This window comes from Nerophis lumbriciformis, linkage group LG28, assembly GCF_033978685.3.
Source record: "Nerophis lumbriciformis linkage group LG28, RoL_Nlum_v2.1, whole genome shotgun sequence".
NCBI classification, from domain to species: domain Eukaryota; kingdom Metazoa; phylum Chordata; class Actinopteri; order Syngnathiformes; family Syngnathidae; genus Nerophis; species Nerophis lumbriciformis.
In genome coordinates, this window is record NC_084575.2 from 5379910 (window position 1) to 5524088 (window position 144179).

General features: G+C 39.9%; 4 protein-coding genes, 2 non-coding genes and 3 pseudogenes across 11 annotated transcripts in view; 3 read left to right on the top strand and 6 right to left on the bottom strand.

Annotated features, from left to right (window-relative positions):
* Window positions 1-10576: 10576 nt before the first annotated feature.
* LOC133571205 (5S ribosomal RNA) lies at window positions 10577-10695 on the bottom strand. Its single transcript, XR_009810352.1, has one exon. It is a non-coding gene; the product is annotated as a 5S ribosomal RNA (ribosomal RNA).
* Window positions 10696-17762: 7067 nt separating this feature from the next.
* On the bottom strand, window positions 17763-29001 carry LOC133570633 (uncharacterized). Of its 2 annotated transcripts, none has more exons than XM_072916499.1 (2): window positions 28614-29001; window positions 17763-19286 (listed from the first exon to the last, which is right to left on the bottom strand). In XM_072916499.1, the coding sequence occupies exons 1-2, from the start codon at window positions 28798-28800 to the stop codon at window positions 18505-18507; spliced, it is 969 nt and encodes a 322-aa protein (XP_072772600.1). In that variant the 5' UTR covers window positions 28801-29001; the 3' UTR covers window positions 17763-18504. The 2 variants fall into 2 exon arrangements, with proteins under 2 accessions (XP_072772600.1, XP_061779311.1); XM_061923327.2 differs by lacking the exon at window positions 17763-19286 and adding an exon at window positions 22285-22727.
* Window positions 29002-52138: 23137 nt separating this feature from the next.
* On the bottom strand, window positions 52139-52247 carry LOC133571200 (5S ribosomal RNA; annotated as a pseudogene).
* A 1726-nt stretch (window positions 52248-53973) lies between these two features.
* LOC133571236 (5S ribosomal RNA) lies at window positions 53974-54082 on the top strand (annotated as a pseudogene).
* A 32817-nt stretch (window positions 54083-86899) lies between these two features.
* LOC140680162 (uncharacterized) lies at window positions 86900-98201 on the bottom strand. Its single transcript, XM_072916537.1, has 2 exons — window positions 95601-98201; window positions 86900-87038 (listed from the first exon to the last, which is right to left on the bottom strand). Exons 1-2 carry the CDS (start codon window positions 98054-98056, stop codon window positions 86900-86902), a joined length of 2595 nt encoding a protein of 864 aa, XP_072772638.1. The 5' UTR covers window positions 98057-98201.
* Window positions 98202-98352: 151 nt separating this feature from the next.
* LOC133571193 (5S ribosomal RNA) lies at window positions 98353-98471 on the bottom strand. The gene has a single exon (XR_009810349.1). It is a non-coding gene; the product is annotated as a 5S ribosomal RNA (ribosomal RNA).
* A 1350-nt stretch (window positions 98472-99821) lies between these two features.
* LOC133571222 (5S ribosomal RNA) lies at window positions 99822-99930 on the top strand (annotated as a pseudogene).
* A 553-nt stretch (window positions 99931-100483) lies between these two features.
* LOC133570625 (uncharacterized) lies at window positions 100484-110324 on the top strand. The gene is made up of 3 exons (XM_061923315.2): window positions 100484-100831; window positions 102089-102319; window positions 109545-110324. Exons 1-3 carry the CDS (start codon window positions 100729-100731, stop codon window positions 109874-109876), a joined length of 666 nt encoding a protein of 221 aa, XP_061779299.1. The 5' UTR covers window positions 100484-100728; the 3' UTR covers window positions 109877-110324.
* Window positions 110325-137125: 26801 nt separating this feature from the next.
* Window positions 137126-144179, bottom strand: part of LOC133570713 (uncharacterized) — a 21137-nt gene continuing 14083 nt past the window's right edge. The window contains exons 2-7 of one of the 5 annotated variants that reach the window (XR_009810236.2): window positions 142513-142669; window positions 138663-138977; window positions 137678-138518; window positions 137557-137613; window positions 137334-137417; window positions 137126-137244 (exon numbers count right to left, since the gene is read on the bottom strand). Coding sequence is in view for 1 of the 5 variants with exons in the window: in XM_061923408.1 (XP_061779392.1) it covers window positions 138069-138518; window positions 138663-138977; window positions 142513-142596 (849 nt within the window). In the remaining 4 variants the exon portion in view is untranslated. Of the gene's footprint in view, window positions 137245-137270; window positions 138519-138662; window positions 138978-142512; window positions 142670-144179 lie in introns of those variants that run through there. The other 4 variants (XR_009810234.2, XR_009810235.2, XR_009810233.2 and 1 more) reach the window with 4 other exon arrangements.

Genomic DNA, 144179 nt, shown 5'->3' on the forward strand with positions numbered 1-144179 from the left:
TCGGCCTTCTGTATTCAGCCTGTTCAGTAGTTGTTCAGAACAGAAGGTCCCTGTGCTTCCTGGATCTAGGAAAGCGTATGTCTGGACTATCTTGCTGCCCTTTGAGCACTTCACTTGAACGGGCAGGATAGGTAAAATTCCATAGTTGCCAGCCCCTGTATGGCCACAAGTTGATGATGTAGTGCAAATCTTTGCTTCTATTTTTGGCAGATGGCTATTTCCTCCACTTTCCAGATGCCTCCTTTCAATATGTAGCACTTCGGGATGTGTCTTGTTGCAGTAAGAGCAAGTGATGCGCCTGTCGCAACTCTTGCTCAGGTGCCCTGTGCACAGGCAACCAAAACACAAGCCTTTTTCTTTTAAAAAGTTCAGCTTTTCCCTGTGCGCCTTCTTTCGCAGTATTGGACAGTGCTCCAATGCATGTTCACTTTTACAATAAAGACAGGGAATAGAGTTTGTCTTGGAGAAGTATATGCCTCTGTTAACAAACTTATCCAGGTGTGTATCCGATTTAGGTTCAGTGGCAACTGCCACCTGAGTTGCGAAACTGCTTCTTCTGAACTGTGATTTTCTTTGATGCATAGGCTTGGGTTTGGTTATTGTTTTATTTTGAGGAATGTCCTCAATGTCACCAAAGACAGGATCTGAAGCAATTCTGACCTGCTGTTCAATAAATTTCACAATGTCTATGAAACAAGCACGTCGCTTTTGTGTGTCAACAATGTCAGCTGCTTTTCCTCTCCACTGGTCCCTTAATTTGTAAGGAAGCTTTTGTATGAGCATCTTCATGCTAGCTGGAATATTGAGCTCGTCCAAGTATTGCAGCTCTTCCATCGCATTGGAGCATTCTCGCAAGTAGAGTGCAAAAGCTTGGAGATTTTTTACATCCTCAGATTTGATGTTTGGCCAAACCATGATTTTGTCCAGGTAGGCTGCTGTTATTTTTGAAGGATTTCCGAAGTGTTCCCTTAGTAGGCGTTTTGCTGTAGCATAGCCTCTCTCTGTAGGCATATAGAGGCAACTGCGCACCAAATCTCTCGGCTGTCCTTTGGTAAACTGCTCCAGATAATATAAGCAGTCACCACAATCATTGGTTTTTGCCTCTACACAATGCTCAAATGCTTTTATGAAAGCCTGAAACTGCAATGGGTCACCTTCAAAAACCGGAATGTGTCTGTGTGGAAGTAATTGGGAGGTTTGTGCTTGAACCAGGAGTGCCATCATTTCATTTTGCCTTTGTAATATAGTGTGGAATTCACCTGGTATTGTGTTATTGCCTTGAAATGATTGAGCTGCTTGAGGTAAATGTTGCTTTGATTGGTTTTCCACAGGATCCAAAGTTGATGAGCGAAGTGGTTTGTTTGGTTGAGGGTGTGAATGAACCTTGTTTGGGGCATTCTTGGCTGTGTGAAGCTCTGAAGGAGCAGCTTTAACAGACTGATGAAGTTGTTGTACAGGCTGTGCAGGCACTTTTCTCAGTTTTGTCTCTTGTCTATAATAGGACTCCATTCCATCAGACTTTTTGCTCCTGCCAGAAACACTGGCTTCCTGGAGGACAGACAATTTAGCATTGTGGGATGCTATTTGAGCATCCAACTCCATTTGCTCCTTTTTCCTCCTTATGGCCTCTGCTTGTTCCTCCTGTTCCCTCTTTAGAGCTGCTGCCTGCTCATCTTGTCTCCTCTTTAGAGCTGCTGCCTGCGCCTCCAATGCATGAATGTCTTTTAGAGCAATAGCACGGGCAATAAGTGCTGCCTTATCTGCCTCTGCTATTATGCGAGCAGAAGAAGTGGAAGACCTTTTGCTTTTGTTTGAGGATACGGAATTATTGAGCTTTGATAAGACATTGGATTGCACATTTGAAATGCTGTCGTGGGGTTGTACACTTTCATTTTCAACACCATCAACAGCAGAACCATCATTTATAACTTCATCATCATCATCATTGTCATCATCATCATTTTGAGAATACATCAACCTGTCAACCTTGTCAATAAAACCATCAAAATTCAACATTTTTGCTTTGTACCATATCTCATGTTTAGTACACTCATCATCTGGTAACAGAGACAACAAAGTTTTGTGCACTTTTCTGGTTTCATGATAAAAACCCATAAACCTGCTAAATTCCTCCCTTAGCTCATGTGAACGTGTTTCGTCATTTAACAGGGCAATGACCCCATCTTTCAGCGTTGATAGTCTTTGCAACTTTGATTTTATTTCCCCCTGCAAACTTTCAATTTTGTGACCTAGAGCTTTGGGTGTCTTTTTTACCACACGTTTTTTCCCTTCAACCCCTTGCCCAAAATTGTCACGTTCAGCCACATTGTCCTCCTGTGGCTGTTTATGTTCGTCAGCGCACATTTGTGCTCCCTCCTCCTCCATTTGGAAAAGTCAGAGTTTTTCAACCCGCGCGCAAGTCAAGTCAAATAGTCACCAATGCATTGGATTTTTTCAATATTTGTGTGCACACATTTTAATAATGGCCGTTTTGCTTTTGTTTATGTCGGCGCGCCGCTAAAACATACCACACAGGTGTAGGACGGGCTCAACGCTGCTCCGCGTCCTCCTCCACGCACTGCACGCACGCGCGCTGCTTGGCTCGGTGGGATGATCTGCTGCTGCTGCTGCTGCTGGCTGCTGTCCCCAATGAGCGACCCTGTAGCTCTCCAGTGGGACTCGTAGCTGCCGATGCAGAGCTTGATTGCAGAAGGTCTCCGCCGCTTCGCCGATCAGTTTCCTCCGCCGCCGATCACCAAACAAACGCTGACAGCGGCCCGTGCGTTCCTCTTCCAAAACGAGCCTCGTAGCTTGTTGCTTCCTAATAAACAACTCGCGTTCCGATGAGGCAGTTTTTGACTAAGTGTAGCGGTAAAGTCCTATACTATTACTGCTACTGGTTGCCGAATATAACTGAAGCTAGTTTAGACGTGTGCAGCTGGCTAATAATTGATGTCCAGAATTGTGTCCATGTTTAACACACATATTTATTAATATACAGTCACGTAAATCAAACTTGGTAACAAAAACGGAAAATAAACGGGAACAAACAAATCATAGCCTGGCACAGTCAAAAACTGTTGCGCCTCCACTCAGCAACACCTGAGCAAGATCCCAGCCCCTCCCTAAGTAGACTGGAACTTGGCCTTGAGCCAACCCCTTTAATGACGTCATACATTTGACGGACAGAAACAGTAAATGGCTCTAACATTCCCCTTTAAATGCAGAGAAAACAAAGTGTATGTTCTTTACCACATCAAAAACTGTAAGATCAGCACTGTGTGAGAACATTTGAACAAGAAATGGGCAACAAATTGTGTTAGCATCTGCTTTTAAATATTTAGGATTTTTAATTGATGACCTTGAGTTTTAAGGAGCACATTCAGTATGTTGTAAAAAAAAAACCCTGAAACTTTTACTGGGATTTTATTATAGAAACAAGTCTTGCTTTTCTTTTACTGTGAAACAGAAATTGGTGGAAACAACCTTTTTACCTGTTATTGACTATGGAGATGTGTTGTACATGAATGCTACTGCTGGTTGTCTCCACAAGCTGGATAGTGTGTACCACGAGGCACTGAGATTCATCACCAACTTACTCACCATTGTGTGTTATACTCAATGGTTAACTTACTCACCATTGTGTGTTATACTCAATGGTTAACTGGACATCTTTATGTGCTCGACACCTCAATCATTGGTACGTGTTCATCTACAAAACCATTCTGGGTATCACCCCATTTTATCTGTCTTGTATTTTAACAAAGAAACAAGGAAGTCACAATCTTCTTTCAATGAATGTTCTGCAATTTGTCGTCCCCAAAGTAAGAACAGAACTGGGCAAGAAAGCATTTAGGTTTTCAGCAGCGAAGGCTTGGAATAACCTACAATCCAATATTCAACTTCAAACCCTTGTTACATTGAATGAGTTTAAAGCTTCTGTGAAAGGATTGCAGTCTACCTTGTCTGTATGCACATGTGTTATGTCAGCAAGTTTTAATGTTGTACATTTAATGTTGTATGTGTTGTTTACTGTTTTAATGTAACCTTGCTGCTGCCCTCTTGGCCAGGTCTCCCTTAGAAAAGAGATCTTTGATCTCAATGGGATTTTTACCTGGTTAAATAAAGTAAAAAAAACAAGAAAAAACAAAAACAGCTGTTTATTTGAAGTGTTAAAGAAGTCAACTCTGTGTGCAGTGCAAGGTGAAATGCAGTTATGTCATCTTCTTGTCAATAACACACACATCAAACTTTTGCGTGTTGTTGCTTCCTTATTTGTCATTATTCAAAGCTGATTTTAATGTGTAGCAGCGGCAGCTGAACTCAATGTGACAACGTGTCATAGTTACGTCAGTCAGCTGGAATTAAAAATACCAATAGTTGCGTCATTAGTCCAGAATCTTCACGGTCCTCATGGACGACATAATTAGGAACCAGTACTAAAAAAAATGGTACTTGGTATACATCCCTAATCTTCACCACTAAACCTTTGAAATATGCTGACATATGTGCTGCTAAAGGTAAATAAACAGTAGCCATATTGAATGTTTGCCTTCATTTGACCACGTGAGGTAAGGAGGACGGCCTCTAGGTCACATGGTTACACCCCAGCAATTACACTGTTGATGATTGATGAGCATTCATTTTTAAATGGACGTGTTAAAATGCAAGTATATCTCCATCTTTAGTCATAAATGTGGCCCCCGGATGAACATGTGTCACAAACATTGTATTAGATGATATGTGGATGTTGTGCTTACTTGGACTGTGATGAAGCTGTGAGGACTCAGGTGCTTTGTCTTCATGCTCTTCAGTCTTCACAGAGACAACAGTCAGTGGAAACTTGCTGACATCATCCTCCTCCTGCCCTACAACACACTCTCCCTCCTCTTCCTCTTTCATGTGTGAGGGCTGTGGATCCTCTGAAGTGAAACTGTCCCCCTGCAGATGAGGGAGACATTCTTCTTGGTGTCCAATCAGCTGATGGATGTCTACAGGACACAAACAAAACACATTTTAACTCCTACATGCTAAATATGAAATCGTACATAAAATAATGGGCTGTAGCTTTTGAACATTTTATTAATCAAGTGTTCTACTGGAAATGTTTTCGATTAATCGAGTAACTGGATAAAACTTAGTGTTGCTTGGTTAAAGACAAATTTAAGCGACTTTAAGACATTTCACTTAATAATGAACGGCCAATTGGTTTGAGATGGTATGAGATCAAGATGTCATCTTTAGATCAGGCTTTGTTTTTTCCACAATCACTGCCACATTAAAAAGTTAAAGTGCCAATGATTGTCACACACACACTAGGTGTGGCCAGATTATTCTCTGCATTTGACCCATTGACCTTGATCACCCCCTGGGAGGTGAGGCGAGCAGTGAGCAGCAGCGGTGGCTGCGCCCGGGAATCATTTTTATGGTGATTTAACCCCCAATTCCAACCCTTGATGGGGGAAGTAATGGCTCCCATTTTAATAGTCTTTGGTATGACTCAGTCGGGGTTTGAACTCAAAACCTACAGATCTCAGGGCGGACACTCTAACCACTAGGCCACTGAGTAGGTGGATGTAGCAGGTGTTGTAGTAGGTTAATGGCTGCACCAATATGAAGGAAATAACAGGTCAGTATAGCTTTTACACACATAAATAACTTGTCAAACCTGCCAGCTAGCAGGCTAGGTTTACAGCGTCAGTAACCATGGTAACTGACTCTGACTTTGTCTTACTTCTCTATATTTGGAGGTAAAACTTTCGAGGAGTTTGCATTTAACCTGCTCTCTGGAATATTCCCCCGGTGACTGTGTGAGTTTTGTGTAAACATGTTGATACACTTTGTTACAAACTGAGAGGAACATCAACCTCTCATAAATATTGTGTGTCTGAACATCCTCACATGACAATTCATCTTCCTATAGACAATCTATTGAAGAAAAGTGTTCATAATAAATATAAAGTTAGTAAAGATGTGAGAGTAAGAAGTAAACAAACCTGTTGTGTGTAACACAACTTGATGTTTTTCATGTTGTTGCTCCTTCTCCTCTTTTGTTGGACAAAGTTCCTCCTCGTACTCTGCTATGGTTCTTTCGCACATTTTCACACAATCACAACACTTTACACTCACTCTTGATCTCTGCTTAGCGATGTGTTTTCATCTCTCTTTGTTAGCAGCTAACAAGCTAAGCTAACTAGCAAGCTACGCTAGCTCTAGAAGCATCAAAGTGCGCTCAGACTAATATACAAACAGTTATTATGACTCTATTTAATAGAGTGTAATAAAGGACATATATGTGTACATGGACGCACAGATTAAGAACACTGAACTGTGACGACTGCAATAACGTCTTCACCGTCAGACGCCATCTTGCTTTATCCTCGCCGTGTTTGCTTCGCGCGCAGTCTTGTCAGATCTCGCGAGAGAAACAATTATTCAGCTCTTTTCCAGATCTCGCGAGAGAAACAATTATTCAGCTCTTTTCCAGATCTCGCGAGAGAAACAAGTAACCAGCTCTTTCCCCCCCACCCCCGGTACAACTATTTCAACATTCTGAAAATAAAAATAAAGTTTTACATTTTCAAAAACAAAAACATACAACTTATTTTGGTAAATAAACAGTAATCAAATCAAATCAAATCAACTTTATTTATAAAGCACATTTAAAATTTACCACAGGGGTAGCCAAAGTGCTGTACAATGAGCAGGTTAAAAGATAAAACGAGTACCGAGCAAACACAACACAACACAAACAGAACATGATAAAAAATAAATAATTAAAATAGAATTAATAAAAACATAAAAACATAAAAACAGGATCACAGCAGGTGTATTATGGGGCGCCATTGCAGGATGGATATCACTCAGTGTTAAAAGCCATGGAATAAAAGTATGTTTTTAAGAGAGATTTAAAAACAGGAAGAGAGGAGGCTTGTCTAACACTCAGGGGTAGGTCGTTCCAGAGCTTGGGAGCAGCAACGGCGAAAGCTCTGTCACCTCTAAGCTTCAGCCTTGTGTCAGGGACCGTCAACAGCAGCTGATCGGCTGATCTTAAGGATCGGGTGGGGCAGTAAGGCTGAAGGAGGTCGGAGAGATAGGTTGGCGCGAGGTTGTTTAGACATTTAAAAACAAATAAAAGGAGTTTAAAATGTATTCGGTAACGCACAGGGAGCCAGTGAAGGGACGCTAAAATAGGGGTGATGTGCTCACGTCTGCGGGTCTGTGTTAGCAGACGAGCAGCAGAGTTCTGTACGAGCTGCAGGCGGGCGAGGGAGGCCTGGCTAATGCCAACATACAGGGCATTACAGTAATCAAGACGAGTCGAGATAAAAGCGTGGATTAATTTCTCAAGATCATGTCTTGATAAAAGCGGTTTCACTTTCGCTATTTGGCGTAATTGATAAAAGCTTTTTTGAACGACGCTGCTGATTTGTTTTTCGAATTTAAAATCTGAGTCAAACTTTACCCCCAGGTTTGTGACAGAGTCGCTGAGATACGGGGTCAGAGTGCCGAGGTCAACGTTGGGGGAGGGAGAGCGACTTGGACCGAACAACATAACTTCTGTTTTGTCTTCATTTAGGCTCAGGAAGTTAGCTGAAAGCCAGACTTTGATGTCGTGCAGGCAGTCAATAAGACTTTGAACCGTGTTATTTTGTGCCATGGGAAAATAAATCTGGCAATCATCGGCATAAAAATGAAATGCAATACTGTACTTCCTAAAAATAGAACCAAGGGGGAGAAGGTAAAGCGCAAATAAAATTGGGGCAAGGATTGAACCCTGGGGGACCCCATGTGGTAAAGGAGCTGTGGACGACATAAAACTGTCTACTTTTACACAAAAACTCCTGTCGGTTAGGTACGACCGGAACCAGTTGAGGGCGGCGCCCTTAATGCCCACACAGTTCTCAAGACGAGTGATTAAGGTGGCGTGGTCGACGGTGTCGAACGCAGCAGACAGATCTAAAAGCACCAGGACAACATATTTACCAGAATCAGTGGACAGGAGGATATCGTTAAAAACTTTTAGAAGCGCTGACTCTGTGCTGTGGAGGGCTTTAAAACCGGACTGGAACAGCTCAGTGATACCATTATCCTCTAAGAAGGGCAGCAACTGACTGTAGACAACCTTCTCTAATATTTTGGAAATGTATGGAAGATTAGAGATAGGTCTGAAGTTAGAGAGGAGAGAGGGGTCGAGGCTGGGTTTTTTAAGTAGAGGTCGTACCACTGCATGTTTAAACTCTACTGGAACTATTCCAGAAGAGAGGCTACTATTGATAATGTTAAGGACACTTGATCCAATAGTAGCAAGTACCTCCTTAAACAGGCGAGGTGGGAGGGCATCTGCAGGAGAACCAGAGGGCTTCATATGACTAACTGTGTCACTTAAAAAAGAAAAGGACACCGGCTCAAACTGATGGAAAACAGAAGAGAAATGCAGGGGAACAGAAGGGTCATATGAAGGCTGAGATAGACTGGCTCTAGTTGACACAATTTTGTCAGTGAAAAAATGGAGACAATTTTCACAGAATTCAAAAGAAGCATCAAAACCAGCAGATTTGGGAGCATCAATGACAGTGTTAATAGTTTTAAACAGAACTCTGGGGTTGTTACAGTTAGAAGATATAATCTGAGATAGATATATATTCATTTCTGCTTTTACAGTCATCTGAAAGGAAAACAGGCTTTCTTTAAAAATGGCAAAGGACACATGCAGCCTGTCTTTTTTCCATTTTCTCTCTGCTCTTCTACATACGCGCCTGGCAGCCCGAGTGACGTCATTCAACCAGGGTTGAGGCGTGGTTTTAGCGCGGCGGCATTTGAAAGGCGCGATCGTGTCCAGTGTTTGTGAACAGATAGAGTTGAACCCAGAAACCAACTCTTCAGTATTCAGACACACAGATGCTGCAGAATTATCATCACAAAGAGTCAAAAAAATAGAGGAGAACCGAGCAGGAGACGAAGAATTAAACATGCGAGAGCGTTGGGGCGGTGCGCACAATTTAACTGGACACTGCGTGGCAATATCAAACAGGATCGGCATGTGATCAGAGAACACAGCGTCGCAAATGTCCAAATTAAAAACACACAAACCATACGAGAGCACTAAATCGAGTGTATGCCCGCGTTCATGTGTAGAACCACACACAGACTGTACAAAGTTAAATGAGTCGATTATATTCAGGAAGCTCCTGGAAAGCGGCTCATCTGGGCAGCAGGTGTGAATATTAAAATCACCCACAATAAGGACACGATCATATTTGGGCAGGATTTCAGCCAGAAATTCAGAAAAGTCAGTTATAAAGTCTTTGTGGTACTTGGGTGGTCGATAGATGACGGCACACAGGACGACATCAGAAAGACCCAGTTCAAACATGCACAGTTCGAAGCTTGAAAAGGAGGATTGTAGGCGGATCTGACGGCATTTAAAGTCATTTTTAAAAACGACTGCTAATCCTCCTCCTTTTCGACCGGACGGCCGTGGGGAATTAAAGTAGGAACACTCCGAAGGCAGAAGTTCATTAAGAGGGGCGGACTCACCGGCTCTCAGCCATGTCTCCGTCACACAGAGGAAGTCCAGTCCGCGGGAAGTGAAGAAATCCTTCAGGATAAACGTTTTGTTTGTCAAAGATCTTGCGTTCACAAGACCGAACCTGGCGGGGGCCAGCACGTCCAAGGCCGCAATTAATCCGGGTGGGGCCCGACACACAGCCCGCAGGTGGCGGTGATCCACCCCGCGCCTCCGGGGGCGGGGACAGCAGGAGCGACGACGGCAAGCTTCTTCCTCCAAACCAACGATAGGAACCAGCCAGGAGCCGATCGGATCGAGCGAGCGTGGGTGCAGGAGGAGACCGGATACCGCACCATTCATCCTTCGGGGAGCCACGGGAAGCCGGGCCAGGAGTGCCCTAACTTTCACCAGCTGGCCGCCACGTTTACCGCGGCGCCGGAGACGCTTCCGCCGGGGGAGAGGAGCCAGGGGGCGGGAAAGGAAGGCAGGAATCCGGCCAGGTGAAAAAGCTGACTGGGACGTCGAAAAACCAACGTCGAAGTTGATCATATCAGTGGGAGAGGGGCAAAGATCCAACAGTGTTTGGCGGTCATACACAAGCAGTGAGCTGACAGAGACGAAAATAGACGCAAAAAACACAAAAACGAACAGAGCTGACAGCGAGAGACGGCAGGCCAAAGCACATACTGGCGCCATCGTGCATCTTGCAAACAGTAGCTTATATGACCCCTTTAAATCATAAGTTGCCTGATCAGAGCGAGACGAGTCGTGGCTCCTCAGCTTCATGCAGGACGGAGTGGTAGGAGGCGTGGGCGAGGTTGACTGACTGCAAAAGACCACACCATTATTTTTAAATCAATCTAAATATTGCTCTAGTTGGTATTTGTGTTTGAAATCCTGTTGTAAAGGTTTGTACTTGCAACTGTAGTTGTAAATATTAAGTGGAATTGTATTATAATAACCGAATATATTCCCTTATTTTGGAATAGTTGCAATTAAAGCAATACATGAATCACAACAGCTGTAGTCTCAGCACTTTGTAGCGCCCTCTGGCGTGAGTGTAAAAGCTTACAGCACCTGGTATTCCCAGGCGGTCTCCCATCCAAGTACTAACCAGGCCCGACCCTGCTTAGCTTCCGAGATCGGACGAGATCGGGCGTGTTCAGGGTAGTATGGCCGTAAGCCGAAAGACGAGGTAAAACCAACCTTTTTAAATGGAACTCTTACAGACGGGATGGGAGACAATTGTTATTTATATAAGAGCCTGTCGCGCATGCGTACACTAATGTGCTTTTTCTGGCTGTGTGATTGTCTTCCTTTGCTACGGCGGTCAAGTTGCTTTCACGGTGGATATTTGCCTCCGGAGCTCCAGCGGAAGCTCCCCCTCACTGTGCCCACACTGCTCTCTCATGCTGCGGGGAGATTGCAGGAGAGGTGCCGCTCTCAACACTACTTTATGCTTAGGGACCGTCAATAAATTACTATTGTCTTCGAAGATGTATATCTGCTACATCAAAACACTGATTCATCTAAAAGGAGGTCAAATAAATAGTCCTACATTTTTAATATCGTTCCTGATTTTATAATTTAAATATTTTTTTTAATGTAAACAATAATTATTTGTTTTAAAAGTCTCCATGTCATCATGCAACTTAGTAACCAAATTCCACTTTATATCAATCGTGCTAACATTTTATTTTAAAATAGGATCAAAAACATTTTGATATTAAAAATAAATGTTTCTTTTCAATAGATTCCTGGTCATATGACCTAAAATCCCAAATTCACTTGATATTTGAAGTGTTTTCTCTAATGTGTTTCACACCTTTTTGTTTTAAAATGTAAGTTTAATTGGATTTTATATAAATTTGTAATATTGAAAACCATGGTTTCATTTTTAGCTCCCGCAACAACTACGACTATCCAACATAAAACCAACTTAACTCTCATTTGGAACTAATAAATATGCTGCTAATTATCTGTATAAGAAAAATCATCACACACATGATCTTTATTAAAACACTTCTTTTTTTAATAAAACCCTATTTTAAAATAAAAGGGTGTGCGTTACACTAAAAGGTTAGCACGACTAATAAGTGGAATTAGGTTACTAAATTGCATGACATTGAGACTATTGGGAAAATATCCTTATTTTTTTATATTAAACATGGATATATATGTTAGAATTATGAAATAATGGGCATGCACAATAAGGAGGTATGACTAATATATTTACCTTCTTTTAGATGAATCAGTGTTTTGATGTAGCAGATATACATTTTTCAAGACAATAGTGATTTATTGACGGTCCCTAAGCATAAAGCAGTGTTGAGAGCTGTGATCCAGCACCCCCCTCGACCCCAAAAGAGACAAGCGGTAGAAAATGGATGGAGAGCTGCACCTCACACATTCACAAAAAGCACATTAGTGTACGCATGCGCGCCAGCCTCTAAGATAAATAATAATTGTCTGTCACCCTCTGTGATGAGGTGGCGACTTGTCCAGGGTGTACCCCGCCTTCCGCCCGAATGCAGTTAAGATAGGCTCCAGCACCCCCTGCGACCCCAAAAGGGAATAAGCGGTGGAAAGTGGATGGATGGAAGGTGTCATATGTAGAATTTGCATGTCAAGTGATCATTAAATGTCCCTGATATGTCAAAAGGCGTTAATAAATCATGTTCTTTTCCAATACCTCTATAACTGATAACAATAGTTCAGCTGGGATATGCTCACTTCATAATTAGATTTACAGCCCCGGAATCTTGTTATTGTTTTCATTTCCATGTCCCGCCCTCTACCGTTTGACCAACTAGAAAGTCTGTGAGTGTGTCACATCCAGGTTGCCAGTTACACACCGTCATCTTCGTCTGGCTACTGCCACTGGTAAAGTTACTAAACATGTCAGACCTTAGTCAATCTAAAAGGCCTCGTTACCATTTTCAACTTATTCATGACAAAGCCAGGAACAAAATGAGGATTTGTATCAGGGATGCCTTTGAAAGATGGAGACAATTGAAGGCGGAGAAGATTTTTTCATCTGACGCCAAACTTCCTAATTTCCTTCTTGAAAGGTAAGTCAGGCATTTACCTTTTCTTATTACTTGTAATAAATAGAAATGGACATTTGGTATGTAAACTATATTGTCCAATACAGTCTATGATCTTGTCTAACAAAGCTAGTATGTTCATGCAACCAATGCTTAGTGGGATGGTGCTCAGCTCCTAGTGTAATGCTTAGCATGCTAGCCCGGTCAATGACACATCCACATATAAGCTAACGGGGGATATATATGCCTGTTATCCTGTATGTCCATGTGTATTTGAACTGACAAGGTAAAATATATTTTCCATAGATAAAACCAATGTGGATATGTGTAGTGTCTGTGCCTATTTCCTTCTCAACATGCTGATAGGCTGAGGAAATGTGTTCCAACATTAGCACGGCTGTCGTCATGGCAATGTGGAAGGTATGGAGACAGACACATCACATGATCAAATAATTCCTCATTGGTGTAGCCTATAGACACACCTTAGTAAAATGTCTCTTTAGTTTTGGGCGTACATTAGGCTGCTAAGCATGCTCTGCTTATTTTCACCAGTAGAACCTTTGCTAGTGTTGGTTGTAGTTTGTTCTAGTCTTTGTTTTCTGATAGTACTGACAACAACCATATGGTTGCTATTTGTTGTGATATTGTATGCAGGCAGGATTGCACCTCTTCCTGAAAATAGCCTAATTCTGTGTAAAATGTGTTGGCTAGAGATTTGTTATTGACAAAATGCTTGTCTATTCAGCATTTATGGTCCCAGCACCTCAACCCTTAGTAAGAGGCAGTGGAAGTTGGAAGTTCCTTGGAGTGGCCCAGTCCATGGAGCTGGATTCGGCTGCGTATCTGGCAACCTCAGTCAGGGAGAGAGGAGGGGGACTACAGCATTTTGACTGTGATTGCAGTACCTTTTCTGGCCACATTATTACATATGGCACCTTTAAAAAAAGCATGCACGTCAGCTTTATGTTAGTAGTAGGGGTGCATGATAAATATTGTACAGATAATTATCAATGTATATATATTTCTTATTAGCTCCAATTGAGAGTTAATTTTATGTTGGACATTCGTAGTTGTAGCGGGAGGTTGAAAAGTAACCATGGTTATCAATATCAAAAATGTATTATAAAATCCATCCTTTCATCCATTTTCTACTGCTTGTCCCTCCAATTAAACTTAAATTTTAAAACAAAAAGGCATGAATGACACTAGAGAAAAGCACTTAAAATATTAAGTGAATTTGGTATTTTAAGTGATTTAGGAATCTTTTAAAAAGAAACCAAGATTTTTAATATGCAAATGTTTTTTTTTTTTAATAAAACCCTATAAAAAAAAAGGGTGTATATGATATAAAACTGGATATCCATCCATCCATTTTCTACCACTTATTCCCTTCAGGGTCGCGGGGGGCGCTGTAGCCTATCTCAGCTACAATAGGGTGGAAGGCGGTGTACACCCTGGACAAGTCGCCACCTCATCACAGGGCCAACACAGATAGACAGACAACATTCACACTCACTGGATATGAATGATAAAAGTAGGAAATAATAGGCGTGCACGTTAGCACGTTATTAAGGAGGTAGGACTATTTATTTGACCTCCTTTTAGATGAATCAGTGTTTTGATGTAGCAGATATACATCTTCGAAGACAATAGTAATTTATTGACGGTCCCTAAGCATAAAGTAGTGTTGAGAGCGGCACCTCTCCTGCAATCTCCCCGCAGCATGAGAGAGCAGTGTGGGCACAGTGAGGGGGAGCTTCCGCTGGAGCTCCGGAGGCAAATATCCACCGTGAAAGCAACTTGACCGCCGTAGCAAAGGAAGACAATCATACAAAGGAAAACACAAATAAGCCACGTGAGCTCTGGAAAATTCTCAACAACCAGCTTCCTGGTTGCAGCCAGAAACTTAAAACCAGACTCACCAACATCAGCATCAAGGAGGGTGACTCCCTCATTACAGACAGAATGGAGGTAGTAAGCAGACTTAACACCTTTTTCACCAGCATAGCCACAACTCTTGTCAACAAGCTGTCCCACCACTCTGGTCGCTTTGGTGTAGAACACATTAATGCCTTCTACAGAAAGCTAGGAGTATCCAACAATGATTTCAAATTAGAAATGGTCACAGCTGATGAGGTGTTTAAAAAATTGAGCGCGCTCCACCCAAACAAGGCCACCAGCCTTGACAATATCCCCTCCAGATTCCTCAGGGACTCTGCCTTCATCATTGCCCCAATCATCACGCACAAAATAAACCTCTCAATTACACAAGGCCAAGTACCAAAAGACTTTAAGATAGCAAGACTAACTCCCCTCTTTGAAAAAGGAAGCAAATTGGAACCTGGCAACTACCGACCTGTTTCTATTCTCAGTTCCATTTCGAAAGTAATGGAAAAAATAGTTTATGAACAGGTCGATAGTTACTTTGCCACTAATAAACTCATGTACAAATTCCAATCCGCCTTAAGAACTAACCACTCCACTGACACATGCCTTCTCTATCTGACTTCAGAACTAACCACTCCACTGACACATGCCTTCTCTATCTGACTTCAGAACTAACTACTCCACTGACACATGCCTTCTCTATATGACTTCAGAACTAACCACTCCACTGACACATGCCTTCTCTATCTGACTTCAGAACTAACCACTCCACTGACACATGCCTTCTATATCTGACTTCAGAACTAACCACTCCACTGACACATGCCTTCTCTATCTGACTGACCACATCAAACATGAGGTGGACGTGGGCAAATACTGCGGCATGGTCACACTGGACCTTCAGAAGGCCTTTGACACCTTTGACCATGCTATACTGTTGGATAAGCTCAGAGCAATCGGATTTGATAAAACCTCATCGAGCTGGATGCAATCTTACTTGGAGGGGAGGGAACAGGTGGTTGAGTAGAACGGCACCGTGCCCCCCCCCCCTCCCAGTGAGCTGTGGAGTCCCCCAAGGCAGTATATTAAGTGAAGTGTGAAGTGAATTATATTTATATAGCGCTTTTTCTCAAGTGACTCAAAGCGCTTTACATAGTGAAACCCAATATCTAAGTTACATTTAAACCAGTGTGGGTGGCACTGGGAGCAGGTGGGTAAAGTGTCTTGCCCAAGGACACAACGGCAGTGACTAGAATGGCGGAAGCGGGGATCGAACCTGCAACCCTCAAGTTGCTGGCACGGCCGCTGTACCAACCGAGCTATACCGCCTTTACTATAGGGCCTTTACTGTTCCTAATATACATAAACGACTTGTCATCTGCATGCGACTGTGAATTGTTCTTGTTTGCGGATGACTCGGCCCTGCTGGTATCCGACAAGGACAAGTCACAGGTGGAGAAAATCCTCAGTGCTGAACTCTGTAGAACTTGCACCTGGCTCGCTGACAACAAGCTATCCATACACTTGGGTAAAACAGAATCCATCCTCTTTGGGTCCCACATCAACCTTAGGAAAGTCAGTGACTTCACTATCAAATTGGGTGACATTGTTATCACCAGGAAAGATGAGGTCACCTACCTAGGTTCCATTCTAGAGGCTAATCTTTCCTGAGATAAAATGGCAACCAAGGTCATCAAAAAGGTCAACCAACGAACAAGATTTCTCTGTAGAATCTCCTCTCTGGTCAACAAAAGCACCATGAAGATTCTGGAGGGAACTCTCGTTCAACCCTTTTTCCATTACGCATGCACCTCCTGGTACCCTAGCACCTCCAAAACCCTCAAATCTAGACTCCAAACATCCCAGAACAAGCTAGTCAGATTACTTCTAGACCTCCACCCCAGATCACACCTCACTCCTACCCACTTCTCCAAAGTGGGCTGGCTCAGGGTGGAGGACAGAGTAAAACAACTTGCACTGAGCCTAGTCTATAAAATCCGCTACACCTCCCTGATACCGAAGTACATGTCAAACTACTTCCTTAACGTAAATGACCGCCATAACCACAACACCAGGGGGAGCTCCACTAACCACGTTAAACCCAGATTCCCATCTAACAAAGGTCTTAACTCATACTCTTTCTATGCCACATCAATGTGGAATGCGCTCCCAACAGGTGTAAAAGAAAGGGCATCTCTATCCTCCAAAACCGCAATAAAAGAACACCTCCAGGCAACTTCAACCCTTGACTAACACCCTCCCTTCCTCATCATACCTCTTCGGATTGTAAATAATCAAATGTAAACAATCAAATGTAGTCACTTTTTCTTATAATTTCTGATCTCTCTCTTTATGTCCACTACTTGCTGTACATATGTACCAAGTCAGACCTACACTGTTCCAATGTCAATTTCTCTGACTGAAGTGTTGATACCAACCAAACGTACCCCCCCCCCCCCCCCCCAACCCCCCACCCCCTTCATATCCCACACCCCGGATTGTAAATAATGTAAATAATTACATTTATATACTGTGATGATTAACTTGTGTGATGACTGTATTATGAAAATAGTATATATCTGTATCATAAATCGATTTAAGTGGACCTAGACTTAAACAAGTTGAAAAACGTATTCGGGTGTTACCATTTAGTGGTCAATTGTACGGAATATGTACTTCACTGTGCAATCTACTAATAAAAGTCTCAATCAAGCAACATGCATCTGCTAGCTCATGATCGCCCCCACTTCTCAGTGTGGCGAGTTGGAATACTACAAAAAGCACTCAGTGCTTAAATCTGTATTTTTAGTCTTATTATCAAGGAATAATGAGGTCACACTTATATTAAAACATTAATGCTAAGGTTTCGTCCAGTAGTGGGCCGATGATGATGATGATGATGATGATGATGATGAAGATGTATATGTGCAAGTGAACAATTGGATCCACAAGGGACAACAACCCTTTCCACAGACGACACACACACATCAGAAACATAAATGTTAGAAGCCTACAACAATATATGTGAAGAAGACTTTAGGATTAAAAGTGAAGATGTGAGGTGAAATAAGTACAAATGCAGCAATAAAAACAAGCAACTCCACTCACGATGGCTCTAAAGTTCAGTGATGTGTTGCTAACTTCAGCATTTTTCTTCTTTGTTGATGTTTTGCAGTAGCTAACATCCATGATGTAACAATGCTGCTAATCTACCAGAGTCCACATTTTGTTAAACATTTTATTCATTCATACTTTTAATTGGATAATAACAATAAAATGCAATGGAAACAAATTGATTTTATAAGACACAAAAAAAAACCACATGAAAATAAGATGTCCTCTCTTCAACAATGATAAAATAAAATACAATAGTAGCTACATATATAATATTCAATACATGCACACAACTTATAAAGTAAGTACAGGACAACATATAAGACTAGAAGATGAGAAGCACTACATACAACATCAAATATACATTCATATTAAACATGCTGTGTTTTTAAACTACATTTAGCACAATCACTGTTTAAGTGTTTTTACATCCCTGCAGCTTCCATGACTGTTACACACTTGTGTTTACTGACCTGATACTTATACCTGAACATCTTATCACACACAGTGCAACTAAACGGTTTCTCTCCAGTGTGTGTTCTCATGTGTGTGGTCATGATTTCCTTGCTGGAGAAACTCTTCTTACAAACAGAGCAAGTAAAAGGTTTCTCACCTGTGTGTGTTCTCATGTGTAATATAATTTTCTTCTTAGTGTTGAATCTTTTAGCACAAGCTGAGCAAGCAAAAGGTTTCTCTCCAGTGTGTGTTCTCACGTGTGTGGTCATAATTTGCTTACTGGAGAAATTCTTCTTACAAACAGAGCAAGTAAAAGGTTTCTCACCTGTGTGTGTTCTAATGTGTAATATCATGTAATTCCTAGTGTTGAATCTTTTAGCACAAGCTGAGCAAGCAAAAGGTTTCTCTCCAGTGTGTGTTCTCATGTGTGTGGTCATTTCACCCTTTCTGGAGAAACTCTTCTTACAAAAAGAGCAAGTAAAAGGTTTCTCACCTGTGTGTTCTCATGTGTGATATCATTTCATACTTGGTGTTGAAACTTTTAGCACAAGCTGAGCAAGCAAAATGTTTCTCTCCAGTGTGTGTTCTCATGTGGGTGGTCATGTTACGCTTTCTGGAGAAACTCTTCTTACAAACAGAGCAAGTAAAAGGTTTCTCACCTGTGTGTGTTCTCATGTGTGATATCATTTCATACTTGGTGTTGAATCTTTTAGCACAAGCTGAGCAAGCAAACTGTTTCTCTCCAGTGTGTGTTCTCATGTGTGTGGTCATGTGACGCTTTGTGTAGAAACTCTTCTTACAAACAGAGCAAGTAAAAGGTTTCTCTCCAGTATGTATTCTCATGTGTACTGTAAAATTATACTTCCTTCTAAATGATTTCCCACATTCAGAGCAGTCAAAGTGTTTGTTGTTAGTGTGATGTCTCCTATCACCTTTAGAGTCATTTTTACTCTCCAAAGGTTTTTGGATGTGGTCACTGTGATCAGAAGAGTGTGACATCATGTGGTCCATGTCTGACAGTGGAGTAAAGATGCTGTCTGGTTCTGACTTGATATCTTCACAATGCTCTCCATCAGCTTCTGTGATGTGTTGACTTACAAGCTCCGCCCCTCTGTTCTCCTCACTTTGACTGTGATGAAGCTGTGAGGACTGAGCTTCATCTTCATCATGAAGCTGCTCCTCTTTAATGTGGGAGGGGGCCTGTAGCTCCTTCTGTCCCACACTGGTGTGCCACTCCTCTTCATGACTCCCCGCTGACACCCGCTGGACGTCTGCAGAACATAGAACGCAAAAGAGGTGTTACTGTATTTTACTTTGCAGCTCTTATGCCAACCATCCACATGATGTGAGGTTGGCCTAATCAAATATATGCATAAAAACTATCATATCTAAATCATTTATAGCTCTTATTACACATCCTACTGGAAGTCTTTTATGGTTGTGGACTTTTATTAACCAACAACAGGACAAACATGAAATATGGTGATGATTGAATAATAGTTAGTTAGTTAAATGGATATGCAGTCACGGGTGGCAGATGTGGGGTCCTAGTCCTTGTTTGTTTACATGGACGTCCTCGCAAGACGCAAAGGTGTATGATGAAATCCAACCTTACCTGCATGATTTATCCGTGAGAAATGGGTAGTCATTATAATAATCATTTTATTTCCTCTGGTTTTCTCTATAATTCTGACAACTTTACTGAAGTTCCGCTAACTCCGGAAAGAACCGTTGAAAATACCCAGGTTTTTAACTTTACGCCCTTTACCACAACAGAGGTCATGAGTGAGGGCTCTAAAAAAAACTTAAGCCTAGAAAGTCAGCTGGCTCAGATAAGTTGGAGCCGCTCTTCCTAAAGTTGGCAGCTGAAATTATAGCTGGACCACTGACTCACATTTTTAACCGTACTCTAATTTCAAATGAAATCCCCTTGGATTGGAAATCTGCCCTTGTAATCCCCCTATTAAAAGGAGGTGACCCTAGTAATCTAAATAATTACAGACCGATCTCTAAACTCTCTGTTCTGGCAAAAGTGCTTGAATCCCTTATCAGTGAACAGATAAAAGACTTGTTGGACACCAACTTTATTCCGTCACCATTTCAGTCAGATTTTGGCAGAAATCACAGTACTGTTACTGCTGCTATGAAGTTTATAAATGATGTAACTGAAGCTCTTGACAAGAAGCAGTGCTGTCTGTCCCTCTTTATTGACTTTTCAAAGGCATTTGATACTGTTGATCATGTCATTTTAATCAAATGTCTTTCAGCTATTGGTTTTTCTCAGCAAGCAGTTGGATGGTTTGCAAATGACCTCACAAGTAGAACTTAGGCTGTTCAGATAGAAGGTTCCTTCTCGGACGGACTGCAAGTGGAAAAGGGTGTCCCTCAAGGTTCTGTGTTGGGCCCATTATTAATTAATAATTAATCATCTTGGACAGAATATTCCGAACTCAACTTTCCATTCCTACGCTGATGATACTGTCATATACTGCACAGCACTCACTCCTGCTGAGGCTTTTAAATATCTACAACAAGCATTTGACAGAGTACAAGAACAACTTTGCTATCTTCAACTGTTTTTAAATGCAGAGAAAACAAAGTGTATGTTCTTTACCACATCAAAAACTGTAAGATCAGCACTGTGTGAGAACATTTGAACAAGAAATGGGCAACAAATTATGTTGGTATCTTCTTTTAAATATTTAAGATTTTTAATTGATGACCACTTGAGTTTTAAAGAGCACATTCAGTATGTTGTAAAAAAAAAAAAAAAAAAAAAACTGAAACTTTTACTGGGATTTTATTATAGAAACAAGTCTTGCTTTTCTTTTACTGTGAAACAGAAATTGGTGGAAACAACCTTTTTACCTGTTATTGACTATGGAGATGTGTTGTACATGAATGCTACTGTTGGTTGTCCCCACAAGCTGGATAGTGTGCACCACGGGGCACTGAGATTCATCACCAACTTACTCACCATTGTGTGTTACACTTAATGGTTAACTTACTCACCATTATGTGTTATACTCAATAGTTAACTTACTCACCATTGTGTGTTGTACTCAATGGTTAACTTACTCACCATTGTGTGTTACACTCAATGGTTAACTTACTCACCATTGTGTGTTATACTCAATAGTGAACTTACTCACCATTGTGTGTTATACTCAATGGTTAACTTACTCACCATTGTGTGTTATACTCAATGGTTAACTGGACATCTTTATGTGCTCGACGCCTCAATCATTGGTATGTGTTCATCTACAAAACCATTCTGGGTATCACCCCATCTTATCTGTCTTGTATTTTTACAAAGAAACAAGGAAGTCACAATCTTCTTTTAATGATTGTTCTGCAGTTTGTCGTCCCCAAAGTAAGAACTGAACTGGGCAAGAAAGCATTTAGGTTTTCAGCAGCGAAGACTTGGAATAACCTACAATCCAATATTCAACTTCAAACCCTTGTTACATTGAATGAGTTTAAAGCTTCTGTGAAATGATTGCAGTCCACCTTGTCTGTATGCACATGTGTTATGTCAGCAAGTTTTAATGTTGTACATTTGATGTTTTAAGTGTTGTTTTCAGTTTTTAATGTAACCTTGCTGCTGCTCTCTTGGCCAGGTCTCCCTTGGAAAAGAAATATTTGATCTCAATGGGATTTTACCTGTTAAATAAAGACTAAATACAAAATAAAAAAATAAAATTCACTGAATATTACACACTGCAAACTTCCTAAGAGCCAACAAACGAAATAAAACATCACTTACTGTACAAGGTCTGCAGTCACTATGACGCAGACTGATAGAATGTTGTTATATTTCCGTTTAGATGAAGAATGATTCATAATCGTCGCACGGAAAAGGGGGGTGACGTCAAGTGTCTTTTTGTGTCGTTCGCCATTGCTGGGTCTAAATTGGCTGTCAAATGATACCAACTTGTCAGAGTATGTCCTCATCCTTCTACTATCCAGGTGAGAGGCACGATTCATGATCTGGAATAATCTTTCACCAGCACCGAGGTGAGAAAGGAGCTCACCCACAAAATGCAAATGGAGTATTGTTGGCACTTTTGGATGGTTATAGAGGACCTCCCATTGGCTTATTTATATTTATGAGTTAGAATGTGATTTTAAAACAATATATATCAACCATGATGTCTTTTATAATGATTGTGAACGATAGAAACATCCCCCAAAAAAGTGCAGTTTCCCTCTAAATTCCAATGATTAGATTTAAGACTTGAAGTGTATGAGCATGAAGTGATGAAGCCTACTTGGATGAGTCTTCTAAGACAAAGTGAACAGTCCAGTTGTGATGGATTGAATGCCCTGAGAATAAAATGATATGTGCTTACTTGGACTGTGATGAAGCTGTGAGGACTCAGGTGCTTTGTCTTCATGCTCTTCAGTCTTCACAGAGACAACAGTCAGTGGAAACTTGCTGACATCATCCTCCTCCTGCCCTACAACACACTCTCCCTCCTCTTCCTCTTTCATGTGTGGATCCTCCTCTTTCTCTTTCATGTGTGGATCCTCCTCTTCCTCTTTCATGTAGGTGGGCTGTGGATCATCCTCTTCCTCTTTAATGTGGGTGGGCTGTGGATCCTCCTCTTCCTCTTTAATGTGGGTGGGCTGTGGATCATCCTCTTCCTCTTTAATGTGGGTGGGCTGTGGATCCTCCTTTTCCTCTTTAATATGAAGGGGCTGCTGGACATCTTTTGGGTAAATAAGTAAAAAAGATAAAGAGAGAATAGAAATAGTTTTGGACTGACACTGTTAACACAATGACATTATTTGTGTTCTTTCGTGTGTTGTGTTAAAAGTGTGTAGCAAAACAACCAATAAAAACACGGGAAATACTTCCTTTTGTCCCAGCCACTAAAATTAATTCAAAAGTGAGTACAAAAACAGACTTGGAAATTTGATGAGGAGCAAGTTTTTTTTATAAGTACAAGGCAGCATTGATTGAGGCATTCTTAACTTTACACTAACTGATAGAATGTGTGTAAATATTTTATTCTGTATACGGTCTATGACACCTAAACTTTATCTCTAAACTTAACAATATTTTTTTAATGACATAGTCATCACCATAACTTCAATATCATGGTAATAAAAAAAATCTAATTCCAGAATCATTTAAAAAAAACATTCATGGTATGTTTTTGTCATCATGCAGAATACTTTTTTGTGGTCATTTTGTTGGCTAGGCCAAAACAAACTTTTGCCAAAACATGTTTTACTATGTGCTGTTTTATGGAGTATATCCATCAACAATTCCTCTTTAGGAATTGGAGACCATCTACGACACGCTGACAGAAAGCCAGTCACCTTTATGTTCTTTTAATAATTCATGTGTTGACTACTTTGGTTACTGAAAATAAATGTTTACTTTCACTTATTGTTGCATGTAAGTCAGAATCAGGAAGTGAAATTATAACTTTAAATGGATTTGATTACAGTATAACATGTATTTGGTGAGTGTGTGAGTTTTAAATAATACAACTCAATCAATTAACATACTACTCAACGATACATACCGATGATACATTGTTTGGCATGAGATTCGAGCAGATGAAAACTTTTGCAAGCGTCACCAAACTAGCTTAAAGTAGACCTGAAAAGAACTCCTTACTGTAAACTAGGCAATGCTGCCTCTCGCTGTCTAAAGGAGGAAGTGCACCTCACTGTTGAATTCCAAAGTGAACTTAAACACTGGTTTTACATACATCATCAATACATTCAACAAACAAGACTGAACAAACTGCTTATTTTCTGTTTTAACATGTTCTATCTACACTTCTGTTAAAATGTAATAATCACTTATTCTTCTGCTGTTTGGATACTATACATTATTTTTGGATGATACCACAAATTTTGATACCAAGTAGTTACAGGATCATACATTGGTCATATTCAAAGTCTTCATGTGTCCAGGGACGTATTTCCTGAGTTTATAAACATAAGATACATGTTTAAAAAATGAAAGAAGATGTTGTGATGCCAAAAAAAATTGATGTAATCATAGTAGTAGTACTTTTTAGAGGCGGCATAGTACCGAATAGGATTAATTAGTATTGCGATACTATACGAATGCTGGTACACCGTACAACCCTAGTTCTTACATAGTAGGATCACCCGGCTGGTGGGTAGAAATACACTTACGACTCTAACACAAGCACTCATTTAACCCCACTTTGACTACTGAGTTCATGTTTGGAAGCCCTGAAAAACAAACTCCAGACAACCCAAAACAAAATGATTGGGCTTCTACTCAACCGTCCATCTCGGGCTCACCTTTCAGCCAACCATTTCCTTAAAGTGGGTAGGCTCTTGGTAGGTGACAGAGTACATCTTCTTGCAGTTGGTCTGGTGTACAAGATACACCATACCACTAAAATACCCATGTACCTGTCTAGATACTTCAAAATATATTGACCATTATAACACCAGAGGTAGTTGTACAAGTCACATTCAACCAGATCTCACTCCAAAAAAGGTTCTAATTAGTTTGCCTGCTGTACCACCAACATGTGGAAGTCCCTATCAGTAGCCACAAAGGACTGGAAATCCCTTACTTCCTTCAAAGCAGCTTTGACAAGACATTACAGGTTGTTGTTACTCGTAACTGGGAATATACAAAGCCTTTTGCTGCAATTTTCTTGCAGTATTGTTTTCTTTTTGCTACTTTCTACATACTTTGTGTTCTATCTGTGTGAGTGAACAAATATTTCAACTGAAACCATCTCAGGCTTTCTTGTAGCAGTGAATGTGTACCGTGATGAAAGTGTAGCCTTTAATATGCAAACTTCTCATAACTCCTTCAATCAATCAATCACACATTGTTACAAACTGAGAGGAACATCAACCTCAAACGGTCTCGTTTTCATGAAGAATCTAAATGAAAGCATTGCATCATCCCCACAAGACAAAGCATCTATTGAAGAAAAGTGTTAATAATGAAATATAAAGTTAGTAAAGATGTGAGAGTAAGAAGTAAACAAAGCTGTTGTGTGTAACACAACTTGATGTTTCTTGAAAACAGCGTCCAGTAGTTGATTGTTCTCTTTCGTTCTAGAGAGTTCCGCCTGGTAATCTGCTATCGTTCGTTCGCACATTTCCACACTATCACAACACTTTACACTCACATGTTCACACTATCACAACACTTTACACTCACATGTTCACACAATCACAACACCTTACACTCACATGTTCACACAATCACAACACTTTACACTCACATGTTCACACAATCACAACACCTTACACTCACATTTTCACACAATCACAACACTTTACACTCACATTTGATCTCTACTTAGCGATGTGTTGATAACATCCGCGTCTCTTTGTTAGCAGCTAACAAGCTAAGCTAGCTAAACTTGCTAGCACGATAAGGTTCTCGCTCACCGAGACGGGTTTTTTCCTGAATTAAAGACTCAAAGATGTATTTTATACGACGTAAATATGTCAAACTGGAGAACAAATAATAAGACTGACTTATTAGCGTCCTTCTGGCTTCTTTCTGCGTCAATGTGCTTTCACAACAGTTGGCACGCTTGACGTTACAAGACGGTTCTGCTCTCGTCTATGACTGCTCTGCTCTCGCGAGATGTGTCATGCGCAGAAGACTCAAAGCTTTGTTGTTTGTAATAAAATGATTAATTTTATTATTTTGTTGTAATTGTTACATTAACTAAAATGATGTGTATATTGTTGTATTATTCACCAATAAAACGATACAATTTAGTCCTGTGTTTTATTCTGATGATAATGAAAAATGAGGTAAAAGGCAAAGTGAAAGTGAAACTAAGCTACTGCCTCTCGCCTACACGTCAATTTATCATGTGGTAGCCAAAAGTCACCAGTAGATGGCAGTGCAATATTGTAAAGTCCTACATATAGTACTTTCTAAATGTTGCTGCTCATATTAATAAAGCGCTAAATCCTTTATTTTTGACAAAATACCTCTAGTAGTGATACAAATGTGCTCTGGCAAAATACTATTATTTCCTTTGTTTGGCTTGAAAGAAGCTATGAAAATAAACATGACAAAAAATGAGTAGTTCTCAGGGAGAAAAAAAGGTTGGAAATGATGTCAAAGGACCAAATCCTCTGTTTAAGAATAATACGAATAATAATAATCAATGTTATTTATAAGGTGCCTTTCTAGAAACGATACAAACATTACAACATTGAACAATATAAAACAGAAAATGTCAGTTTAGACAAGAAACTAGAAATAGCTGAAATGAAAGTGATTAAGCATTCTGGAATAAGTGTGCTCTTGATTTGAAAAGGCTAAATGAGTCCATATTGTGGAAGTCTTGCTGTTCCTAAAATATGGAGGGTCAAATTGGACAAAATTCAACAATTGATTGATTGAAATAAATACATCTTTAAATAATTACTTAAAAATGTGATAATTCATTACAAATGGAATTAAATACATAAATGTATTTTATCTTTCAAACTCAGCCATCAAAGTCAGTGGGCGGGTCCTAACATCTGATTGGTTCCAATGACCAGAGAGAATAGCGGTTGATATCTTTGTCCGAAAGTGAGGAAATTGTTACATCTTTGTAACTGTTTTGGACTTAAGTTTGCTTGTTATCTGTATGTGGTATATAAGTTCCTGTCCTGTGCCCATATTGGGTATTTTTCACTTCCTTGTGCTGTTCACAGGCTTCCACACCAACTGCCTGATATGCAACCGGGACACACCTGTACCATGTTGCCAATCAGTCTCTTATTTCAGTCCAGATTGTCAACCAGACAGCTTCGGATCATTGCTTCGCGTACGTGTGATGTTTCCGGTACAAAATGAGTTCCGTCTCTTGCGCATTTACTTCTGCACTCGCCTTCTTTTGATTCCCCCACTCCTTTTGTGGTTGAGTTTTCTGTTCTTTTCTTCCCTTCATGTGAGTGCACCTTTTGTTTGTATTAAATAATATTATTTTACTCAGCGTCTGCCTCCCGTCTCTGCATCCTTGGGGTCTCGTTCGTCACTAAGCTGCGTTCCAGCTCCTGACAGAAATAACTGTATTAAATTCTTCTACTTTATTTGCTACATGCTGTGGGTCAGCATAGGTCTTACTTGCACATGTTCCACATCTACCAGCAACTCCCCAAAAAGTATTAAAAAGTATGTCCTTCTAAGACGTCATGTTTTCAAATACTTTTAAAGTTCCAAAGATATGAAGATATGACGGGGTGAGGTTGTGGATATTCAAGAAATACACGACGCACTTAACCGTGTAACAAATGATCCAAGGAGGGGAACCTTAAACGATGGGTTAGTGTGGCTGACACTGGGCTTAAGCTGAATAATTGTTTGTTTAAGGAGTTATCTGGCTTAATGTAGACAGGGCCTGACTTTGCCTGTGACCTTTGCTGAATTAATTTTGTCAAATCTTTTAAGGAAGTCCTGGTCTCTGACTGTTCAATGGCAGAACATATAGTGTATATATATATATATATATATATATATATGTATATACATATATATATATATATATATATATATATATATATATATATATATATATATATATATAAATACATCCATTTTCTACCGCTTGTCCCTTTATATATGTGTGTATATATATATATATATATATACATATATATATATATATATATATATATATATATACATATATATATATATATATATATATATATATATATATATATATATATGCAGGGCTCAAATTTAACCACGGCAACCGCGGCATTTTCCGTGGCCACCCTTGTGACTTGCCGTAATGCCCGAAAAAACTGACCGGCATTTAAGGCAAGAACATGCCGTGACCTCCCTTGACTTTTTACTTGTTAATGGACTATGGATGTAACAATAAACGGTATAATGATACATCCATCCATCCATCCATTTTCTACCGCTTATTCCCTTCGGGGTCGCGGGGGGCGCTGGAGCCTATCTCAGCTACAATCGGGCGGAAGTCGGGGTACACCCTGGACAAGTCGCCACCTCATCGCAGGGCTAAAATGATACACAGCGGTGAAATTCCAGATGTTTAGTAACACGTTTACATTTTTAATGACCGAAAAACCGCCATTTATCAATGCATTTTACGCAACTGCTTACTTCCTGAATACTGAAGCGCCGCAGCGTCTGCTCATGCTCACTAGAGTCGTACGGCTCGGGAGACATGGCGGTGACTTCATGGACTTTATTTTGAAAATGTTCCCTCCGAGCTAACGGAGCCGATCTCTTCGTTTCACTTCATTTCAATGGCTTCTACTTCCATGGAGTGTCGGTGTGCGATTAAGAGCACAATGCTGTTGGAGGAGAACAATATTTGATGTTGCACTTTCATTTTGAACCTGAAGCTAGCTAGCCTCCTTTAAGGTAACACTTTTCTTAACCTTAAAAAGTTACAATTGGAGGCCTGTATATGTGTGTATACAAATAGTAACAAGCTAGTTATTGATTTTTAGTTTTAGTTTAAGCAAGTTGCAAACAAGACACTTAAATGTTTGCGGTCATTGTGATTATATTATACATTAAAATGTCATTTTCTTGTTTTTAGTCAATATAAAGTTAGTAAAGATGTGAGAGTAAGAAGTCAACAAACCTGTTCTGTGTAACACAACTTGATGTTTCTTGAAAACAGCGTCCAATAGTAGATTGTTCTGCTCCTTTGTTCTAGAAAGTTCCGCCTCGTATTCTGCTATCGTTCTTTCTAACACTACAAATATTTCTTCAACGGCAGCAGTTAGTCGCTGATCCACCAACGCTCTCAACATGTGTAATGTAGACATTTTCACACAATCACAACACTTTACTCTCACACTTGATCTCTACTTAGCGATGTGTTGATAACTTCTGCTAGCAGCTAACAAGCTAAGCTAACTAGCGAGCTAAGCTAACTAACAATAAACGAGCACGAGAAGCGGCACAGTGCTTCTAGCACATCGAGACCATTTTATCCTTGAATAAAGAATCAAAGATGTATTTTATACGACGTAAATATTTCAAACTGGAGAACAAATATTAAGACTGACTTATTAGCGTCCTTCTCACGTCTTTCTCCGTCGATGTGCTTTCACGACAGTTCGCACACTTGACGTTACAAGACGGTACCACTCTGCTCTCGCGAGATGTGTCATGCGCAGGAGAGCCAAAGAAACGATGCGTCATCACGGCCACCTTTTGAATCATTGACTGCGTATTTAGTGCACTACAGCAGTGGTCCCCAACCACCGGACCGCGGCCCGGTATCGGTCCGTGGATCGATTGGTACCGGGCCGCACAAGAACTAAAAAAAAAAAAAAAAACTAATTCTTGTGCAGCCCGGTACCGGTACCAAAAATAAAATAAAATAAAATAAAAAATAAAAACACTTACAATTAGTACACTTACCCAAAAAACCTCCCTCCCCCATTCACACTCATTCACACAAGTTAATTTAAAGTAGCAATGATAGTCACACACACACTAGGTGTGGTGAAATGTGTCCTCTGCATTTGACCCATCCTTTTGTTCACCACCTGGGAGGTGAGGGGAGCAGTGGGCAGCAGCGGTGCCGCGCCCGGAAATCATTTTTGGTGATTTAACCCCCAATTCCAACCCTTGATGCTGAGTGCCAAGCAGGGAGGTAATGGCTCCCATTTTTATAGTCTTTGGTATGACTCGGCTGGGGTTTGAACTCACAACCTACCCATCTCAGGGCGGACACTCTAACCACTTGGCCACTGAGTAAAAGGGTTGTTTCTTTCTGTTATTAATATTCTGGTTCCTACATTATATATCAATATATATCAATACAGTCTGCAGGGATACAGTCCGTTATCACACATGATTGTATTTTTTTATGACAAAAAATATATATATATATAAAAAATAATAATAATAACACCCCGGTCCGTGGGACAAATTTTCAAGCGTTGACCGGTCCGCAGTTGCATAAAGGTTGGGGACCACTGCATTACAGGGACAAGCGGTATAAAATGGATGGATGGATACAGAGGTCTATCAGTGATTAAAATCACCATAACTCACTGAATGTTCAACTGATTTTCAGGCCGTTTGCTTGAATTTAAATGTCAGACACGTAATTATCATGCAACATATTTTGAGTCAACATTAAAATGCTGCTTTTCATAGCAAAATAAATTCAGGTGACATCAGGTGACTACAGGGCACCTTGTTAGACACCGACTCTGAACCCGGGTTGGCCAAACTCTCTCTCTACACGACTCTGGAAAAGAGCACACATCAGTGACCTCTAGAGGACAATGCCAGTAAATACTCAACATTGTTACTATGTTTTTTTGTTTGATTGATTGAGACTTTTATTAGTAGGTTGCACAGTGAAGTACATATGCCGTACAATTGACCCCAATAAATTTTTCAACTTGTTTAAGTCGGGGTCCACTTAAATTGAGCAAAGCATTTTTGGTTGAAAAAAAGAGATAAAGAAGTAAAATACAGCACTATGTCATCAGTTTCTGATTCATTAAATTGTATAACAGTGCAAAATATTGCTCATTTGTAGTGGTCTTTCTTGAACTATTTGGGAAAAAAAACAAAAAAAACCCTAAAAACTTGTTGTAAAAAAAACAAGCGATTCAATTATAAATACGGTAAAGATTTCTACACATAGAAGTAATCATCAACTTAAAGTGCCCTCTTTGGGGATTGTAATAGAGATCCATCTGGATTCATGAACTTAATTCTAAACATTTATTTTGTTGAAGTATTATTCAATAAATATATTTATAAAGGATTTTTGAATTGTTGCTATTTTTAGAATATTTAAAAAAAATCTCACGTACCCCTTGGCATACCTTCAAGTACCCCCAGGGGTACGCGTACCCCCATTTGAGAACCACTGGACTACTCCATGAACAATGAAATAAATTAACAATAAAATAGTCTACATATAATTATTGCTTCAAGTTCTAGTCAAGTTATTCTGCAGTATAAAGTATCGTACATTTACTGACATTACTGTCAATAGTGTCAATACTGGCAAAAGACTACAATAGGCATTAATGTAAAGTATTGTACATTTGTACAAACTGTCGATATGCTGTGTGTCGTCTCCGCCTGCAAGTACAGAATAGTTGATAGCAAATGATGGCACCTGTTATTATCCGGACATGGATACACAGTGACTCACTGTTCTCTGAGATGCAAAAGACATTGTCATGCATTCTATTCATTTGTCATTTACTGTTGCAGTAAATTGTAAATATTGTTGACATCTACGGTCCATGTATGTAATACTTCTATGATATATAATGTCATGTACATTGTAGCACAGTACATTTCACAGAATAAGAATAAGAAAGTGCTCATTCTGACTTATCTTCCAAAGGTTGATAGAATAAAGAATGATTTAAACTTATTAGTGCCTCACTCATTTTGCTGTTGCTGCAGCACGCCATATTGCTGTTTGTAGGCGTAATACGCTGTCTGCAGCACCCATTCATCCAGACACAGATTGAAAGCCAGGGTGGTCTATGATGCACGTCTCCACCCCTTCCTGCTCCATTGTTCTGGCCACTGCCTCCAGCTCATGACAGCAGGCACACTCAGCCACTGTCTCCATGTTCACACAGTTGTGACATGTACACCTGGAAATAGAAATATTCATAATATTTGTAAATCAATTCATATTATTGACACCTGCAATCTGCAAACATGTGCAATAATTAATATTATCATTGTCTTGTTGTGGATCTTATTAATCTACATGCATATTTTTAGTATTGCCGGTATATGGAGCTGTGGCCCATAGAGATAATGGGTAATTAATTAGGTTTGACATTGTGTCAAAGATAGATACTTAGTCTATAGATAGGCCTGGGGTGTAAGTTGCAACACTAACAGTAACAGTGCAAGACTAGGCCACAAGCTAAAACTAGTCTATAAATAAATAACATTTTACTATTCTGTATTCTGAAGAAGATCTATGTCGTGTGCTACTCCAGCATCAATACCAGCAGCGTCCTCCTGACCGTCACCGTCAGCGTCGGGTTCAAAGCGGTATGGCTTTATCCCTCTCACAGCTTCTTCCCTATCTGAATCGCTTCCACTCCCCACTCGTCCTTCACTCGCACTTTCCTCATCCACAAATCTTTCATCCTCGCTCAAATTAATGGGGAAATCGTCGCTTTCTCGGTCCGAATCGCTCTCGCTGCTGGCGGCCATCATTGTAAACAATGGGGAAATGTGAGGAGACTTTCAACTTGTGACGTCACGCTACTTCCGGTACAGGCAAGGCTTTTTTATCAGCGACCAAAAGTTGCGAACTTTATCGTCGATGTTCTCTACTAAATCCTTTCAGCAAAAATATGGCAATATCGCGAAATGATCAAGTATGACACATAGAATGGATCTGCTATCCCCGTTTAAATTAAAAAAAAAATCATTTCAGTAGGCCTTTAAGGAACTCCGGGCGGTTCTCATCCATCCTCACCATACATGGTGTTGACAGTGCACTGCTTCCCCTTCCTGAGGCGGCGGATGGTGTTCCAGAATCGCTTCGAAGCCGTCCGGAAGTCGCTTCCCCAAACTCCTCCTATGTCCGAGTTTTTGCCTCCGCGACCGCTGAAGCCGCACACCGCTTGGCCTGTCGGTACCTGTCCACTGCCTCCGGAGTCCTATGAGCCAAAAGAACCCGATAGGACTCTTTCTTCAGCTTGACGGTATCCCTTACCGCCAGTGTCCACCAACAGGTTCTAGGATTACAGCCACGACAGGCACCAACTACCTTACGGCCACAGCTCCAATCAGCCGCCTCGACAATAGAGGTGCGGAACATGGTCCACTCGGACTCAATGCCCAGCACCTCCCTCGTGACATTTTCCAAGTTCTTCCGTAGGTGGGAATTGAAACTCTCTCTGACAGGAGACTCTGCTCGATGTTCCCAGCAAACCCTCACAATGCGTTTGGGCCTGCCAGGTCTGTGCGGCATCCTCCCCCACCATCGCAGCCAGCTCCCCACCAGGTGGTGATATGTAGAAATCTCCGCCCCTCTCTTCAGCCGAGTGTCCAAAACATGAGGCCGCAAATCCGATGACACAACTACAAAGTCGATCATGGAACTGCGGCCTAGGGTGCCCTGGTGCCAAGTACACATATGGACACCCTTATGTTTGAACATGGTGTTTGTTATGGACAATCTGTGACGAGCACAAAAGTCCAATAACAAAATACCACTCAAGTTCAGATCCGGGCGGCCATTCTTCCCAATCACGCCTTTCCAGGTTTCACTGTCGTTGCCAACATGAGCATTGAAGTCCCCCAGTAGGACAAGGGAATCACCCGGGGGAGCACTTTCCAGTACTCCCTCGAGTGTATCCAAAAAGGGTGGATACTCTGAACTGCCGTTTGGTGCGTAAGCACAAACAGTCAGGACCCGTCCCCCCACCCGAAAGCGGCGGTAAGCTACCCTCTCGTCCACTGGGTTGAACTCCAACGTGCAGGCTTTGAGCCGGGGGGCAACAAGAATTGCTTCCCCAGCCCGTTGCCTCTCACTGCGTGCAACGCCAGTGTGGAAGAGAGTCCAGCCCCTCTCGAGAGAACTGGTTCCAGAGCCCTTGCTGTGCGTCGAAGTGAGTCCGACTATATCCAGCCGGAACTTCTCCACCTAGGGTACTAGTTCAGGCTCTTTTCCCCACAGTGAAGTGACATTCCACTTCCCAAGAGCCAGCTTATGTAGTCGAGGATCGGACCGCCAAGTGCCCTGCCTTTGGCTGCCGCCCAGCTCACAACACACCTGACCTTTATGGCCCCTGCTATGGGTGGTGAGCCCATTGGAGGGGGGACCCATGTTGCCTCTTCGGGCTGTGCCCGGCCGGGCCCCATGGGGACAGGCCCGACCACCAGGTGCTTGCATCGTGCCCCAACTCCGGGCCTGGCTCCAGAGGGGGGCCCCAGTGACCCGCGTCCGGGCGAGGGATATCGGAGTCTCGGTTTTTGCATTTCCATAGAAGTCTTCGAGTCTTCAAATTTTTTATTAATATCATAATTGTTTTTTATTTATTTATTTGATAATATTATTATTACTTTAGTTTGTGTTGTTTTTTGGCTGTTTTTCTCTATTTATGGGGGCGAGGGGTGTCATCGCTGGGAAATAAACAAAAATAATATTTTGACCTTTAGGGCAGACAATAGATGTATGATGTATGCAAACATGATGTAATGGATAAGAAGGTCTGATGCTGGATGTCAATAAAAAAATAAAAAATATATATTTTGTAAGTAAAAAATGTATCTAAATGAAGTAAGAGTAGTTGTATTGATAGAAGTAGTTCTCACTTCTCTCATGCGGACTGTAGCCTCCACATAAAAGACAACAATCCTGCCTTCCAGTCACAGTGTGCTGACATGACACTAGATTGCTTATCCCTCATTATCCAGGGTGTCAATCTTGGCTCAGCTCATTTCTGAGAGTCCATTTGTCACATCTGGTTACACCAGGCCGTGCCTTATGTTTGCCTTTTGCTAGTATTTTACTTCCTGTCCTGTGCTTTTATTTTGGTGGCTCTTCTAGTTTTGTTGGTGTTTTCCTGTGGCTGCTTCACTTCTGTCCCCGAGCATTTCCCCTCACCTGTTTTCTGTTTGCAATCAAGACTATTTAAATTGATCCTTTTGCTACCTTCGTTGTCTGGACATTATTCTTTGTTCACGGGTGACCATCGACTATACTTTTTGATGCCAAGCTCTAGTACGCACGTACTTTGTGGACGCCATCTGCTCCACATTTCCTGTGAGTGTTTTGCTGGGTTTCAGCAGTTTGCTTTGTTTTCTTCATAGTTCCCTGTTGCTCTCGGTTTGTGTTCTTTAATAAATAAATATCCCATTTTTTACTGCACGGTGCCAGATGTGAGGTGAAATAAGTACAAATGCAGCAATAAAAACAAGCAACTCCACTCACGATGGCTCTAAAGTTCAGTGATGTGTTGCTAACTTCAGCATTTTTCTTCTTTGTTGATGTTTTGCAGTAGTTGACATCCATGATGTAACAATGCTGCTAATCTACCAGAGTCCACATTTTGTTAACCATTTTATTCATTCATACTCTTAATTGGATAATAACATCAATAAAATAAAATAGAAAATATGCATGAAAAAATAACTAATAAAAATAAGAAGATGTTCTCTGTTTAACAATGAGAAAATAGAATAAAATAGTAGCTACATATATAATATTCAATACATGCACACAACTTAAAAAGTAATTACCGGTACAGGCCAACATATAAGACTAGAAGATGAGAAGCACTACATACAACATCAAATATACATTCTTATTAAACATGCTGTGTTTTTAAACTACATTTAGCACAATCACTGTTTAAGTGTTTTTACATCCCTGCAGCTTCCATGACTGTTACACACTTGTGTTTACTGACCTGATACTTAAACCTGAACATCTTATCACACACAGTGCAACTGAACGGTTTCTCTCCAGTGTGTGTTCTCATGTGTGTGGTCATGTTTTCCTTTCTGGAGAAACTCCTCTTACAAACAGAGCAAGTAAAATGTTTCTCACCTGTGTGTGTTCTCATGTGTGTGGTCATTTCATTCTTAGTTCTGAATCTTTTAGCACAAGCTGTGCAAGCAAAAGGTTTCTCTCCAATGTGTGTTCTCATGTGTCTGGTCAAGTTTTCCTTTCTGGGGAAACTCTTCTTACAAACAGAGCAAGTAAAAGGTTTCTCACCTGTGTGTGTTCTCATGTGTAATATCATTTCCTTCTTAGTGTTGAATCTTTTAGCACAAACTGAGCAAGCAAAAGGTTTCTCTCCGGTGTGTGTTCTCATGTGTGTGGTCATGTTAAGCTTTGTGGAGAAACTCTTCTTACAAACAGCACAAATAAAAGGTTTCTCTCCAGTATGTATTCTCATGTGTCTTGTAAAATCACTCTTCTTTCTAAATGATTTCCCACATTCAGAGCAGTCAAAGTGTTTGTTGTTAGTGTGATGTCTCGTATCACCTTTAGAGTCATTTTTACTCTCCAAAGGTTTTTGGATGTGGTCACTGTGATCAGAAGAGTGTGACATCATGTGGTCCATGTCTGACAGTGGAGCAAAGATGCTGTCTGGTTCTGACTTGATATCTTCACAATGCTCTCCATCAGCTTCTGTGATGTGTTGACTTACAAGCTCCGCCCCTCTGTTCTCCTCACTTTGACTGTGATGAAGCTGTAAGGACTGAGCTTCATCTTCATCATGAAGCTGCTCCTCTTTAATGTGGGAGGGGGCCTGTAGCTCCTTCTGTCCCACACTGGTGTGCCACTCCTCTTCATGACTCCCCGCTGACACCCGCTGGACGTCTGCAGAACAAATGAGGTGTTACTGTATTGAAGTTTGCAGTATTCAAACTATTGACATGTGAGCTAGGCCAAATAGACAGTGATGGGCAAGCTACCTGGACAATGTAGTAAGCTAAGCTACAAGTTACTCTCAATTAAATGTAGCTAAGCTATCCTCAGACAATTGTAGCACGCTACACTACAAGCTACACTGCAAAAGTAGCTTGCCACATCAAAGCTACATTTAACAGCATTTATATATATATATATATATATATATATATATATATATATATATATATATATATATATATATATTGGCCCACATGTATAATATCAATGTTTATGTTGTCCATGGAAAGAAGTTAGTAAGAAGCAAAAGAAAAACAACCAACCATGGATGACAAAAGGACTGAAAAATGCTTGTCACAAAAAAAATACATTACATGGAATATCAATAACACAGACATCTATAAATAAGTATAAGAAATATAAAAACAAGCTAATTGGTATACTAGGAACATGTAAGAAGGAATACTAGAGACAATTATTAAAGAAGAACAGAAACAACATGAGAGCAACATGGGGCATCCTAAATAGCATCATTAAAAATGCTGCTAAGAAAGATTACCCCCAGTACTTTCTACATGGAAATACAAAAAATGACAATATAAACCAAATAGTTGAACGTTTTAATGATTACTTTGTAAATATCGGAAACAATGTGGAACAAAGATTTCCAAATGCAGATGATGGATCAGTTGAGGACTTGAGTGAGCTCATAGACAGAAATCCCAATTCCATGTTTCTTAAGAACGTGACAAAAGAAGAAATAATCAAAATTTGTAAAATATTGTAAATCCAAGACCTCAACCGACTGTCATGGAATAGATATGGTAACCCTAAAAAAGGTTATAGAAGACATTTCAGAACCTCTGACATATATCAGCAACGTATCATTTCTAACCAGCAAATTCCCTGACAAAATGAAAATTACAAAAGTCGTACCAAATTATTAGAATGGAGACATACACAAGTTTACTAACTACACACCAGAATTCACAGCTAATATCTCAACATGGATAGCATTAATCCAAATAACAGAGGAAATGAGCATTGTAATAGATGGTAAAGAATGTGCGGCCGCAGTATTCATGGACTTAACTAAAGCATTTGACACAATTAATCATGATATTTTAATAACAAAACTGGAACGATATGGCATCAGAGGGTTGGTCTTGAACTGGGTAAGAAGCTTTTTAACCAACAGGAAGCAATACGTGAAGCTAGGCCAACACACTTCTACAACACTAAATATATCCTGTGGTGTACCTCACGGATCAATACTGGGACCAAGATTGTTTCATCTTTATATAAATGACATTTGTAAAGTTACAAAGGACTTAAAGTTAGTTTTATTTGCGGACGACACAACTGCTTTCTGTTCAGGAGAGAACACACAGAAAATAATACAAATAATAACAGAAGAAATGAACACATTAAAAAGATGCTTTGACAAAAACAGACTATCATTGAATCTCAGTAAAAGTAAAATAAGACTATTTGGTAACAGTAGAAGAGAAAGTCAGACACAAATAGACGGAATAGAAATTGAAAGAGTACCGCATTTTTCAGACTATAAGTCGCAGTTTTTTTCATAGTTTGGCCGGGGGTGCGACTTATACTCAGGAGCATCTTATGTGTGAAATTATTAACACATTACCGTAAAATATCAAATAATATTATTTATCTCATTCACGTAAGAGACTAGACGTATAAGATTTCATGGAATTTAGCGATTAGGAGTGACAGATTGTTTGGTAAACGTATAGCATGTTCTATATGTTATAGTTATCTGAATGACTCTTACCATTATATGTTACGTTAACATACCAGTTGGTTATTTATGCCTCATATAACGTACACTTATTCAGCCTGTTGTTCACTATTCTTGATTTATTTTAAATTGCCTTTCAAATGTCTATTCTTGGTGTTGGCTTTCATCAAATACATTTCCCCAAAAAATGCGACTTATAGTCCAGTGCGACTTATATATGTTTTTTTCCTTCTTTATTATGCATTTTCAGCCAGTGCGACTAAAACTCCGGAGCGACTTATACTCCGAAAAATACGGTAAATGAAACCAAATTTCTAGGTTTTATAATTGATGATAAATTGAACTGGAAATCTCATGTAAAAAATATACAACATAAAGTAGCAAGAAACACGTCAACAATGAATACAGCAAAACATGTTCTAGACCAAAAATGACTTCATATTCTCTACTGCTCACTAGTGTTACATATCTGACTTATTGTGTAGAAATATGGGAAATAACTACAAAAGTACACTTCATTCATTAACTGTGTTACAAAAAAGATCAGTTATAATAATACATCATGTTGGATATAGACAGCATACAAACACTTTATTTATAGAATCACAAATACTGAAATTCCACCACATAGTGAATTAGCAAACAGCTAAAATGATACACAAAGCAAACTATAACCTGCTAGCCAAGAATGTACAACAATTCTCAACAAAAGAGGAGAAATATAATCTTAGAGAAAAATGTAATTTAAAACATTTGTATGCACGTACAACACTTAAGACCTTCAGTATATCAGTATGTGGAATTAAATGATGGAATGGATTAAGCAAAGCAATCAAACAATGTACTAATATGATCCACTTCAAGAAACTCTTCACACTTAAAGTGTTTACAAAGTACAAAGAAGAAGATAAACATTCTCAATTTATTTCATCCATCATTCATTTTCTACATCATCTTACTCATCTCACCATATGAAATATAACTTACTTCACTCATTATTATTTATTTATTTTTATTGTGATTACTTATGGAGTATATTGTGAATACATTGAGAACAGGAAGTTAACAAAAGTTTTATCAACTGTTATGTAAAAGAAAAGTGGTAGAATTAAATAAGCTCTGCTTCTTCCTACTCCTTTTCCAACATGTTGAAAAGACAAACTGGAAATTGTGATGTATCATGTTGTATGCATGCATGTGTGATGTATCATGTTGTATGCATGCATGTGTGGTGTATCATGATGTATGCATGCATGTGTGATGTATCATGTTGTATGCATGCATGTGTGATGTATCATGTTGTATGCATGCATGTGTGATGTATCATGTTGTATGCATGCATGTGTGATGTATCATGTTGTATGCATGCATGTGTGATGTATCATGTTGTATGCATGCATGTGTGATGCATCATGTTGTATGCATGCATGTGTGATGTTTCATGTTGTATGCATGCATGTGTGATGTATCATGTTGTATGCATGCATGTGTGATGTATCATGTTGTATGCATGCATGTGTGATGCATAATGTTGTATGCATGCATGTGTGATGTTTCATGTTGTATGCATGAATGTGTAATGTATCATGTCCTATGCATGCATGTATGTGTGATGTATCATGTTGTATGCATGCATGTGTGATGCATCATGTTGTATGCATGCACGTGTGATGTTTCATGTTGTATGCAAGCATGTGTGATGTATCGTGTTGTATGCATGCATGTGTGATGTATCATGTTGTATGCATGCATGTGTGATGTATCATGTTGTATGCATGCATGTGTGATGTATCATGTTGTATGCATGCATGTGTGATGTATCATGTTGTATGCATGCGTGTGTGATGTATCATGTTGTATGCATGCATGTGTGATGTATCATGTTGTATGCATGCATGTGTGATGTATCATGTTGTATGCATGCATGTGTGATGTATCATGTTGTATGCTTGCATGTTCCAAATAAACTCAACTCAACTAACACTTGGTGGACATTCAAGCCACAAAATGCAAATGGAGTATTGTTGGTGTATTTTGGATGGTTATAGAGGACCTCCCATTGGCTCCATTGCAAGTGGACTTTTATTTACATTTATGAGTTAGAATTAGGGCTGGGTGATGTATGGAATATACTGGATATATCGTGGGTTTGTCTCTGTGCGATATAGAAAATGACTATATGGTGATATTGGAGTATATGTTCTCACACAGTTGCTTTTAGCTGCAGGCATTACACTACAGGCTCTTCTCACTCTTTCTTGTCTCTACTTCTCACAGAGACATAAAACAAGCGCACCTTCTTACATACGTCACATACTGTCACGTGTGCAACGTCATACGCTCTCACGGAGCAGACAGGTAGCGGCATGGTAACGTTAGCTGTGGTGCTAGTGGTAATACGAGAGAAAGAAGGTGCCAATCTGGTAACAAATTAAGGAATAATTAATTCCCAAGACAAACAGCAGGGGGTCCATCGTCTGGCGGTGGTTTGGCTTCAAGCGGGTAGATGGTGAACAAGTATGCGGCAAAAGCGTTGGTAAAAAAAGTAGCAGCACTGCTAATGTAGCATAATTTGAAAAGTCACCCACTAGAGAATGAAGAGTGCTTGAAACTCCGCATGTCAACATCTCCGTTCTGTGCCACACCCACAAAATGCCCAAGCAACCATTTCCACATCAACACCGTATGAAACAAATAGTCAACAACAGAAGGAGATAACGTCCGCAGGAACCTACGACATAGCGAAGGACATACACTATTTGATTTCCTATTATGCAGCTCATTTTTATTTGACACTTATTGAAATATCTTGTGTGACATCATGCACAAAAGTGCACTTTATTTGTTTTAAACTATTGTAGTGGCGTTCTGTACAAAAAGTGCACTTTAATTTAGTGTTGTTATGATATGTCATCTTAGTGACAGCATGCACAAAAGTGCACTAATAGCTTGTTTTAAAATGTCTCTGACAATCTTGAACTTTCTGTTTGGAAATTACATGAATGTTTGTACCACTGCTTAATAACTGTTTAATAAATAAACTTTTGCTAAATTGACTTAGTTGTGATTTCCCTCTCTGCATGAAAGTTTAAAAGTAGCATATATTAATGCAGTATGAAGAAGAATGTTTTAATGTAGACACATAGAATCATCATACTGCTGTGATTATATACATTAAGTGTTCATTCAAGGCTAAGGCAAAATATCCACATATATATGGTGTATCGTGACATGGACTAAACATATCCACATTTATATGGTGTATCGTGACATGGCCTAAACATATCCACATTTATATGGTGTATCGTGACATGGCCTAAACATATCCACATATATATGGTGTATGGTGACATGGACTAAACATATCCACATATTTATGGTGTATCGTGACATGGCCTAAACATATCGACATATATATGGTGTATCGTGACATGGCCTAAACATATCAACATATATATGGTGTATCGTGACATGGCCTAAACATATCCACATATATATGGTATATCATGACATGGCCTAAACATATCCACGTTTATATGGTGTATCGTGACATGGACTAAACATATCCACATATATATGGTGTATCATGACATGGCCTAAACATATCGACATATATATGGTGTATCGTGACATGGCCTAAACATATCCACATATATATGGTGTATGGTGACATGGACTAAACATATCCACATATTTATGGTGTATCGTGACATGGCCTAAACATATCCACATTTATATGGTGTATCGTGACATGGCCTAAACATATCCACATATATATGGTGTATGGTGACATGGACTAAACATATCCACATATATATGGTGTATGGTGACATGGACTAAACATATCCACATATTTATGGTGTATCGTGACATGGCCTAAACATATCGACATATATATGGTGTATCGTGACATGGCCTAAACATATCAACATATATATGGTGTATCGTAACATGGCCTAAACATATCCACATATATATGGTATATAATGACATGGCCTAAACATATCCACGTTTATATGGTGTATCGTGACATGGACTAAACATATCAACATATATATGGTGTATCGTGACATGGCCTAAACATATCGACATATATATGGTGTATCATGACATGGCCTAAACATATCCACATATATATGGTATACCATGACATGGCCTAAACATATTCACATATACATGGTGTATCGTGACGTGGCCTAAACATATCCACATATATATGGTGTATCGCGACATGGCCTAAACATATCCACATATTAATAAAAGGACATATCGCCCAGCCCTAGTTAGAATGTGATTGTATTTATTCTTTAAATATATCCATCGTCATGTCTTTTATAATGATTGTGAACGATAGAAAAATTCCCCCCAAAAAGTGCAGTTCCCCTCTAAATTCCAATGATTAGATTTAAGACTTGAAGTGTATGAGCATGAAGTGATGAAGCCTACTTGGATGAGTCTTCTAAGACAAAGTGAACAGTCCAGTTGTGATGGATTGAATGCCCTGAGAATAAAATGATATGTGCTTACTTGGACTGTGATGAAGCTGTGAGGACTCAGGTGCTTTGTCTTCATGCTCTTCAGTCTTCACAGAGACAACAGTCAGTGGAAACTTGCTGACATCATCCTCCTCCTGCCCTACAACACACTCTCCCTCCTCTTCCTCTTTCATGTGGGTGGGCTGTGGATCCTCCTCTTCCTCTTTAATGTAGGTGGGCTGTGGATCCTCCTCTTCCTCTTTAATGTAGGTGGGCTGTGGATCATCCACTTCGTCTTTAATGTGAAGGGGCTGTTGAACGTCTGTTGGGTAAATAAGTAAATAAGATAAAGAGAGAATATAAATAGTTTTGGACTGATACTGTTAACACAATGACATTATTTGTGTTCTTTCGTGTGTTGTGTTAAAAGAGTGTAGCAAAACAACCAATAAAAACACGGGAAATACTTCCTTTTGTCCCAGCCACTAAAATTAATTCAAAAGTAAGTACAAAAACAGACTTGGAAATTTGATGAGGAGCAAGTTTTTTTTATAAGTACAAGGCAGCATTGATTGAGGCATTCTTAACATTATACTCACTGATATAAAGTGTGTAAATATTTTTTTCTGTATACGGTCTATGACACCTAAACTTTATCTCTAAACTTAACAATAATTTGTGGTGTAGAATGACGTCTGGAACTCAAGATAGTTCCACATGTCTGGGAACGCCACCGACGGACAATCCTTGATATTACTCAACAAATCTTTAGGGATCTATTCCGTTTCCTAATTAGATTTTTTTTTCATTTCTGCTTTTCGCAGGAAGAACTCGGCCAAGGGTGTTTAAACTCATTTTAGATGGGGGGCCACATGGAGGAAGATCTACTCCAAGTTGGCCGGACTGGTAAAATTACGGCAAGATAACGTAAAAATAAAGACAACTGCAGATTGTTTTCTTTGTTTAAAAATAAAACAAACACATTCTGAAAATGTACAAATCATGTTGGTTTTTTTTACATACAATAGTATTCTATCTTTAGTTGTCCTTTTTTACACTTTCAGAATCAATTATGTGATAATGTTCATCAGTCAACTCATTGGTGTTCATTTTCAATCCATCAAGATAAATAAATAATATCAAAATCAAATTACAGGATGTTATTGATGTAGTTTGCTCATTTTCCCCGACTGGTGCGCTAACATCATGTGTTTTAGTTGTGTTTTACATATGTAGCATCATCTAAAAACATACAAAGAATTGCTATTGCAACATCTAGAGGACACATTTAGAACAGCAGTTTCTTTCATTCAAAAATTTCGACTCATTTTTGTACTTAGCAAACTCATCCCGTCTCATTCACTCATTCCCACACTGATGGCGGGATCTGCCCATCAATCCATCCATCCATCTTCTTCCGCTTATCCGAGGTCGGGTCGCGGGGGCAGCAGCCTAAGCAGGGAAGCCCAGACTTCATCTGCCATGCAAGGCATTTACCATGACCCATCAGGAGCAAGGGTGAAATGTCCTGCTCAAGGACACAACAAACGTGACTAGGTTGGTAGAAGGTGGGGATTGAACCAGGAACCCTCAGGGACGGCCAATCTACCAACCGCGCCACTAGTCTTCCACCATCGACCTGCCTACTAGTCTTCCACCATCGACCTGCCTACTAGCCTTCCACCATCGACCTGCCTGCTAGCTTTCCACCATCGACCTGCCTGCTAGCCTTCCACCATCAACCTGCCTGCTAGCCTTCCACCATCGACCTGCCTGCTAGCCTTCCACCATCGACCTGCCTGCTAGCCTTCCACCATCGACCTGCCTACTAGCCTTCCACCATCGACCTACCTGCTAGCCTTCCACCATCGACCTGCCTGCTAGCCTTCCGCCATCGACCTGCCGACTAGCCTTCCACCATCGACCTGCCTGCTAGCCTTCCACCATCGACCTGCATGCTAGCCTTCCACCATCAACCTGCCTACCAGCCTTCCACCATCGTCCTTTCTTCTAGCCTTCCACCATCAGCCTGCCTGCTAGCCTTCCACCATCGGCCTGTCTACCAGCCTTCCACCATCGACCTGCCTGCGAGCCTTCCACCGTCGACCTGCCTGCTAGCCTTCCACCATCGACCTGCCTACCAGCCTTCCACCATCGACCTGCCTACTAGCCTTCCATCGACCTGCTGTTTGCCTCCAACCATTGGCTTTGTCTACAGGCTTCCACCCGTCGGCCTTGGTTGCTAGCCTTTAGCCCTGTCTGCTAACATCTTCAAAAGTGGTAAAACGAGTGGAACTTCTCCTCTCACTATGTCACATATTATTATATTGTGTTTTATACTTTTGTGTGGTTTTACTGGTGTCCCAAATAGGTCTGGTCACCCCCACTCACAAGCTATGCTACTTCAAGATGCACAGTTTGACATATTTGATCATTTGACAATTCATCATAGTGGCAGCTACAAAATAACCTTGGCCTTATCTCAGTTGAAGATTTCTGTGACTTTGGACAAAACAAAATGGCTGCATACTATGGTAGAGTTCATGTATTCTTATTGCTTCCTTGTTTTGAGAGATCACGTCAACATTACTGCATCCTCCCCTATTGTGAGCACTTACTTTCACAGATTAAAGACCGACTCAAAAGATGGTAACTTTAAACGCAAATGTTTAGTTATATTATTGTTATTGCTCTCAGGAAATGTTGAGACTAATCCAGGCCCTGATACACCTACACAATGTCTTACACCTGCGGATTTTAAAACTAGATCTGGTCTTGGGATTATTCATATCAATGTTCGGAGTTTACTCCCTAAACTGGATATGATAAAGATCTGGATAAACTCAACAAATGCTGATATTGTAGTCTTATCTGAAACTTGGCTTAAACAATCTGTGCTTGATACAGATATTTACATTCATTGCTATAATGTCTATCGTACTGACCGACAAAGAAAAGGTGGTGGAGTGGCCATATATATTAAGCAGAGGTTTGATGTTAAATTAGTGCTCTTTGAATCAGTAAGTAAAGAACTTGAACTGTTAGCACTTGAAATCGAATTAGCTAGAAATCACCACATTATGGTAGTGGGGTGTTATAGGCCTCCATCTGCCCCTACTAATTCCCTATCTAATCTTGTAATGCTTCTGTCTCAACTGAAATACAAGGAAATAGTGATTTAAACTGGGACTGGCTCACATCTGTGTCTGACTCTTTGAAAGCACAGTGTGAATCTCTAAATTTAACACAATTAATTAACTCTGCTACAAGACCTAATCCTAAATGCCCTCAAAAAGCTACACTCATTGACTTAATTCTAACAAATATGCCCTTTAAATGTGTTGCATCTGGTGTTTTCCCTAATGATGTGAGTGATCATTGTGTGATTGCAGTAGTGCGAGACACAAGGATTCCTAAAAGCAAGCCTCGTCTTCTTGAAAAACGTAGTATGAAATTATTTGACACGCAAGCTTTTTTACATGACTTGCATCTTTTTAATTGGGATAGAATTGCTCTTTTTGATAATGTTGAACTGGCTTGGAAATATTTTCACGAAAACTTCTTGAGTATAGTGAACAAACATGCCCCTTTTAGAAAATGTAGGGTTAAAGGACGTGACAATCAGTGGTTTACATCGGACCTGTCAGATGTATTGCATGAGCGTAATGCTGCTAATCCGCCTATTAAAAGGAGGTGACCCTAGTAATCTAAATGATTACAGACCGATCTCTAAACTCTTTGTTCTGGCAAAAGTGCTTGAATCCCTTATCAGTGAACAGATAAAATACTTTTTGGACACCAACTTTATTCTGTCACCATTTCAGTCAGGTTTTGGCAGAAATCACAGTACTGTTACTGCTGCTATGAAGTTTATAAATGATGTAACTGAAGCTCTTGACAAGAAGCAGTGCTGTCTGTCCCTCTTTATTGACTTACCAAAGGCATTTGATACTGTTGATCATGTCATTTTAATCAAACGTCTTTCAGCTATTGGTTTTTCTCAGCAAGCAGTTGGATGGTTTGCAAATGACCTCACAAGTAGAACTCAGGCTGTTCAGATAGAAGGTTCCTTCTCGGACGTACTGCAAGTGGAAAAGGGTGTCCCTCAAGGTTCTGTGTTGTGCCCATTATTAATTAATAAATAATAATCTTGGACAGAATATTCCGAACTCAACTTTCCATTTCTATGCTGATGATACTGTCATATACTGCACAGCACCCACTCCTGCTGAGGCCTTTAAATATCTACAACATGCATTTGACAGAGTACAAGAGCAACTTTGCTATCTTCAACTGCTTTTAAATGCAGAGAAAACAAAGTGTATTTCTTTACCACATCAAAAACTGTAAGATTAGCACTGTGTGAGAACATTTGAACAAGAAATGGGCAACAAATTGTGTTGGTATCTGCTTTTAAATATTTAGGATTTTTAATTGATGACCACTTGAGTTTTAAGGAGCACATACAGTATGTTGTAAAAATAAACTGAAACTATTACTGGGATTTTATTATAGAAACAAGTCTTGCTTTTCTTTTACTGTGAAACAGAAATTGGTGGAAACAACCTTTTTACCTGTTATTGACTATGGAGATGTGTTGAACATGAATGCTACTGCTGGTTGTCTCCACAAGCTGGATAGTGTGTACCACGGGGCACCGAGATTCATCACCAACTTACTCACCATTGTGTGTTATACTCAATGGTTAACTTACTCACCATTGTGTGTTATACTCAATGGTTAACTTACTCACCATTGTGTGTTATACTCAATGGTTAACTGGACATCTTTATGTGCTCGACGCCTCAATCATTGGTACGTGTTCATCTACAAAACCATTCTGGGTATCACCCCATCTTATCTGTCTTGTCTTTTAACAAAGAAACAAGGAAGTCACAATCTTCTTTCAATGAATGTTCTGCAATTTGCCGTCCCCAAAGTAAGAACTGAACTGGGCAAGAAAGCATTTAGGTTTTTAGCAGCGAAGGCTTGGAATAACCTACAATCCAATATTCAACTTCAAACCCTTGTTACATTGAATGAGTTTAAAGCTTCTGTGAAAGGATTGCAGTCTACCTTGTCTGTATGCACATGTGTTATGTCAGCAAGTTTTAATGTTGTAAATGTCATGTTTTATGTGTTGTTTACTGTTTTTAATGTAACCTTGCTGCTGACCTCTTGGCCAGGTCTCCCTTGGAAAAGAGATCTTTGATCTCAATGGGATTTTTACCAGGTTAAATAAAGACAAAAAACAAACAAACAAAAAAAACAGCTGTTTATTTGAAGTCTTAAAGAAGTCAACTATGTGCGCAGTGCAAGGTGAAATGCAGTTATGTCATCTTCTTGTCAATAACACACACATCACACTTTTGCGTGTGGTTGCTTCCTTATTTGTCATTATTCAAAGCTGATTTTAATGTGTAGCAGCGGCAGCTGAACTCAATGTGACAACGTGTCATAGTTACGTCAGTCAGCCGGAATTAAAAAGACAAATAGTTGTGTCGTTAGTCCAGAATCTTCACGGTCCTCATGGACGTCATAATTAGGAACCAGCACTAAAAAAATGGTACCGTATTTTCCGCACTATAAGGCGCACCGGATTATTAGCCGCACCTTCAATGAATTGCATATTTCATAACTTTGTCCACCAATAAGCCGCCCCGGATTATAAGCCGCGCCTACGCTGCGCTAAAGGGAATGTCAAAAAAACAGTCAGATAGTTCAGTCAAACTTTAATAATATATTGAAAACCAGCGTTCTAACAACTCTGTCCCAAAATGTACGCAAATGTGCAATCACAAACATAGTAAAATTCAAAATGGTGTAGAGCAATAGCAACATAATGTTGCTCGAACGTTAATTTCACAACACACAAAATAAACATAGCGCTCACCTTCTGAAGTTATTCTTCATTCGTAAATCCTTCGAATTCTTCGTCTTCGGTGTCCGAATTGAAAAGTTGCGCAAGCGTGGGATCCAAAATGGCCGGTTCCGTCTCGTCGAAGTCATCGGAGTCAGTGTCGCTGTAGTTCTGTGAATCCTGCCTTCCGGAAAGCTCGGACCACAGTTGTGACCGAAATATCTGCCCAGGCATTTACGATCCACTGGCAAATGTTGGTGTATGTCGTCCGGCGCTGTCTGCCTGTTTTAGTGAAGGTGTGTTCGCCTTCGGTCATCCATTGTTCCCACGCCGTTCGCAGTCGTGATTTGAATGCCCTGTTGACACCAATATCCAGCGGTTGGAGTTCTTTGGTTAATCCACCCGGAATGACGGCGAGTGTTGTATTTGTGTGCTTCACTTGTTTTTTGACACCATCTGTGATGTGGGCGCGCATAGAGTCGTATATCAACATGGACGGAGCTGTGTGAAAAAAGCCACACGGCCTCTTCGCGTAAACTTCCCTTAACCACTCGCTCATCTTTTCTTCATCCATCCATCCCTTCGAGTTAGCTTTTATGATGACGCCGGCTGGAAAGGTCTCTTTTGGCAAGGTCTTCCTTTTGAATATCACCATGGGAGGAAGTTTCTGGCCATTAGCATGGCAAGCTAGAACCACAGTGAAGGACGACTTCTCATTCCCTGTGGTGCGAATATTCACCGTACGTGCATTTTGTAGTCTGGTCTTTACAGATGTAAACACACAAAGGAAATGAAACGAAATATCCGCGCGCTTCTTTTTCTTCCGGGGGCGGGTGGTAGCTTACAGTAGAAGAAGAAGCGCTTCCTGTTCTATGGGGGCGGGTGCTTACCTTGGCGGTTGCTTGCGTAGAAGAAGAAGCGCTTCCTGTTCTACCGGGAAAAAAGATGGCGGCTGTTTACCGAAGTTGCGAGATCGAAACTTTATGAAAATGAATCGTAATATTAATCCATATATAAAGCGCACCGGGTTAAAAGCCGCACTGTCAGCTTTTGAGAAAATGTGTGGTTTTTAGGTGCGCCTTATAGTGCGGAAAATACGGTACTTGGTATACATCCCTAATCTTCACCACTAAACCTTTGAAATATGCTGACATATGTGCTGCTAAAGGTAAATAAACAGTAGCCATATTGAATGTTTGCCTTCATTTGACCACGTGAGGTAAGGAGGACGGCCTCTAGGTCACATGGTTACACCCCAGCAATTACACTGTTGATGATTGATGAGCATTCATTTTTAAATGGTGGTGTTAAAAAGCAAGTATATCTCCATCTTTAGTCATAAATGTGGTCCCCGGTTGAACATGTGTCACAAACATTGTATTAGATGATATGTGGATGTTGTGCTTACTTGGACTGTGATGAAGCTGTGAGGACTCAGGTGCTTTGTCTTCATGCTCTTCAGTCTTCACAGAGACAACAGTCAGTGGAAACTTGCTGACATCATCCTCCTCCTGCCCTAAAACACACTCTCCCTCCTCTTCCTCTTTCAGGTGTGAGGGCTGTGGATACTCTGAAGTGAAACTGTCCCCCTGCAGATGAGGGAGACATTCTTCTTGGTGTCCAATCAGCTGATGGATGTCTACAGGACACAAACAAAACACATTTTAACTCCTACATGCTAAATATTAAATCATACATGAAATATAGGGCTGTGGCTATTGAAAATGTTATTAATCAAGTGTTCTACTGGAAATGTTTTCGATTAATCGAGTAACTGGATAAAACTTAGTGTTGCTTGGTTAAAGACAAATTTAAGAGACTTTAAGACATTTCACTTAATGAACGGCCAATTGGTTTGAGATGGTATGAGATCAAGATGTCATCTTTAGATCAGGCTTTGATTTTTCCACAATCACTGCCACATTAAAAAGTTAAAGTACCATCGATTGTCACACACACACTCGGTGTGGCCAGATTGTTCTCTGCATTTGAACCATCACCCTTGATCACCCCCTGGAAGGTGAGTGGAGCAGTGAGCAGCAGCGGTGGCCGCGCCCGGGAATCATTTTTATGGTGATTTAACCCCCAATTCCAACCCTTGATGCTGAGTGCCATTTTTATAGTCTTTGGTATGACTCAGTCGGGGTTTGAACTCACAACCTACCCATCTCAGGACGGACACTCTAACCACTAGGCCACTGAGTAGGTGGATGTAGCAGGTGTTGTAGTAGGTTAATAATATGAAGGAAATAACAGGTCAGTATAGCTTTTACACACATAAATAACTTGTCAAACCTGCCAGCTAGCAGGCTAGGTTTACAGCATCAGTTACCATGGTAACTGACTCTGACTTTGTCTTACCTTTCTTATTTATATACTCAGGAGTTTGCACTTAACCTGCTCTCTGGAATATTCCCCCGGTGACTGTGTGAGTTTTGTGTAAACATGTTGATACACTTTGTTACAAACTGAGAGGAACATCAACCTCTCATAAATATTGTGTGTCTGAACATCCTCACATGACAATTCATCTTCCTATAGACAATCTATTGAAGAAAAGTGTTCATAATAAATATAAAGTTAGTAAAGATGTGAGAGTAAGAAGTAAACAAACCTGTTGTGTGTAACACAACTTGATGTTTTTCATGTTGTCGCTCCTTCTCCTCTTTTGTTGGACAAAGTTCCTCCTCGTACTCTGCTATGGTTCTTTCGCACATTTTCACACAATCACAACACTTTACACTCACACTTGATCTCTGCTTAGCGATGTGTTTTCATCTCTCTTTGTTAGCAGCTAACAAGCTAAGCTAACTAGCAAGCTAAGCTAGCTGGAGAAGTGCGCTCGGACTAATATACAAACAGTTATTATGACTCTATTTAATAGAGTGTAATAAAGGACATATATGTGTACATGGACGCACAGATTAAGAACACTGAACTGTGACGACTGCAATAACGTCTTCACCGTCAGACGCCATCTTGCTTTATCCTCGCCGTGTTTGCTTCCCGCGCAGTCTTGTCAGATCTCGCGAGAGAAACAATTAACCAGCGCTTTTCCAGATGTCGCGAGAGAAACAAGTACAAGACAGCTCTTTTCCAGGTCTCGCGAGAGAAACGATTAACCAGCTCTTTTCCTGATCTCGCGAGAGAAACAAGTACAAACCAGCTCTTTTCCAGATCTCGCGAGAGAAACAAGTAACCAGCTCTTTCCCCTCCACCCCCAGTACAACTATTTCAACATTCTGAAAATAAAAATAAACTTTTACATTTTCAAAACAAAAACATACAACTTATTTTGGTAAATAAACAGTAGCTTATATGACCCCTTTAAATCATAAGTTCCCTGATCAGAGCGAGACGAGTCGTGGCTCCTCAGCTTCATGCAGGACGGAGTGGTAGGAGGCGTGGGCGAGGTTGACTGACTGCAAAAGACCACACCATTATTTTTAAATCAATCTAAATATTGCTCTAGTTGGTATTTGTGTTTGAAATCCTGTTGTAAAGGTTTGTACCTTCAACTGTAGTTGTAAATATTAAGTGGAATTTTATTATAATAACCGAATATATTCCCTCATTTTGGAATAGTTGCAATTAAAGCAATACATGAATCACAACAGCTGTAGTCTCAGCACTTTGTAGCGCCCTCTGGCGTGAGTGTAAAAGCTTACAGCACCTGGTATTCCCAGGCGGTCTCCCATCCAAGTACTAACCAGGCCCGACCCTGCTTAGCTTCCGAGATCGGGCGTGTTCAGGGTAGTATGGCCGTAAGCCGAAAGACGAGGTAAAATCAACCTTTTTAAATGAAACTTTTACAGACGGGATGGGAGACAATTGTTATTTATCTTAGAGCCTGGCGCGCATGCGTACACTAATGTGCCTTTTCTGGCTGTGTGATTGTCTTCCTTTGCTACGGCGGTCAAGTTGCTTTCACGGTGGATATTTGCCTCCGGAGCTCCAGCGGAAGCTCCCCCTCACTGTGCCCACACTGCTCTCTCATGCTGCGGGGAGATTGCAGGAGAGGTGCCGCTCTCAACACTACTTTATGCTTAGGGACCGTCAATAAATTACTATTGTCTTCGAAGATGTATATCTGCTACATCAAAACACTGATTCATCTAAAAGGAGGTCAAATAAATAGTCCTACATTTTTAATATCGTTCCTGATTTTATAATTTAAATATTTTTTTAATATAAACAATAATTATTTGTTTTAAACGTCTCCATGTCATCATGCAACTTAGTAACCAAATTCCACTTTATATTAGCCGTGCTAACCTTTTATTTTAAAATAGGGTCAAAAACATTTTGATATTAAAAATAAATGTTTCTTTTCAATAGATTCCTGGTCATATGATCTAAAATCCCAAATTCACTTGATATTTGAAGTGTTTTCTCTAATGTGTTTCACACCTTTTTGTTTTAAAATGTAAGTTTAATTGGATCTTATATAAATTTGTAATATTGAAAACCATGGTTTCATTTTTAGCTCCCGCAACAACTACGACTATCCAACATAAAACCAACTTTACTCTCATTTGAAGCTAATAAAAATGTTGATAATTATCTGTATAAGATATATCATCACGCAAATGATTTTTATTTAAAAACTTTTTTTTAGTAAAAACCCTATTTTAAAATAAAAGGGTGTGCGTTACACTAAAAGGTTAGCATGACTATTTAGTGGAATTAGGTTACCAAGTTGTATGACATTGAGACTATTGGGAAAATACCCTTATTTTTTTATATCAAACATGGATATAATGTTAAAATTATTAAATAATGGGTATGCACAATAAGGAGGTATGACTAATTATTTACTTTCTTTTAGATGAATCAATGTTTTGATGTAGCAGATATACATTTTTCAAGGCAATGGTGATTTATTGACGGTCCCTACGCATAAAGCAGTGTTGAGAGCTGTGATTCAGCACCCCCCGCCACCCCAAAAGAGACAAGCGGTAGAAAATGGATGGAGAGCTGCACCTCACACAGCCACAAAAAGCACATTAGTGTATGCATGCGCGACAGGCTCTAAGATAAATAATAATTGTCTCTCACCCCCTGTGATGAGGTGGCGACTTGTCCAGGGTGTACCCCGCCTTCCGCCCGAATGCAGCTGAGATAGGCCCCAGCACTCCCCACGACTCCAAAAGGGACAAGCGATAGACAATGGATGGATGGATGTCTCTCAGCCCGTCTGTAAGAGTTCCATTTAAAAAGATTGTTTTTACCTCGTCTCTCGGCTTACAGCCATACTACCCTGAACACGTCCGATCTCGGAAGCTCTAAGATAAATAATAATTGTCTCTCACCCCCTGTGATGAGGTGGCGACTTGTCCAGGGTGTACACCGCCTTCCGCCCGAATGCAGCTGAGATAGGCCCCAGCACTCCCCGCGACTCCAAAAGGGACAAGCGATAGACAATGGATGGATGGATGTCTCTCAGCCCGTCTGTAAGAGTTCCATTTAAAAAGATTGTTTTTACCTCGTCTCTCGGCTTACAGCCATACTACCCTGAACACGTCCGATCTCGGAAGCTAAGCAGGGTCGGGCCTGGTTAGTACTTGGATGGGAGACCGCCTGGGAATACCAGGTGCTGTAAGCTTTTACACTCACGCCAGAGGGCGCTGTTTCTACTTCTTGCAAAAGAAAACAATGGTTTTTATTTCACTTTCAGTTCAATTTACCCTAACCTGTCTAATATTTATCCATCTTTGAGCTGTTTTTGCCATCTTACCCGGCTACAAAAACACATATTATAAATTGACCAGTCACGGACTTTTGAGCGCTGATAGTCCGTCAATATGTTCAACACCGGGGTGATATGAACCAATCAGCGTGCCTTATTCCAACATCTCCAACTTTCTAAGCCAATCAGATCCGCCTCTGTCCAACTTTCTTCAACACATTTAATATTTGGCCAATGACAGAACGGCTGGTTTACTTCCGGCCTCATTAGCATATTTCAACATGTAACCAATCACGGATGATGATGACATTCCGCTACCTCCCAAGAAAGGAACTTATTTTCAAAACAATTTATACTTTTGTAACACTAGAACGTACAAACAATATTTAATTTTCTGCAGCTGATAAGAAGAGGGGAGAGTATTATTCACCTGTTCACGTTTAGTAAGGTGAAGATACACAACTACAAGAAGTGAATGCAGTAACAGTTTGGCCCTACAGACGTTCTAGCAATATAACAATATAACAATGTATCATAATTAATACACAATATGAGAATGTGTGCTGTATAAATGGATGAATGAATTACTTAATTTAATTAGAACACAACACGAGCAACATCATGACAGTAAATATGCAGGGATTGATTGATTGATTGATTGATTGATTGATTGAAACTTTTACTAGTAGATTGCACAGTACAGTACATATTCTGTACAATTGACCACTAAATGGTAACACCCCAATAAGTTTTTCAACTTGTTTAAGTCGCGGTCCACTTAAATTGATTCATGATACAGATATATACTATCATCATAATATAGTCATCACACAAGATTAGGATTACCTAAACTGATGTGTTGTGTTAATTTAGTAATATTAAAGTGTAGTTGTTGTTGATTGTTTTATTTCATTTATAATTAATTGAACACAACATTAAACCGAGTACAAGACCAAATGTGCCAGATTTTGCTAATGTATTGTGTTGATTAACAATAGAAAATATATGACAATGATTTACTCGTCAATTACTTTATTTTATTTATAAAAGTTAAGACCCAAAATTAAAAGGCATACAAGAGCCCATGTATTTAAAAAGTATTAGTTTGCATTTCTCTTGAAAGACTTGGATGAATAAAGGCAGACACAACGTCTTCAAATCATGTCAGACTCGAGGTGGACTGTTGGCCGGAAACAGTTTGTCAGCACTGGGACCTGAAAAATACTCCTGACTTAAAAATACTCATACATAAAAACAAAAAAAAAGAGCAAACAGGTGAAAGTAACGAGAAAAAGTTGCAATGTTGATTCTTGTAACACAAGGTGTTTTTTTTCCTTTAAAGCTGTCATTGCTCAAAAAATAATAATGAATCAAAATAATGTTGTAATGAATTATTGACCTATTGAAGGCTCCAATTACTGCACATTAAAAATTCCACTTTTAAATATTTGTCGGGGGAAATATTACATATTTGGTGTGTTTGCATATAAAAGGCAACATTTTCTTTGACAAAAATAGCATAAAATATAAAATATATTAACGTATAATTGACGGATAGATCTAAAGTTGATATCAAAGTTTATAGGTTTAAAGTTAAAAAAATAAAAATAGCGTCTGATGTTGTGGGAGAACACCTTGCAGCCCTAACTCGGGGCGGGGCGGGGTTTGGTGGTAGCGGGCGTGTATATTGTAGCCCGGAAGAGTTAGGGCTGCATGGGATTCTGGGTATTTGTTCTGTTGTGTTTATGTTGTGTTACGGTGCGGATGTTCTCCCGAAATGTGTTTGTCATTCTTGTTTGGTGTGGGTTCACAGTGTGGCGCATATTTGTAACAGTGTTAAACTTGTTTATACGGCCACCCTCAGTGTGACCTGTATGGCTGTTGATCAAGCATGTCTTGTAGTCACTTACGTGTGTCTACAGAAGCCAAATACAACATGTGACTGGGCTGGCACGCTGTTTGTACAGGTTGTAGAAGACGCTAAAGGCAGTGCCATCACGGCACGCCCTTAATATTGTTGTCTGGGTGAAAATCGGCAGAAATTCAGGAGAATGGTTGCCCCTGGAGATTTCCGAAGGGGCACTGAAATTCGGGAGTCTCCCGGAAAAATCGGGAGGGTTTACAAGTTATATATATATATATATATATATATATATATATATATATATATATATATATATATATATATATATATATAAAATTATCTTTATAATATTTATCATGAACTATGACCCACAACTACGACTCTTACTGGCCTACTGCCTTCAGTAATGGCACCATTACTGATAGTTTGGAAATCGGCACAATCTTGTGGGTTTTTTTTAGCCAAGGAACAAAAAAGGATTGTCCCAATTCAGCTGGTATACATCCACTGTTGTAAATGATGTTGCACAACGTTAATAACTTGTTAATAATTTTGTAGTGTATTTTCCGTAACATAGGGCACACCAGATTATAAGGCGCACTGCCGATGAGCAGGTCTAGTCAGGTCTATTTTATACAAAAGGCACACCAGATTGTAAGGCACATTAAAGGGGTCATATTATGATTTTTTTTCTAAATTTAAAACCCTTCCTTGTGGTCTGCATAACTTGTAATGGTGGTTCCATCCATCCATTTTCTACCACTTGTTCCTTTCAAGGTTGCGGGGGGTGCTGGAGCCTATCTCAGTTCTTTGGTGAAAATGTTTCATAGATTATGTTTTACAGATCATCTTCAAGCCGTCTTCAGACCGACGCTTCAGGATGTTCTGTGGGCGGTCTTATTTACGTGGCTTGGACAGCGTCTTCTCCCCCTCATCTTTGTTGTAGCGGTGTAGCGTGCAAGGACGGGAGTGGAAGAAGTGTCAAAAGATGGAGCTAACTGTTTTAATGACATTCAGACTTTACTTCAATCAATAACGGAGCAGCATCTCCTCATCCGTGGCTCACTAGTGCAACAACAACGCCCGAAATGTGTCCCTTGAAAAAACGTCCGACTCTCTAATAACTAAAGTCCGTGGGTGAATAATGTAAACTCACTACACCGGTAGTTTTTAGGGCTTCCATGGCGAGATATAAGTTACAACTTTACACTACTTTATATTAGAAATGGCAACAGCAGAGGATGAATGTCCCATAACAAGAAGATAGAGAAAAAGAAGAAGCTTATCGACTGCGGTGTCGATATGGTGCCGGACTACAATGGCGGAGGCGCGCAAATTGTCAGGACTTATGCAGATCCCAAATACACATCAGCAGGTACCAGAAGGTAAGAAAAGTTGATTTTGCATAATATTGTGTAACAAAACGCCATATGTCTCCTAACAGGTGCCATTTTGCGGTCCTTATACACACACCATAATAAAAGCCGTATGTTGAATCATAGCACCTCTGACTACGCTAGCCGTAATGCTCCGACAATCCATCAAGCATTGCTGCTTCTTAGCTTACCAAAGTCGTACTAAAACATTTTGACAGATTTTTGAGCACTGTGTGTTATGTTCTATATTCTCATGCACCAAATAAAATAGCTTTGAGGTTGGTAAGCACAACCAGAATTATTCTTTCGATTTTTTAAAAAAATTATGAATTTTAAGTGTGCCTTATAGTCCGGAAAATACGGTATCATGTTCATTTAGAGCTTTCAGTGATGATTCTGTTGGTATATCATCTGGACCAATAGCTTTTCCTTTCTTTATTGTAAATATTACTTCCTTTGTTATAATATTATGTCCATCAGTTAACTCTATAAATTGCATTTTTGCTCAGTTTGTGTCATCATATAGCTCAGTTACATATTCAACCCATCTGGTTGCTATCCGTTTTGGTCTTTGATAGCTGCCTTTTTCCTAGTTTTTCTATGTGATTTTCCAACCCGACGCATCACTACCTTATCGTGATGAGATGGTTCGCGCGCCGCCATGACCTCAAGAGCTATGTTGGCTGGAGTCTAATACTCCTGGCAGGGTCTCCCATGCCGAACAGGTAGAGACCAGACCAAGAGTGATCCCACCAGTTCTCCAGGTTAGGGGTTGGACTTAGGGCCAATAACCCGCTCCCGTAAAAAAGAGTTTATTACAGAAACCCACAGCAGAGCAAATTCACTAGCGGGAAACGCTGTAGCCAGTCCTCGAAATGAGAGAGACACCATGACCCAAGGGCCAAAGCCAACAGAACCAACGGGACGCCCTAAGGCCGAAAAAGCTACTGCTGCACCCCAGAAAAACGATGAAGATTGGAAATTTGAATGTTCGAACACTTTACACAAGTGGCAATATAGCACTGGCAGCAAAATAACTAACCACCAAAGGAATCGACATCATAAGAATCTGCTAAACACACTGGACAGAACAAGGAAAAGTAGAATTGGCAGAAGGAGAAACAATCATTTACTCTGGAAGAGACGACGACAACCACAGGCAAGGCGTAGGCATACTAATGTCAAAAACTGCAGCAAGAGCCCTGATTGATTGTACACCTGTCAACGAAATAAATATTTAAGCCAGGTACCATTACCAACACATCAAACTGACTTTCATACACACCTATGCCCCAACAGAATATGCAGAAGAACAAGCAAAGACGTACTTGACAGGAGGAACAAACACGACATGTTGATTGTGACAGGGTTATGAGAGAGTCATGGGCAAACATGGGCTCGGAAGAAGGAACAACAATGGAGAACGACTCTGCAAAATGTGTGACATGAATGAGCTGGTCATAACTGGGACTCGGTTCCCACAAAAAGACATACACATGGCAACATGGGTACCTCCAGATGGGAAGACCAAGAATCAGATAGATCATACACTTGTCAATAAGCGTTTCAGGAATTCAGTAGACGATATACAAGAGCGGGCAGCACGGTGGAAGAGGGGTTAGTGCATGTGCCTCACAATACGAAGGTCCTGAGCAGTCCTGGGTTCAATCCCGGGCTCAGGATCTTTCTGTGTGGAATTTGCATGTTCTCCCCGTGACTGTGTGGGTTCTCTCCGGGTACTCCGGCTTCCTCCCACCTCCAAAAACATGCACCTGGGGATAGGTTGATTGGCAACACTAAATGGTCCCTAGTGTGTGGATGTGAGTGTGAATGTTGTCTGTCTATCTGTGCAGACCATCATCTTTTGCAGATAGATCATTGTTTTCAAGCTTCATGTGGCAGCCTCCTAATGTTAAGTGTTACCAAGCTCCTTGTGGCAGCCTCGTGATGTAAGTAATAGGTTATGTGTTTTGTGATCTCTACCATTGTCATCCTTTTGATGTGATACATGCTAATTCTCTTTATTCTCTATTTCAGGATTACGATTGTGGCAGTGTAAAGAATGCAGTTTGGAACTAGCAAGCAGGTATTTGTTGTTGCAGCATTTTAGGCAGACTCATGGGCATTTAAGGGGCAGTTATCGCTATCCATGTCCATATACACATTGCCCATGCAGTTTTAGTGAGCTACTAAATCATACATACAAAGTTCATGGTAAACAGCAAACTCCCACATGCAAAGACCTAACGACAAAAAGAGATTATTTTCAACACATAAATCGACATCTGAGGCGTAATGAAACGGTTCCATGTATATTTTTAGCTTGCTCATTTAAAACAAATGTATACAGTACATTTAACACAAACAAAAACAAGAACCACAGCCAACATGCATTGATAGATTTTAAAGCTAATGTCAGACAAATTGTGGACGTCGTGTCCTCCGGACCAAAGAGGAAAATAACTATCCGGATTGTTATAGGCGCAAAGTTGAAAAGCCATCATGTGTGATGGTATGGGGGTGTATTAGTGCCCAAGACATGGGTAACTTACACATCTGTGAAGGCACCATTAATGCTGAAAGATACATACAGGTTTTGGAGCAACATATGTTGCCATCCAAACAACATTACCATGGACGCCCCTGCTTATTTCAGCAAGACAATGCCAAGCCACGTGTTACATCAACATGGCTTCATAGTAAAAGAGTGCGGGTACTAGACTGGCCTGCCTGTAGTCCAGACCTGTCTCCCATTGAAAATGTGTGGCGCATTATGAAGCCTAAAATAGCACAACGGAGACCCCCGGACTGTTGAACAACTTAAGCTGTACATCAAGCAAGAATGGGAAAGAATTCCACCTGAGAAGCTTAAAAATGTGTCTCCTCAGTTCCCAAACGTTTACTGAGTGTTGTTAAAAGGAAAGGCCATGTAACACAGTGGTGAACATGCCCTTTCCCAACTACTTTGGCACGTGTTGCAGCCATGAAATTTTAAGTTAATTATTATTTGCAAAGAAATATATAAAGTTTATGAGTTTGAACATCAAATATGTTGTCTTTGTAGTGCATTCAACTGAATATGGGTTGAAAATGATTTGCAAATCATTGTATTCTGTTTATATTTACATCTAACACAATTTCCCAACTCATATGGAAACAGGGTTTGTACATAATGTGTGGAGATGGCGATAGGCAGCCAGAGGATGTGGGAGTTGTTATCGTAGGCTTTAAAGTCCTGAGCAACGTGGACATTGTCATCATGAGGGTCATAATAATATTTGGCCTCATTTATGCCCTTGATCTAAACTTTGCAGACAACCTCAAGTACACATTTGAGTTTTTCCAGAAGATCCTAATGAACCTGGATGGGCACAAGCTGAACACAAAGATACAGCAGCTGGAAATCAAGTTGTTTGCATGAGAGGTGAACACTTGTTGACAAAGTTCATCATCGGATCTTTATTTTTGTTTTTGCCTTCATTTTCACCCATTTAAGACAATTTGACCTACAACATTTTCAACTTGAGAATTGGACTCAGAATTGACTAAGTTACAGGGAAGAAGAGTGAAGTGCTGAAGTACACAATCAACATATGAAATGCAGTCATGGGGAGTGGAGAGAGATGACTTTAGGGTTTAGACTGGATCAACTTTACCTCCACATTTGATCTCTGAGTGTGACGACCCTCCACACTTCTCTCCTCCGTTTCATCACTCAACTCAGGATAAATGGATTGAGTTCCATTCAAGATTTTGGATTTTTATTTTTTGAATAGCTAGTACTGTCTCATGTTTTGTTTTTACTTGCTAACGTTCAAAAGCTATTTGCTAACATCCCATTAATATCAGATTCCTGCTCTGTGAATGTTAAGTTTTTCTTATTTATTTTTGTTTGTTGCCAATTTGATGCATGGGAATTTTGTATTTGCCTTCTTTTCTTTTCTTTACTGAATGCAGCTGAGATAGGCTCCCGCAGCCCCAAAAGGGACAAGCGGTAGAAAATGGATGGATGGAACTCTATTCCATTTAGGCTAATGGCTACATTAGCACACTTGCGCAGGACTCAAATGTGTTTTTGCAGTTTCCTGAGTGTTCATTTTACACCACTTTAAACTATTTTGGAGAACCATTTCTCGTAAAGTTTGCCTGGAGTTATTTAAGAAAAGGTAAAACTGTTTCTTGGTGTTTTATAACTAAGACTGAGTTCTCTATGCTTTGTATCAAGTCAATTTGACATCTTTGTTTATATAAAACTAAGTTCTTGGTCTGTGTTGGTACGCAAATCTGATATCTTTATGTAAAATTGACTTCTTGATGTTTTGTTTTCACTCAAACGCAACATTTTGGTTTGTGTTTGCAAGTAACTTTGACATCTTGTGGTGTTATATTCAAGATTGTTGAATTAAGGATTATTCTACATTAAAAATACCAACCAGGTTTTGTCTGATGTGTTTTTATGGGATGTAGGGTGATTTTTAGCTTGCTTAATTTCCAATCAATTTTGAGTTTGGCACATAAAATCAATTTCACTTAGTAACCAAAATAATTTCATTTGAGCTGTATTTGTTAAAAATTAGTCTGACAAATGTAAATCAATTTTGCTTAGTTATTGCAATAATTTCAGTTTGGCTTTATTTGCTAAAAATTAGTTGGATTAACACATTTTTGTTGAATTGTGAGAATGTACTAATTTTGAGTTGGGGCAACATATATTTGTTGGATGGAAATCCTGCCCTCATTTTAATTGAGTTTATCCAATCAGTCATTTTTTTTAGCGTGTGGTGTCATTTTTCTACCTGTTAAGAGAAGTATTTGATCTTAAATATATAAATAATCCTCCATATTGGCAGCCATAGTGATTCATTTATTCAGCAGAGCATTAAAACTTGGATCTGACAAAAAGTAAACACAAATGCTGTCTACCTCGCTGATAAAACATGATAGCAACATGCATCTGCTAGCTCATGATCGCTCCCACTTCTCAGTGTGGCAAGTTGGATTACTACAAGAGGTGCTTAAATCTGTATTTTTAGTCTTATTATCAAAGAATAATGAGGTCACACTTATATTAAAACATTAATGCTGAGGTTTCGTCCAGTATTGGGCTGGTGATGATGATGATGATGATGATGATGATGATGAAGATGTATATGTGCAAGTGAACAATTGGATCCACAAGGGACAACAACCCTTTCCACAGACTACACACACACATCAGAAACATAAATGTTAGAAGCCTACAACAATATATGTGAAGAAGACTTTAGGATTAAAAGTGAAGATGTGAGGTGAAATAAGTACAAATGCAGCAATAAAAACAAGCAACTCCACTCACGATGGCTCTAAAGTTCAGTGATGTGTTGCTAACTTCAGCATTTTTCTTCTTTGTTGATGTTTTGCAGTAGTTAACATCCATGATGTAACAATGCTGCTAATCTACCAGAGTCCACATTTTGTTAACCATTTTATTCATTCATACTTTTAGTTGGATAATAACATCAATAAAATGCAATGGAAAAAATGTGTGGAAAAAAACCCAAATGAAAATAATAAGATGTCCTCTCTTTAACAATGACAAAATACAATAAAATAGTAGCTGTGGAGTCAAAAACTCAGAAGTGGCAGTAATCCATGCCCTACGTGGTCAAAATCTGTGAAAACTACAATTCCCAGAATGCCGAGGTAAAATGGCCGCCAAATTGAAGGCAGGTGAAAAGGAAGGAGGTCAGTCAGACTCATTCACCAAACAAACTACATGGAAGGAAGAACAGCTAGCAGCCACAACCGCAAGATCCACTCAACGAGTTTCTCCAAACACACCAATGGTCGGTGAATATGCTTCATTTGATGACCATGGAAATGTTTGTGTGATATGCTTAACTTGAACCTGCAAGCTTGTTAAATTGCTTACTGAACTATCCTACTTTGTTTGCCTTCAAGTTAAATGACTGCATTACATTTGAGCATTGATTGCATACTGTGTTTGACCACTTTAAAGCTCATGTAAAAGTTTAAAGCTGAAGTTAAAATGTTAAAAGGTTTCAAGCTTAAGTTAAAATAGCAAATGGTTAAAGTTAAAAGGTTTAAAGTCAAAGCTTATGGTTTAATGTTTAAAGTTTAAAACATTATTCAGCGGTTTAAAAGCATTTGTAAAACATTGTTTGAAAATAGCTGTGTAATCACATTGTTAGCATCTCTGTTTTTGTGGTTTAAAGGTTTACAACCTACTGATGATTTTGAAGATCAACTGAAATTAAACCAACAATGCTTCAAGTTGGAAAATAAAAAGTTGATCAGTTGGAAATCGTTTGTTATCCTTGGGTCCTTTTTGGAGTAGAAGAGTGGAACTTAACAGTAGCTACATATATAATACACAATACATGCACACAACTTAAAAAGTAAGTACAGGACAACATATAAGACTAGAAGATGAGAAGCACTACATACAACATCAAATATACATTCTTATTAAACATGCTGTGTTTTTAAACTACATTTAGCACAATCACTGTTTAAGTGTTTTTACATCCCTGCAGCTTCCACGACTGTTACACACTTGTGTTTACTGACCTGATACTTATACCTGAACCTTTTAACACACGCAGAGCAACTAAACGGTTTCTCTCCAGTGTGTGTTCTCATGTGTGTGGTCATGTGATGCCTGCTGGAGAAACTCTTCTTACAAACAGAGCAAGTAAAAGGTTTCTCTCCAGTATGTGTTCTCATGTGTAATATCATGTCATTCTTAGAGTAGAATCTTTTAGCACAAGCTGAGCAAGCAAAAGGTTTCTCTCCAGTGTGTGTCCTCTTGTGTCTGATCATGTTACTTTTATTGGAGAAACTCTTCTTACAAACAGAGCAAGTAAAGGGTTTCTCTCCAGTGTGTGTTCTCATGTGTGTGGTCATGTTACGCTTTATGGAGAAACTCTTCTTACAAACAGAGCAAGTAAAAGGTTTCTCTCCCGTATGTGTTCTCGTGTAATATCACGTCATTCTTAGAGTAGAATCTTTTATCACAAACTGAGCAAGCAAAAGGTTTCTCTCCAGAGTGTGTTCTTATGTGTCTGGTCATGCATTGTTTTGTGGCGAAACTCTTCTTACAAACAGAGCAAGTAAAAGGTTTCTCTCCAGTGTGTGTTCTCATGTGTGTGGTCATGTGTGGCTTTGTGGAGAAACTCTTCTTACAAACAGAGCAAGTAAAAGGTTTCTCTCCAGTGTGTGTTCTCATGTGTCTGGTCAAGTATGGCTTTGTGGAGAAACTCTTCTTCCAAACAGAGCAAGTAAAAGGTTTCTCTCCAGTGTGTGTTCTCATGTGTGTGGTCAAGTGTGGCTTTGTGGAGAAACTCTTCTTACAAACAGAGCAAGTAAAAGGTTTCTCTCCAGTGTGTGTTCTCATGTGTGTGGTCATGCTTTGCTTAGTGGAGAAACTTTTCTTACAAACAGAGCAAGTAAAAGGTTTCTCTCCAGTGTGTGTTCTCATGTGTGTGGTCAAGTATGGCTTTGTGGAGAAACTCTTCTTACAAACAGAGCAAGTAAAAGGTTTCTCTCCAGTGTGTGTTCTCATGTGTGTGGTCATGTCAACCTTTCTGGAGAAACTCTTCTTACAAACAGAGCAAGTAAAAGGTTTCTCTCCAGTATGTGTTCTCATGTGTCTTGTAAATTTACTCTTTTGTCTAAATAATTTCCCACATTCAGAGCAGGCAAAGTGTTTGTTGTTAGTGTGATGTCTCGTATCACCTTTAGAGTCATTTTTACTCTCCAAAGGTTTTTGGATGTGGTCACTGTGATCAGAAGAGTGTGACATCATGTGGTCCATGTCTGACAGTGGAGCAAAGATGCTGTCTGGTTCTGACTTGATATCTTCACAATGCTCTCCATCAGCTTCTGTGATGTGTTGACTTACAAGCTCCGCCCCTCTGTTCTCCTCACTTTGACTGTGATGAAGCTGTAAGGACTGAGCTTCATCTTCATCATGAAGCTGCTCCTCTTTAATGTGGGAGGGGGCTTGTAGCTCCTTCTGTCCCACACTGGTGTGCCACTCCTCTTCATGACTCCCCGCTGACACCCGCTGGACGTCTGCAGAACAAATGAGGTGTTACTGTATTGAAGTTTGCAGTATTCAAACTATTGACATGTGAGCTAGGCCAAATAGACAGTGATGGGCAAGCTACCTGGACAATGTAGTAAGCTAAGCTACAAGTTACTCTCAATTAAATGGAGCTAAGCTATCCTCAGAGAATTGTAGCACGCTACACTACAAGCTACACTGCAAAAGTAGCTTGCCACATCAAATATATATATATATATATATATATATATATATATATATATATATATATATATATATATTGGCCCACATGTATAATATCAATGTTTATGTTGTCCATGGAAAGAAGTTAGTAAGAAGCAAAAGAAAAACAACCAACCATGGATGACAAAAGGACTGAAAAATGCTTGTCACAAAAAAAAGACATTATATGGAATATTAATAACACAGACATCCATAGAGGCAGAAAATAAGTATAAGAAATATAAAAACAAGCTAATTGGTATACTAGGAACATGTAAGAAGGAATACTACAGACAATTATTAAAGAAGAACAGAAACAACATGAGAGCAACATGGGGCGTCCTAAATAGCATCATTAAAAATGCTGCTAAGAAAGATTACCCCCAGTACTTTCTACATGGAAATACAAAAAATGACAATATGAACCAAATAGTTGAACGTTTTAATGATTACTTTGTTAATATCAGAAAAAATGTGGAACAAAGATTTCCAATGCAGATGATGGATCAGTTGAGGACTTGAGTGAGCTCATAGACAGAAATCCCAATTCCATGTTTCTTAAGAACGTGACAAAAGAAGAAATAATCAAAATTGTAAAACATTGTAAATCCAAGACCTCAACCGACTGTCATGGAATAGATATGGTAACCATAAAAAAGGTTATAGAAGACATTTCAGAACCTCTGACATATATCAGCAACGTATCATTTCTAACCGGCAAATTCCCTGACAAAATGAAAATTGCAAAAGTCGTACCAATTTCTAAGAATGGAGACATACACCAGTTTACTAACTACACACCAGTTTCATTACTTCCACCATTCTCCAAAATCATGGAAAAACTATTCAATAGCTGATTAGATTTATTTATCAACAAAAGTGGGACGCTGGTGGAGAACCAATATGGACTCCCAGCAATTATCTCAACATCTGGTCAACATATGTAATAACAAGTGTATGTAAGATATTGTGTGTGTGTGTGTGTGTGTGTGTGTGTGTGTGTGTGTGTGTGTGTGTGTGTGTGTGTGTGTGTGTGTGTGTGTGTGTGTGTGTTTTTGAGACATGAAAAAGGAAAAGTATCTTTAATATGAGGAGGTGTGAAAAAGTGATGACATAAATCATGGTCCCATTAACATTGCATCTAATACTAGATTATGTGAACATTGCTCCAAAGTCAGGATTTTTTGTTGATTTAATGTCAGTGTTTCCCACACATTCATTTATTTGTGGCGGCCCGCCACGAAAGAATTACGTCCGCCACAAATGGATTTTTTGGCTTTTGACTCGCTCGACCGCTCATAAAAGCAATGGGACTGTCTGTGAATGTTGCTTGTAGTTACACCTCCGGTGCAGTAGGTGGCGGTAGCCTACTATGCATTGTAACTCCGCCAATAGCACTTAATTCACCTGGTGGGCCAGAAGAAGAAGAAGAAGAAGAAGAAGAAGAAGAAGAGGGACGGACGGGATGAAAATATTCGCCGGCTACTTTTCATAATGATGGCGCTTCCTACGTTTCTACCTCAAACGTCCAAAAGCTGCTGAAAGCCTTGATCCAGGATGCCATGGGGAAAAAAACTTAAATGGTGCCTTTTGGCGATAGTTAACAGCTTGGTGGCTCATAGCCGGCTAGCTAACGCTTGCTAGCGTGGTAGCATTGCTTCATTTTTACAGGTGTTATAGGTAGATAGTAGTGATGGGTCCGGCAACACCGATGCATCGGCGCATGCGTCGAGCTCATAGAGCGAAACCCTGTGTCGGTGCGCGTACCGCTTTTAGAAAGTCACGTGACCGATCATGAGCTGTTTTGGTCACGTGACCGATACGCAAACTGTGTCGCACTGACGCCTCCTCTGTGCCCTGTGAGCGTGTCTTTTCTACAGCCGGAGAAATAATAACTAAGAAGAGAAAGCGTCTAAAATTGAATACGTTGGAAAAACTGTTTTTTTTTAAATAAAAATGTGTAAAAATAAATAAATAATAATTTCCAGGTCCACAAGCATCCTCATTCACAACACGTTCTCTTAGATTTCCATGTTATGATACATGTTCACATTATTTATTGACTGTATCTAAAAAAGACCAAAAATATATTTTTATTTAAATGAAGTTATGAAATAATCCTAAATGAAATACAATGACTTGGTTTATATTATTGTATATACTAGGTCAGTGGTTCTCAACCTTTTTTCAGCAATGTACCCCCTGTGAATTTTTTTTTAATTCAAATACCCCCTAATCAGAGCAAAGCATTTTTGGTTGAAAAAAAAAAGATGAAGTAAAATACAGCACTATGTCATCAGTTTCTGATTTATTAAATTGTATAACAGTGCAAAATATTGCTCATTTGTAGTGGTCTTTCTTGAACTATTTGGAAAAAAAGATATAAAAATAGCTAAAAACTTGTTGAAAAATAAACAAGTGATTCAATTATAAATAAAGATGTCTACACATAGAAGTAATCATCAACTTAAAGTGCCCTCTTTGGAGATTGTATTAGAGATCCATCTGGATTCATGAACTTAATTCTAAACATTTCTTCACAAAAAAAAAAATCTTTAACATCAATATTTATGGAACATGTCCACAAAAAATCTAGCTGTCAACACTGAATATTGCATTGTTACATTTCTTTTCACAGTTCTTTTTGACAGACATTTTAGTGACAAACCTGAGCTTGTGCTTCACTGAGTTTATGAACTCACATTCATATTTTGTTGAATTATTATTCAATAAATATATTTATAAAGGATTTTTGAATTGTTGCTATTTTTAGAATATTTAAAAAAAATCTCACGTACCCCTTGGCATACCTTCAAGTACCCCCAGGGGTACGCGTACCCCCATTTGAGAACCACTGTACTAGGTCATAAAATCAGTGTCAGTTGAGTCGGTCCATAGGTTGCCTGTAGGGATTTTTAATGTCCAGCAGATGTCAGTATTTAGTGACACAGTATCGACACAGTATCAATACAGTTTTGCAATGTGTCGAAACGCTTCATGAGGCCTCACAACCCATCACTAGTAGATAGATTATAGCTGCATCGCTCGCGGCTCGTCATATATTTAACGTTAATCCGCGATTTCACCGAGCGTTTCACTGACGGTGAGCAGCCTGACGCTGCTTCATTAACACCGCCGCTGTTTGACTCGGGGGCCGGGCAGACGCACGTAGTAACAGTCACGTGTTTTCATACCGACGAGCTAACGTGTCCAGGTTATAACCCTGTTGTCAATAAACACAAATGGACTGAAGCTAAATTGTCCACTGTCCACTGCAGCATGTGAATGCAATGAAAAGAATAAAATCTGAGCCAACCAGCTGTTAAAATGTTGTCCAGGTTAATGTTTTGGCCATTAAAGGCCCTTCATTTCAAGATTTCAACTGTGATCGGGCTTTAAACAGGTGGCTGACCTGTTCAGATGGGTGTAACTGCTACTGGTCAAATAATGTGAAATAGCATTTAATTGTACATGTATGCAATGCCATTTAAATGTAATTATAGATAATAATAATAATAATAATAATAAATACTGTGTAGTGTTGTAAATAGTCAACGGGAAGAATTTTAGTAAGATATAAGCCATGAGCACTACACAGCCAGAAAAAAACCTAGGCAGGACAAGTAAAAATATTGTGGCAAGTAGATTTGAGAAGTCAGGCAAGTAGAAAAAAAACCTTAACGTTGAACCCTGCATGTGTTGAGCTGCTGGTTAGACGGCACTGTACATAGAGCGCTTCTGCTCGTTAGTAATACATTCTAATGTTGGATGTTCACTCCTTCACACAGATGAGTATAGAAAAATATTTTCAACGGCCGAAAAGGGCTCGACTTGGAGAGGAGGTAGGCCTACAGTCCGGACCACAGGTGCGACCAGTTCAGCAGCAGCAGGAGGAGGAGGAGAAGGTTGACTGACTGTGGCAGGACACCTCTGCCTCTGTTTCACTTCATGTTGCTGGTAAATAATATGGTTGTAGTAGTAGGCTAAAGTTAAATTATTTTGTATTCACTAATTAAAGGGGCAGAGCTTTAAGAGACATTTTAGCTTTTATATTTTATAAGATATATTTTTTTGTAAGAACCACAATTAATAAATATATTTCAGTGAATCACTAATTGTTCAAATCTGTATATAAATATGTACATAAAATGTTGTAATTATATTCCAACTCCGCGTTCTTCTTGGTCATCGCCGCTGCCGCCGCCACCCCCCGACCACACCACCACAAATAGATGCCTGTCCTGTGGGAAACACTGAATGTGCATAAAAAACTAACATTGACAGGTGCAAAGGCAGCAATATATGATAAAACAAGACGGCAGCTAAAGAAGGACTAAAGAAGGAATTCCCTATTCATCCCTCTCTGGTCAACATATGTAATAACAAGTGTGAGTAAGAAATTGAAATGTGCCTCCTTTGGCCAAAATGTATAAAATAAATATGTATATAGAGACATACTGTAATAACTTGAAGTAAATAATGAAGATTAAAAACCAATTACAAACAAAACATTTAAAACAAAACTTATTAAAAGTAACTAAAAGCTTACCTTTTATTATATTTGCATAGTATGTATATATTAATGTTATAAATACACATCTTTATATATCTAGAAAGGGTGGTCCTAAAGTCACATCTAATAGAGAGCCAAATACTAGAGTCTGTGAACATTGCTCCAAAGTCAAGATTTGTTGTTGATTTAATGTGCATACAAAAGTGAACATTGACAGGTGCAAAGACAGCAATATATGATAAAATAAGACGGCAGCTAAAAAAGTACTTCCCTATTCATCCCCAAAAAACCTGCCAGGTGAGCAGCTGATTTGACCACTTCTGGTGCTGACGTAAGACAACCTGCGTCCCATATGTTTATTTTAATGAAATAAGTTTATTTCCATCATATAATCAACCATCAACCATTCTGTGTGAGCAGTTTAACAGTACAGATGATACATATTTAACAATCATACACATTTACACACAAAATGAAAAGAAAAAGAATGACGGAAAAAGGAATAGGCTGAAGCCCATCCATCCATCCATCCATTTTCTACCGCTTATTCCCTTTGGGGTCGCGGGGGGCGCTGGAGCCTATCTCAGCTACAATCGGGCGGAAGGCGGGGTACACCCTGGACAAGTCGCCACCTCATCGCAGGGCCAACACAGATAGACAGACAACATTCACACTCACATTCACACACTAGGGCCAATTTAGTGTTGCCAATCAACTTATCCCCAGGTGCATGTCTTTGGAAGTGGGAAGAAGCCGGAGTACCCGGAGGGAACCCACGCAGTCACGGGGAGAACATGCAAACTCCACACAGAAAGATCCCGAGCCCGGGATTGAACCCAAGACCAGTCAGGACCTTCGTATTGTGAGGTAGATGCACTAACCCCTCTGCCACCGTGAAGCCCGAATAGGCTGAAGCCAAAGCTTATATTTGGGGGGATTACCCCCAATACTTCTTAGACGGAAACACAAATAATGACAACATGAAGGAAGTAGTTGAAAGCTTCAATAATTACTTTGTAAATATTGGAAGAAAGGATTCCAGACCCAGTTTCAATTGAGGACTATAATGATACCATAGAGCCAAATCCCAACTCCATGTTCCTCAGTAATGTGACACAGGAGGAAATAGTTATAATCCTGTAATCTAAGACTTCAACTGATTGTAATGGAATTGATATGGAAACCATAAAAAAGGTTCTAGAAGAGATCTCAGGACCATTCATGTATATTAGTAACCTATCATTTCAAATACCCAAACTAAATGAAAATAGCTAAAGTTGCACCAATTTATAAGACTGGAGACAAACACCAATTTACAATCAAAATCATTGAAAAAGTGTCCAACAACAGATTAGAGAGTTTCACAAACAAACATAGAATACTAGAAGAGAACCAATATGGATACACAGCTAATATTTCAACTTTGATGGCTTTAATTGAAATGACAGAAGAAATGAGCAATGCAATAGATAGTAAAAAATGTGCAGCAGCAGTGTTGTTGGATCTAACTAAAGCATTTGACACAATTAATCACAATATTTTCATCAAAAAACTAGAAGGATATGGCATCAGAGGGTTGGTCTTAAACTGGATAAGAAGTTATTTAACCAACAGGAAACAATACGTGAAGCTAGGCCAACAGACTTCTACAACACTAAATGTATCCTGTGGTGTACATCAGGGATCAATACTAGGACATAAATTATTCAATCTCTATATAGATGACATTTGTAAAGTTACAAAAGATTTAAAGTTAGTATTATTTGCAGATGATACAACATGTTTTGTTCAGGAGAGAACACACAGAAGATAATACAAATAATAACAGAAGAAATGAACACAATAAAAACATGCTTTGACAATCTTTGAATCTCAGTAAAAGTAAAATAATGCTATTTGGTAACAGTAGAAGAGAAAGTCAAACACAAACACAAATAGACGGAATAGAAATTGAAAGAGTAAATGAAACCACATGTCTAGGTATAATAATTGATGATAGATTCCATCCATCCATCCATCCATTTTCTACCGCTTATTCCCTTTGGGGTCGCGGGGGGCGCTGGAGCCTATCTCAGCTACAATCGGGCGGAAGGCGGGGTACACCCTGGACAAGTCGCCACCTCATCACAGGGCCAACACAGATAGACAGACAACATTCACACTCACATCCACACACTAGGGCCAATTTAGTGTTGCCAATCAACTTATCCCCAGGTGCATGTCTTTGGAAGTGGGAGGAAGCCGGAGTACCCGGAGGGAACCCACGCAGTCACGGGGAGGACATGCAAACTCCACACAGAAAGATCCCGAGCCCGGAATTGAACCCAAGACTACTCAGGACCTTCGTATTGTGAGGCAGATGCACTAACCCCTCTTCCACCGTGAAGCCCTGATTGAACTGGAAATCTCATGTAAAAAAATATACAACATAAAGTGGCAAAAAACACGTCAATAATGAATAAAGCAAAACATGTTGTAGACCAAAAATGACTTCATATTCTCTACTGCTCACTAGTGTTACATATCTGACTTATTGTGTAGAAATATGGGAAATAACTACAAAAGTACACTTCATTCATTAACTGTGTTACAAAAAAGATCAGTGATAATAATACATCATGTTGGATATAGACAACATACAAACACTTTATTTATTGAATCACAAATACTGAAATTCCACCACATAGTGAATTAGCAAACAGCTAAAATGATACAAAAAGCAAACTATAACCTGCTAGCCAAAAAAGTACAACAATTCTCAACAAAAGAGGAGAAATATAATCTTAGAGAAAAATGTAATTTAAAACATTTGTATGCATGTACAACACTTAAGACCTTCAGTATACCAGTATGTGGATTTAAATGATGGAATGGATTAAGCAAAGCAATCAAACAATGTACTAATATGATCCACTTCAAGAAACTCTTCACACTTAAAGTGTTTACAAAGTACAAAGAAGAAGATAAACATTCTCAATTTATTTCATCCATCATTCATTTTCTACATCATCTTACTCATCTCACCATATGAAATATAACTTACTTCACTCATTATTATTTATTTATTTTTATTGTGATTACTTATGGAGTATATTGTGAATACATTGAGAACAGGAAGTGAACAAAAGTTTTAGCAATTGTTATGTAAAAGAAAAGTGGTAGAATTAAATAAGCTCTGCTTCTTCCTACTCCTTTTCCAACATGTTGAAAAGACAAACTGGAAATTGTGATGTATCATGTTGTATGCATGCATGTGTGATGTATCATGTTGTATACATGCATGTGTGATGTATCATGTTGTATGCATGCATGTGTGATGTATCATGTTGTATGCATGCATGTGTGATGTATCATGTTGTATGCATGCATGTGTGATGTATCATATTGTATGCATGCATGTGTGATGTATCATGTTGTATGCATGCATGTGTGATGTATCATGTTGTATGCATGCATGTGTGATGTATCATGTTGCATGCATGCATGTGTGATGTATCATGTTGTATGCATGCATGTTCCAAATAAACTCAACTCAACTAACACTTGGTGGACATTCAAGCCACAAAATGCAAATGCAGTATTGTTGGTGTAATTTGGATGGTTATAGAGGACCTCCCATTGGCTCCATTGCAAGTGGACTTTTATTTACATTTATGAGTTAGAATTAGGGCTGGGTGATGTATGGAATATACTGGATATATCGTGGGTTTGTCTCTGTGCGATATAGAACTTGACTATATGGTGATATTGGAGTATACGTTCTCACACAGTTGCTTTTAGCTGCAGGCATTACACTACAGGCTCTTCTCACTCTTTCTTGTCTCTCCTTCTCACAGAGACATAAAACAAGCGCACCTTCTTACATACGTCACATACTGTCACGTGTGCAACGTCATACGCTCTCACGGAGCAGACAGGTAGCGGCATGGTAAGGTTAGCTGTGGTGCGAGTGGTAATACAAGAGACAGAAGGTGCCAATCTGGTAACAAATGAAGGCAGAATTAATTCCCAAGACAAACAGCAGGGGGTCCATCGTCTGGCGGTGGTTTGGCTTCAAGCGGGTAGATGGTGAACAAGTATGCGGCAAAAGCGTTGCTACAAAAAGTAGCAGCACTGCTAATGTAGCATCATTTGAAATGTCACCCGCTAGAGAATGAAGAGTGCTTGAAACTCTGCATGTCAACATCTCCGTTCAGTGCCACACCCACAAAATGCCCAAGCAACCATTTCCACATCAACACCGTATGAAACAAATAGTCAACAACAGAAGGAGATAACGTCCGCAGGAACCTACCACATAGTGAAGGACATACACTATTTGATTTCCTATTATGCAGCTCATTTTTATTTGACACTTATTGAAATATCTTGTGTGACATCATGCACAAAAGTGCACTTTATTTGTTTTAAACTACTGTAGTGGCGTTCGGTAGTAGTAGCTTGTTTTAAAATGTCTCTGACAATCTTGCATTTTCTGTTTTGAAATGACATGAATGTTTGTGCCACTGCTTAATAACTGTTTAATAAATACACTTTTGCTAAATTGACTTAGTTGAGATTTCCCTCTCTACATGAAAGTTTAAAAGTAGTATATATTAATGCAGTATGAAGAAGAATGTTTTAATGTAGACACATGGAATCACCATACTGCTGTCATTATATGCATCAAGAGTTCATTCAAGGCTAAGGCAAATATCCACATGTATATGGTGTATCGTGACATGGCCTAAACATATCCACATATATATGGTGTATCATGACATGGCCTAAACATATCCACATATATAGGGTGTATCGGGACATGGCCTAAACATATCTACATATATATGGTGTATCGTGACATGGCCTAAACATATCCACATATATATGGTGTATCGTGACATGTACTAAACATATCCACATATTAATAAAAGGCCATATCGCCCAGCCCTAGTTAGAATGTGATTTTTTTTATATATATATCCACCATCATGCGTGGCGCAGTGGGAGAATGGCCGTGCGCGACCCGAGGGTCCCTGGTTCAATCCCCACCTAGTACCAACCTCGTCATGTCCGTTGTGTCCTGAGCAAGACACTTCACCCTTGCTCCTGATGGGTGATGGTTAGCGCCTTGCATGGCAGCTCCCTCCATCAGTGTGTGAATGTGTGTGTGAATGGGTAAATGTGGAAGTAGTGTCAAAGCGCTTTGAGTACCTTGAAGGTAGAAAAAAGCGCTATACAAGTACAACCCATTTATCATTTATCATGTATTTTATAATGATTGTGAACGATAGAAACAATTCCCCCCAAAAAGTGCAGTTCCCCTCTAAATTCCAATGATTAGATTTAAGACTTGAAGTGTATGAGCATGAAGTGATGAAGCCTACTTGGATGAGTCTTCTAAGACAAAGTGAACAGTCCAGTTGTGATGGATTGAATGCCCTGAGAATAAAATGATATGTGCTTACTTGGACTGTGATGAAGCTGTGAGGACTCAGGTGCTTTGTCTTCATGCTCTTCAGTCTTCACAGAGACAACAGTCAGTGGAAACTTGCTGACATCATCCTCCTCCTGCCCTACAACACACTCTCCCTCCTCTTCCTCTTTCATGTGTGGATCCTCCTCTTCCTCTTTCATGTGAAGGGGCTGTGGATCATCCTCTTCCTCTTTCATGTGTGGATCCTCCTCTTCCTCTTTCATGTGGCGGGGCTGTGGATCATCCTCTTCCTCTTTAATGTGGGTGGACTGCGGATCATCCTCTTCCTCTTTCATGTGTGGATCATCCTCTTCCTCTTTCGTGTGGGTGGGTTCTGGATCCCCCTCTTCCTCTTTCTGGTGAGGGGGCTGTGTATCATCCTCTTCCTCTTTCATGTGGCGGGGCTGTGGTTCCCCCTCTTCCTCTTTCATGTGGGTGGGCTGTGGATCATCCTCTTCCTCTTTCATGTGGGTGGGCTGTGGATCCCCCTCTTCCTTTTTTATGTGGGTGGGCTGTGGATCATCCTCTGCCTCTTTCATGTGGGGGGGCTGCTGTACGTCTGTTGGGCAAATAAGTCAATAAGATAAATGATAAGCGATAAAGAGAGAATATAAATAGTTTTGGACTGACACTGTTAACACAATGAGATTAGTTGTGTTCTTTTGTGTGATGTGTTAAAAGTGTGTAGCAAAACAATCAATAAAAACACAGGAAATACCACCTTTTGTCCTAAAATTAATTCAAAAGTGGTACAGTGAGTACAAAAACAGACTTGGAAATTTGATGGGAGTCAATTTGAAATGTTTTATAAGTACGAAGCAGCATTGATTGAGGCATTCTTAACGTCACTGATGTAAAGTCTGTAAATATTGAGATTGTCATTACCATAACTTCATTATCATGGAAATAAAAAAAATCGTATTCCAAAATCACTTAAAAAAACATTCATGGATGTTTTTGTTATCATGCAGAATACTTTTGGGTAGTCATTTTGTTGGCTGGGTCAAAAGGAACTTTGAACAAAAACATGTTTTCCTATGTGCTGTTTTATGGAGTATCTCCATCAACAATTCCTCTTTAGGAATTGTAGGCCATCTACAACACACGGAAAGAAAGTCAGTCACCTTAATGTTCTTTTAATAATTCAAGTGTTGATGACTTTGGTTGTTGAAAATAAATGTTTACTTTCACTTATTGTTGCATGTAAGTCAGAATCAGGAAGTGAAATTATAACTTTAATTAGATTTGATTACAGTGTAAAATGTATTTAGTGAGTGTGTGAGTTTTGTGTAAACATGTTGATACAGGTTTACATCTTCTTAAGGACTGGAACACAGATATGTCCTGAAAGGATGCACCCATTTTTAAAACCTTCACTAAGCTGTGCCACCAACATTGTCTCACTTAGCTCATTAAGCAAACTACCAGGGTGAGTGAGTCCTTTTAAACCTTCATAGACCTCGTTGTTACTTCTGACTAGTCTCAGATCACCACAAGTGGAACTACTGTTTGCGGCTTAAGTGATCATTCCCTCATTTTCTGTACCCATAAAAAACATAGAACTGAGTCTGAGGAGTTCCGGTGACGTCATCAAGCTGAATGGCAGCTTAGAGTAACATCTCCCTCGTGAGAAAAGTTATTTTGCCCCGTTAGACCGTAAAATGCCAAATTTTTAGATAATCTCTGAATAAACAAAAGGGGCAAGAATGGGGAAAACCAGAGGAAATCGAGGAAATATTGTTGCAGAGCCTGTAAATGAGGAAAGCTCTGTGTCCGCGAACAGCTCACCTGTAAAGCTACAAGATGGCGGTGCTAACGCTAACCCTCGCTCAAAGGAGGCGGACGCCGAAGGTTTAGTCCAAGTTCTGGAGGAGATTCGGGACTTCCGAAAAGACATAAAAGAACAGCTGAACGATATTAAATCCGAGCTCACCAACATTAAACAACAAATAACAGACACAGAGGAGCGATTCGAGAAGGTGGAGGGACGGATTCAAAACGTGGGGTATGTGTTGAATAACATGATAAAAGTCATTCATCAGCAAGAAAACAAACTACTCGACTATGAAGGGAGATCCTGACGCAAGAACTTCAGGATATACAATGTTCCCGAAGGAGCCGAGGGACCGTCCATGCCAGAGTTTGTGGAAAAACTGCTGCGGGACATGTTGGAGATCCCCGCAACTACGCAACTCGACATCGAAAGGGTGCACTGTGCGCTGGCGCCAAGACCCGCCGGAAACAGAGAAGACAAGCTGCGGTCAATAATAGTCACATTCCTCCGCTACAGGATGAAAGAAGAGGTCATGCGCAAAGCCTAGGGAAAGAAGAAGATTTTTCTGAATGGGAAACTAATATATTTTGACCAGGATTACCTCCCAGCAGTCCTGCAAAAGAGGAAAGAATATGCTGAAGCGAAGCGAGTGTTAAAGCAAAGAAATATCCGCTTCCAGACTCCGTACCCGGCCAAACTACGAGTGTTCCAGGAGGACGGCACGCAGCTGTACCGGACAGCAAAGGAGGCGACAAAAGACATGAAGGACAGAGGACTGCCAGTCAGCGTGACTACGCCGAGGGAGAGCCCGCTGGATCACCTGTCCCGCTCCGCCTGGGAGACCATGGGAGGAAGGAGCCGGGAGGGGACAGGTGAGGAGCCAGAGAAAAGCATCAAGGAGAGACTGCAAGCCTTCAGAAGATAATCATCGCCTTCTCCGGGGGACCTGTTAATTTTGACTGACTTCTTAAAGTGTTGGTAAGATGAACAGAACCAAAACAGGTGACTTTAAATTCACTCCAAGACATTTGCGTTTATATAATAACCCCAGCTAGATGAGAATATATACAAATGAGGGATGTATCTATGTAATGAACAGAGATTTTTGTTCTCTTTCTACCAAGTGCCATGATGGGGGCCCTCAGCCCATAGTTGGGAGAGGATTTCCCCCACAGCTAGACGTTTTATCTAGCCTAACTCAGGGTCATCTATTAGAGACCCCTGCCTTGGAACCACACTTTTCTTTTTTAATTTTCTTTAGTTATTTTGCTTTGTTTTATTTATGTTATTTCAGTTGTTTTTGTAATGGGAGTAGACTTGCTAGGTTTTATTTTGAATATTTTATTGGTACACTTACAAGTAAATACATATGGCTAGTGACAAAGTAAAATGTGTATGGTTTAATGTTAATGGGCTATTGAACCCAATAAAATGCAATAAAATATTATCGAAGGTGAGGACAGAACAAGCCCACATAGTATATTTACAGGAGACCCATTTGACTGACAAGGAGCATGTAAAACTAAAGAGAATGGGCTTCACTCATTTGTTTTGTTCGTCATATAAATTAGGACATAGGAGAGGAGTTAAAATTCTCATCTCAAAAAAGCTACATTTTGAAAAAGTACTGGAATTTGGTGATAAGGAGGGTAGATTTATTTTAGTAAAGGGAAAGATAGATGGGAACCCAATCACCTTCTTGGTGAGTGATATTAATTTCTTCCAAAAAATCACCAATATTATGGTAACGGAAACCAAAGGTCTTTTGATTTGTGGTGGGGATTTAAATATATATTTACAGCCAAAATTGGACTCATCTAGTATAAAAATACATAACGTGAAACCCCTTTATAAGAAAATAAACACACTTTTTGAGGAAGTAGGCTTAATTGACATATGGCGAGACTTTTTCCCAGAAAGAAGGGATTATACTTATTTCTCTGCTCCGCACTGTCTTCATACAAGAATAGATTATTTCTAACATTTGGAAAGGATAAAGATAAAATATGTACCTGCGAAATTGGGACGATAGATCTAAGTGACCATGCACCTATATACCTATATATTGACTTTAATCTGAGGGCAAAAAATAATACATAGAAACTAAACTCAAGTCTGCTGAATGACCTATCCTTTAAGACACAAATTAAATCTGAAATTAGTCTCTTCTTGGAGTTCAATGACACAGGACAGGTTTCACCTCCCATATTATGGGACACTCTGAAGGCTGTTTTAAGAGGGAAAATTATAGCAATATCTTCATTTAAGAAAAAAAATTAGAATACAAAATCAAATGACTTAAAAAAATACAACTAAAAGAATTAGAAAGAAAACACAAACTAGATTTGGCACAGGATACATTAAGGGAAATAAGAAATACTAGGAATGAAATGAACAGTTTGGCCACACAAGAAATTAAAAAAAATCTAATGTTTTTGCAACAGAGACACTATGAAAGTGGCTCTAAGTCTATGAAAATACTGGCCTGGAAACTAAAAAAAAAGATAGCGGAAAACACCATTCATAAAATGAGGGATCCAAGAACAAAAAAGATAAAAACTAAATCAAATGAAATTCAGTAAGCCTTCGAACATTTTTATAAAACTTTATACTCTGAGGTCTCTAGTAGGACGATAACCCAAATTGACAGCTTCCTGAACTCTCTGGATTTACCTATTTTAGATGAAAAACAAAACCAAACAATATCTGCAGATATAACTGAACATGAATTAAAAGTTGCAATTAGTAGGCTTAAATTAAGTAAATCGCCAGGATCAGACGGTTACACAGCTGAGTGGTATAAGGAATTTAAAAAATAATTAATACCTGTTTTACTCCCCACACTGAATTGGGTCTTAAAAAAGGCACAAACGCCACTTAGTTGGAGGGAGGCAATTATCTCAGCTATACCAAAAGAAGGCAAGGATATAATTGAATGTGCATCTTACAGGCTAATATCGGTTCTCAATGTAGATTATAAACTATGTACTTCCATTATGGGCAAACCATTAGAAGATTTCTTACCTATATTGATACATAAACCAAACAGGTTTTATACATCAACGACAAACACAAGACAATATAAGAAAGACACTACATATTATGGATCATATACAAAGAAAAAACATACAAGCAATTGTTATAAGTGTGGATGCTGAAAAGGCCTTTGATTCTGTCAATTGGAATTTTCTTTACAGAGTTTTATATACCGTATTTTCCGCACTATAAGGCGCACCTAAAAACCACAAATTTTCTCAAAAGCTGACAGTGCGCCTTATAACCCGGTGCGCTTTATATATGGATAAATATTAAGATTCATTTTCATAAAGTTTCGGTCTCGTAATTTCGGTAAACAGCCGCCATCTTTTTTCCCAGTAGAACAGGAAGCGCTTCTTCTTCTACGCAAGCAACCGCCAAGGTAAGCACCCGCCCCCATAGAACAGGAAGCGCTTCTTCTTCTACTGTAAGCAACCACCCGCCCGCGTAGAAGAAGAAAAAGCGCGCGGATATTACCGTTTCATTTCCTTTGTGTGTTTACATCTGTAAAGACCACAAAATGGCTCCTACTAAGCGACAGGTATCCGGTTCATGAAAAGACGCAATCTCTCCATCCGCACACGGATTACTATTTCACAGCAACTGATATTCCTGTGAACCGCACTGTGGATACAACGGGAGCACGTACGGTGAATATTCGCACCACAGGGAATGAGAAGTCATCCTTCACTGTGGTTCTAGCTTGCCATGCTAATGGCCAGAAACTTCCACCCATGGTGATATTCAAAAGGAAGACCTTGCCAAAAGAGACCTTTCCAGCCGGCGTCATCATAAAAGCTAACTCGAAGGGATGGATGAAGAAAAGATGAGCGAGTGGTTAAGGTAAGTTTAAGTTTACGCGAAGAGGCCGGGTGGCTTTTTTCACGCAGCTCTGTCCATGTTGATATACGATTCCATGCGCGCCCACATCACGCTGGTTTTAATATATTATTAAAGTTTGACTGACCTATCTGACTGTTTTTTTGACATTCCTTTAGCGCAGTTAGATGCGGCTTACAACACGGGGCGGCTTATAGGTGGACAAAGTTTTGAAATATGCCGTTCATTGAAGGCGCGGCTTATAACCCAGGGCGCCTTATGGTGCGGAAAATACGGTAAATTCGGTTTTCAGGATACAATCATTAAAACTATACAGGCACTATATAACAATCCTACTGCTACGATTAAAGTCAATGGATACTTATCAAACAGTTTTACCCTAGTAAGGGGCTCTAGACAGGGATGTGCATGGTCACCATTACTCTTTGCATTATATCTAGAGCCACTCGCTCAGTCTATTAGACACAATGAAGATATTAAGGGAATCATGATTAAAGGAAGAGAGTATAAATTGGCCTGCTATGCGGATGACATTTTGGTTTACCTCGGACACCCAACATACTCGCTCCCTAAATTAATGCAATCATTTAAACTGTATGGTCAACTATCAGGATATAAAATCAATATAGGTAAAACTCAGCTATTCTCATATAATTATAACCCACCAGGGGGAATCAGAAGTAGTTACCCTCTGATATGGCAAACAGAGTCTTTTAAATACCTGGGCATTAATTTGCCAAAAGATCTAACAAAATTATCAGAATACAATTATCTACCCATATATAAAAAAAATAAAAGATGACATAGCAAGATAGAACTTAATTCCTTTTTTAGCCTTAGTTCTAGAATTGATTCCATTAAAATGAATGTACTGCCAAGACTGCTGTACCTATTTCAAACCCTGCCAATAGAGATTAACCAAAACCAAGTCAATGAATGGGACAAAAGGCTATCAAGGTATATATGGCAAAGTAAAAGGCCAAGAGTTTGTCTCAAAACTTTACAATTGGTCAAACAAAAGGGAGGATGGGGTTTACCTTGCCTCCGATATTACTATTTTGCAGCCCAGATGAGAGCAGTGATATGCTGGTGCAACCCGTCATACATTGCTCAATGGAAAATTATTGAAGAAGAAATGCCCTCCATCCCCATACAAGCAATCCTGGCAGATAGCAATTTACAAACCCACATAAATAACATTGATAACCCATGGGTGAAATGGAGCCTTAAAGTGTGGAAAATGATCATAAAGGAATACAAACTCGAGAGTGATATTGCAGTTCTTAAATGGTGTGCCTATGATACAGAGTTTACACCTAATAAATTAGACTCAAGATTTAAGGACTGGATATCTAAGGGTATAACAGCTTTATGTAGTGTAATGAAAGATAAAAAATGCTTAGTTTTGAAACTATTAAAAGGACATATATATAAGAAAACCAAGACTTCTATCGATATTTGCAGTTGCGGCTTTTTGTTAATATGAAGGTGAAAAGTGTCATAAAGACGAGTATATGTTTGATTGAACTGTTTACAAAAGCCTACAATTCAGAAATTATTGATAGAAGTGTTTCATGCTTGTATAAGGGTCTGTTGAATATGAAATCATATTCAACTTCATATATTAAAACAAAATGGGAGAAGGAAGGAGGGATAACTAAATCTGAGGAAGAATGGACAAAAAAAATGGAAATACCAATGGACTTGTACCAGCTCACCAAGTTGAGGAAGTTTGGCTGGAAAACTTTGATCAGATTTTTTATTACACCTTTTCAGAAGTGTCACTATGATAACAACTCCCCTGCCTGCTGGAGAAATTGTGGGAATTCAAATGCAAATCACTACCATGTTTTGTGGGACTGCTGCACCATAAAGGACTATTGGAAAGAGATACAGCAAGCTCTACAGGATATTTTCAAACGTGAAATACCCCTCCAAAGTAAAACTTTGTTTTTTGGACATGTACCTCAGGACTGGCTGAAGAAAGATAAACATTTAATGAATATCCTACTGGTGGCTTGTAAAAAGACCATTACTAGGAAATGGATATCCCAGGAGAGCCCAACTTTGAAGCAATGGATGGAAACAACAATGGACATATATAAAATGGAGAAGATAACTGCCTTTATTAATTATGAATTGCAGAAATTTACTTTATACTGGGAAAACTGTGTCAACTGTGTCACGCCCCATAAACCTGATTTTAATTTTTCGAATTAGTGATTGTACTGCAAAAAAAAAGAATAAAAGGGATTACTCCCTTTATGTGTATATGTATGTATATATGTATATATATATATATTTATATATATGCATCTGTTTATATTTTATTTTATATCTGATTATTATTATTATTAATGTATTATTAATGTATTATTATTATTTTTTGTTCTTTGTTTACTTAATCGATGTATTTGTAGATATTACTTTGGTTTTTTTGTTCTTTCTTTCTTTTTTTGGGGTGGGGGTGGTATGGGTGGGATACAAACAAAAATATTTTGACATTTAGGGCAGACAATAGATATATGATTTATGTGAATATGATGTAAACTGTGGTACGCAGGCATCACCTAGTGGTACGCCAATTATTATTTCATTATTTAAATACAGTGTTTTATTTTTCTACATTCAAACACAGTGTTACTGTTCAAACTGTGTGTAATGTTAGAGTAACTAAAAATATTAAATATACTTGTTACATAACGTGTCTTCCTTGTTTTTAATGAATAATTAAGGCCTACTATGCTACTGTATTTTAATGCTGTTCATGATGGTGGTACTTGGAGATCCAAGTATTTTCTGAGGTGGTACTTGGTGAAAAAAGTTTGACAACTACTGACGTAGTGACATTGTAAACTACAATGGCAGACACCATTTTGTTATACCCAATACATCGCGCTTCCAACGAGATCCCGTTTTTTTCCCCGAGTTAGAAAGTTCCATAACTGTTCACGTTATACCATCTCATCTCATTGTGGATCATGTGAATGCTTGAAGTGGAACTAAATGTGATCTCTGAAAGGGGTACACATTATTTCCAAAGCAGGGCCCCCATCCACATATACAATACTAGTACATATCTGATGAAAAACAACAATATTTTTGTTATTTTATTATAAGTGTGCCAAATCACCTATATTTGAACATTATCTAATGGAAATGACTGCTGTCTGATAATCACATTAATAACACAATAACAATCATGTGTCTGACTACACCTATTAATCACAATTAATCTAACAAGTCATGTTCATGTTAATAATGAAATATAAAGTTAGTAAACATGTGAGAGTAAGAAGTAAACAAACCTGTTATGTGTAACACAACTTGAGGTTTCTCGAAAACAGCGTCCAGTAGTTGACGTAGTCTTTTGTTTTCTTCTTTTGTCCGAGAAAGTTCCTCTTTGTACTCTGCTATCGTTCTTTCACACATTTTCACACAATCACAACACTTTACACTCACACTTGATCTTAACTAAGCGATGTGTTGATCAAATCCGCGTCTCTTTGTTAGCAGCTAACAAGCTAAGCTGACTAGCACGCTAAGCTAACTAACGCGCTAAAACAAGTAGCAAGCTAAGCTAACTAACGCGCTAAAACAAGTAGCAAGCTAAGCGGGCCTAATAATGTCCAAAGTTGACTGAGACGAGTGGAGTTTATCCTGACACGGAGGATGAATAAAGTGTAGTTAGTAGCGAGGCTTAGAAGCGTGTGTGGAGTAAAGGAGGTCTTTGCAGCAAAGCGCATATCCTCCACGCATGCGTCACTTAGGGGCGGGGCCAAAGAGTCATAGTGATGGGCAAGTCATGAACGATTCATTCTAAATGTATGTTTTCATGGTGTCTCCACAAAAAAGCACGGCAACAAATGATCCATCCATCCATCCATTTATCTACCGCATGTCCCTTTCGGGGTCGTGGGGGGTGCTGGAGCCTATCTCAGCTGCATTCGGGCGGAAGGCGGTGTACACCCTGGACAAGTCGCCACCTAATCGCAGGGCCAACACAGATAGACAGACAAGTATATAAACTGTATTTGACTTTAAATCAGATAAATATCATTCAACAACAACACAATGTGCAGACTATAATTACTGCTTTGCTGGTTTTACTGGTGTAAAATTCTGCATCCGAGAGATCACAACCATTGCAGCCATGCGTCCAAAACATAACATCATCTTGCAGGGACATAAGGACAAGCAAAAGTAAAGTGTCTGTTGTTTTACAATGTAATAATCTATTTAATAAGAAATGTTCAGAGAATACCTTTTTTTGGAGTATTTATTGGAGGCCTCAAAAGACAAAGGCCGTCTGTTTACAGGAGAGTGTCACCTTTTATCTTAGCTCAGGAATGCATGGGGGAAGGGTTGGAGACAAGCGGGAAACTCTTAGTTAGGAAAAGTGTAGCTGCTGACAGAAGCACATTGTATATATGTTATATCATTTCATAGTTGGTTAGGGTAAATAAATACAATGTATAAATATAAGGTCATATTTACATATAATGTGATTAAAAATGTGTTTCCTTTGGTTAATTCATGCAAGTATATGTTAACTTTATTTCTGTTACAAAACCCATGTCAATTGGAGGGGAACATATTTTTTGTTCCGGTTTGGTCACATTGTTGGGGGGACAATTAATATGTGACGGAATAAGGGAAGCAGCATGAGACAGCAAGCATTCGATGTAAGAGGTTAATGGAGTCTCGGCTTGAAAATAAACTTTATTTCCTCGGAGTTTGTGAGGCCAATGAGGTATGATTCTTTCTGATAATGTATGTGAAATCAATGTGTTTTCTTTTATGTGATGTCAGACTAATTGTAAGTTCTGTTTTTCTTATTTATATGTTCTGACGGCATTATTTTGGCATTGTTGTTAACGAGAAAAAGGCGTGCCTGAAATAAAAGTTGGACCTTGAAAATTGCTGATGTCATCGTATCAAATAGGACACAGATGGTGTCATATCTCTCTTACACAGTGTCAGTCACTTTACCATTTTGGGGCCCTGTTGCTCACCAAAATACTGACTTAATGGACCACAATGGAAACAAGCCTTTTGGCTTTTTGTGCCATCCATTTGCCTTTTTAAAGCATTACATGGATTCAATTCTTTAAGATGTCAATAAACTTCTCAATCAATCAATCAATCAATCAATCAAACCCCCCACTTGGCCGTCAGTGTCCTGTCCGTTACAACTTCTTCACAACTCCCCAAGATAGGAGACCCTCAGCATCCTTGGGAAGTGGAGCCCAGGGGCTGGCGTATGTATGTTTATGTGGTGTGTTATGACCCCTGACATTCAGTGGATGTCAGCATGATGGGACATTGTTTACCAGAGACTGGCTGGGTGAGGACACACAAGGCCCACGCAAAACAGGAACAACATTCTTTCTACAAAACACCAATTGTGATGCACCATTAGATACTGAAGTGAATGAATTAACTCATATTATGTTTTGCTTATGGTGAAGGTTTATATTCACCTTGGAGAAAGCCAACGACCAAGTTTAAGTAAATAGTAGTATTTCAGTTTGAGCACATAATAAGATAAGGCCCCTTAGTTTGACATTCGCAGGTGGGCTGGATCACTCCTCATAGGTGGAACAGTTCTGGGTCGGCACAATGATGAGACTTTTTCCACTGTTCTCAGCTTTATTTATGTTCCTTCCAACCTGCGGGCGACAATCACACAATGTCCGTATCCCGTCTTTCTTTGGCTTGCGCCTAAACACACAGAATAACACTCGTTACCTACGCACATAAGCACACACACCCACACACACACACCCACACACAGACACACTCACACACACACACTGAACAAGTCTCCTACAACAAAGAGCGGCCGGTTGGCGCCAATGTTAGCGATGTAATGTTGCCTGGAATGTGAATTTCAAACTAAAGGACAACACAGGTAAACATATTCACATTCTTGGTGCACACATTCATTCATTAAAGAGCTCATTTGTAGCGAAAAGCCAAGAAAAGGTCGGTGGGATCGTCCGAGCGAGACTCACCCTCAGCCATGTGAAACTTTTCTGTGAGGGGAGAAGGGAGGGGCTCCACAACCCAGGAGAACTACAGGAGCTCAGGAGGGACCAAAAGATATCAAACCGCCCTCTCACAGGCGAGCAGAAAAGAGAACTATTTGGAGATCAAATGCACAAAGAAAATATAATAAATAACAAAGGTGTATTTTAACTCCGTTACATAGGGAAGAGGCCCTAATTTGGATTTCGGAATACAAATGACCATTAACAAGATGGCGGCAGCTCCCACTTTCGGTGCTTCCTTTTACGTTTGATAGTGTTTTGGTTATGTCTGTTTATGTTTGATAGTGTTTTGGTTATGTCTGTTTATGTTTGATACTGTTTTGATTATGTCTGTTTATGTTTGATAGTGTTTTGGTTAAGTCTGTTTATGTTTGATAGTGTTTTGGTTATGTCTGTTTATGTTTGATAGTGTTTTGCAGAGGTGTGGACTCGAGTCACATGACTTGGACTCGAGTCAGACTCGAGTCATGAATTTGATGACTTTAGACTCGACTTGACAAAATGTAAAAAGACTTGCAACTCGACTTAGACTTTAACATCAATGACTTGTGACTTCACTTGGACTTGAGCCTTTTGAATTGACATGACTTGACATGACTTGCTACTTTCCCCCAAAACCCAAAGATGAAAAAGTTATTCGGGAGCGCTCCGTATTTTTTATTGTGTACTTGTCTATCAGCGTTGCGTGTGTCAGCTGGTGTGCGCTCAGTACAACAGCCAATCAAATTAGATCTACTTTGTTTTCATCACACAGCATTCATCCAATCAAGTTGCAGGACAACCAACGAAGAAGACATGTCCAAACCACACGCCAGTGAACAAAAAATGATACCTAAAATAATTTTGTTTGGGTATAAAAATTACGAGGTGGTCAACACAAAACGGTTTGCAGTATGCAACACATGCGGTTCGAAAATTACTGATGGAGAGGCAACAACTTCCAACTTCGTCCGGCATTTGAAGTTGCACAAAGAACGGTAAGTTTTGAATGTAAGATAACGTTTATTGGCTAAGTAACGTGACTTTTATTTGCTGTGTAGTTAAATCAGTGAGGCTGTAAACTCACTGCTAACGTTATAACGTTATTGCAAACACGGGAATCTGTTGCAGTTCACTACCTTATTCATACTTTTTGTTCAGTGATTTTTTTTAAGCAGGGTTACGTTAGTCAATATATCACACGTAACGTTAGACGGCGGTCAGCAGCACCGCGTATTTTAGCCACCTAAAAAAAGACAAGAATAGTAAAATAAAGGTCAGTTAAAATGTATACTATATTATGAATATGTGTACCGTTTTAGCTAGCTTTCTGACATACTGTTGGTTGTTTACCTCAGTGGTCCCCAACCACCGGGCCGCGGCCCGGTACTGGTCCGTGGATCGATTGGTATCGGGCCGCACAAGAAATATTTTTTTTTTCTTTTCTTTTTTTAATTAAATCAACATAAAAAACACAAGATACACTTACAAGTAGTGCACCAACCCAAAACAACTCTCTCCCCCCTTTTGTTCTGGGCATTGAACATGAAGACTCTTCCTTCACTGTTCCGAGTGGCCATGAGAGTCTTGGCAGTGCCTGCCTCCAGTGCTCCAGTGGAGCGAGTTTTCAGCCATGGTGGCATCATACTACGCCCCCATCGTGCACAAATGACTGACAGACTCTTGGCTAATTTGGTCTTTTGCAAATGCAATGCAGCATAGGGCCCTGACATATAAAAAGTACAACTTTTTTGTTATGTTCACGTATATGTCATGTTTTTTCCAATGTTAACACTTTTGTACAAATAAGTACATTTGCACTTTATTTTTCAATGTGTTTGTTCTGTAAAGGAATGAGTTAATGTTTAAAATGACTGGTTAATAGTGCTATTATAAAGTGCAATGTCAGCACAATTTTCTTTCCTGCAATTTAAAATGCCTTGTTTTAATAAATAAATACAGCGTTTGAAAAGCATACACAATCTGTGTTAATATATTAGTCTGTGGTTAAAAGGACTTGAAAGGACTCGAAACTCAAAATGCAGGACTTAGGACTTGACTTGAGACTTTCCAGTCTTGACTTTGGACTTGACTCGGGGCTTGCCTGTCTTGACTCGGGACTTGACTCGGACTTGAGGGCAAAGACTTGAGACTTACTTGTGACTTGCAAAACAATGACTTGGTCCCACCTCTGGTGTTTTGGTTATGTCTGTTTATGTTTGATAGTGTTTTGGTTATGACTGTTTATGTTTGATAGTGTTTTGGTTATGACTGTTTATGTTTGATAGTGTTTTGATTATGTCTGTTTATGTTTGATAGTGTTTTGGTTATGTCTGTTTATGTTTGATAGTGTTTTGGTGATGTCTGTTTATGTTTGATACTATTTTGGTTATGTCTGTTTATGTTTGATAGTGTTTTGGTTATGTCTGTTTATGTTTGATAGTGTTTTGGTTATGTCTGTTTATGTTTGATAGTGTTTTGATTATGTCTGTTTATGTTTGATAGTGTTTTGGTTAAGTCTGTTTATGTTTGATAGTGTTTTGGTTATGTCTGTTTATGTTTGATAGTGTTTTGGTTATGTCTGTTTATGTTTGATAGTGTTTTGATTATGTCTGTTTATGTTTGATAGTGTTTTGGTTATGTCTGTTTATGTTTGATAGTGTTTTGGTTATGACTGTTTATGTTTGATAGTGTTTTGGTTATGACTGTTTATGTTTGATAGTGTTTTGATTATGTCTGTTTATGTTTGATAGTGTTTTGGTTATGTCTGTTTATGTTTGATAGTGTTTTGGTGATGTCTGTTTATGTTTGATACTATTTTGGTTATGTCTGTTTATGTTTGATAGTGTTTTGGTTATGTCTGTTTATGTTTGATAGTGTTTTGGTTATGTCTGTTTATGTTTGATAGTGTTTTGGTTATGTCTGTTTATGTTTGATAGTGTTTTGGTTATGTCTGTTTATGTTTGATAGTGTTTTGGTTATGTCTGTTTATGTTTGATAGTGTTTTGGTTATGTCTGTTTATGTTTGATAGTGTTTTGGTTATGTCTGTTTATGTTTGATAGTGTTTTGGTTATGTCTGTTTATGTTTGATAGTGTTTTGGTTATGTCTGTTTATGTTTGATAGTGTTTTGGTGATGTCTGTTTATGTTTGATACTATTTTGGTTATGTCTGTTTATGTTTGATAGTGTTTTGGTTATGTCTGTTTATGTTTGATAGTGTTTTGGTTATGTCTGTTTATGTTTGATAGTGTTTTGGTTATGTCTGTTTATGTTTGATAGTGTTTTGGTTATGTCTGTTTATGTTTGATAGTGTTTTGGTTATGTCTGTTTATGTTTGATAGTGTTTTGGTTATGTCTGTTTATATTTGATAGTGTTTTGGTTATGTCTGTTTATGTTTGATAGTGTTTTGGTTATGTCTGTTTATGTTTGATAGTGTTTTGGTTATGTCTGTTTATGTTTGATAGTGTTTTGGTTATGTCTGTTTAAGTTTGATAGTGTTTTGGTTATGTCTGTCTACCGTCGCGACACACACAGTCCTCAAAACCTGCTGGACATTGCTTTTCTACTTAGGATCAGAGGTGGGTAGAGTAGCCAGAAATTGTACTCAAGTAAGAGTACTGTTACTTTAGAGATTTATTACTCAAGTAAAAGTAAGGAGTAGTCACCCAAATATTTACTTGAGTAAAAGTAAAAAGTATGTTGTGAAAAAACTACTCAAGTACTGAGTAACTGATGAGTAACATACACACACACACACACACACACACACACACACATATATATATATATATATATATATATATATATATATATATATATATATATATATATATATATATATATATATATATATATATATATAAATATATATAAATATATATATATATATATATATATACACACACACACACATATATATATATATATATATGTATACATACATTGATATATACAGTATATAATTTATATTTATTTATTTTGCCGTTTTTGTTTACATGTTAAAGGTGTTTTAATGAATATACATTCATGTTTAACACATATAGATTCCTTTCTTTCATGAAGACAAGAATATAAGTTGGTGTATTACCTGATTCTGATGACTTGCATTGATTGTAATCAGACAGTAGTGATGATAACGTCCACGTTTTCAAATGGAGGAGAAAAAAAGTTCCTCCTTTCTGAAAGTGGTTGGTTTTTGGCTTCTTATTTGTCCAGCTTCCATATTCGTTTTTATACACTTTACAAGAAATACATTGGCGGCAAACTCCGTAGCTTGCTAGCTTGCTAGCTTGTTTGCACTGGCTTTCGGAGACTCTTATTTTGAAAGCGCAGGCGCGATGGAGCGGCACTTTTATTGTGAAGACAGGAACTGTGCAGTCAGTCTTTAGGCTTGACGGGATGTACGGTTAAAACAAAAAATTGTCTTTTTTCCTTCACACTTTTGATTGATTGATTGGAACTTTTATTAGTAGATTGCACAGTACAGTACATATTCCGTATGATTGACCACTAAATGGTAACACCCGAATACGTTTTTAAACTTGTTTAAGTCAGGTCATGTGACCCCTGGCTCTGTTTGATTGGTCCAACGTCACCAGTGACTGCATCTGATTGGTGGAACGAAGTGAAACGTCACCAGTAAGGCAGGCACTTTGAAGGTCTGTCTGACAGACCAAAACAAACAAAGCGTGCATTAACAGATCGATAAAAATTAGTAGCGATATAGCGAGCTGAATGTAGATAAAAGTAGCGGAGTAAAAGTAGCGTTTCTTCTCTATAAATATACTCAAGTAAAAGTAAAAGTATGTTGCATTAAAACTACTCTTAGAAGTACAATTTATCCCAAAAGTTACTCAAGTAGATGCAACGGAGTAAATGTAGCGCGTTACTACCCACCTCTGCTTAGGATAGCTGTCTCCAGCGATTTCCACCGCTTGCACAACATACCCGACGAGATAGCGAGACCGCGGGAATCTCCGTGGATTGTTATCGGAGCCAGCAGGCGACGCAGGCGGCGGCGGGAGAGGAAACAAAAGCGGGGCTGCCGGTCTGGGGAGCAGTCAACCTCGCCCACGCCTCCTACCACTCCGTCCTGCATGAAGCTGAGGAGCCACGACTCGTCTCGCTCTGATCAGGCAACTTATCATTTAAAGGGGTCATATAAGCAGAGGTGGGTAGTAACGCGCTACATTTACTCCGTTACATCTACTTGAGTAACTTTTGGGATAAATTGTACTTCTAAGAGTAGTTTTAATGCAACATACTTTTACTTTTACTTGAGTATATTTATAGAGAAGAAACGCTACTTTTACTCCGCTACTTTTATCTACATTCAGCTCGCTACTCGCTACTAATTTTGATCGATCTGTTAATGCACGCTTTGTTTGTTTTGGTCTGTCAGACAGACCTTCATAGTGCCTGCGTTTCACCAAATACAGTCACTGGTGACGTTCACTCCGTTCCACCAATCAGATGCAGTCACTGGTGACGTTGGACCAATCAAACAGAGCCAGGTGGTCACATGACCTGACTTAAACAAGTGTAAAAACTTATTGGGGTGTTACCATTTAGTGGTCAATTGTACGGAATATGTACTGTACTGTGCAATCTACTAATACAAGTTCCAATCAATCAATCAAAAGTGTGAAGGAAAAAATACAATTTTTTATTTCAAAAGCCTAAAGACTGACTGCACAGTTCCTGTCTTCACAATAAAAGTGCCGCTCCATCGCGCCTGCGCTTTCAAAATAAGAGTCTCCGAAAGCCAGCGCAAACAAGCTAGCAAGCTACGGAGTTTGCCGCCAATGTATTTCTTGTAAAGTGTATAAAAACGAATATGGAAGCTGGACATATAAGATGCCAAAAACCAACCACTTTCATGTGGTATTAGACAGAAAGGAGGAACTTTTTTTCTCCTCCATTTGAAAACGTGGACGTTATCATCACTACTGTCTGATTCCAATCAATGCAAGTCATCAGAATCAGGTAATACACCAACTTATATTCTTGTCTTCATGAAAGAAAGGAATCTATATGTGTTAAACATGCATGTATATTCATTAAAACACCTTTAACATGTAAACAAAAACGGCAAAAAATAAATAAATAAATATATATATACTGTATATATCAATGTATGTATATATATATATATATATATATATATATATATATATATATATATATATATATATGTGTGTGTGTGTGTGTGTGTGTGTGTGTGTGTGTGTGTGTGTGTGTGTGTGTGTGTGTGTGTGTATATATATATATGTGTGTGTGTGTGTGTGTGTGTGTGTGTGTATATATATATATATATATATATATATATATATATATATATATATATATATATATATATATGTGTGTGTGTGTGTGTGTGTATGTTACTCATCAGTTACTCAGTACTTGAGTAGTTTTTTCACAACATACTTTTTACTTTTACTCAAGTAAATATTTGGGTGACTACTCCTTACTTTTACTTGAGTAATAAATCTCTAAAGTAACAGTACTCTTACTTGAGTACAATTTCTGGCTACTCTACCCACCTCTGCATATAAGCTACTGTTTATTTACCAAAATAAGTTGTATGTCTTTGTTTAGAAAATGTAAAAGTTTATTTTTATTTTCAGAATGTTGAAATAGTTGTACCGGGGGTGGGGGGGAAGAGCTGGTTACTTGTTCTTCTTCTTCTTCTTCTTCTTTTTTGTTTTTATGGCGGTTGGCAAGCAACCTTGTGGTGTGCATTACCGCCACCTACTGTAATGGAGTGTGGATCGAGGTGGATCCCTACTCTATATTCTTTTATTTAAGCCAGTATTTTTTAAATATGTGTATATTGCTTTATAACCTATGTGTTCTGAGTGCATTCCTAATATATCTTCCACTGCTAACCTAATATTCTCTTTCGCTAACTTACTTTCCAGTATTTCCCTTTCTCTATTATATTTCCTACAATGTATTAAAACATTGTTATGTTATTGTTTTAAATAACACATCGTTGGATGACTTGCAGAACTGTCTTTTAATCACGATCACATATTACAAACGCTACTTCAACACTCGCGCGTACAAGGTGTGTACATCTCTCAAGAGTCCTACCTGACACATCCTATATATTGGTTCCTAGTCATTTGTAGACTCTTACTACCACCATGTGGTCAAACACTATCATTACATCCCCCTGTCTAAACTAAGCACCCATTGCTAATACAATGTTTGTATTAAACAAATAACTTGTTTTTCTATCTTGACCACATGAATATGCAATCTTTTCAAAAACTATCCATGCACCACAGTATTAGAAAACATTTAAAATATTTAAAAAAACATTAACTCTTTAGCTTGTCAATCAGTTTGATATTATACGAGTTCAATAATACACGTAGTCATCATTCACAGGTTTCTTGATCTGCCTTGTAGATCTTCTCAACACAGGTTCAGGATCGTCAGTCACATCTTCATTCATGTGCTGCGTTGGCATTGTTTCACAGTCAGTAGGTGTCGATGAAACCTCGGACTCAGCTGTTGCTTGGTTTGAAACAGTCGGTGTAGATGAAACCTCGGACTCGGCTGTTTCTTGGTTAGTAACAGTCTCTGGAACCCTCAGCAAACTGCGACGATTTCGACGTAGTATCTGTCCTTCTTCACTCCTCACCGTATATGATCGTGGTGATGTTTCTTGAAGAACAGTAGCTTTGGTTTTCCAACCATCAGGACCTTCAATTCTCACTGTGTCACTTGGTGATAGTAGTGGGAGCGATTTGGCTGCTTTGTCATAAAACGACTTCTGCTTTAGCTTTTGTTGCTTTAGCTTCCGTTGTACTTTTTGACTCTGCGTTGGTGTAGACATACTTGGTAGTGTAGTACGAAGCTTTCTGTTCATCAGTAGTTCAGAGGGTGACAAGCCACACTCAAGAGGTGTCGCTCTGTAGCTAAGTAGTGCTAGGTATGGATCAGAGTTACTATCCACTGCTTTCTTCAAAAGTTGTTTGAGAATATGCACTCCTTTCTCAGCCTTTCCATTTGACTGTGCGTACAGAGGGCTTGACGTCACGTGTCTGAAATCATAGTGTTTTGCAAATTGCTGCCACTCTTTACTGTTGAAACATGGTCCATTGTCACTCACCACAGTATGCGGTATACCATGTCTAGCAAATATAGATTTGACATGCGTGATCACACAGTTTGATGATGTGCTTGATAGCAAAGCCATTTCAGGGAAATTAGAATAGTAGTCAATTACAACAACATACTCTTTGCCCTTCAAATAAAACAAGTCCATTCCCACTTTCTGCCATGGTGCAGTAAGAACTTCAGGCAATATCATGGGTTCTTTGGTTTGTTTGTTTCTGTATTTTTGACATTCCTTTTCTATTTGAGCATACCTACATTCAGCCTGTGTCATGGATCGTGATGCATAGGCTACTGGTTTCCAGTGTTCATCATCAGCCTGTAGTAAAACTCCACCCAGTCCATCTTTTGAAGCATCTGTTGACACCTTTGTTTTCTTTGTAGGGTCGAAGAACGTCAGCACAGGTGCAGTAGTGAGTGTTTCCTTCAGTCTCTGCCACTCATTCTCGTGCCTGGACGTCCACTTGAACTCTGTGTCATTGTGAAGGAGTTCACGAATGCAGGATGTTTTCACAGCAAGGTTTGGGATGAACTTGCCAATATAGTTGACCACGCCCAATATACGCTGTACACCTGTCTTGTCTGTGGGACTCGGCATTCTTTGTATGGCGTGTATTTTTTCATCATCAGGTTGAACGCCATGTGCACTGAGCTTGTCTCCCAGAAAAATTATCTCTGACACTCCAAACTGACACTTATTTTTGTTTACTTTGAGTCCATATTGTTGTACTCTTTCCAACACTTTGGTCAGCCTTTCGTTGTGTTCTTTTGCTGTTCTTCCCCACACAGCAATGTCGTCGATGTACGCTCGCACGCCTTCCAAGCCTTCAATGATATGTTCCATTGCTCTATGGAATATTTCTGATGCAGATTTGATCCCAAATGGTAGGCGTTGGAAGCAGTAGCGACCAAAAGGCGTGTTGAAAGTGCAGTATTTGCTACTGTTTTCGTCTAGTTCGATTTGCCAAAAGCCATTTGACGCATCCAATTTTGAGAAATATTTTGCCCCAGCCATCTCACTGGCTATTTCTTCACGTTTTGGTATTTGGTAGTGCTCACGTTTTATGTTTTCATTCAAGTCTTTTGGATCCATGCATATTCTTAGATCGCCATTTTTCTTTTTCACACAGACCATGGAGTTTACCCAATCTGTTGGTTCCTCGATTTTCTTTATTACACCCAGTGTTGTCATCCGGTCCAGTTCCTTTTTGAGACGCTCTTTAAGTGCTGCTGGAACTCTTCGCGCTGCATGGACAACTGGACGTGCCTGCTCTTTAAGCTGTATTTTGTATGTAAAAGGTAAAGCACCAAAACCAGTGAACACACCAGCGTAGTTCTGCACTATTGAATCAGTTTCAATTTTTTGAGCGCTCACATCTGTGTTCACAAGATACACTCTTTTCACCAGTCCTAAAACTTCACATGCTTTGTCACCCAATATTGACTCGCGTTCTTCAGTGACAACTGAAAATAGCAGGTAGTGCACTTTTCCTTTTACAGTGACTCTCAATTTGCATGTGCCCAGACTGTCAATGCTACGACCATTGTAGTCTTTTAGTACAACTGTTGTTTTGTGGATTTTCGGTTTTTCTCTCAATTCCTTGATGTCTGACATGTTGATCAAGTTTGCCTTTGCACCAGTATCTAGTTTCATGTTAACTCGAGTTCCATTTATTTGTAGCGGTGCAATCCACTTGTCTTTTTCAACAGCATTGACTACTTCTTCAGTTTTATTTTCACTGTTCACTAGGCCAACAAAGAATGTTTCACCCAGATCAGTGTCCTCCACTACATTGACAGATTTTTCCTTTTTAGCGCATGGTTTTCCTTTAGCAAAACATTGTTTGGCAAAGTGATTTTTTCCATAGCATTTGGAACACTGCTTACCAAATGCTGGACACTGCTTTGGTTTATGCTGCGATCCACAGCGCTTGCATTGGTACATGACGTCACTCTTCTGCTGTGCAGGCTGCGACTTCCATCCCCTTGACACGACATGCACATTGTCGCCTCCCACGCTGATGGCTGCGGTGGACGCCATTTCACCAAACGTCTTGACGTGCATCTGTGACAATTCTGCTGCATGACAAATTTTAATGGCATTCTCCAACGACAATTCTGTCTCTCTCAACAGTCTTTCTCTGACTTTTTTGTCTTCTATGCCACATACAATCTGGTCCCTTATCATAGAGTCCTTCAGTGTAGCAAAGTTGCAAGTTTGTGCTTTCAGCCTCAAATCAGTCACAAAACTGTCAAAACTTTCTCCATGAGCTTGCACTTTTGAACGGAACACATATCTCTCATATGTCTCATTCTTCTTGGGAGAGCAATGACCATCAAACTTTTCAATGACAACATCCAACTTGTTTTTTTCATCTGGATTATCAAACACAAAAGTGTTGTAAACTTCAATGGCATGTGGGCCTGCTATTGTAAGCAGTAACGCTACCTTCCTTGCATCCGGCTTATCCTGCAGTGCCATTGCCGCCATGTACAGCTGGAACTGCTGCTTGAAGGTGCGCCAATTGCTGTCGACATTTCCACTTAGCTTCAGCTTTTCAGGTGGCTTCAAATCCATGTCGCTTTTCACAATACACCACTTCAATTTTCGTTCACTCCTGGTACCATGTTATGTTATTGTTTTAAATAACACATCGTTGGATGACTTGCAGAACTGTCTTTTAATCACGATCACATATTACAAACGCTACTTCAACACTCATGCGTACAAGGTGTGTACCTCTCCCAAGAGTCCTACCTGACACATCCTATATATTGGTTCCTAGTCATTTGTAGACTTACTACCACCATGTGGTCAAACACTATCATTACATGCAAGACGTGAGAAACAGCGCCCTCTGGCGTGAGTGTAAAAGCTTACAGCACCTGGTATTCCCAGGCGGTCTCCCATCCAAGTACTAACCAGGCCCGACCCTGCTTAGCTTCCGAGATCGGACGAGATCGGGCGTGTTCAGGGTAGTATGGCCGTAAGCCGAAAGACGAGGTAAAACCAACCTTTTTAAATGGAACTCTTACAGACGGGATGGGAGAAAATGACTAATTATCCAAGAGCCTGTCGCGCATGCGTACACTAATGTGCTTTTTCTGTCTGTGTGATTGTCTTCCTTTGCTACGGCGGTCAAGTTGCTTTCACGGTGGATATTTGCCTCCGGAGCTCCAGCGGAAGCTCCCCGTCACTGTGCCCACACTGCTCTCTCATGCTGCGGGGAGATTGCAGGAGAGGTGCCGCTCTCAACACTACTTTATGCTTAGGGACCGTCAATAAATTACTATTGTCTTCGAAGATGTATATCTGCTACATCAAAACACTGATTCATCTAAAAGGAGGTCAAATAAATAGTCCTACATTTTTAATATCATTCCTGATTTTATAATTTAAATACTTTTTAATGTAAACAACTCCATGTCATCATGCAACTTAGTAACCAAATTCCACTTTATATTAGTCGTGCTAACCTTTTATTTTAAAATAGGATCAAAAACATTTTGATATTAAAAACAAATGTTTATTTTCAATAGATTCCTGGTCATATGACCTAAAATCCCAAAATCACTTGATATTTTAAGTGTTTTCTCTAATGTGTTTCACACCTTTTTGTTTTAAAATGTAAGTTTAATTGGATTTTATATACATTTGTAATATTGAAAACCATGGTTTCATTTTTAGCTCCCGCAACAACTACGACTATCCAACATAAAACCAACTTAACTCTCATTTGGAGCTCATAAAAATGCTGCTAATTATCTGTATAAGAAATATCATCACGCACATGATCTTTATTAAAACACTTTTTTTTAAATAAAACCCTATTTTAAAATAAAAGGGTGTGCCTTACACTAAAAGGTTAGCATGACTAATAAGTGGAATTAGGTTACTAAGTTGCATGACATTCAGACTATTGGGAAAATATCCTTCTTTTTTTTATATTAAACATGAATATAATTTTAAAATTATGAAATAATGGGCATGCACAATAAGGAGGTATGACTAATTATTTACCTTCTTTTAGATGAATCAGTGTTTTGATGTAGCAGATATACATTTTTCAAGACAATAGTGATTTATTGACGGTCCCTAAGCATAAAGTAGTGTTGAGAGCTGTGATGAGGTGGCATCTGAATGCAGCTGGGATAGGCTCCAGCACCCCCTGCCACCCCAAAAGAGACAAGCGGTAGACAATGGATGGAGAGCTGCACCTCACACAGCCAGAAAAAGCTAATTAGTGTACGCATGCGCGCCAGGCTCTAAGATAAATAACAATTGTCTCTCACCCCGTCTGTAAGAGTTTCATTTAAAAAGGTTGTTTTTACATCTTTCTTCGGCTTACGGCCATACTACCCTGAACACGTCCGATCTCGGAAGCTAAGCAGGGTCGGGCCTGGTTAGTACTTGGATGGGAGACCACCTGGGAATACCAGGTGCTGTAAGCTTTTACACTCACGCCAGAGGGCGCTACAAAGTGCTGAGACTACAGCTGTTGTGATTCATGTATTGCTTTAATTGCAACTATTCCAAAATAAGGGAATATATTCGGTTATTATAATACAATTCCACTTAATATTTACAACTACAGTTGAAGGTACAAACCTTTACAACAGGATTTAAAACACAAATATCAACTAGAGCAATATTTAGATTGATTTAAAAATAATGGTGTGGTCTTTTGCAGTCAGTCAACCTCGCCCACGCCTCCTACCACTCCGTCCTGCATGAAGCTGAGGAGCCACGACTCGTCTCGCTCTGATCAGGCAACTTATCATTTAAAGGGGTCATATAAGCTACTGTTTATTTACCAAAATAAGTTGTATGTCTTTGTTTTGAAAATGTAAAACTTTATTTTTATTTTCAGAATGTTGAAATAGTTGTACTGGGGGTGGGGGGGGAAGAGCTGGTTACTTGTTACTCTCGCGAGATCTGACAAGACTGCGCGCGAACCAAACAGGGCGAGGATAAAGCAAGATGGCGTCTGACGCTGAAGACGTTATTGCAGTCGTCACAGTTCAGTGTTCTTAATCTGTGCGTCCATGTACACATATATGTCCTTTATTACACTCTATTAAATAGAGTCATAATAACTGTTTGTATATTAGTCTGAGCGCACTTTGATGCTTCTAGAGCTAGCTTAGCTTGCTAGTTAGCTTAGCTTGTTAGCTGCTAACAAAGAGAGATGAAAACACATCGCTAAGCAGAGATCAAGTGTGAGTGTAAAGTGTTGTGATTGTGTGAAAATGTGCGAAAGAACCATAGCAGAGTACGAGGAGGAACTTTGTCCAACAAAAGAGGAGAAGGAGCGACAACATGAAAAACATCAAGTTGTGTTACACACAACAGGTTTGTTTACTTCTTACTCTCACATCTTTACTAACTTTATATTTATTATTAACACTTTTCTTCAATAGATTGACTATAGGAAGATGAATTGTCATGTGAGGATGTTCAGACACACAATATTTATGAGAGGTTGATGTTCCTCTCAGTTTGTAACAAAGTGTATCAACATGTTTACACAAAACTCACACAGTCACCGGGGGAATATTCCAGAGAGCAGGTTAAGTGCAAACTCCTGAGTATGTAAAGCTCCAGAGTTTGACCTCCAAAAATAAGAGAGGTAAGACAAAGTCAGAGTCAGTTACCATGGTAACTGACGCTGTAAACCTAGCCTGCTAGCTGGCAGGTTTGACAAGTTATTTATGTGTGTAAAAGCTATACTGACCTGTTATTTCCTTCATATTGGTGCAGCCATTAACCTACTACAACACCTGCTACATCCACCTACTCAGTGGCCTAGTGGTTAGAGTGTCCGCCCTGAGATCAGTAGCTTGTGTCATACCAAAGACTATAAAATGGGACCCATTACCTCCCTGCTTGGCACTCAGCATCAAGAGTTGGAATTGGGGGTTAAATCACCGTAAAAATGGTTCCCGGGCGTGGCCACCGCTGCTGCTCACTGCTCCCCTCACCTCCCAGGGGGTGATCAAGGTTAATGGGTCAAATGCAGAGAACAATCTGGCCACACCTAGTGTGTGTGTGTGACAATCATTGGTACTTTAACTTTGTAATGTGGCAGTGATTGTGGAAAAAACAAAGCCTGATCTAAAGATGACATCTTGATCTCATACCATCTCAAACCAATTGGCCGTTCATTATTAAGTGAAATGTCTTAAAGTCGCTTAAATTTGTCTTTAACCAAGCAACACTATGTTTTGTCCAGTTACTCAATTAATCGAAAACATTTCCAGTAGAACACTTGATTAATAAAATGTTCAATAGCCACAGCCCTATACCTGGGGCGGTATAGCTTGGTTGGTAGAGTGGCCGTGCCAGCAACTTGAGGGTTCCAGGTTCAATCCCCGCTTCTGCAAACCTAGTCACTGCCGTTGTGTCCTTGGGCAAGACACTTTACCCACCTGCTCCCAGTGCCACCCACACTGGTATAAATGTAACTTAGATATTGGGTTTCACATTGTAAAGCGCTTTGAGTCACTAGAGAAAAGCACTATATAAATATAATTCACTTCACCTATATTTCATTTATGATTTAATATTTAGCATGTAGGAGTTCAAATGTGTTTTGTTTGTGTACTGTAGACATCCATCAGCTGATTGGACACCAAGAAGAATGTCTCCCTCATCTGCAGGGGAACAGTTTCACTTCAGAGGATCCACAGCCCTCCTATTATAAAGAGGAAGAGGAGGGAGAGTGTGTTGTAGGGCAGGAGGAGGATGATGTCAGCAAGTTTCCACTGACTGTTGTCTCTGTGAAGACTGAAGAGCATGAAGACAAAGCACCTGAGTCCTCACAGCTTCATCACAGTCCAAGTAAGCACAACATCCACATATCATCTAATACAATGTTTGTGACACATGTTCATCCGGGGGCCACATTTATGACTAAAGATGGAGATATACTTGCTTTTTAACACCACCATTTAAAAATGAATGCTCATCAATCATCAACAGTGTAATTGCTGGGGTGTAACCATGTGACCTAGAGGCCGTCCTCCTTACCTCACGTGGTCAAATGAAGGCAAATATTCAATATGGCTACTGTTTATTTACCTTTAGCAGCACATATGTCAGCATATTTCAAAGGTTTAGTGGTGAAGATAAAGGCCTACTGAAATACGATTTTCTTATTTAAACGGGGATAGCAGGTCCATTCTATGTGTCATACTTGATCATTTTGCGATATTGCCATATTTTTGCTGAAAGGATTTAGTAGAGAACATCGATGATAAAGTTCGCAACTTTTGGTCACTGATAAAAAAGCCTTGCCTGTACCGGAAGTAGCAGACAAGTAGTGTGACGTCACAGGTTGTGGAGCTCCTCACATCTGCACATTGTTTACAATCATGGCCACCAGCAGCGAGAGCGATTCGGACCGAGAAAGCGACGATTTCGCCATTAATTTGAGCGAGGATGAAAGATTCGTGAATGAGGAAAGTGAGAGTGAAGGACTAGAGGGCAGTGGGAGCGATTCAGATAGGGAAGATGCTGTGAGAGGCGGGTGGGACCTGATATTCAGCTGGGAATGACTAAAACAGTAAATAAACACAAGACATATATATACTCTATTAGCCACAACACAACCAGGCTTATATTTAATATGCCACAAATTAATCCCGTATAACAAACACCTCACCCCTCCCGTCCATATAACCCGCCAATACAACTCAAACACCTGCACAACACACTCAATCCCACAGCCCAAAGTACCGTTGACCTCCGCAAAGTTCATACAGCACATATATATCCCCAAAGTCCCCAAAGTTACTTACGTGACATGCACATAGCGGCACGCACCTACGGGCAAGCGATCAAATGTTTGGAAGCCGCAGCTGCATGCGTACTCACGGTACCACGTCTGCGCATCCAACTCAAAGTCCTCCTGGTAAGAGTCTCTGTTGTCCCAGTTCTCCACAGGCCAATGGTAAAGCTTGACTGTCATCTTCCGGGAATGTAAACAATGAAACACCGGCTGTTATCCGGCACACCAGTCAAGGGGTGCATTCTACGGCGGGGGTGCGTTATCCGGCACAACACCTGCCGCAATACACCGCTTCCCACCTACAGCTCTCTTCTTTGCTGTCTCCTTTGTTCATTGAACAAATTGCAAAAGATTCACCAACCCAGATGTCCAGAATACTGTGGAATTTTGCGATGAAAACAGACGACTTAATAGCTGGCCACCATGCTGTCCCAAAATGTCCTCTACAATCCGTGACGTCACGCGCAGGCGTCATCATACTGAGACGTTTTCAGCAGGATATTTCGCGCAAAATTTAAAATTGCACTTTAGTAAGCTAACCCGGCCGTATTGGCATGTGTTGCAATGTTAAGATTTCATCATTAAAAGATAAACTATCAGACTGCGTGGTCGGTAGTAGTGGGTTTCAGTAGGCCTTAAGATAAGAGGTGTATACCATGTATCATTTTTTTTTAGTACTGGTTCCTAATTATGTCGTCCATGAGGACCGTGAAGATTCTGGACTAACGACACAAATATTTGTATTTTTAATTCTAGCTGACTGACGTAACTACAGTATGACACATTGTCACATTGAGTTCAGCTGCCGCTGCTACACATTAAAATCAGCTTTGAATAATGACAAATAAGGAAGCAACAACACGCAAAAGTGTGATGTGTGTGTTATTGACAAGAAGATGACATAACTGCATTTCACCTTGCACTGCACACATAGTTGACTTCTTTAAGACTTCAAATAAACAGCTGTTTTCTTTCTTTCTTTTTTTCTTCTTTATTTAACCAGGTAAAAATCCCATAGAGTTCAAATATCTATTTTCCAAGGGAGACCTGGCCAAGAGGGCAGCAGCAAGGTTACATTAAAAACAGTAAACAACACATAAAACATGACATTTACAACATTAAAACTTGCTGACATAACACATGTGCATACAGACAAGGTAGACTGCAATCCTTTCACAGAAGCTTTAAACTCATTCAATGAAACAAGGGTTTGAAGTTGAATATTGGATTGTAGGTTATTCCAAGCCTTCGCTGCTGAAAACTTAAATGCTTTCTTGCCCAATTCAGTTCTTACTTTGGGGACGACAAATTGCAGAACATTCATTGAACGAAGATTGTGACGTCCTTGTTTCTTTGTTAAAAGACAAGACAGATAAGATGGGGTGATACCCAGAATGGTTTTGTAGATGAACACATACCAATGATTGAGGCGTCGAGCACATAAAGATGTCCAGTTAACCATTGAGTATAACACACAATGGTGAGTAAGTTAACCATTGAGTATAACACACAATGGTGAGGAAGTTAATAATTGAGTATAACACACAATGTTGAGTAAGTTAACCATTGAGTATAACACACAATGGTGAGTAAGTTAACCATTAAGTATAACACACAATGGTGAGTAAGTTAACCATTGAGTATAACACACAATGGTGAGTAAGTTAACCATTGAGTATAACACACAATGGTGAGTATGTTAACCATTGAGTATAACACACAATGGTGAGTAAGTTAACCATTAAGTATAACACACAATGGTGAGTAATGGTGAGTAAGTTAACCATTGAGTATAACACACAATGGTGAGTAAGTTATCCATTGAGTATAACACACAATGGTGAGTAAGTAAACCATTAAGTATAACACACAATGGTGAGTAAGTTAACCATTGAGTATAACACACAATGGTGAGTAAGTTAACCATTGAGTATAACACACAATGGTAAGTTGGTGATGAATCTCAGTGCCCCGTGGTACATACTATCCAGCTTGTGGAGACAACCAGCAGTAGCATTCATGTACAACACATCTCCATTGTCAATAACAGGTAAAAAGGTTGTTTCCACCAATTTCTGTTTCACAGTAAAAGAAAAGCAAGACTTGTTTCTATAATAAAATCCCAGTAAAAGTTAGTTGTTTTTTTACAACATACTGAATGTGCTCCTTAAAACTCAAGTGGTCATCAATTAAAAATCCTAAATACTTAAAAGAAGATACTAACAAAATTTGTTGCCCATTTCTTGTTCAAATGTTCTCACACAGTGCTGATCTTACAGTTTTTGATGTGGTAAAGAACATACACTTTGTTTTCTCTGCATTTAAAAGCAGTTGAAGATAGCAAAGTTGTTCTTGTACTCTGTCAAATGCATGTTGTAGATATTTAAAGGCCTCAGCAGGAGTGGGTGCTGTGCAGTATATGACAGTATCATCAGCGTAGGAATGGAAAGTTGAGTTCGGAATATTCTGTCCAAGATTATTAATTATTAATTAATAATGGGCCCAACACAGAACCTTGAGGGACACCCTTTTTCACTTGCAGTATGTCCGAGAAGGAACCTTCTATCTGAACAGCCTGCGTTCTACTTGTGAGGTCATTTGCAAACCCTCCAACTGCTTGCTGAGAAAAACCAATAGCTGAAAGACGTTTGAATAAAATGACATGATCAACAGTATCAAATGCCTTTGAAAAGTCAATAAAGAGGGACAGACAGCACTGCTTCTTGTCAAGAGCTTCAGTTACATCATTTATAAACTTCATAGCAGCAGTAACAGTACTGTGATTTCTGCCAAAACCTGACTGAAATGGTGACAGAATAAAGTTGGTGTCCAAAAAGTATTTTATCTGTTCACTGATAAGGGATTCAAGCACTTTTGCCAGAACAAAGAGTTTAGAGATCGGTCTGTAATCATTTAGATTACTAGGGTCACCTCCTTTTAATAGGCGGATTAGCAGCATTACGCTCATGCAATACATCTGACAGGTCCGATGTAAACCACTGATTGTCACGTCCTTTAACCCTACATTTTCTAAAAGGGGCATGTTTGTTCACTATACTCAAGAAGTTTTCGTGAAAATATTTCCAAGCCAGTTCAACATTATCAAAAAGAGCAATTCTATCCCAATTAAAAAGATGCAAGTCATGTAAAAAAGCTTGCGTGTCAAATAATTTCATACTACGTTTTTCAAGAAGACGAGGCTTGCTTTGAGGAATCCTTGTGTCTCGCACTACTGCAATCACACAATGATCACTCACATCATTAGGGAAAACACCAGATGCAACACATTTAAAGGGCATATTTGTTAGAATTAAGTCAATGAGTGTAGCTTTTTGAGGGCATTTAGGATTAGGTCTTGTAGCAGAGTTAATTAATTGTGTTAAATTTAGAGATTCACACTGTGCTTTCAAAGAGTCAGACACAGATGTGAGCCAGTCCCAGTTTAAATCACTATTTCCTTGTATTTCAGTTGAGACAGAAGCATTACAAGATTAGATAGGGAATTAGTAGGGGCAGATGGAGGCCTATAACACCCCACTACCATAATGTGGTGATTTCTAGCTAATTCGATTTCAAGTGCTAACAGTTCAAGTTCTTTACTTACTGATTCAAAGAGCACTAATTTAACATCAAACCTCTGCTTAATATATATGGCCACTCCACCACCTTTTCTTTGTCGGTCAGTACGATAGACATTATAGCGATGAATGTAAATATCTGTATCAAGCACAGATTGTTTAAGCCAAGTTTCAGATAAGACTACAATATCAGCATTTGTTGAGTTTATCCAGATCTTTATCATATCCAGTTTAGGGAGTAAACTCCGAACATTGATATGAATAATCCCAAGACCAGATCTAGTTTTAAAATCCGCAGGTGTAAGACATTGTGTAGGTGTATCAGGGCCTGGATTAGTCTCAACATTTCCTGAGAGCAATAACAATAATATAACTAAACATTTGCATTTAAAGTTACCATCTTTTGAGTCGGTCTTTAATCTGTGAAAGTAAGTGCTCACAATAGGGGAGGATGCAGTAATGTTGACGTGATCTCTCAAAACAAGGAAGCCATAAGAATACATGAACTCTACCATAGTATGCAGCCATTTTGTTTTGTCCAAAGTCACAGAAATCTTCAACTGAGATAAGGCCAAGGTTATTTTGTAGCTGCCACTATGATGAATTGTCAAATGATCAAATATGTCAAACTGTGCATCTTGAAGTAGCATAGCTCGTGAGTGGGGGTGACCAGACCTATTTGGGACACCAGTAAAACCACACAAAAGTATAAAACACAATATAATAATATGTGACATAGTGAGAGGAGAAGTTCCACTCGTTTTACCACTTTTGAAGATGTTAGCAGACAGGGCTAAAGGCTAGCAACCAAGGCCGACGGGTGGAAGCCTGTAGACGAAGCCAATGGTTGGAGGCAAACAGCTGGTCGATGGAAGGCTAGTAAACAGGTCGATGGTGGAAGGCTGGTAGGCAGGTCGATGGTGGAAGGCTAGCAGGCAGGTCGACGGTGGAAGGCTCGCAGGCAGGTCGATGGTGGAAGGCTGGTAGACAGGCCGATGGTGGAAGGCTAGCAGGCAGGCTGATGGTGGAAGGCTAGAAGAAAGGACGATGGTGGAAGGCTGGTAGGCAGGTTGATGGTGGAAGGCTAGCATGCAGGTCGATGGTGGAAGGCTAGCAGGCAGGTCGATGGTGGAAGGCTAGTCGGCAGGTCGATGGCGGAAGGCTAGCAGGCAGGTCGATGGTGGAAGGCTAGCAGGTAGGTCGATGGTGGAAGGCTAGCAGGCAGGTCGATGGTGGAAGGCTAGCAGGCAGGTCGATGGTGGAAGGCTAGCAGGCAGGTTGATGGTGGAAGGCTAGCAGGCAGGTCGATGGTGGAAAGCTAGCAGGCAGGTCGATGGTGGAAGGCTAGCAGGCAGGTTGATGGTGGAAGACTAGTAGGCAGGTCGATGGTGGAAGACTAGTGGCGCGGTTGGTAGATTGGCCGTGCCTGAGGGTTCCTGGTTCAATCCCCACCTTCTACCAACCTAGTCACGTTTGTTGTGTCCTTGAGCAGGACATTTCACCCTTGCTCCTGATGGGCCGTGGTAAATGCCTTGCATGGCAGATGAAGTCTGGCCTTCCCTGCTTAGGCTGCTGCCCCCGCGACCCGACCTCGGATAAGCGGAAGAAGATGGATGGATGGATGGATGGGCAGATCCCGCCATCAGTGTGTGAATGAGTGAATGAGACGGGATGAGTTTGCTAAGTACAAAAATGAGTCGAAATTTTTGAATGAAAGAAACTGCTGTTCTAAATGTGTCCTCTAGATGTTGCAATAGCAATTCTTTGTATCTTTTTAGATGATGCTACATATGTAAAACACAACTAAAACACATGATGTTAGCGCACCAGTCGGGGAAAATGAGCAAACTACATCAATAACATCCTGTAATTTGATTTTGATATTATTTATTTATCTTGATCGATTGAAAATGAACACCAATGAGTTGACTGATGAACACTATCACATAATTGATTCTGAAAGTGTAAAAAAGGACAACTAAAGATAGAATACTATTGTATGTAAAAAACAACAACATGATTTGTACATTTTCAGAATGTGTTTGTTTTATTTTTAAACAAAGAAAACAATCTGCAGTTGTCTTTATTTTTACGTTATCTTGCCGTAATTTTACCAGTCCGGCCAACTTGGAGTAGATCTTCCTCCATGTGGCCCCCCATCTAAAATGAGTTTAAACACCCTTGGCCGAGTTCTTCCTGCGAAAAGCAGAAATGAAAAAAAAATCTAATTAGGAAACGGAATAGATCCCTAAAGATTTGTTGAGTAATATCAAGGATTGTCCGTCGGTGGCGTTCCCAGACATGTGGAACTATCTTGAGTTCCAGACGTCATTCTACACCACAAATTATTGTTAAGTTTAGAGATAAAGTTTAGGTGTCATAGACCGTATACAGAAAAAAATATTTACACACTTTATATCAGTGAGTATAATGTTAAGAATGCCTCAATCAATGCTGCCTTGTACTTATAAAAAAAACTTGCTCCTCATCAAATTTCCAAGTCTGTTTTTATACTTACTTTTGAATTAATTTTAGTGGCTGGGACAAAAGGAAGTATTTCCCGTGTTTTTATTGGTTGTTTTGCTACACTCTTTTAACACAACACACGAAAGAACACAAATAATGTCATTGTGTTAACAGTATCAGTCCAAAACTATTTATATTCTCTCTTTATCTTATTGACTTATTTACCCAACAGACGTTCAACAGCCCCTTCACATTAAAGACGAAGAGGATGATCCACAGCCCACCTACATTAAAGAGGAAGAGGAGGATCCACAGCCCACCTACATTAAAGAGGAAGAGGAGGATCCACAGCCCACCCACATGAAAGAGGAAGAGGAGGGAGAGTGTGTTGTAGGGCAGGAGGAGGATGATGTCAGCAAGTTTCCACTGACTGTTGTCTCTGTGAAGACTGAAGAGCATGAAGACAAAGCACCTGAGTCCTCACAGCTTCATCACAGTCCAAGTAAGCACATATCATTTTATTCTCAGGGCATTCAATCCATCACAACTGGACTGTTCACTTAGTCTTAGAAGACTCATCCAAGTAGGCTTCATCACTTCATGCTCATACACTTCAAGTCTTAAATCTAATCATTGGAATTTAGAGGGGAACTGCACTTTTTGGGGGGAATTTTTCTATCGTTCACAATCATTATAAAAGACATGACGATGGATATATTTAAAGAATAAATACAATCACATTCTAACTAGGGCTGGGCGATATGGCCTTTTATTAATATGTGGATATGTTTAGGCCATGTCGCGATACACCATATATATGTGGATATGTTTAGGCCACGTCACGATACACCATGTATATGTGGATATGTTTAGGCCATGTCATGGTATACCATATATATGTGGATATGTTTAGGCCATGTCATGATACACCATATATATGTCGATATGTTTAGGCCATGTCACGATACACCATATATATGTTGATATGTTTAGTCCATGTCACGATACACCATATAAACGTGGATATGTTTAGGCCATGTCATTATATACCATATATATGTGGATATGTTTAGGCCATGTTACGATACACCATATATATGTTGATATGTTTAGGCCATGTCACGATACACCATATATATGTTGATATGTTTAGGCCATGTCACGATACACCATAAATATGTGGATATGTTTAGTCCATGTCACCATACACCATATATATGTGGATATGTTTAGGCCATGTCACGATACACCATATAAATGTGGATATGTTTAGGCCATGTCACGATACACCATAAATATGTGGATATGTTTAGTCCATGTCGCCATACACCATATATATGTGGATATGTTTAGGCCATGTCACGATACACCATATATATGTGGATATGTTTAGGCCATGTCACGATACACCATATATATGTGGATATGTTTAGTCCATGTCACGATACACCATATAAACGTGGATATGTTTAGGCCATGTCATGATATACCATATATATGTGGATATGTTTAGGCCATGTCACGATACACCATATATATGTTGATATGTTTAGGCCATGTCACGATACACCATATATATGTCGATATGTTTAGGCCATGTCACGATACACCATAAATATGTGGATATGTTTAGTCCATGTCACCATACACCATATATATGTGGATATGTTTAGGCCATGTCACGATACACCATATAAATTTGGATATGTTTAGGCCATGTCACGATACACCATATATATGTGGACATTTTGCCTTAGCCTTGAATGAACACTTAATGTATATAATCACAGCAGTATGATGATTCTATGTGTCTACATTAAAACATTCTTCTTCATACTGCATTAATATATGCTACTTTTAAACTTTCATGCAGAGAGGGAAATCACAACTAAGTCAATTTAGCAAAAGTTTATTTACTAAACAGTTATTAAGCAGTGGTACAAACATTCATGTAATTTCCAAACAGAAAGTTCAAGATTGTCAGAGACATTTTAAAACAAGCTATTAGTGCACTTTTGTGCATGATGTCACTAAGATGACATATCATAACAACACTAAATTAAAGTGCACTTTTTGTACAGAACGCCACTACAATAGTTTAAAACAAATAAAGTGCACTTTTGTGCATGATGTCACACAAGATATTTCAATAAGTGTCAAATAAAAATGAGCTGCATAATAGGAAATCAAATAGTGTATGTCCTTCGCTATGTCGTAGGTTCCTGCGGACGTTATCTCCTTCTGTTGTTGACTATTTGTTTCATACGGTGTTGATCTGGAAATGGTTGCTTGGGCATTTTGTGGGTGTGGCACTGAACGGAGATGTTGACATGCGGAGTTTCAAGCACTCTTCATTCTCTAGCGGGTGACTTTTCAAATTATGCTACATTAGCAGTGCTGCTACTTTTTTTACCAACGCTTTTGCCGCATACTTGTTCACCATCTACCCGCTTGAAGCCAAACCACCGCCAGACGATGGACCCCCTGCTGTTTGTCTTGGGAATTAATTATTCCTTAATTTGTTACCAGATTGGCACCTTCTTTCTCTCGTATTACCACTAGCACCACAGCTAACGTTACCATGCCGCTACCTGTCTGCTCCGTGAGAGCGTATGACGTTGCACACATGACAGTATGTGACGTATGTAAGAAGGTGCGCTTGTTTTATGTCTCTGTGAGAAGGACAGACAAGAAAGAGTGAGAAGAGCCTGTAGTGTAATGCCTGCAGCTAAAAGCAACTGTGTGAGAACGTATACTCCAATATCACCATATAGTCATTTTCTATATCGCACAGAGACAAACCCACAATATATCCAGTATATTCCATACATCACACAGCCCTAATTCTAACTCATAAATGTAAATAAAAGTCCACTTGCAATGGAGCCAATGGGAGGTCCTCTATAACCATCCAAAATACACCAACAACACTCCATTTGCAGTTTGTGGCTTTAATGTCCACCAAGTGTTAGTTGAGTTGAGTTTATTTGGAACATGCATGCATACAACATGATACATCACACATGCATGCATACAACATGATACATCACACATGCATGCATACAACATGATACATCACACATGCATGTATACAACATGATACATCACACATGCATGCATGCAACATGATACATCACACATGCATGCATACAACATGATACATCACACATGCATGCATACAACATGATACATCACACATGCATGCATACAACATGATACATCACACATGCATGCATACAACATGATACATCACACATGCATGTATACAACATGATACATCACAATTTCCAGTTTGTCTTTTCAACATGTTGGAAAAGAAGTAGGAAGAAGCAGAGCTTATTTAATCCTACCCCTTTTCTTTTACATAACAGTTGCTAACACTTTAGTTCACTTCCTGTTCTCAATGTATTCACAATATACTCCATAAGTAATCACAATAAAAATAAATAAATAATAATGAGTGAAGTAAGTTATATTTCATATGGTGAGATGAGAAAGATGATGTAGAAAATGAATGATGGATGAAATAAATTGAGAATGTTTATCTTCTTCTTTGTACTTTGTAAACACTTTAAGTGTGAAGAGTTTCTTGAAGTGGATCATATTAGTACATTGTTTGATTGCTTTGCTTCATCCATTCCATCATTTAATTCCACATACTGATTAACTGAAGGTCTTAAGTGTTGTACGTGCATACAAATGTTTTAAATTACATTTTTCTCTAAGTTTATATTTCTCCTATTCTGTTGAGAATTGTTCTACATTCTTGGCTAGCAGGTTATAGTTTGCTTTGTGTATCATTTTAGCTGTTTGCTAATTCACTATGTGGTGGAATTTCAGTATTTTTGATTCAATAAATAAAGTGTTTGTATGTTGTCTATATCCAACATGATGTATTATTATAACTGATCTTTTTTGTAACACAGTTAATGAATGAAGTGTACTTTTGTAGTTATTTCCCATATTTCTACACAATAAGTCAGATATGTAACACTAGTGAGCAGTAGAGAATATGAAGTCATTTTCATCAATTATTATACCTAGACATGTGGTTTCATTTACTCTTTGAATTTCTATTCCGTCTATTTGTGTTTGTGTTTGACTTTCTCTTCTACTGTTACCAAATAGCATTATTTTACTTATACTGAGATTCAACGATTGTCAAAGCATCTTTTTAATGTGTTCATTTCTTCTGTTATTATTTGTATTATCTTCTGTGTGTTCTCTCCTGAACAAAACACTGTTGTATCATCTGCAAATAATACTAACTTTAAATATTTGATAACTTTACAAATGTCATCTATATAGAGATTGAATAATTTATGTCCTAGTATTGATCCCTGAGGTACACCACAGGATATATTTAGTGTTGTAGAAGTGTGTTGGCCTAGCTTCACGTATTGTTTCCTTTTGGTTAAATAACTTCTTACCCAGTTTAAGACCAACCCTCTGATGCCATATCCTTCTAGTTTTTTGATGAAAATATTGTGATTAATTGTGTCAAATGCTTTAGTTAGATCCAACAACACTGCTGCTGCACATTTTTTACTATCTATTGCATTGCTCATTTCTTCTGTCATTTCAATTAAAGCCATCAAAGTTGAAATATTAGCTGTGTATCCATATTGCTTCTCTTCTAGTATTCTATGTGTTATGATCCGCTGCCCGGATCATATTTCTGTTTGGGTTTTCGGGTCACGTGTGTTTTCTGTTAATCTTGGACTCATTTTGTTCCTGTCTGTGCACCTTTGAGTTGGTTACCATAGTTACCTATTAATTCCACCTGCCGCTTGTGTTTCTGACGCGCACCTGTTGTAATCACTGACATTATTTAAGCCTGCCTTTTCCAGTCAGTCAGCCTGGTTTCTTTATTTGCGTCACGCGACTGCTACGTAAGTTTTGCTTGTCTCCTAGCCCCTGCTAAGTGTCATAGTCTTTGCTAAGTTGTAGCCTTAGCTTCCGGTGCGCTCGGCACCTTTCTCAGTCGGTTTGTTTTTTCTGTTTTGTACCTGTTTTGTGTTGTATTATTATTAAATCAAGTGTTACCTGCAAGTCCTGTCCGGATTCGTCCCTTGCATCTTGGGAGAACAAAACCCCGCATCATCATGCGCCCCGAACGTGACAAAAAGAAACCAGCACCTCGTTCTCTCGCATTGGACAGCAAGGAGGCTTCACCTCACCGTCAGGACGCGCCGCTCCCGAAGACTCCTCTTCCGGACAGCAGCACGCCAAAATCAGCCCAGTCTTCCCCTCAGAGGTTTGGTAATTCCATTCATGTTTGTGCCCAACAATTTTCCGACTGGGCTGTGAGCCAGAGGGAGACCCGCGCTGTTGACATTACACCGCTGCCTAGTGATGACGTCATCTCGCCCACTAGAGATGACGTCAGAGACCAAGATTTTTTTTTAGATTCTGTTTACTCCCTCTGTCAGCCCCCCACTAAGGACTTTGTTTCTAGAAGTAATCCTTATGAGAATTTTTTTTGTAAATTTAGATTTTTTTCAATCTCAGTCTCCTGTTTTCCAAGCCCCACCTCCAGTGACTTTAGTTCCGCCCCCAGTGACTAATGCAACCAGAAATGGACTTGTTGGACAAGTGAGAGAGGAGAAGTCTACCCCCCTCCTGACCTCCCTCCACCCACCACTGAAGACGATTCCAGACCACAGGGAGCGCGTCTGGTATCCGCTTCTTGAGAGGGGGGCTAGTGCTGGGAGCTGTGCTGCTGGGGTAGCACAGCTGCGCCCAGCCAAGCCACAACCTCCAGCCAGGCCACCTTTGCCTAAGTCACGGCTAGCACCTGCCCCTAGGCTGGTTTCCGCACCAGCACCTGCCCCTAGGCTGGTTTCCGCACCAGCACCTGCCCCTAGGCTGGTTTCCTCACCAGCACCTGCCCCTAGGCTTGTTTCCGCACCAGCACCTGCCCCAAAGGCTGGTTTCCGCACCAGCACCTGCCCCTAGGCTGGGTTCCGCACCAGCACCTGCCCCTAGGCTGGGTTCCGCACCAGCACCTGCCCCTAGGCTGGGTTCCGCACCAGCACCTGCCCCTAGGCTGGTTCCCGCACCAGCACTTGCCCCCAGGCTAGCTCTAAGGCAAGCTCTGGTACCCGCTCCTAGGCAAGCTCCGGTACCCGCTCCCAGGCGAGCTCCGGTACCCGCTCCCAGGCGAGCTCCGGTACCCTCTCCCACGGCGACGACGACTCCTCCTGCTTCCACAGCGACGACGACTCCTCCTGCTTCCATGGCGACGACGACGACTCCTGCTTCCACGGCGACGACGACGACTCCTGCTTCCACGGCGACGACGTCGACTCCTGCTGCGGCCTCGCCTACCTCGATGACGATGCCTGCCGCTTCCACGCCGACGTCTGCTCCTTCCTCGTCTCCGGCGGGCCTTCCCACGGCGCCGCCACCCTCCTCGTCGCCAGCGTTGTTGCCTCCACGACCTCGGGCTGGCCAGCTGCGCAAACAGCCATCAGACACCGGCATGCAGCCCTCTCAGGGGTTAATTCTTGTATGCCCACGAATTGGGCGTAAGACTCAAAGACTGCTGAAGTTCTGGCGTCACTCCCGCACACCTCGTTAGCCACGAATGTGGCCTTTCCGTGGTTGTCCGCCTCGCCTGCGGCAGCGGCGTTCCATTCGCCGCCGCCACCTGACTCGTCCCCGGTGGATTCGGGGACACGTGGCCTGGCAACCCTCCGCCAAGACCTCCCTCCGCCCTCCCTTGACTCTTGAACTGTTGTGTAGTTGGTGGGTTTTAGTTTTTCAAGGGGACATCTGGAATCTGTCCCTTAAGGGGGGGGTACTGTTGTGATCCGCTGCCCGGATCATATTTCTGTTTGGGTTTTCTGTTAGTCTTGGACTCATTTTGTTCCTGTCTGTGCACCTTTGAGTTGGTTACCATAGTTACATATTAATTCCACCTGCCGCTTGTGTTTCTGACGCGCACATGTTGTAATCACTGACATTATTTAAGCCTGCCTTTTCCAGTCAGTCAGCCTGGTTTCTTTAATTGCGTCACGTGACTGCTACGTAAGTTTTGCTTGTCTCCTAGCCCCTGCTAAGTGTCATAGTCTTTGCTAAGTTGTAGCCTTAGCTTCCGGTGCGCTCGGCACCTTTCTCAGTCGGTTTGTTTTTTCTGTTTTGTACCTGTTTTGTGTTGTATTATTATTAAATCAAGTGTTACCTGCAAGTCCTGTCCGGATTCGTCCCTTGCATCTTGGGAAAACAAAACCCCGCATCATCATGCGCCCCGAACGTGACACTATGTTTGTTTGTGAAACTCTCTAATCTGTTACTTTTTCAATGATTTTAGAAAACTTTGGAAGTAAAGAAACAGGTCTATAATTTGTAAATTGGTGTTTGTCTCCAGTCTTATAAATTGGTGCAACTTTAGCTATTTTCATTTAGTTTGGGTATTTGAAATGATAGGTTACTAATATACATGAATGGTCCTGAGATCTCTTCTAGAACCTTTTTTATGGTTTCCATATCAATTCCATTACAATCAGTTGAAGTCTTAGATTACAGGATTATAACTATTTCCTCCTGTGTCACATTACTGAGGAACATGGAGTTGGGATTTGGCTCTATGATATCATTATAGTCCTCAATTGAAACTCGGTCTGGAATCCTTTCTTCCAATTTTGGTCCAATATTTACAAAGTAATTATTGAAGCTTTCAACTACTTCCTTTATGTTGTCATTATTTGTGTTTCCGTCTAAGAAGTATTGGGGGTAATCCCCCCAAATATAAGCTTTGGCTTCAGCCTATTCCTTTTTCCGTCATTCTTTTTCTTTTCTTTTTGTGTGTAAATGTGTATGATTGTTAAATATGTATCATCTGTACTGTTAAACTGGTCACACAGAATGGTTGATGGTTGATTATATGATGGAAATAAACTTATTTCATTCAAATAAACATATGGGACGCAGGTTGTCTTACGTCAGCACCAGAAGTGGTCAAATCAGCTGCTCACCTGGCAGGTTTTTTGGGGATGAATAGGGAAGTCCTTCTTTAGCTGCCGTCTTGTTTTATCATATATTGCTGCCTTTGCACCTGTCAATGTTCACTTTTGTATGCACATTAAATCAACAACAAACCCTGACTTTGGAGCAATGTTCACGGACTCTAGTATTAGATGCAATGTTATTGGGACCATGATTTTTGTCATCACTTGTTCACACCTCCTCATATGGAAGATACTTTTCTTTCTTCATGTCTCAAGAACACACACACACACACACACACACACACACACACACACACACACACACACACACACACACACACACACACACTATTGTATGTGTGACCTTCTTAACAACCTCTGAAAAAGGACCAGCATTTTTAAATATATAAAGATTTATATTTACAACATTAATAATATATACAAACTATGCAAATATAAAAAAGATAAGCTTTTTGTAAATTTGTTTTGGATTTAGTTTTTTGTAATTGGTTTTCAATCTTCATTATTTACTTCAAGTTATTACGATCTCTCTCTCTCTCTCTCTCTCTCGCTCTCTCTCTACCTATCTACCTATATATATATATATGTATATATATATATATATATATTTATATATATATACATATATATATATATATATATATATATATATATGTATGTGTGGGAAAAAAAAATCACAAGACTATTTCATCTCTACAGGCCTGTTTCATGAGGGGGGGTTCCCTCAATCATCAGGAGATTTTAATGGGAGCATTCACATACCATGGTTTATATAGGGCACAGAGTGGGTGGGTACAGGCTGGTGTAGGGGCGTGGTGATTGGCTCATGTGTTACCTAGGAGGTGTTTCCGTCTGTGGCGGCATGCTGTTACAATTTCGCTGCGCTTGTTGAGGGATGACAGGTCTGGACGGTAAATAATAAACAGTTTCTCTTTCAAGCATAGGTTGCATCTTTTATTACCACTATTGTAAGGTGTGCTGGATGCAAGAATTTGCCATGTTATTGAATATTCAACATTATTGTCTTTGAGGTCCCAAATGTGTTTGCTGAGTTCTGTGGTATTCCGCAGGTTTTGGTTCCTGAAAGAACACATTTGGGACCTCAAAGACAATAATGTTGAATATTCAATAACATGGCAAATTCTTGCATCCAGCACACCTTACAATAGTGGTAATAAAAGATGCAACCTATGCTTGAAAGAGAAACTGTTTATTATTTACCGTCCAGACCTGTCATCCCTCAACAAGCGCAGCGAAATTGTAACAGCATGCCGCCACAGACGGAAACACCTCCTAGGTAACACATGAGCCAATCACCACGCCCCTACACCAGCCTGTACCCACCCACTCTGTGCCCTATATAAACCATGGTATGTGAATGCTCCCATTAAAATCTCCTGATGATTGAGGGAACCCCCCCTCATGAAACAGGCCTGTAGAGATGAAATAGTCTTGTGATTTTTTTTCCCACACATACATATATTGCGCTCTACTACGGTATCGAGCACTATTTTTTGGATAACCTTATTAAGACATATATATATATATATATATATATATATATATATATATATATATATATATATATATATATATATATATATATATTTATATACATTGTTTTGATTCATTTCAATATCTTGCACACACTTGTTATTACATATGTTGACCAGATGTTGAGATATTTGCTGGGAGTCCATATTGGTTCTCCACCAGCGTCCCACTTTTGTTGATAAATAAATCTAATCAGCTATTGAATAGTTTTTCCATGATTTTGGAGAATGGTGGAAGTAATGAAACTGGTGTGTAGTTAGTAAACTGGTGTATGTCTCCATTCTTAGAAATTGATACGACTTTTGCAGTTTTCATTTTGTCAGGGAATTTGCCGGTTAGAAATGATACGTTGCTGATATATGTCAGAGGTTCTGAAATGTCTTTTATAACCTTTTTTATGGTTACCATATCTATTCTATGACAGTCGGTTGAGGTCTTGGATTTACAATGTTTTACAATTTTGATTATTTCTTCTTTTGTCACGTTCTTAAGAAACATGGAATTGGGATTTCTGTCTATGAGCTCACTCAAGTCCTCAACTGATCCATCATCTGCATTTGGAAATCTTTGTTCCACATTTTTTCCGATATTAACAAAGTAATCATTAAAACGTTCAACTATTTGGTTCATATTGTCATTTTTTGTATTTCCATGTAGAAAGTACTGGGGGTAATCTTTCTTAGCAGCATTTTTAATGATGCTATTTAGGATGCCCCATGTTGCTCTCATGTTGTTTCTGTTCTTCTTTAATAATTGTCTGTAGTATTCCTTCTTACATGTTCCTAGTATACCAATTAGCTTGTTTTTATATTTATTATACTTATTTATAGATGTCTGTGTTATTAATATTCCATATTATGTCTTTTTTTTGTGACAAGCATTTTTCAGTCCTTTTGTCATCCATGGTTGGTTGTTTTTCTTTTGCTTCTTACTAACTTCTTTCCATGGACAACATAAACATTGATATTATACATGTGGGCCAATATATATATATATATATATATATATATATATATATATATATATATATATATATATATTTGATGTGGCAAGCTACTTTTGCAGTGTATAGCTTAGCTACATTTAATTGAGAGTATAGCTTAGCTCCATTTAATTGAGAGTAACTTGTAGCTTAGCTTACTACATTGTCCAGGTAGCTTGCCCATCACTGTCTATTTGGCCTAGCTCACATGTCAATACCGTATTTTCCGCACTATAAGGCGCACCTAAAAACCACAATTTTTCTCAAAAGCTGACAGTGCGCCTAATAACCCGGTGCGCTTTATTACGATTCATTTTCATAAAGTTTCGGTCTCGCAACTTCGGTAAACAGCCGCCATCTTTTTTCCCGGTAGAACAGGAAGCGCTTCTTCTTCTACGCAAGCAACCGCCAAGGAAAGCACCCGCCCCCATAGAACAGGAAGCGCTTCACCCGCCCCCATAGAACAGGAAGCGCTTCACCCGCCCCCGGAAGAAGAAGAAAAAACGCGCGGATATCACCGTACGTTTCATTTCCTGTTTACATCTGTAAAGACCACAAAATGGCTCCTACTAAACGATCCGGGTCATAAAAAGACGCAATCTCTCCATCCGCACACGGATTACTACCGTATTTCACAGCAACTGAACCGCACTGTGGAACGGGAGCACGTACGGTGAATATTCGCTCCACAGGGAATGAGAAGTCATCCTTCACTGTGGTTCTAGCTTGCCATGCTAACTTCCACTCATGGTGATATTCAAAAGGAAGACCTTGCCAAAGGAGACCTTTCCAGCCGGCGTCATCATAAAAGCTAACTCGAAGGGATGGATGGATGAAGAAAAGATGAGCGAGTGGTTAAGGGAAGTTTACGCGAAGCGGCCGGGTGGCTTTTTTCACGCTGCTCCGTCCATGTTGATATATGACTCTATGCGCGCCCACATCACAGATGGTGTCAAAAAACAAGTGAAGCACACAAATACAACACTCGCCGTCATTCCGGGTGGATTAACCAAAGAACTCCAACCGCTGGATATTGGTGTCAACAGGGCATTCAAATCACGACTGCGAACTGCGTGGGAAAAATGGATGACCGAAGGCGAACACACCTTCACTAAGACGGGCAGACAACGCCGGACAACATACGCCAACATCTGCCAGTGGATTGTAAATGCCTGGGCAGATATTTCTGTCACAACTGTGGTCCGAGCTTTCCGGAAGGCAGGATTCACAGAACTGCTGCACAACAACAGCGACACTGAATCCGATGATTTCGAAGAGACGGAGCCCGCCATTTTGGAAGCCACGCTAGCGCAACTTTTCAATTCGGACACCGAAGACGAAGAATTCGAAGGATTTACCGGTACGAATGAAGAATAACTTCAGAAAGTGAGCGCTATGTTTATTTTGTGTGTTGTGTGTTGTGACATTAACGTTCGAGCAACATTACCGGTATGTTGCTATTGCTCTACACCATTTTGAATTTTACTATGTTTGTGATTGCACATTTGTACATTTTGGGACAGAGTTGTTAGAACGCTGGTTTTCAATATATTATTAAAGTTTGACTGAACTATCTGACTGTTTTTTTGACATTCACTTTAGCGCAGCGTTTTTTTGACATTCACTTTAGCGCAGCATAGGCGCGGCTTTTAGTCCGGGGCGGCTTATTGGTGGACAAAATTATGAAATATGTAATTCATAGAAGGTGCGGCTAATAATCCGGTGCGCCTTATAGTGCGGAAAATACGGTAGTTTGAATACTGCAAACTTCAATACAGTAACACCTCATTTGTTCTGCAGACGTCCAGCGGGTGTCAGCGGGGAGTCATGAAGAGGAGTGGCACACCAGTGTGGGACAGAAGGAGCTACAGGCCCCCTCCCACATTAAAGAGGAGCAGCTTCATGATGAAGATGAAGCTCAGTCCTTACAGCTTCATCACAGTCAAAGTGAGGAGAACAGAGGGGCGGAGCTTGTAAGTCAACACATCACAGAAGCTGATGGAGAGCATTGTGAAGATATCAAGTCAGAACCAGACAGCATCTTTGCTCCACTGTCAGACATGGACCACATGATGTCACACTCTTCTGATCACAGTGACCACATCCAAAAACCTTTGGAGAGTAAAAATGACTCTAAAGGTGATACGAGACATCACACTAACAACAAACACTTTGACTGCTCTGAATGTGGGAAATCATTTAGACACAAGGGTAATTTTACAGAACACTTGAGAATACATACTGGAGAGAAACCTTTTACTTGCTCTGTTTGTAAGAACAGTTTCTCCAGCAAGCAAAGCATGACCACACACATGAGAACACACACTGGAGAGAAACCTTTTACTTGCTCTGTTTGTGCTAAAAGATTCAACACTAAGAATGAAATGATTTTACACATGAGAATCCATACTGGAGAGAAACCTTTTACTTGCTCTGTTTGTAAGAAGAGTTTCTCCACAAAGCATTACATGACCAGACACATGAGAACACATACTGGAGAGAAACCTTTTACTTGCTCCGTTTGTAAGAAGAGTTTCTCCAAAAAGTGTAACATGACCAGACACATGAGAACACACATTGGAGAGAAACATTTTGCTTGCTCAGCTTGTGCTAAAAGATTCAACACTAAGAAGGAAATTATATTACACATGAGAACACACACAGGTGAGAAACCCTTTACTTGCTCTGTTTGTAAGAATAATTTCTCTAGAAAGCAACACAAGACCAGGCACATGAGAACACACACTGGAGAGAAACCTTTTGCTTGTTCAGCTTGTGCTAAAAGATTCTACACTAAGAATGAAATGATATTACACATAAGAACACACACAGGTGAGAAACCCTTTACTTGCTCTGTTTGTAAGAAGAGTTTCTCCAGAAAGCAAATCATGACCATACACATGAGAACACACACTGGAGAGAAACCTTTTGCCTGCTCAGCTTGTGCTAAAAGATTCAACACTAAGAATGGCATGATATTACACATGAGAACACACACTGGAGAGAAACCTTTTGCTTGCGCTGTTTGTAAGATGAGTTTCTCCAGAAAGCGTGACATGACCACACACATGAGAACACACACTGGAGAGATACCGTTTAGTTGCACTGTGTGTGATAAGACGTTCAGGTTTAAGTATCAGGCCAGTAGACACAAATGTGTAACAGTCATGGAAGCTGCAGGGATTTAAAAACACTTAAAGGGGAACATTATCACAATTTCAGAAGGGTTAAAACCATTAAAAATCAGTTCCCAGTGGCTTATTTTATTTTTCGAAGTTTTTTTCAAAATTCTACCCATCACGCAATATCCCTAAAAAAGTTTCAAAGTGCCTGATTTTAACCATCGTTATATACACCCGTCCATTTTCCTGTGACGTCACATAGTGATGCCGATACAAACAAACATGGTGGATAGAACAGCAAGCTATAGCGACATTAGCTCGGATTCAGACTCGGATTTCAGCGGCTTAAGCGATTCAACAGATTACGCATGTATTGAAACGGATGGTTGTAGTGTGGAGGCAGGTAGCGAAAACGAAATTGAAGAAGAAACTGAAGCTATTGAGCCATATCGGTTTGAACCGTATGCAAGCGAAACCGACGAAAACGACACGACAGCCAGCGACACGGGAGAAAGCGAGGACGAATTCGGCGATCGCCTTCTAACCAACGATTGGTATGTGTTTGTTTGGCATTAAAGGAAACTAACAACTATGAACTAGGTTTACAGCATATGAAATACATTTGGCAACAACATGCACTTTGAGAGTGCAGACAGCCCAATTTTCATCAATTAATATATTCTGTAGACATACCCTCATCCGCTCTCTTTTCCTGAAAGCTGATCTGTCCAGTTTTGGAGTTGATGTCAGCAGGCCAGGGAAGCTAGGGTCGATATTCTTCTCTTGATCATCTTCGGTGGCATAACGGACGGTGTGAGCCAAGACATCCAGGGGGTTTAGCTCGCTCGTCTGCGGGAACAAACTGCCGCCATTGCTTGCCGTGCTAGCGAGGTCCTTTGTCCCTGAATTGCTCACACAGTCCGGCAGATTCAATGGGGGTCTGGCGGCAGATTTCTTTGACTTTATGGTTGGAAATGCATCTGCTTTGAGTGTCGCAGGATATCCACACATTCTTGCCATCTCTGGCGTAGCATAGCTTTCGTCGGTAAAGTGTGCGGAACAAACGTCCAATTTCTTGCCACTTTGGCATCTTTGGGCCACTGGTGCAACTTGAATCCGTCCCTGTTGGTGTTGTTACACCCTCCGACAACACACCGACGAGGCATGATGTCTCCAAGGTACGGAAAACAGTCAAAAAAACGGAAAATAACAGAGCTGATTTGACTCGGTGTTTGAGAAAATGGCGGATTGCTTCCCGATGTGACGTCACGTTGTGACGTCATCGCTCCGAGAGCGAATATTAGAAAGGCGTTTATTTCGCCAAAATTCACCCATTTAGAGTTCGGAAATCGGTTAAAAAAAAAAATTGTCTTTTTTCTGCAACATGAAGGTATATGTTTACGCTTACATAGGTCTGGTGATAATGTTCCCCTTTAAGCACTGCATTAGAGTGCTTCTTGTAGTACTCCAACTCACCACACTGAGAAGTGGGTGCGATCGTGAGCTAGCAGATGCATGTTGCTATCATGTTTTATCAGCAAGGAAGACAGTATTTGTGTTTACTTTTTTGTCAGATCCAAGTTTTAATGCTCAGCTGAATAAATGAATCACTATGGCTGCCAATATAAATGATTATATGTATATTTAAGATCAAATACTTTTCTTAACAGGTAACAAAATGACTCCACAAAAAGTGAAACAGCAGCAGGACTCAGTAAATATGTTCTCAATTTACTAATTCATTAATTATAAAGATTAACATGACAGTGGAAATTGCATGGGAAGGTCTCCCGGGGACAGGAGCGGGGCAGGGGGGGGCTTACGACATGGGCCACGTCATGTGGTAAGGGGGGACAAAAGTACGGAGGTCTATGATGACTCTTCCCTTTACCATTTTTTGCGTCGTAAGGGGGTTCCCTGTTTTTTTTGTAATGTTTTTTTTTTTTTACACATGTTGCAAGGGGGGACCCTGTATTTTTTACACATGTTGTAAGGGGGGGACCCTGTATTTTTTGCACATATTGTAAGGGGGGACCCTGTATTTTTTACACATGTTGTAAGGGGGGACCGAACCCATACAGAAAACACTGCAAATTACCGGCGGTGGGAGAGCGTTTTTCCCTTACCAGATTTTAGCGAAAAACAGCCCCCCTTACCACATTTTTATTGCTAATCGCTCCAAAAAAAGTGAAGTTGGCATTTAAAAAAAAAAAATATTTATGCAAGACTGAAACGCGGCAATGATGAAAAAGAGAAGATCTTTTCCAAAAAAATACATTTTATCGCCCAGCGGTAGGAGTTTTTATTTTATTTTTGGAGGTTCCCCCACCAGGCGTGCGTTTCCACACGACAAAAAGGGAAGAAAACTATTCTAGAAAATCTTTTTTACGCTAAAAATGTTGTAAGGCACGTTTTGGGCGTTGAAGCAAGACAGTGTTGGATGGGAAAGGAAACATACATAGGGGGTCCCGAGGGGAAAATTGTGGGGACTTAAACATACATAGGGGTTCCCCAGGGGGAATTGTGGGGACTTAAACATACATAGGGGGTCCCGAGGGGGAAATTGTGGGGACTTAAACATACATAGGGGGTTCCGAGGGGGAAATTGTGGGGACTTAAACATACATAGGGGGTCCCGAGGGGGAAATTGTGGGGACTTAAACATACATAGGGGGCCCAGAGGGGGAACTTGTGGGGACTTAAACATACATAGGGGTCCCCAGGGGGAAATTGTGGGGACTTAAACATACATAGGGGGCCCAGAGGGGGAACTTGTGGGGACTTAAACATACATAGGGGTCCCCAGGGGGAAATTGTGGGGACTTAAACATACATAGGGGGCCCAGAGGGGGAAATTGTGGGGACTTAAACATACATAGGGGGTCCCGAGGGGGAAATTGTGGGGACTTAAACATACATAGGGGTCCCCAGGGGGAAATTGTGGGGACTTAAACATACATAGGGGGTGCTGAGGGGGAAATTGTGGGGACTTAAATATACATAGGGGGTCCTGAGGGGGAAATTGTGGGGACTTAAACATACGTACATAGGGGGTCCTGAGGGGAAAATTGTGGGGACTTAAACATACATAGGGGGCCCCGAGGGGGAAATTGTGGGGACTTAAACATACGTACATAGGGGGTCCTGAGGGGAAAATTGTGGGGACTTAAACATACATAGGGGGCCCGAGGGTGAAATTGTGGGGTCTTCATGTCGTAAGGGGGGACTTTTGCCCACTTTTCTTTTCAAATGTATTTTTTTCCATGGAAAAAAACAGCCTTCTTCATTTTTGGCCCACATTTTTTTTTCTCTGTAAGGGGGGACCCCTTTTTTTAGGGATGTCCAATAATGGCTTTTTGCTGATATCCGATATTCCGATGTTGTCCAACTCTTAATTACAGATACCGATATCAACCGATACAATATATACAGTAGTGGAATTAACACATTATTATGCCTAATTTGGAAAACCAGGTATGGTGAAGATAAGGTCCTTTTTAAAAATAAATAAATAAATAAAATAAGATAAATAAATTAAAAACATTTTCTTGAATAAAAAAGAAAGTAAAACAATATAAAAACAGTTACATAGAAACTAGTAATGAATGAAAATGAGTAAAATGAAGTGTTAAAGGTTAGTACTATTAGTGGAGCAGCAGCACGCACAATCATGTGTGCTTACGGACTGTATCCCTTGCAGACTGTATTGATATATATTGATATATAATGTAGGAACCACAATATTAATAACAGAAAGAAACAACCCTTTTGTGTGAATGAGTGTGAATGGGGGAGGGAGGTTTTTTGGGTTGGTGCACTAATTGTAAGTGTATCTTGTGTGTTTTATGTTGATTTAATAAAAAATAAAAAAATAACCCGATACTGATAATAAAAAAAAACGATACAGATCATTTCTGATATTACATTTTAAAGCATTTATCGCCAAATAATATCGGCAGGCCGATATTATCGGACACCTCTACTTTTTTTTGCTAAAATGTCGTAAGGCAAACCCCCCCCCCCCAAAAAAAGGAATGTTGAAATTTTTAGAAAAAAAACAAAACTGCTAAAAAGTGGCATGGCTACAGAGCCCCTAAAGGGACATGGGGATTTTTTTTTTTTTAGACATGTATCGCGTGCACACTTTTATAAAAAGTTTCTCGTGGCCACAAGAAAGTTTCTTGTGCGCACGAGAAACTTTCTCGTGGCCACGAGAAAGCATTGGATGCGTGCGCGTGGTTTGAGGTGTGTTAAAATGGCAGTTTAGGAGTTAATTCGGCTCTATTTCCAACAAAGACGTTCCCTCACCCATAATCTCCCGTTGCTCAGCAGTTTTGCTCCCTGTTATTAAAAAAAGATGGCTGCAGTAGATGTATTCATGTTCCTTCAATTGCGGAATATACCTGAAAGTGTAATCAACAAACTAAAAGAAGATAAGGTGAGGATACTTATTAACTTTTATATAAAGTAAGAAATAGCCTACTTTTAATGTTGCTATTTTACTGTAGGAAATACCATTTAGCAAACGTTTTGCTTTTTACAGATCGACACCAATGTCATAGGCATTCTGACAGATAAGGAGTTAAGCAAGTATATCGAAAGATATGGGGATCGACTTGCGCTCAGAGCATTTTGCCGACAAAGAACTGTGACAAACGAAGAGTCGGGAGGAGCAGAGACAGTGAAGTCCTCCCTCATGCAGAAATTAAGAGACAGGTTAAGAACTCCTAACACTGACATACAAGGCACCGCTACTGGCCACAAAAATGCAGCCAAAATCACCCGGCGGGTAGAAATGGGATGGCTCCACTTTGAGAGTGGAATGTATCACCAGGTTAGAACGAGAAAAGGAGGAGGAACACGGAATCTGTCGGTCCAGAAATCAGTGACTATGGGTGAACTGTTGGAGACAGGAAAATGCTTTGTTTTTTGCAAATGGGCATTCATCAAAAGGACTGATGGAAGACTTCGAGTTTGACATTTGTGATCACAGTCACCATCCTGTGCCCCGTGAAGTCACAGTGGGCCAGCTGTACGAACAGACTAAACTAAAAATGCTACGCATCTACACATGCAGCCACCAAGTCTAACAAGATTATACTTCTCTCTGATGAATCGTCGGACTTCGAGCCAACACAGAAAAGGCCACTGAAGGTCATTTATCCTCTGCCACATTTGTGATATCAATACATAGGCTACTGTAGGTATTCCATTTATATTGATTGCATGCGTCGCCAGGCTCTGCTTCTTATCCATAGACTTATCAGATTTAATTTTTTATTATCTATAGCAGCGGTGTCAAAAGTGTGCCCCGGAGGCCATTTGCGGCCCACAGCTAATGTTTTAAAGGCCCACGGCACATTCTAAAAATACTATTAAAATAAACAAAAACATAACAAAAGTGGAATGAAAAAGTTTAGAGGTGAAATGTCATTTAGAAAAAGTTGCAATGTTGACTAATAAAACAAAGCTGTTTTTTTCTTTAAAACTGTCATTGCTCAAAACATAATATTGAATGAAATTTAATGTTTTAATGAATTATTGACCTATCCAAGGCAGCTGAGATAGGCTCCAGCACCCCCCGTGATCCAGAAAGGGACAAGCGGTAGAAAATGAATGAATGGATGGATGTTTACCATAAAAAAACAGTTTTCTTTGACAAAAAGGGTATAAACAAACAAACAAAACAGCATTAAAAAAACTTAGAAATGAGGGATAGATCTGAAGTTAATGTAGACTCCATAGAGATTTAAGCGTAAATAAAAAATGTATGTATACCCTGGCACACCATTATTATCATTTCATGAACCAAGCAAAAAAGTTTTTACACTTTTATACTGAAATAAGTACACCTATGACTTATTAAATAATAATAAAGTTTGAATCCATGAAGGAAAGAAGAAAGTGAATGAATGTTTATAACTGAATACATTTACATATGCATTCAAATGGGTTTTCTTTTGTATTATTTTTTTAATAAATTAAGTAACGTTTATAACAACCTTTTTCCAAAACACAATATAAAATGTCAGATACAACAGGATAATGCATACATTTATCATTTGTTTTAAAAAGCTTACAAAAAAGTGGAACCCCAAAAATTTAGTGTGGGACCCCATTTTGAAAATTCCTTGCGCCAACACTGAATATGGTTGTGTACCCCACCTGTCTCATATGCTGAGGTATGATGGATATGATGTTGATACATATTTATTCTTCTCAAATATTAGCCAATTTAATAAGTTTCACCTTTGCTTTCTTACCTGTGCTCCTATTCAATGTGACCTGTACTTTCACAGATGTCATTTATTTTTTAGGATAAATCTATTGTCTTATTTCTATGTCAAGTCTGTATAAGCTCACAATTTGCTGCTCACCTTTTTATAGGCTAGGACAATGAAGACACAATCATTGAGATGTAGAACTCCATTGATTCTCTTCCGAGGAAACCCTACCAACTCTCTATGCGCTGATTTGCTGTGCTTGCCCCTTCGATGTAGCTGTCAATACCAGAGCCGTCATGAATGTTGCGACGGAGAATACGCCGAAAGTCTCTGACTTTAACATTTTCAGTGCCCCGATCGCCTCTGACAATCCTCGGACAACCACCAAATTTCTTCACTGCCTCCATGTAGTAGCCTCCAATGATTGTTGGGTCACTGCTTGTCGTAAATGCATTCATCCAGATAATTTTCCGGGAAAATCCATCAATACAGCCGTTTATACAGATACCAAATGGTTTCAGTTTGTCATAAGAGTCAAAGTGCCAAATATAATTGGGCCCTTTTGCAAAATAGTTTCGACGATGGAGCCGTCTCCTTCCTCTGAGTTCAACACCCCTTGGGTCAAGTTCTTTAAGAATTAAGCGTACCTCTTCTGTAATCCATCCTCCTTGCATTTAGTGTACATCCACCTATATCCACACAGCAGGCCACTTGTTTGTAACTGCTGGTGAATGAAATCTACCATGTGATCCAAAGAGGTGTATCCTTTGCGCCGAAACAGACTACATGCCTTCATAATTCGTTTTAAATGTCTTTCAGACACAATATAGCGATGACGACTTGCAAGCAAAGCAGCAATGTCCTTACAGTGAAGTCCGAGTTGGAAATAGAGCCGAATTAACTCATGCACTGCCATTTTAAGACGCACCTCAAACCACGCACACGCATCCAAAGCTTTCTCGTGCGCACGAGAAACTTAAAAAAAAAAATTATACATTTTATTTTTTTTATTTTTTTTTTATAAAAAGTTTCTCGTGTGCACAAGATACATGTCTAAAAAAAAATATCCCCATGTCCCTTTAGGGGCTCCGTACATGGGAGAGCTAACGAAGAATATTTAAAAACATGAAAAAGAAAAAAGCAACCCCTCATTTAGCCAAAAAAAGATTTAGAAAAAAAAACGCCGGCCAAAAAAGAAGAAGGCTTTTTTTTCCATCAAAAAAAATACATTTGAAAAGAAAAGTATGTATGTTTCGTCGCCATACCTTTTCTGGCTAAAAGCTTTTTCACCCATGTGTGGTCTTCATTGACTTCAGTAAAGCTTTCGACACGGTGTCAAGGCAAGGATTGTGGCAAGTTTTCAAGAAGTATGGATGTACAGACAAGTTTGTTTAGCTTATTGAGGCGCTTCATACGGACATGCAGGCAAATGTGGCACTGGGTGGATCTGTCTCGAAGGACTTCCCAGTCAGCAATGGAGTGAAGCAGGGCTGTGTTCTAGCACCAACCCTGTTGTCACTCTACCTATCAGCCATGCTCGAGGTTGCTTTCAAGGACACATCAAAGGGGGTCTACATCCGGACAAGAACAGATGCAGATCTGTTCAAGGTTGCTCACCTTCGAGCAAAGAGCAAGACAACAGTAAAGGTTGTGAGAGAATTGCTGTTTGCGGACGACAGTGCTATAGTTGCGCACAAGACATACAAGATCTTGTGAACAAGTTTGCAGCAACAGCTGGTCAGTTCAGCCTCAAAATAAACATCAAGAAGACGAAATGCTTGTACCAGCCACCCAAGTGTGAGCCCACATCCTCCCTACCAGGGGAGGTCTGTGTCATGGGAGACCCACTTTTGCAATGCCGGACATTCAAGTACCTCGGAAGCACAGTGACAGAAAATGCCAAGCTTGATGATGAGATCAAACTGATGATGGGGGAGAGCGAGTGCTGTGTTTGGGAAATTAAGGGAAAAACTCTGGAACAACAGGCATGTCTCTATTTGCATCAAGTGCAAGGTGTACAGAGCAACTGTGCTAGCTACACTTTTGTACGGTGCTGAAACTTGGACCCTCTACAGGTTACAAGTCAGAAAACTTCATGCCTACATGATGTGCCACCTTCGGACCATCATGGACATCTCCTGGAGAGACAAAATCCCGAACACAGAGATCCTAAGTCGTGCTGGACTGCCATCGATGGATGACATCTTAACCCAAACAAACCTGAGATGGTTCGGGCATGTAGAGAGAATGAGTCACGAGCGGCTCCCTCGGCATCTGCTCTACTCACAGCTGGAGGAAGGGAAACGAAACAGAGGGAGGCCAAGGCGACGGTACAAGGACACCGTTAAACAGAATTTGAGGGAACTGAAGATCGACACTGCAACCTGGCAGCTGAAGGCAAAAGACCGGGCTGAGTGGAGGACTATGATCCGACCGAAATGAAACAGTCATTGTCGTGCCCGACAGACTGCTGTGATGAGGACCTAATGGGAAGATGGACATGCAGGAGTCTAAGAAGCTGATATCGTAAGGGGGGACCCTCTTCTCTCATGGGGACGTCTTTGTCGTAAGGGGGGACCCTCTTCTCTCATGGGGACGTCTTTGTCGTAAGGGGGGACCCTCTTCTCTCATGGGGATGTCTCTGTCGTAAGGGGGGACCATCTTCTCTCATGGGGACGTCTTTGTCGTAAGGGGGGACCCTCTTGACTAGGGGGACGTCTTTGTCGTAAGGGGGTGACCCTCTTCTCGAATGGAAACGTCTCTTTCGTAAGTGGGGACCCTCTTTTCTCATGGGGACGTCTCTGTCGTAAGTGGGGACCCTCTTCTCTCATGGGGGCGTCTCTGTCGTAAGTGGGGACCCTCTTCTCTCATGGGGACGTCTTTGTCATAAGGGGGACCCTCTTCTCTTATGGGGATGTCTCTGTCGTAAGGGGGGACCATCTTCTCTCATGGGGACGTCTTTGTCGTAAGGGGGGACCCTCTTCTCTCATGGGGATGTCTCTGTCGTAAGGGGGGACCATCTTCTCTCATGGGGACGTCTTTGTCGTAAGGGGGGACCCTCTTGACTAGGGGGACGTCTTTGTCGTAAGGGGGTGACCCTCTTCTCGAATGGAAACGTCTCTTTCGTAAGTGGGGACCCTCTTCTCTCATGGGGACGTCTCTGTCGTAAGTGGGGACCCTCTTCTCTCATGGGGACGTCTCTGTCGTAAGTGGGGACCCTCTTCTCTCATGGAGACGTCTTTGTCGTAAGGGGGGACCCTCTTCTCTCATGGGGACGTCTCTGTCGTAAGGGGGGACCCTCTTCTCTCATGGGGACATCTCTGTCGTAAGGGGGAACCCAATTTTGGTCCCCCTTATGACATTTACGTGCGGTGTCGTAAGGGGGGACCCCCTTATGACCTCCAATCTTTTCTTCTCTCCTTTTTCACTTCTTTCGCCCTTTTTGAGTTAAAAAAAGCAAGCGTTAAGAAGAAGGCGTATATATATTTACCCCCAGCACACCGGTCTTGGTGTCCGAGGTGCCTTCTGCGAGGGAAGCCCCCTCTCTGCAGCGCCAGTACCCTGGAGAGAACAAGCAGAGGCACATTATTTCCCTGTGCCCCCCCCGCCCCCTTGTTGTGTTTGTGTGGGTCCGTGTGGGTGTGCGTGTGTACTGAATGTCCGAGTGGGGGACCTGCTCGTGGGACCCGGGTGGCTCGGCCGTGCGAGGTCGCGGCTCCAGGGGTGCCTCATCCTGCGGCGCGAGTCGTCGGCGGGTTGCTGGGGTGGGCCTTTCGGCCGTCCTTGCGGTCGCCTCCCGCTGGACCGCCAGGTGATCCCATGCCAGGTTCACTGCCGTCATCACGTCCTGGGGACGGTAGCACACGCCAGTAAGAGCAGACTAACAAGAGGACCACACACACACACGCGCGCTCACATACACACACACACACACACACACACACACACACACACACACACACACACACACACACACACACACACACAGCCAATAAGAGCAGACTAACAAAGAGGACCACACGCACACGCACACACACACACACACACACACACACACACACACACACACACACACACACACACACACACACACACACACACACACACACACAGCCAATAAGAGCAGACTAACAAAGAGGACCACACACACACACACACACACACACACACACACACACACACACACACACTGGCACACACCAGTAAGAGCAGACTAACAAGAGGACCACACACACACACACACACACACACGCACGCGCGCACACACAGCCAGTAAGAGCAGACTAACAAAGAGGACCACACACACACACCCACACACACAGCCAGTAAGAGCAGACTAATAAAGAGGACAATACGTGTACAATCCAGTCCCAGGTCCAGTCCCAGGTCAGGTCTGCACACTAATGACTTTCCCAAGGGGATTCTTTGAGGTAGCAGCAGCTGCTATAAAAAGCCTGGAGAAAAGACAACATCAGTTAGTGGACAGAGGTCTCTCAGGGCACGTAAGTGCTTTTGTCGTCCTCCGTGGAATTGTATTTGCGTGGACGTCTCTGTCATAAGGGGGGACCCTCTTCTCCCATGGGGACGTCTTTGTCATAACGGGGGACCCTCTTCTCTCATGGGGGGGACCATGAGAGAAGAGCACCTAGTGACCTAGTACCAACCTCGTCATGTCCGTTGTGTCCTGAGCAAGACACTTCACCCTTGCTCCTGATGGGTGCTGGTTAGCGCCTTGCATGGCAGCTCCCTCCATCAGTGTGTGAATGTGTGTGTGAATGGGTAAATGTGGAAGTAGTGTCAAAGCGCTTTGAGTACCTTGAAGGTAGAAAAGCGCTATACAAGTACAACCCATTTATCATGAGACAATTTAGGTCCCCCCCTTACGACATTTACGTGCGGTGTCGTAAGGGGGGACCCCCTTATGACCTCCAATCTTTTCTTCTCTCCTTTTTCACTTCTTTTGCCCTTTTTGAGTTAAAAAAAAAAAGCAAGCGTTAAGAAGGCGTATATATATATATATATATATATATATATATATATATATATATATATATATATATATATATATATATATACCCCCAGCACACCGGCCTTGGTGTCCGAGGTGCCATCTATGTCTAGCATTAAAAAACTACAATTGGTACAAAATGGGACTGCTAGACTTTTGACAAGAACAAGAAAGTTTGATTATATTACGCCTATACTGTATATACCTTTATATACATATATGTATACCTATACTAGCTCACCTGCACTGGCTTCCTGTGCACTTAAGATGTGACTTTAAGGTTTTACTACTTACGTTTAAAATACAACACGGTCTAGCTCCATCCTATCTTGCTGATTGTATTACCGGTATACCATATGTCCCTGCGTTCAAAAAACTCCGGCTTAATAGTGATTCCCAGAGCCCAAAAAAAGTCTGCGGGCTATAGAGCATTTTCTATTGGGGCTCCAGTACTATGGAATGCCCTCCTGGTAACAATTAGAGATGCTACCTGAGTAGAAACATTTAAGTCCCATCTTAAAACTCATTTGTATACTCTAGCCTTTAAATCAGGGGTGCTCACACTTTTTCTGCAGGCGAGCTACTTTTCAATTGATCAAGTCGTGGGGATCTACCTCATTCATATATATCATTTATATTTACTTATTTATGAAATATGTTTTTGTTAACAAGTTAAAGGTGTTTAATGATAATGCAAGCATGTTTAACACATATAGTTAAAACTGTTAATAAATTAAAGGTGTTTAATGATAATACAAGCATGTTTAATACATATAGTTAATATTGTTAACAAGTAAAAGGTGTTTAAAGATAATGAAAGCATGTTTAACACATATAGTTAATATTGTTAAAAAATTAAAGGTGTTTAATGATAATACAAGCATGTTTAATACATATAGTTAATATTGTTAACAAGTTACAGGTGTTTAATGATAATACAAGCATGTTTAACACATATAGTTAATATTGTTAAAAAATTACAGGTGTTTAATGATAATACAAGAATGTTTAATACATATAGTTAATATTGTTAACAAGTTAAAGGTGTTTAAAGATAATGCAAGCATGTTTAACACATATAGTTAATATTGTTAATAAGTTAAAGGTGTTTAAAGATAATACAAGCATGTTTAACACATATAGCTAATATTGTTAACAAGTAAAAAGTGTTTAATGATAATACAAGCATGTTTAACACATATAGATTTCTTTCTTTCATGAAGACAAGAATATAAGTTGGTGTATTACCTGATTGTGATGACTTGCATTGATTATGCAGTGGTGCTGACAAGGTCCGCATTTTCGAATGGAGGAGAAAAAAAGTTCTCCTTTCTGTCCAATACCACATACAAAAGTGGTTGCTTTTTGGCATCTTATTTGTCCAGCTTCCGTACTCCTTTGTATACACTTTACAAGAAATACATTGTCGGCAAACTCCGTAGCTTGCTAGCTTGTGCAAGCCAGCTTTCTGAGACTCCTATTTTGTTTGTGCAACTGTGCAGTCGGTCTTTGGAGTATTGACGACAGGTACGGCGCCAGAGTCTGTTGAAATAAAGTGTTTCTCGCCTTCCAGTCGGTAATTTTAATGAGCTGGCAGCAGCCAGCGTCATCTCAGAAGACCCTCGGGTGCCGTGAATGTCAATCAAGTGACGAAAGTGACGTCATAGTGAAGATTTATGATCGCTCATTTTTAGGACTATTTTTTTTAATGCCTGGCTGGCGATCGACTGACACACCCTCCGAGATCGACTGGTAGCTCGCGATCGACGTAATGAGCACCCCTGCTTTAAATAGACCCCCCTTTTAGACCAGTTGATCTGCCGTTTCTTTTCTTTTCTCCTCTGTTCCCCTCTCCCTTGTGGAGGGGGGAGGGGGGGGGCACAGGTCCGGTGGCCATGGATGAAGTGCTAGCTGTCCAGAGTCGGGACCTGTGGTGGACCGCTCGCCTGTGCATCGGTTGGGAACATCTCTGCGCTGCTGACTCGTCTCCGCTCGGGATGGTTTCCTGCTGGCCCCACTATGGACTCGACTCTTACTATTATGTTGGATCCACTATGGACTGGACTCACAATATTATGTGAGACACACTCGACATCCATTGCATTCGGTCTCCCCTAGAGGGGGGGGGGGGTTACCCACATATGCGGTCCTCTCCAAGGTTTCTCATAGTCATTCACATCGACGTCCACTGGGGTGAGTTTTTCCTTGCCCTTATGTGGGCTCTGTACTGTGGATTACGTTGTGGCTTGTGCAGCCCTTTGAGACACTTGTGATTTAGGGCTATATAAATAAACATTGATTGATTGATTGATTGATTGGACATGCGGTGACTCTTGCAAGTGATCCATGCTTTGAAGCAAGTCTTTGGGACAGAGATCTGCTGTCATCTACTGGCGAGTCTGAACTGTTCTGGGAGTACATGAAAATATATGGACAATATAACTACCTTTTTTCTCAATATCAGAATAAAAGATTGGACTTTAGTGTCATTTTAATACATTTTGATGTACTACTTTTGTCTGTATTTTTTTTTGCTGTTAGTATGTTTTAATCCAGTATTTTAGTATTCTCATTTTATAGCTCGCGGCCGTGCCAACAACTTGAGGGTTCCAGGTTCAATCCCCGCTTCCACCATCCTAGTCACTACCGTTGTGTCCTTGGGCAAGACAGGTGAATGTCTTCGCAGGTGGGAGGGGCCAATCCCCATAAAAGCATAGAATTGATAAAAAGCAACCAAACATTTGTCAATCATTTTTATTGACTACACAAAAGCTACCAGTGATGAACGCCACCTCCTCTATGGACGTGAACCCTCAGCCCAACGTCTGAAGTCAAGGAGAAGCTTCCTCAGCAATGTCCAGCCCCTAACAACATCTCGGGAAGAAACCAGACTCAAGCTATGGACACAAAAATTTGAGAAAGACCCCCCTCCTATTTAGATGGAAATCCCCCCTTCTGAAGACCTCCCCCCCGGGTCAGAAACACCATGGGTCAGCACTCAACCCATGGTACCACATGGTGCCACATGGTACCACACCTCTCTGCAGCACTGAGCCCATGGTACCGGCCCTGGAAAAAAGATGATAATCAGAATGAGTGAGATATACACAAATATGTGTATGCGTCAGTAGAGTTATGTGTGTTAATCCTGCTGCTACCTTATTTTTGCTTCTTATTTTTTGCCTTTTTGGCCGCCTGCATCTCATCGTCCGGGTCCTGGCTGGTACCTTCACCACTTTTATCTTTCTCGCATTTTCCAAGTTGGTATTTGGTAAGATACAGAAATACAAGTTACAGTGAAGGTAAGACACATAAATACAAGTTACAAATGAGACAGTTCATTATCAGGCCACTCAAGGAGCTGATGTTGACATCTCATACCTTTTTTCTTGTATCCTAATAGCTCAACTTGACCTTGTTCTGCCCGAAACAACTTCACTGCAAGAGATGGCTCAAACTTAATAATATTGTAATGTTAGATGGTAGAATCTACCTTCCTTACATTTTAAGCTGTTAACTTCATTTTTTAATTCCCAAATCTCATTTATGAAGCTGTCTTCCTTCTTTGAGTACTCTTCTACCCGCTTCAAGAGCTCTTCATTCTCCTTTGTGACCACTTTCATCTTGTTCAAGGCCTTTTCTGTCTCCTCCAACCTCTCTTCCTCCTTCTTCCCAGCTCGGTATAAGGCCTCTTTTTTCTCCTTCAAGGCCTTTTCCTTCTCCTTCACATCTCCGCGTAAGGCCTCTTTCTCCTTCTTGTCCTATTCCTTCTCCTTCAACCTCTCTTCCTTCTCCTTCCCAGCTCGGTCTAAGGCCTCTTTCATCTCATTCATAGGTTTGGAATATTTTATGTCTTTCTCCTTCAAGGCCTGTTCCTTCTCCTCCAACTCCTCTTATCTCCTCTTCAGAAGTCGGCTTAAGGCCTCTTTCTCCTTCTTGTCCTCTTCCTTCTCCTTCACAGCTCGGTCTACGGCCTCTTTCTTCTCCTTCAACCTCTCTTCCTTCTCCTTCCTAGCTCGGTCTAAGGCCTCTTTCTTCTCCTTCATAGCTTGGGAAATGTTATTGTCTTTCTCCTTCAAGGCCTGTTTCATCTCCTCCAACTCCTCTTCCCTCTTCTTCACAACTCGGCTTAAGGCGTCTGTCTTTTTCAAGTCCTCTTTTTTCTCCTTCAACAGCGTTTTATTCTCCTTCGACACATCTTCCTTGTTCGTCACAGCTTGGTTTAAGTCCCAGTCTTTCGACTTCAAATCCTCTTCTTTCTCCCTCAACGTCTTTTCCTTCTCCTCCACATCTCGGTGTAAGGCCTTTATCTTCTTCAAGACCTCTTCCTTCTCCTTCAAGACCTTTTGATTGATTGATTGAAACTTTTATTAGTAGATTGCACAGTACAGTACATATTCTGTACAATTGACCACTAAATGGTAACACCCTAATAAGTTTTTCAACTTGTTTAAGTCGGGGTCCACGTTAATCAATTAATCATTCACCTCTTCTTTCTCCTTCAACACCTCTTCCTTCTCCATTACAGTTCGGTGTAAGGCCTCTTCCTTCTCCTTCACAGCTTGGCATAAGACCTCTTTTTTCGCCGTGAACCCCTCTTCCATCTCCTTCACAGCTTGGCGTGAGGCATTTTCCATCTCCTTCAAGGCCTCCTTCTCCTTCACAGCTTGGTACTTGAGGTCTTCCTTCTCTTTGATAGCGAGGAAAGAGGCCGCTTCCTTCTCATACTCCAACGTATTAATGTAGGCCACCATCTTATCCCTTTGTTGTCGATCTAGCTGATTTAAGATCTGCTGAATGTCCTGTTCAACACCAACACACACACACACACACACACACACACACACACACACACACACACACACACACACACACACACACACACACACCCACACACACACACACACACACACACACGTCATACTGTATATATGGCATGATAACTGCAGGATAGTTCCGTGTATTAGAGTGACTGAATGATGAATGTGTGAAAATATTTAAATATATAACTGCCATCACATTATCACAGAACTATGTATTGGTGCACATACTTGGAGCTTTAATAAAACAAGCTATTATGTACTTGCAATTTCATTAAAAGCCAGACATATCGTTTGTATATTTTCAAGACTATATTAGCAGTTACCCTGTCTACATTAAGCCGGATAACTCCTTCAAGGAATAATTATTTTGCCTGAATAAGCCCCGTGTCAGCCACACTAACCCATCTAATTCTTGAATCTCAGGCTCTTAGCTTTCTTTGGATTTATCGATGGAGTTCGGCGAGGGCAAGAAAATTGCGGATGGAAAGTAAAAATTGCACACAGAGAGGTGCTAAACTATAAAGTCAGTGCCTTTGAGTGTTAGAATAATTATGTATATATTATCATCATAACTTTATGCTTAAGGGCCGTTGCTATAAAGTATTGTCAATTGTGCTGAAGTGGTATTTTTGTATTTGTGCAGAGCTCGCAATCCAAAAGATTGCCAGCCTCTTTATCAGTGTTGTGTCCAGACTCGGCCTGCTGACTGCCAAGGCCAAACATCGGGTACCGGGACGCAGACAGAGCAGAGACTGGGCGATAGCACCAAGTGTCAACATATTTGCATTTTTGTATAATCATATATTGTGTCTAACTGGAGTTGTCGAGATTACCCCCATCCCTCAGTGACAGTGATGTAATAGGGACATTCCTAATAAATTGAGGAGACATGCGGGCAGGATTTTTAGAACATAGTTTGGATCTGTATCTAGAATACAACCTAAAACACGTGTCTCCTCGAGCTAAATTGAACTCTCTCTCTGCATGATTCCTTGTCTGGTTTTTATATTTATTTATTTATTTTTTGTTTTTATTCAGTCATTGGTGGAGCTAAGGATAATATTGTTTGTAATATTGTTTTTAATATTGTTGTGCAGCACTTTGGAAACATTTTTGTTGTTTAAATATGCTGTATACAGTGGGGCAAACAAGTATTTAGTCAGCCACCGATTGTGCAAGTTCTCCCACTTAAAATGATGACAGAGGTCTGTAATTTTCATCATAGGTACACTTCAACTGTGAGAGACAGAATGTGAAAAAAAAATCCAGGAATTCACATTTTAAAGAATGTATTTGTAAATTATGGTGGAAAATAAGTATTTGGTCACTTCAAACAAGGAAGATCTCTGGCTCTCACAGACCTGTAACTTCTTCTTTAAGAAGCTCTTCTGTCCTCCACTCGTTACCTGTATTAATGGCACCTGTTTGAACTGGTTATCTGTATAAAAGACACCTGTCCACAGCCTCAAACAGTCAGACTCCAAACTCCACTATGGCCAAGACCAAAGAGCTGTCGAAGGACACCAGGAAAATAATTGTAGACCTGCACCAGACTGTGAAGAGTGAATCTACAATAGGCAAGCAGCTTGGTGTGAAAAAATCAACTGTGGGAGCAATCATCAGAAAATGAAAGACATACAAGACCGCTGATAATCTCCCTCGATCTGGGGCTTCACGCAAAATCTCATCCCGTGGGGTCAAAATGATCATGAGAACGGTGAGCAAAAATTCCAGAACCACACGGGGGACCTGGTGAATGACCTGCAGAGAGTTGGGACCAAAGTAACAAAGGTTACCATCAGTAACACACTACACCGACAGGGAATCAAATCCTGCAGTGCCAGACGTGTCCCCCTGCTTAAGCCAGTGCATGTCCAGGCCCGTCTGAAGTTTGCCAGAGAGCACATGGATGATACAGCAGAGGATTGGGAGAATGTCATGTGGTCAGAAGAAACCAAAATAGAACTTTTTGGTATAAACTCAACTCGCCGTGTTTGGAGGAAGAAGAATACTGAGTTGCATCCCAAGAACACCATATCTACTGTGAAGCATGGGGGTGGAAACATCATGCTTTGGGGCTGTTTTTCTGCTAAGGGGACAGGCCGACTGATCCGTGTTAAGGAAAGAATGAATGGGGCCATGCATCGTGAGATTTTGAGCCAAAACCTCCTTCCATCAGTGAGAGTTTTGAAGATGAAACGTGGCTGGGTCTTCCAGCATGACAATGATCCCAAACACACCGCCCGGGCAATGAAGGAGTGGCTCCGTAAGAAGCATTTGAAAGTCCTGGAGTGGCCTAGCCAGTCTCCAGACCTCAACCCCATAGAAAATCTGTGGAGGGAGTTGAAAGTCCGTGTTGCTCGGCGTCAGCCCCAAAACATCACTGCTCTCGAGAAGATCTGCATGGAGGAATGGGCCAAAATACCAGCTACTGTGTGTGAAAACCTGGTAAAGACCTATAGTAATCGTTTGACTTCTGTTATTGCCAACAAAGGTTATATTACAAAGTATTGAGTTGAATTTTTGTTATTGACCAAATACTTATTTTCCACCATAATTTACAAACAAATTCTTTAAAAATCCTACAATGTGAATTCCTGGATTTTTTTTTCACATTCTGTCTCTCACAGTTGAAGTGTACCTATGATGAACATTACAGACCTCTGTCATCATTTTAAGTGGGAGAACTTGCACAATTGGTGGCTGACTATACTTTTTGAATACTTTTTGGCCCCCTCTCTCTCTCTCTCTCTCTCTCTCTCTCTCTCTCTCCATGTTTTATAATTTGGTAGCACATATATTACAGTTTGATTTTTGATGAACGTGACCATGGGAGGGAAAGGCTGTCTATATAACAGCTTTAATGGCTAACAGTGCAGACATGCTGTATGGCCTCAAAATTTCCCCAAAGGAACGTATTGTCCACAATTGAAGTGACGCTCTACAGGCCAGATTGTAAATGCCTTGCCTATAGATTTGCCTCGCCTATTTGACATGTCCTATAGTCGCATAAATAGAAAAGCATTTCTGTAGATTATTGCATTTTTTTAAACGTCTTTTATAACCATCACCACCAAAAAAGGTACAAGGTATTATAAAGTACAAATCAAATGGCAATAGAATGAAGTGAAGTGTATTTATATAGTGCTTTTTCTCTAGTGACTCAAAGCGCTTTGCATAGTGAAACCCAATATCTAAGTTACATTTAAACCAGTGTAGGTGGCACTGGGAGAAGGTGGGTAAAGTGTCTTGCCCAAGGACACAACGGCAGTGACTAGGATGACGGAAGCGGGGATCAAACCTGGAACCCTCAAGTTGCTGGCGCGGCCACTCTTCCAACCGAGCTATACTGCCCCAATAGTGTGTAGATTAAGTATGCAGGAAGTAGTCTTTGCCATTAAGGTAACCTACCAGTCTTGTATTTTGTTGTGCCCTATAAAATGTTTGTACTGTAAGTATTGTGTTCATGACACACCAGATGTTTCATGGTAACACGCATTGTACGTTTCATTACCACATTTGGAGGTGTCGAAATCACCACGTTGCCATCCAGCGCCGACTGTAGCGTGGCGTGCACCTTCCACATCTCCACCTTCATGTTTGCTTGTCCTCCTCTGCTGTCCTCAGACGCTCAGCAAACTTGTGTGGGCTCCAAGTGATGGGCAAGATACCTGGAACATGTAAGCTGCAAGTTAGTCTCCATGAAATGTAGCTAAGCTACAGGGGAAACTATCTCCGGAGAATTGTCACAAGCTACACGGCAAAAGTAGCGAGCATCAACACTTCATCTCTGTATGTAGTTCAACAATAACACTACATCTATGTATGTAGTTCAACACTAACACTACATCTATGTATGTAGTTATACAATAACACTACATCTATGTATGTAGTTCAATAATAACACTACATCTATGTATGTAGTTCAACACTAACACTACATCTATGTATTAAGTTAAACAATAACACTACATCTATGTATGTAGTTCAACAATAACACTACATCTATGTATGTAGTTAAACAATAACACTACATCTATGTATGTAGTTCAATAATAACACTACATCTATGTATGTAGTTAAACACTAACACTACATCTATGTATTAAGTTAAACAATAACACTACATCTATGTATGTAGTTAAACAATAACACTACATCTATGTTTGTAGTTTTACAATAACACTACATCTATGTATGTAGTTACACAATAACACTACATCTATGTATGTAGTTAAACAATAACACTACATCTATGTATGTAGTTATACAATAACACTACATCTATGTATGTAGTTAAACAATAACACTACATCTATGTATGTAGTTAAACAATAACACTACATCTATGTATTAAGTTAAACAATAACACTACATCTATGTATGTAGTTCAACAATAACACTACATCTATGTATGTAGTTACACAATAACACTACATCTATGTATGTAGTTACACAATAACACTACATCTATGTATGTAGTTAAACAATAACACTACATCTATGTATGTAGTTAAACAATAACACTACATCTATGTATGTAGTTCAACAATAACACTACATCTATGTATGTAGTTAAACAATAACACTACATCTATGTATGTAGTTAAACAATAACACTACATCTATGTATGTAGTTAAACAATAACACTACATCTATGTATGTAGTTAAACAATAACACTACATCTATGTATGTAGTTAAACAATAACACTACATCTATGTATGTAGTTAAACAATAACACTACATCTATGTATGTAGTTCAACACTAACACTACATCTATGTATGTAGTTAAACACTAACACTACATCTATGTATGTAGTTAAACACTAACACTACATCTATGTATGTAGTTAAACAATAACACTACATCTATGTATGTAGTTCAACAATAACACTACATCTATGTATGTAGTTAAACAATAACACTACATCTATGTATGTAGTTCAACAATAACACTACATCTATGTATGTAGTTAAACACTAACACTACATCTATGTATGTAGTTAAACAATAACACTACATCTATGTATGTAGTTCAACAATAACACTACATCTATGTATGTAGTTAAACACTAACACTACATCTATGTATGTAGTTAAACAATAACACTACATCTATGTATGTAGTTCAACAATAACACTACATCTATGTATGTAGTTAAACAATAACACTAC

Bases quoted from the DNA above. Each gene is read 5' to 3' on its own strand.
- LOC133570633 (XM_072916499.1), bottom strand. From the start codon at position 28,800: ATGTCTACATTACACATGTTGAGAGCGTTGGTGGATCAGCGACTAACT. The intron at 19,287-28,613 runs GTTTGTTGACTT...TATGTTCTGCAG, and splicing joins AGTTGTGTTACACAGAACAG to ACGTCCAGCGGGTGTCAGCG.
- LOC140680162 (XM_072916537.1), bottom strand. From the start codon at position 98,056: ATGGATTTGAAGCCACCTGAAAAGCTGAAGCTAAGTGGAAATGTCGAC. The intron at 87,039-95,600 runs GTATGTTGTTGT...CTGTGTGTTTAG, and splicing joins TTTTATTTGAAGGGCAAAGA to GCGCAAGCCAAAGAAAGACG.
- LOC133570625 (XM_061923315.2), top strand. From the start codon at position 100,729: ATGTGCGAAAGAACCATAGCAGAGTACGAGGAGGAACTTTGTCCAACA. The intron at 100,832-102,088 runs GTTTGTTTACTT...TGTGTACTGTAG, and splicing joins AGTTGTGTTACACACAACAG to ACATCCATCAGCTGATTGGA. The intron at 102,320-109,544 runs GTAAGCACAACA...TTTACCCAACAG, and splicing joins ACAGCTTCATCACAGTCCAA to ACGTTCAACAGCCCCTTCAC.